Here is a 131360-nt window from a genome sequence, read left to right as displayed (position 1 = left end):
CAGTCGCTTGTTTCTGGTTCTGGCTTCAGGGTCCAAGTACCCCCCTTTGTGCTACGTTTTCCGGGTCGGTTCCCCGTGTCGGTACCGGCGGGCTACAACCCTGTCCCAGTCCACCTCAGTTCTGTCGAGCCATCTTCCCGTCTCCTGCTGACGGAGACAACTGTCTGCCTCCTAGCCAGTGGCACCAGGGCTCCTACCCTGGTACCGTTCAACTTGAACTTTCCTGCTGGAGTTACACTTAGCTCCAGCCCACACTCCTCTCCACCTTGAACTCCAAACACTTTCTGTTTGCTTTCCCGCCCCGGGCTGTCTGGACCCCTGGGTCGATGTGTCCCAAGCGCCTGGTCACGCCCACTGGTGTGTCTATCTTTCCCTAAGGGAGGGTGACTAGGGTTTCTAGGATGGCTGAATGTTTCCTAGTGACGGAAGGTGTTATGTGGGGGCTTATTTGTGACTACCTGGTTTTGCCAGGGCATCACACCAGCGTATTCTCCCCCGAGAAAGGGCGCAAAGCTGAAGCCCCGCCCCCTGGGAACGAGGCCGGAAGGAAACAACACCCTGAGGCCGAAAACGAAACTAACCTGCTGCACGAGGGAGTGCTCGCAAAAGACCAAGGGGGAGAAGCGGGAAGATGTCCACGCCTAATCCAGATGGTGGAGCAGTGCCGGCCACTGGAGCGGCGGCGCCGCGAACGAGGCAGTTGGTGAGGAAGCTGCGGCTCCCGGTCCGGTCGCAGGAGCAGTGGACCCTTGGACTCCGGTAGTGACTCCCCGTGTAGCAGCTGGCGGTGACCTGCCTGCCACAGGAAGGATGTCGGCTTCGGCAGTTCGCCCGGCCGCAACAGGGATGGCACCCAGCCCAGAAGATCTCTTAGCCACCAGCTCAGAATCTGAGGAGACGGATGAGAGTAGTCCCGGTGTCGACGCCTCAGTAGCTGCATATATCCCGCGATGTGTTGGGAATGGATACTGGATAGCTTTATCGACTCGTACATACCATGCGTTGGAGGTGTACGAGGCAGAAGCGGAGTCCACCTTCGAGGATGTGGCCCCGTCTGCCGTTGGAGGTGTGATAGTGCCAATCTGTCGGCACTGCGAGCTGCCTGGGCACTTTGCTAGTGCATGCCCCGGGAATGCGCGGCCTTGAAGGGGCCAGAAGCCGCCACAAGTATTAAGTTTAAAGTTACAAGTTGCTGTTAAAATACCTGCTACCCCTGTTGAATGTCCTCATGTTCCCCGGAGGAGGCCATCTGCACAGGAGATGGGGGGTGGCAGAGCAGTTGAGAAGCTAAGTGATGCAGCGCTCCGTTCTTGTTGAACGTCTTCACCCCTGCAAGTTACAAGTGAAGAGGCTATCTGGCGTCGGAGCCCCAAATGGAGGATGGAGCCCTGTCCGGAGGAGCAGTTGTACCCGCACCGTTGGCAGCTGAAGACGGAGTCTTTTGGACAGTGCCGCCCGTGAGCGAAGGTGGCATTGGGGACTCGTGCTGTCCGGTGGTGGTCTGGGGCAAAGCTGCAGGAGAAAGCTTTTCCGGCAGCGGTATTTAAAGGTTCTACAATAGTACCTGACCAACCTTCTCACCCTGCTGCAGTCTCTGGAGAGGCTGATTGGAGGAGGGGACTGTGGTAGAGTCGGCCGAGGCCCAGTCACCACCAAAACCGGTGACTACCCTCCGGGTCAGGGGTCCCCTGGACGTGAGGCCCTTGAAAAAGACTGCTGGGTTAGGAACTTTTTACCCGGCCCGCAAGGGCAACACCTGGACCTGTCCTGGACTTGGGCAAGGGGTGCACACCATTGTTTAGCGGTGGCACCAGGGGGCAGGTTGTTTTGGGTGGAGGTGAGGTGAGAAGGACCCGGTCCGTCCCATCCCAGTTTTAAATGTGCAACGTTTAAGAAAGGTGCCTCCTATAAGGGAAGAAAAACAAATGTACCACTGTTATTATACTTGTAAGATGTTTTCTTTTTTCTATTTCAGTTCCTGTTAAATGTTGGTGGTCGGACAGCCCACGGACGGTCTGTATTAAACCAAGGGGGAATGTGACGCCCTGGCAAAACCAGGTAGTCACACATAGGCCCCCGCATAACACCTTCCCTCACCTAGGTCACATACAGCCAACCTGAAACCCTAGTCACCCCCCTCAGGGCAAGCCAGGCAAACCAGTGGGCGGGACCAGGTGGTTAGGAAACGCCCACCTAGGGGTTTAGACAGCCCGGGGCGGGAAAAGCAAGCAGATTAAGTTTGAGTTCAAGCTGAGAGGAGTGGAGGCTGGAGCTAGGTGTAGCTCCAGCGGAGGAGTAGTTCAAGTTGAACGGTGCCAGGGTCGGAGCCCTGGTACCTTGGCTAGGTGGCAGACGGTGGTCTCCGTCGGCAGGAGACGGGAAGACGGCTCGGCAGATCTGAGGTGGACGAGCCCGCCGGTACCGACACCGGAGACCCGACGGGAAACCGTGTACAGAGGGGGTACTCGGACCCTGAAGCCAGGACCGGAACCAACGGCCTAGCTAATCAACCGATTGAGGGCAGGATTATAGGTCCTGTCCCAACCAAAGTCCCAAAAGCAGACAACCACCCACAGAGAGGGATAGGGCAACTGCCAGAGCCCATAGATCCCACGGGTCAGCGTCAGCGGGCACGGCTCCTCAGGCACACAGAAATCCGGGAGCGGACTCCCGTGTTCCAGATTGTGAAGTCCAGACACACAACCACAACTAGTGCAGAGGAAGAGACGGTGACCACCAGCACGGGTGGGGGACCAGACTACAACCGGCCGTGGCAGCCGGCCACCAGCACCTTGGTTTACCAAAAGACTTGTGTGATTCATTTACTTGTGAGTAACCAAACATCCCCTGGTACGTCCGGGTGCGCAAGCCCCTGCCATCGCCATACCCTGCACAGAGACACTGGGCCCCAGGGCAACCATCCCTACCCACAAAGGGGTTAACATCCGGCTGCCACTACATCTCCCCCGGGAGTCCCACAACAGCAGCGGTGGTGTCCCACTTCACCACACACCGTGGGTGGCATCACAAATCGAATACGGTCAAGGCCATACAAATACGTCCTCCTTTTCATTCGGCGTGTCCGCGTGACCCCCTGGTCCGGAGGATCCCTCGAGTCACACAGCAGGTCCGGATCCGAGCAACACCGGCTGCTGGCACGGGGGCGGCACACATAGATATCACTTTGGGGTTGGCTCAGCATCTACATTCATCCAGGAGAACATTTGTGATGACAGATACTGATGTATGACAAGAGCAGAGGTGTAGATTGGGGATCATCATAAGGCTGTGGGTTGGGGGGAAACATTTGAGTGGGCCGATAACCAGGTAGTCATGTTTACAACTATGGTGGCAGCCCCCTAACCGTGGGTATAAGGGAACCTCACTGTTACTAAAAATAAATCTCTATACAAAGACCAACACCGATATTACCGCCATACGGTGACCATATAGTGGTAGATATCAGTCCTGCAGCACATACAAGAGATCATTGTGTAGTAACAGATGGTGACTTACAGATGACATTCTTTCCGATGGAGTCGTTCACTTTTCACGTCTTCTTTTCCGTCTTGCCCAGACCGCCATGATACCTTCTCCAGCCACAACTCATCTGTAGAGATTACAACACAGACATATCTGACGTCTCACGTTTCCAGCCCCGTCCCCATCTCTTCCTGACCTGCACAAGCTCCTCATCCTGCTGTCACCCCAATGCTGAGCCGCTGCCAAGAGTGTATACATTGAGAAAGCAAAGCTTAGTCACCATAAGAGCAAAAATTATATACAGCAGAGGGAAGCTATAGCTTATTCCTGACTGTGACGAATGCCACAGGAAAAAGGTCCAAGTGCAAAGCCTGAGTGTGAATGAATTTTTCACATCAAAGACATGTCTGTGTTGGAGGAACTATGACTGTGTAACTAATAGAGTAGGCTGCAAGAATGTTCAAGTTGCCTGACAAGAGTTACTGGAGGATATGGCTGTCTGCTGACCTGCACTGTGAAGGACACTGTGTCTGTATAAAGGAAGTGCGGCTGAGATATTTGCTAGCGGTCTGTTGTAGGAACAAGCAAAGTGTTGGATGTGCTGTGTACAAACTATCTACCTCTGTTCAAGCCTGTTTCCTCCTATATAGACTTTGTAACTATCAAGCTTATTGCTTTCCAGTGACTAAAACCCAGTTGAACTGTTGCTGGTATTAGTCTATAGTACATTGGTCTGTCAGATAAGACCTTGTGTATCTATTATTATACTTATCGAGTCTCCCGTGCAGCTCTAACGCTACTTCTGGGGCCACTCATTAACCTCATACATATGCACTGCTTCCCCCGCTCACCGGCAGTCCCGGCGTCTCTGATTGGTTGCAGTCAGATGCGCCCCACACCCTCTGTGACAGCGTGTCTGACTCCTTTCAATCAGAAGACAGAATTGAATTTTTCTTTGCAATTGAACTTGTATATTTATTAATAAGGTGACTGAGGAGACATGGGACGTTTCGGCCCTATGAGGCCTTTTTCACGCCAAGTCACTCCACAGAAAAAAAATTTTCAGAGGAGTATTTTCAAGAAGAGAAAAGAAGTTGAAGAAGAAGTCCACCACTAAGGTTTTTTTGTCCACCACTAAGGTTTTTTTGTATACTGAATCACTGGAGGTGGGTTCTGGTTAGTATTTTTCACGCGTTTTTCTTTTATATAGCCATGTCCTTTGGTATGGGGATAAAGGCCCTTAGTGGGAGATTCTCTGTATTTAGTTATACCTGAAAATTGCTTCAGATTGTGAAAACCATAGGTGAGAAATGCTATGTTGTAATTAAGGATACCTTCATCTGTATAATAGTGGTTAAGGGTGCATTTGCATTGGTGGAGTGGAATCTTCTGAACGCCGCCTTCCCAGGATGTGGCTGTGTGTCGTGTGGCTATATAAAAGAAAAACTTGTGAAAAATACTAACCAGAACCCACCTCCAGTGATTCAGTATACAAAAAAACCTTATTGGTGGACAAAAAACCTTATTGGTGGACTTCTTCTTCAACTTCTTTTCTCTTCTTGAAAATACTCCTCTGAAAAAAATTCGTCTGTGGAGTGACTTGGCGTGAAAAAGGCCTCATAGGGCCGAAACATTCCATGTCTTCCCAGTCACCTTATTAATAAATATTCAAGTTCAATTGCAAAGAAAAATTCAATTCTGTCTTTTTTTTAAAAAAAAAAAAATCACATTTTTTTTTTCTATACTGAGAGTGCAGTGTTTATAGTTCAGATATACAGTTTGGACCTCGGTTCCCTCACTAGCACCTCTAAAATCCCCTTGGCTGAGTGCACATCATTAACTTCTCCTTTCAATCAGAGACGCTGTCTGTTTGTCTAATTGCTGTAAAAATAAATAAATGCATTTAAAAATGGTGTAGGGTCCCCCCATATTAGGATATCCAGCACAGATGAAGCATACAGCTACAGGCTACAGCCCCCAGCCATGTGCTAATCTTGGCTTTGTAAAATAAGAGGGACTGCATGTGACTTTTTTTTTTAGAAATTATTTAAATAAATAATTTAAAAACAATGGCGTGCGTTTCCGCAATTTTGATACCCAGCTACGATAAAACCGACAGCTGATGGCTGGTATTCTCAGGTTTGTGAGACCCATGCTTATTGGGCCCCCAGCCTAAAAATAACAGCCTGCAGCCGCCCAGAAGCAATCAGGGTAATAAGGGGTTAATAACAGCTCACAGGCAGAGACTGAGCTGCAGTGATGAGCGGTTACATTACTCAGGTTATTTGTGGTCACAGCTGAAGGCTTACACGGTTCCCCACTGGTGACCGCGGGTAACCTGACCTCAGGTGACCTCACTGAATTGAGTGACCTCACCTGAAGTAAAGTCACTAAGCTCACAGACCTGCATCTCCTGATAGAAAACCTATTTTTTTTTGCCAAGAGATGCCGATTTGGTGCTGAAATTTCTACACCATATTCCTGCACCCAATCTACACCTCCTGGCAAACCCCCCCCAAAAAAACGCATTAAAACACCATGCGGTTTTGATGTGATAGCGATGCAATTGTTTATTTCTTTGCCAGGAGGTATATATTAGGTGCAGGAATATGATGTAAAGTTTTTAGCACCAAATCTGCATCTATTGGCCAAAATGCACAAAAACGGTTTGGACACTGTTTAGGTTTTTTGCAAATTTGGTGCTGAAATCTGGTACAGACATTTCAGCAACAAAATTGCACCTCATGGCAGAAAACCACACTCAAACAGCATCAAAAAGATATTTTTTTTATTAGTAATATTCTGGGTACTAATAGGACTTTGTGATCACTTTGATCACCCTAATTTTGGATAAACAAAAGCAGAAATTCCATTATTATTATTATTATTATTATTATTATTATTATTATATGACATTCAGTATGCAGATAAAATTAAGGAATAATTTATAGTTTGGGTAATTAAGAATCTAGTGATACTAGTTATGTGTATTTTTTATTATTATATAATAAAGAAGGACTTTTTTTTATTTCTTTTTAACTTTTCTAATTCCAACTGGTGACTTGAATGATCACTTGTGTAACAAGTCTATCATTGCCTATATGTGCTAGTCAAATTATCCTAGCTCATCATATTAAAGGGAATCTGTCAGAAAGTTTTTGCCATGTAATCTGAGGACAGCATGCTGTAGAGCAGTGTTTCTCAACTCCAGTCCTCAAGACCCACCCACAAACATGTTTTCAGGTTTTCTTCCATCAGGTTTTCAGAATTTCCTTAATGCTACACAGGTGATGGAATTATTCCCTGTCTAATATTGAGGAAAACCTGAAAACATGATCTGGACTGGAGGACTGGAGTTGAGAAACACTGCTGTAGAGGTTTAATTAACAAACATCAACTATGCCTCTCTTATCAGGCTGTGTGCTTTTGTTTTCTTAAACTAAATGCTTTATTACCTGGTGATTATCAATGCTGGGACTACAGTGTCATGTGCACAGCAGTCTGGCATGCCCCTTCCTCTGATTGACACCTCACTGTCAATGTACAATCTCTATGGAGAGCACAACTCTCAGCTCTGCTAAATGGCCAAATCTAAAAATCCTGATTGTGTCAGAACAGCTGCAGCCAGTAATCTAAGTGATACATGGTTGGATTCAGGATCTCTTTGCCTACATCATGCTGTTCTCAGATAAGGATGCAAAAACCTGCTGACAGATTCCCTTTAATGACCAATCATCAGAATAGGTGACTAATGTTATATTGGTGGGGGGCCGACACCTAACGCCCCTAATGATCAGCTGTTTTCAGCTCCAGAGATGTCCAGATGTAAACGATGACTGGAGCTGAAACAGCACAGCTCTTTTCACTACAGTTCATTAATAATATAAACCTGGGCAACCCCTTTAATTATTGACATTATTGGGTAACCTCTGATAATTCTAAAAAAGAATCTCAGATGGATTTTGATGAAAAAACAGTGGACATTTCCTATAAACCAGGGAGGTGGGATTGTCTGACCGATGAATGAAACATGCCATTAAAGTCCTAATGAGAAGGAGAAAGGGAAAATTTGTGATGCAACAAAGAGCTACAGTCTTAGGCTTCCATTCACAAAGGAAGATGATGATATGTGTCTTCACAGAGAGGATCTCTGTCTCCAGATCCTACAGAGGTAATTACAGGCTCTTCTGTCAGCGCTCCTCCGGAGGACAAGCACAAAGCTCCATGCTCCAGAGCAAAAATGGAAGAAAAAATGTAGCCACTTGAGACCGGTGAAGGGACTTTTGGCATAGAAAAAATACATATTATGTATAAAATTACTTATTTCAGACTTGTTATCTTATTTAGTACTTTTAGCACTTGCTTTTTTAAAATTTTTAAGTACCGTATTTTTTGGATTAGACGCACTTTTCCTCCGAAAAATTGCATCTTATCATCAGGGATGCATCTTGTAAGCCGAATATTGCTTCCCGGGGGGTGGTGGAGAGGGGTTACAGGAGGCAAGGGCAATAGTGCGGGCGGTGGGCTGTGCGCTATGCTGCAAGCTAGTGTTTGCTGCAAGCGGTGAGACAGGGACATCCAGAAACTGTCAGCAACGCGGGCTTTAAATAATGGCACTCGGAGTTGGTGCGTGAGCAGTTTGAGCTATTGGCTCAAGATCTCATCTGCGCACAAAAATGGCACCAAGAGGTGGAATATGCGCAGATGAGATCTCAGTCCATCATTGAGCCGATAGTTCAATCTGTGCATGCGCCAACTCCGGGAGCCATTTCTTGAAGCCCGCACCATCAACAGTTTTTGGATGTTCCTGCCTCACAGTGCCCGCAGCAAGCATCAGGACACCTGCTACACTGCCCTACTCTACCACCGCCCCTGCCTCCTGTGACCCTGCTCCATCACCACTGCGTCCCCACTAAGACACCATTGGATTATAAGACGGATGCCATATTTATTTTTTTTACCTTTTTTCTTTCTAAATTTGGGGTGCGTCTTATACAACAACAAAAATATGTTATATGTCTTATTAATACCATACCTGATAACAGGCTCAGACTAGAATAATACATCAGTGATAATAAGTTATAAAGCGACAAAGTAGAATATCCTCAGAGGACATAGAGTCTACTGGAGTAAGATGCGTCAGATTTTTCCTTGCACCACAAAGTCAAACCTATATCAGCTCTGCCCCTTCCCATGACGCCATCCTCCCTTTTTGGAATTGTAGCAATATTGGTTTAAAAGTGTGAACCAAAAGTTGTTTTTGTAGGATTCTACGTAGTCCTCACAGATTAGTACCGAGCAGGGTCATGCTAGGTACAGGGAAGTGCCAAGCAAACGACTAAAGGGAAGGGAAACCCAGTGTCTAGGGAAGGGGGAGATGGTGACCCCTGACCAAACCTACCACTGGTCCCTGGGTTCCCTCACCTCCCAGATCGGTTCCGCACCTATGTGATGCCCTGGACTAGCCAGGTAGGCCCTTACACAAACACCTTCCCCTAAAAAGGCACCAGCAGCCAACCTTAAAACCCTTAGTCACCCCTCTCTTCTGACGTCCACACCCGGGGGGCGGGACCAGGCGGTTGGCCACACCCACCTAGGAGTTCGGATGGCCTGAGGCAGGAAAAACAGGCAGATTAGTGACAGTGTGGCGCCCCTGACCTGGTCTGGCACCACTGAGTACTGCACCCGTGCTGGGGGCAGCACAATACAGGTAAACCATAAGGCTGACCGAGGTGTGACTACACAGGCGCATAGTAATCAGGTCTCACACATCTACCTTTGATAGGGACCCCTGGGGAATCCCGGAGGGGGCGTAGCCTCCATGTCCACTCAAGGGGTGTGGTAGAGAGCCTGGTTGCTAGGTGGCGTAGGCAGGCACAGTGAGGAGGGAGTAGTGAGCCAGTCTGAAGTGCAGCTCAGGGAGAGGAGACGTGTGGAGCAGACCCTGGAAAGTGAGACAACACTGACAGCGTCCACGCAGTGACTACCAACGGGGGAGACCGGTCACCTGGTAGTGCTACCCGAAAACCACCCAAGGCTAGAGAGAGCAAAGGGGTGGCTGAGTAAGGTGACTGCCAGGGAGGTACCAGGCCCGTACGAGTGCAGGTTCTCAGAGTAGGGGACCATTCAGTTGTCCTGCTCAACCTGCAGGTGGGAGTACTTCACGCCCTCACCACCACATACAGAGTCCGGAGCCACGTAGCGAAGAGAGGGCCCGTAGTTCACAGGAGGCAAGCAGCCGGAGTGACCTGGTCCAGGCTACAAGCAAACAGGCCAAAAGAAAGGGAGAGAGGCATCAGCAACTTTCCTGGGCAACCCCAGCAGGGCTTCAAGTAGGGGTCACCCCAAAACACACAGGGCTAGGAAGGCGAGTTGGTAGTCACCCTCATCAGCCAGCCGGAAGGATACCTGGTTCCAGCCTGGTTAATCCCAGCTACGCCCGGGTTACTCACCCTGCCATCTACTGTGAGTAAAAACCCTGAAAGACTGTCTGGACTGTGCCTGAGTTATTCTGTGACTTGTGGTTCCACACACTTATACAGGGTCCTGGGGCTTGCCTCACTCTCAGGAGGCCACTACAACTGACTGCACCCACCATCAGCCCCAGGCACCCCTTAATCTGCAGTGGCGGTCACCCTGACCGCAATACCGAGAGTGGCGTCACGAAAATCCTAAAAGAAGGTTCCCTACCTGTGACCAGACTGTCCCTTCACGTGGAGTCTCTGAAGGTAATGCACCGACACAACACCTGTGGGGCTTCACAACAGCAGAGGAGAGTGGTAGCAAAGAGGAGACGACTGTCAGGGATCTGCGTCAGAGCCCGGATACCCTGTGGCCAGGAGGCAGACGGTGGTGGCCGCCTCCAGGAGCTGGGATTACAGCCGGTGGAACCGTAAGGGACCGGGACCGGGTAGTGGCCCGCCGGTACCGAACCGGGGAACCGATTGGAAACCGGAGCACCAGGAGGGGTACTCAGACCTAGTACGAGGCCCAGAAACCACTGGACTGAGTTGAATTCACTAATTGAGGTCTGTACTTTAGGTCCTTTCCCACCCAAGACCCAACTGAAGACAACAGCCCAACCATAGGGATAGAAAGCCACCACCCAGGCATCGAGATCCCACGGGCCAGCGTCTGCAGGCAAAAGGGGCTCTACCGACACACACAAAGGTGGGGAGCGGACTACCGTTGCTCAGGCATAGGAGTCATAATTTCTACCAAAAGTGAGGTGCAGGAGAAAGGCGGAAACCACCAACCTGAAAAAATGGAAAAGCGCAGCCGGCTGCGGGCACCGTCCACCATCTTGTTTGGTTTACCAGAGACTCCAGCAGGTCTGTAATAGTGAGTACAGCAGTGCCCCCGGGCCGTGCACCGCACTGACACACCAGCATGCATCCCCCCGCCTCAGCACCCTCGGGCCCCCCGGGACCATCATCCCCCCTACCCATAGAGGGGTCAACACCAAGCTGTGCAACACCTTCCCCGGGAGCCTAGTCAACAGCAGCGGTGGTGTCCATCCATTCACCACAACCCGTGGGTGGCGTCACGAACTTAACCCCCCAAAAACAACCGCGGCCTCGGCCGTGGGCCTCCCCACTGAACACCACCCCTCACATAGCGCCAGCATCCCTTCAGAGCGACGTGGCCCCCCTGGGTCCGGGAGGAGCTTGAGCCACCCACCGATGAGCCCATATCCGAGCGGCTCGGCAGCCGGCCGAGCCCCGGGGCGGTACAGATGCCTGACCCTAAAGTAGACCCAAGGTAGGGAGCAGATGAGATGAGCACTACTCAACCCCACTAAGCACTAAAGAAGACACAGGGATAACAAACAGGGGAAAGTGACAAATAACTTATTTCCAGATGACTCAAGGAAAGGAACTGCACAACCACAAACATTCTCCAAACCGACTGCTTGCACTGAAGCCATGTTAAAGGTATAAGAGCTATCACCTGCACCGAGTAATAGGAAAGTGCAGGTATATAAAGACACCAAGGGAAGTGCTGATGAAATGCAGATGAAATGCTGAGGAACTCTGCAGGGTCCTAAAGGGAAAGGGATGAAAACCAAGCAGAAACAATAGAAAGTCAGCGAGCATATTACGCAGCTAAACTGTGACCTTTTATAGCCAGACACCACAGGACTGTCTGTTACCCGTGACATGCGGTTTGTTGCCACAGTGCTACTTTTTACTTCTTTAGCAGTGGTGCAATTTAGGCTCTTTTCACCTTTGCATTTAGCATATTCTTCTTGTCAAAAAGTCAGACACCATGAAGAAACCCAGAATTGTATGCATTGTATATCAATGAGATTCATCAGGCACAGCTGCTGCCAGTGTGACGCCCTGGACTATTCAGGTCGTCACAGGGTTCTGCAAAAATGCCCTCCCCGTGCAGGGCTCAAACCTCTATCGTTCTGGGAACCTAACCTGCAGTACTGCCTCCACCAGCATTCACAAATCCTAGATACACTTTGCACCACACCTGTCAGGCACACCAGTGGGCTGCTAAGCAGGAATAGGGCCGCCCACCCAGGGGTCAGAAAGGGAGGTGGGAGGTGTTAAAGGAGTCGAGTAGGAACCCTCGAGCTGTGAAGAGCTCTGAGGAAGCTGGGAGTTGTAGCTCCCAGGGGAGAAGCAGACTAGGTTGCAGACTGTGGTCTGAGCCTAAAGGAGTCGGACCCCTGGTCGCAGAGGATTAAGGCTAGGTGATTGAAACCAAGGAAGACGGTCAGCAGCCTGGTCCTATCACCGGTTTGGGACTGAAGACACGTCGGGGTACACGGACCCTATGTCGGGGAGAAGCTTCAGGCAACCTGGCAATTAACCTGCGGAGGACAGGGCCTTTATGGACTGTTCCCACCAAGCTCAGAGATCGGGGGCACTAGCGCACCGAGGGGGATAGGGCTTTCCTAGCAAGCGGCCCACTGAAATCCCAGGCGTGAGCCCTGAGAGCAGGCTCCTTCACTTAGCCAAAGTGGGGAGCGGGACCCAGAAAGCTCCAAGCTACCGGGCCACAACGGACAATCTAAATTGTGTGCCAGGAGGCAGGTTACAGACCACCGGCAGTGCTGCAGGGTACGGGACCCGGACGAGCTCACCTCAGGAGACAGCGATGTTCAGAGACTTGGTTTACCCTGTTGTCAGTGTCTGCTTCATTGCTGAGTGAGTACCCGACTGACCCCTGCACTGCACCCCCGCATCACCATCCAGAGTACTCGGGCCTACCCCTTCCCATGGAGGGTAACGTCATCTTGCTGCCCCACTCCATCACCCTGAGTACTCCCAACGGCAGCGGCTGTACTCCCAATTACCGTACACCACGGGTGGCGTCACGAGCTATATCTGTCCCCTGTAAATAGTTCCTCTTTTTCATTTGAGTGTGACCCCTAGCCCCTGGTTCCGGAGACCCTTGAGGCACGAGCAATCACCACCCCCGGATCCGAGCAGTTCGATCCGCTGCAGGGGCGGCACATCAGCATATAACCAGTGGCGTAATTTGAAGCTCATGGGCCCCAATGCAAAAGCTCCAATGAGGTCCCCCAAATTATTACACGACTTTAACAGCATAGGCCAAAAGGACATTTTGGGACCCTTAGGGGTACTTTTCACGCTGCGATATCGGTAGCCGATTGTAGCGATGCTGAGCGTGATAGTCCCCGCCCCCGTTGTACGTGCGATATCTTGTAATAGCTGCCATAGCGAACATTATCATTACGGCAGCTTCATACGCACTTACCTGCCCTGCAATGACGCTCTGGCCGGCGACCCGCCTCCTTCCTAAGGAGCGGGTCGTGCAGCGTTACAGTGACGTCACACGGCAGGCGGCCAATAGAAGTGGAGGGGCGGAGATGAGCGGGACGTAAACATCCCGCCCACCTCCTTCCTTCCTCATTGCCGGTGGAGGCAGGTAAGGAGATGTTCCTCGCTCCTGCGGCTTCATACACAGCGATGCGTGCTGCCGCAGGAACGAGGAACAACATCGTACCTGTTGCTGAAGCGAAATTATGGAAATGACTGACACTACACAGATCACCGATTTTCAACACTTTTGCGATCGTTTATCGGTGCTTCTAGGCTTTACACGTTGCGACGTCGTTACCGGCGCCGGATGTGCGTCACTTTCAATTTGACCCCGACGATATCGCAGTAGCGATGTCGCAACGTGCAAGGTACCCCTTAGACTCTAGGGCCCAAGTGCAACTGTAACCCCTGCATCTATTGTAGTTACGCCCCGGTATATAACCAATCCGGCACACCATAATGGCTTCTATGCGCAATACAAGATTTAACTGTAGCCTAAAAAAAGCCAGGACAAAGATGGTTTTGCACCTATAATGTAGATCCAGGCATGGGCTAGCGCTCATGTGTTGGCTGCACCTGAATATATGCCATAGTATTGTCACCCAGATAGTCGTACTTACAGATTCATTTAATAAAATTGTATAGTACTGCAAGTCACAAAGTGGTCTCTGAAAAGTGGAGAATCCCATTTAGCGCGGACTATGGACACGGAACACATTGTTGTATCCCTACAACATATTACATGATGAAATAGACAGGTTCCTCATGATCTTACTCTACAAAGACTCTACAAGGGACGTAGATGAGTTCACAACTGGCCCACAAGGCTTCTGTTACACATTTAAGAAGATTTTTCAAAACTAGAACAAGTGTAGTCACCTAGAAAAGAACTAGTAATCAAATCACAACCATCTGTTATGGTCGCCGAGGAGCAGCGAGCATTTGGGGGTGGACCTCTGGTCCGTACACCAGACTCCCTTGGAGGAGCTAACCTTGAGCTAACCCCTATACAGGGATAGTCAGGCGCAGCCCCAGAGAACCTAAAAACGCATGACAGCCAGGACCAGGGGTATTGACTGTTACTGACAGAAATCTCAGACATGGGAAGAGGATGTGGTCTCCTGAATGTGGCAGGACAAGAATGGTGGCTTCAGACATAGCATCACGGAGGTGGTCACTCTGATAAGCCAACACGGGAGTGGTGACTCAGACATGGCAGCACGGAAGAGGTGGTAGCAGCAGGCTCTATGAAGAGACACAGGTTAGCGGTACAGGTAACTGGAACAAGGACATGTGACGCAAAAACTAGACACAGTAACGGGTTTGGGACCTGAGAACTAGCAGTGCACTATGGATAGGCAACGTTGTTCAGGCAGTTCCTCTAAGGGGGAAGTGCCTTAAGTACCTTCAGGGTGATTGCTGACCTCAACAGTCACTTCCGGGAAATAGGATGCTAGTCCTTTAAGAAAGGGAGTGTGGCCATGCACACCCTTCGGGCACTCCCAGGAGGCCTGCATGTGGCCTGGAAGCAGGAGGAAGTTGCTGCAGACCCCGGTCAGGGATGGGGACCATGAGCCCTTGGAGCAGGTGAGGGGAATGGCGCCTATGTCGAGGCATGAGGCATGAGAGCGGTAGCGTGCGGGTGCGCCGCACCAGGGCCAGGTGCTACACCATCACTTTTCAAATGCCATAATGGTTTCCAATCAAGATCCGTAGAGATTCCTGGACAAAGCAATAAATGGCGGACTACAAACTTTCATTGGAAATGAGATGAAGGGGCGTTAGTGCAGATAAACAAAACTATACTCAAAAGATAAAAAAGATTCAGCTACAATATTAGTAACACAATTGTATTAATGGGCGTTCAAAAACTGCAAATATTGAAGTATCATATAACAGTGGCCAAATGTAGAGTCAAAAATGGAGAGTAAAGAGCTGAAAGCAAAATCTGTACAGTGTGCTATCTAATATATAAAGCTGAATGTGTGTGTGTATATATGTGTGTATGTGTGTGTGTGTGTGTGTGTGTGTCCGGGATTGGCATCTGCACCGTCGCAGCTACAGCCACGAAATTTTGCACACTCACACTTCTGGACCCCGAGAGCGTCATAGCCTCATAGGCTATATTTTGAGGGGAAATTTTAACCCCACTCTTTACAGTTATTCACCAAAAAACCTGCCAACATTAAAGCGAATGGAGCTGGGAGCCACAGTGCAGCCAGAACTTCAGAAGAATGCGCAGCCACGCCCTTATATGGAATGTTGGCGTGTCACAATGCAGCCAGGGAAAGAGACAGACACAGATAGGGAAAGAGGCAGACACAGACAGGGTAAGAGACAGACACAAAGAGACAGACTGACAGGGAAAGAGACAGACAGGAAAAGAGAGGGAAAGAGAGAGACAGGTTAAGAGACAGACGCAGACAGGTAAAAAGACAGACACAGACAAAGAGACAGACAGACACAGGGAAACAGACAGACAGGGAAAGAGAGGGAAAGAGACAGACAGAGAAAGAGAGGGAAAGAGACAGACAGGGAAAGAGACAGACAGAGAAAGAGAGGGAAAGAGACAGAGAAAGTGACAGAGATAGATAGACAGACAAGGAAAGAGATAGACAGACAGACAGGGAAAGAGATTGAGACAGACGGAGAAAGAGACAGAGACAGACAGGGAAAGAGACAGACAGACAAAGAGATAGAGAGACAGGAAAAGAGACAGACAAACAAAGATAGAGAGAGAGACAGAGAGATATATACAGAGAGGGAGACAGACAGAGAAACAGAGAGACAGTTACTATCCCGGGCGTTAATATATTCTATTTATACATTCTATCCTGGGAATGTTAATACATTCTATTTTGTTAACAGCAATTATTAACCCGGGCGAAGCTGGATAGTACAGCTAGTTATAAAAAAATGTAATGGGGCAGGCACTTATCTTTTGCTATCATTAATATTAAAGAAAATCTGTCACCAGGCTTTTGCTACTCGACCTGACAGCAGCATGTTGTAGGGGCAGAGACCCTGATTCCAGTGATGTATTACTTACTGGGCTGCACTTTAGATAAAATCACTGTTTTATCTCCTACAGAGCTACCTGTTCTCCAAATACTGAGCTCTGTATAACCCCGCCCCCAGTATTAATTGGCTGCTTTCTGTGTACACTGCCAATCAATAGTGGGGGCGTGGTTGGACTACCTGGTAGCACGTTTACCAGTCTTTTAGTGATAATCTCCTGCTGATAAAATTGTGATTTTATCAAAACTACAGCAAGCAGTCCAGTAAGTGATTCATCACTGAAATCAGAGTCTCTGTCTCCAGTGTCTCATTACATACTTTTCTACTTAAATTTTCAAATTATATAAAAAATATTGAACTCCACTGTTGAATTTCCAGTGTTTTGAGCGTCCACCTCTTTTTTTTCTGAGCTCGTGTTTGTCGCGTCACATTAATCACTTTTTTCTGCGTGACGTAAGACATTAGCAGCATTATCGGCGGCTGCATTTTCCATGGGTAAGGGCTTTATGCTTCAATGTTCTCTGAGGCAAAAGAAAGTACTTTCACTTCACTATTTAAACAAAGGCGCCTGTAATTGCAGATCCGTCTGTTCCAAGTCTACTCCTGACATCCAAGTCATTCTTGTCCCGCACCCGGCCAGAAAGCACCTGAGCCCATAAAGACAAATCCTACAGGAACTATACAGCCGTCCTCTGCATGACCCAAGGGCAAGAACGCAGCAAAACATGTTGGCCCTTATCTATTCTTTATTTAATTTCCCCAAATTTTGAAGCCGGAAACAAATTTTAACGCCATTATGAAAGGATTGGAGAAAGATTACCTGGTCAGTGACAAAGCCACCAAGATGTACTCACTAACCAACGACAGGTAACACGGCGTCACCTACACGGACAGAAATGTGTGCAGGAAATATTCATCTGTGTGCACTGAAGCGTTCTACAAAGTGTGCAAATATTCAGGCTTTATATTTTTACATTCCTAGATTTATAAAATGTTTCCAATCGTTAAATATGGCGATTGTTATAGTTTACATTTGTTAGATAGTTTTGTAAATATATGTCTATGTATCTCATATCTATTATCTATCTATCTATCTATCTATCTATCCCTCTATCTATCTATCTATCTATCTATCTATCTATCTATCTATCATCTATCTATCCCTCTATTATCTATCTATCTATCCATCCATCCATCTATCTATCTATCTATCTATCTATCCCTCTATCTATCCCTCTATCTATCTATCTATCTATCTATCTATCATCTATCTATCCCTCTATTATCTATCTATCTATCTATCTATCTATCTATCTATCATCTATCTATCCCTCTATTATCTATCTATCTATCTATCATCTATCTATCCCTCTATTATCTATCTATCTATCTATCTATCTATCTATCTATCTATCTATCTATCATCTATCTATCCCTCTATTATCTATCTATCTATCTAATTATCTATCTATCCATCTATTATCTATCTATCTATCTATCCATCCATCTATCTATCTATCTATCTATCCATCTATTATCTATCTATCTATTTATCTATCTATCCATCTAATATCTATCGTATCGTATCTATCTGTCTATCCATCCATCTATCTATCTATCTATCTATCTATTATCTATCTATCCATCTATTATCTATCTATCCATCTAATTATCTATCTATCCATCTATTATCTATCTATCTATCTATCTATCCATCTAATATCTATCGTATCGTATCTATCTATCCCTCTATTACTTATCTTTCTATCTACCTACCTACCTATCTATCTATGTATGTATGCATCTATCTATCTATCTATCTATTATCTATCTATCCATCCCTCTATCTATCTATCTATCTATCTATCCCTCTATCCCTCTATCTATCTATCTATCTATCTATCGATCTCATGTTTATCTATCTTTCTATTATTAGATATATAGACAGATGGTTATGAGATAGAGATAGAAAAATATAAGTCGCACTTTTTCTGGAAAGTTAGGTGCAAAGACCCCAAGGTTATCTCCAACACTTCTTGTATACCAGTCTGATAAATGGGGACTGCAAAATGGCAGCATGATAGATGAATGGATGGATATATAGATAGAGAGATAGATAGATGGACAGACGGACGGACGGATGAACAGATAGATGGAAGGATAGATGGATAGATACATAGATAGATAGATAGATGAACGGATAGATACATGGATGGATAGACATATGGCTGGATGGATAGATAGATGGATAGATGGATGGATTCATGGATAGATAGATAGATTGATGGACAGATGGATGCAGGATAGATGGATGGATGCATGGATGGATGGATGGATGGATGGATAGATAGATGAATGGATAGATGGACGAATAGATGGATGGATAGATAGATGGAAAGATGGATGGATAGAGGGATAGATAGATGGATAGATGGATGGATGGATAGATAAATGAATAGATGAATGGATAGATGGATGAATAGATGGATGGATGGATGAATGTATGCAGGATAGATGGATGCATGGATGGATAGATTTATGTATAGATAGATAGATGGATGAACAGATAGATGGATGGATGCATATATAGATGGATGGATGCATGTATAGATGGATGGATGCATGGATAGATAGATAGGTGGACAGATAGATGGATAGATGGATGAATGGATGGATATAGATGGATGGATAAATCGGTGGATAAATAGATAGATAGATAGATAGATACATGGATGGATAGATAGATAGATACAAATATAGAAAGGTCTTTATTATTGCTATTTTCTTGAGATTTCTTAGGATTTGTGGCATCAAACTGGAAATTATAACAGCCTATTAGTAGTTTGTTCTAGTTTGGCATGGTTCTGGCGCCATTTTTATATTTCCTTACAGTATGGCTTTAAAGGTCCTTTGATTTAGAGCTCAAATTTTGGTAAGTATACAGTCAGTAAAATAATATGTGCACGTCAGTCTTAGCTGCTTCTTTCCCTATTACCTTCTCAGTGTTATTCTAGGTGTCTGGTGTTTAACTAGAAAATGTGCAGGAGAACAACAAAAAGTGCCAGAAACTCCTAATGTAATCATATACTCTTTGTATTGATGGTGATGTTAAAAATCAAATTTTTGCTCAAGTTTACCCGTAGGAAGTATTTATCGTGTTTTAATTTCAAAAGTGCATTAATATCCAAATTTTCTAGATGAGTCTCTCCTAGGTCCAAGTGCCCCAAAGTTTACGGAGAGTTGATATAGGTACAGTTTGGTTTTTTTCCTTTGGGCACATCGTAAGCGACCAATTCTCAACAGATGGAGAGTCGTTGCCTAAAAATCTCTGAGTGAGGCTCATTAGTGCAATGAGTTAATATAGTACTGTGGTCAAGGGTGTAATAAGTAATTTGGGGGGTCATAGAAAAATATAGAAAGGGGTCACCCTCCATGAGAGACAATTGATCTCTTCTTTGTCCTTTGCTCTTTGATTGATTGACCTACATTTATGTTCTCTCTCACCTTCTATCATCCACAGCAGCCACGTTGGTGGGTATGTCTATAGCTGGAAGGTAGACCAACTGATATTATGTGTACCAAATTTGTGGATAATCTGGAAAGCTATGCTTTTTCTTTTGCTGTCTGTAGTGTCTAGTAGATATACTGGAACTGAATTTTTTCCCTCAAATTATTACTGGGCAGCCAATCATGTGAGTAAGGGAGAAAAAGAGAAGACTTTCTATTTTCTACTCTCTACACATGGAAATGTTTCCGCATACACTCACCATGTCAGCTACTCCATCAATGATATGATGTAGCTGACATCTGTTTTGCTGCATTTGAGTTACAAATACACTTTTTTTCTTCATTTTTAATGCACTAGAAAGCAGCAGTAAGGCAGCACAATATTTTTTACAGATAAAAGCATCTGAAATCAGTGTCAGTCAGAGACAGTATGCTTGCTTGTTGTTATGATCGCTGAGAGGCGGTGGGCGGCCACTGGGCCGTACACATGACTCCCCGAGAAGGAGCTAACCAGTAGCAAACCCCTATACAGGGGCTGTCTGGCACAGCAACCGGGGGCCTAAATGTACGACTGCCAGGAACCAGTGGAGGCCGGCTCCTATGGACGGGGAGAGTCTCTTAATGTCCGATGCTGGTGTGCTTGGATCTGGCAGCATGATGATGGTAACTCGGACTTGGCAGCACAGAGGTAATGGCTCGGACATGGCAGCACGGAGGTGGTGGCTAAGATGTGGCGGCACGGAGGTAGTGGCTCTAGCGTGGCGGCATGGAGGTAGTGGCAGCATGGATGTGGTGGTAGACAGCAGGCTCTAGGACGAGACAGAAGTTAGACAAACGATACTGGATCTAGGACTTAATAGCAGGACTAGACACACTAATGTACAGGGACCTGAGAACTATCAACGCACTAATAGACAACATTGCTCAGAGGTCTCCTGTAAGGGGAGGTAGTCTTAAATACCTTTAGGATAACAGGTGACCTAGGAATAGCTTCCAGGTAATGGAATGCCTGGCCCTTTAAGAAAGGGGCGTGACTGCGCACCCTACGAGCTCTCACAGCAAAACAGCATGCAGCCTGGAACCAGGAGGAGGGCCCGGCAGATCCTGGGACAGGAGAGGAGTGAGAGAGAAGGCGCCTCTTCCAGAGCCTGGAAGCGGGGACGCATGGGGATACCACACTGGGCTGGGACCGGGCGCTACACTTGCCTCAAGTGACTATACTGAGTTTTTGTACAGTCATATCTGTAAACTGGGTAATAATTACTTTTTAATAGTACAGAAGAAAAGTTCGTAAAATCTATACATTTAACTATAAATGTCTACTTCACCACAAACAACATTTTTTTTTTGCACGTATGTGTTACTCATCAAATTCTACATCTGCACACAAGATTCCCATTCAATGCCCTGTTGCAGATGATGGCTTTTTGGATATATATCCTATTTTGACATTTTTGGAAGGTAGTTGAATTTATTGCAAAAAATATTATTTTTTATTATTTTTTTAAAAAGGGGGTCATTTAACAGTGCATGTCTGTTTTTGCACACCTGCTTTACTAGTCCAATCTGACAACCATATACAACTCCTATACTGCAGCTTGTGTGCCGCCCCCGTGTCAACAGCCAGCGCTGCTCGGATCCGAGCCCTCTGGGGTGGTGGCTCGAGGGTCTCTGGACCCGGGGGTCTCGCGGACACGCCGAATAAAAAGGGGACATAGATGTACGGGCTAGGCCATATTAAGTTCGTGACGCCACCCACGGTGTGTGGTGAAGTGGGACACCACTGCTGCGGTTGTGGGGCACCAGGGGGAGATGTTACGGCAGCTAGCTGTTAACCCCTCCGTGGGTAGGGATGGTTGCCTGGGGCCCAGTGACTCTGTGCAGGGTATAGTGACAGCAAAGAGATATTAGAGTACTCACAGTCAATAAACCACACGAGTCTTTTAACCAAGGTGCTGGTGGCCGGCCACCGCGGCCGGTTGCATTCAGATCCCCCACCCGGCTGGTGTTCTCTGTCCTGTTCCTCTGCACTGTCTTTTGTGTAGATGGACTGCCTAGTGTAAAACTCAGGAGTCCACTCCCAGTTGGATGTGGCCTAAGGAGCCGTGCCCGCAGACGCCGGCCCGTGGGATCTATGGGCCCTGGTGGTGGCCTCCTATCCCTATCGGTGGGCTGTTGTCTTCTATGAGGGACTTTGGGTGGGACAGGACCTATAATCCTGGCCTCAATCGGTGAATTAAATAGTCTGCTGGTTTCCGGTCCTGGCTTCAGGGTCCGATTACCCCCTTTTGTGCTCCAGTTTCCGGATCGGTTCCCCGTGTCGGTACCGGCGGGCGAGAACTCTGTCCCGGTCCACCTCGGCTCTGTCGAGCCGTCTTCCCGTCTCCTGCTGACGGAGACCACCGTCTGCCTCCCAGCCAAGGCTCCTACCCTGGCACCGTTCAACTTGAACCTCCTCTGCTGGAGCTACACCTAGCTCCAGTCCACACTCCTCTCAACTTGAACTCCAAAGCTAATCTAACTTGTTTTCCCGCCATGGGCTGTCTAGATCCCTGGGTGGGCGTGTCCAACCACCTAGTCCCACCCACTGGTGTGTCTTTCTTTCCCTAAGGGGGGGTGACTAGGGTTTTAGGTTGGCTGTGTGTTTCCTAAGTGGGGATAGTTTTCTGCAGGGGCCTATTTGTGACTACCTGGTTTTGCCAGGGCGTCACACCTGCACATTTTGTTTTCTGTGCATGTACCTAGCTTCTTATCTAAAATTTCTCGCTACATCCTTTTTGGCAACGTTTGAATATTTGGGATTGAACAAGGTGTATGGGGAAAGAAAAAATGGTATTGTAAAAGAAAAGAAAACCAATACTGTGGCTAGGAATATGGAAGTCGCTAGCAGCAGAAACACCAGCTCCACTGTCATTGGCCGTCCTGGTATTAATACTACCAAATACAGGCCACATTTAGTGTCCTTTGCCTCCTGCAAGCATATTAGTAAAGAATAAGCAGACGGTGCAATGGCATAAATAACAAATCACTAATTTCAGTCACAGTAGGAGGATGTTACCTCTAACAGCGACACTGTCAGTTTAAGTTGTCTGCACACAATGGTCCGGCTGAGCACAAATAACTAGGAGGGATAATATTTGGACAATTTATTTTTATTTTAAGACACAAGAAAAGTCTGTCAGTGCATTGTGTTATTGAATGAACTGTTGGTTACTACCAGATTACCATCAGTTTATATGTTAAGGTCACTTTGACATGAGAAAACCTGTGGCTGCATTAAAGACATTAAAGAGATTAAAAGGGTTTGAATCTTGTCTTAGAAGATCTCAGACTCTGATATATTTCTTTCCAGGGCTATTGCATAATTATTTAAAAAAAAAAGAACTCGCCATACAATCATTTCTACATTTAAGAATTACAATTCCCCACGTCTCACTGATATGTTGTAATGCTATGTCTAAAATATAGGAATTTTGGAGCCTTAACTCCTTCACCCTCTGCTGAATTTCCATATTTTTTTTTGCTCCCCTTCTTCGGAGAGCCGTAACTTTTTCATTTTTCTATCAATCTTGCCACATGAGGGCTTGTTTTTTGACGAGTTGTACAGTCATGGCCAAAAGTTCTGAGAATGCTACAAATATTAATTTTTACAAAGTCTACTGCTTAAGTTTTTCTAATGGCAATTTGCATATACTCCAGAATGTCATAAAGAGTGATCAGCTTAACAGCAATTACTTGCAAAGTCAATATTGGCTAAGAAAATGAACTTTAACCCCCAAAACACATTTCAACATCATTGCATTCCTGCCTTAAAAGGAGCAGCTAACATTGTTTTAGTGATTGTTCCATTAACACAGGTGTGGGTGTTGATGAGGACAGGGCTGGCGATCAATCAGTCATCATTAAGTAAGAATGACACCACTGGACACTTTAAAAGGAGGCTGGTGCTTGGTATCATTGTTTCTCTTCAGTTAACCATGGTTATCGCTAAAGAAACATGTGCAGCCATCATTGCTCTGCACAAAAATAGCCTAACAGGGAAGAGTATCGCAGCTACAAAGATTGCACCTCAGTCAACAATCTATCGCATCATCAAGAACTTCAAGGAGAGAGCTTCCATTGTTGCCAAAAAGGCTCCAGGGCGCCCAAGAAGGACCAGCAAACGCCAGGACCGTATCTTAAAACTGTTTCAGCTGCGGGATCGGACTACCAGCAGTGCCGAGCTAGCTCAGCAATTGCAGCAGGCTGGTGTGAGTACTTCTGCACGCACTGTGAGGCGGAGACTCTTTGAGCAAGGCCTGGTTTCAAGGAGGGCAGCAAAGTAGCCACTTCTCTCCAGAAAAAACATCAGGGACCGACTGATATTCTGCAAAAGGTACAGGGAGTGGACTCCTGAGGACTGGGGTAAAGTCATTTTCTCAGATGAATCCCCTTTTCGATTGTTTGGGACATCTGGAAAACAACTTATTAGGAGAAGAAGAGGTGAGCGCTACCACCAGTCTTGTCTCATGCCAACTGTTAAGCATCCTAAAACGATTCATGTGTGGGGTTGCATCTCAGCCAAGGGAATCGGCTCACTCACAGTCTTGCCTAAAAACACAGCCATGAATAAAGAATGGTACCAGAATGTCCTCCAAGAGCAACTTCTCCCAACTGTCCAAGCTCAGTTTGGCGCCCAACAATGCCTTTTCCAGCATGATGGAGCACCTTGCCATAAAGCAAAGATGATCACTAAATGGCTCATGGAACAAAACATAGAGATTTTGGGTCCATGGCCTGGAAACTCCCCAGATCTTAATCCCATTGAGAACTTGTGGGCAATCATCAAGAGACGGGTGAACAAGCAAAAAACAACAAATTATGGCAAAATGCAAGCATTGCTTATGCAAGAATGGACAGCTATCAGTCAGGATTTGGTCCAGAAGTTGATTGAGAGCATGCCAGGGAGAATTGCAGAGGTCCTGAAGAAGAAGGGTCAACACTGCAAATATTGACTTGCTGCATTAACTCATTCTGTCAATATAACCTTTTGGTACTCATAATATGATTGCAATTATATTTCTGTATGTGATGTAAACATCAGACAAACACAAATAAAAACCAGAGGGCAACAGATCATGTGAAAATATAATTTTGGTGTCTTTCTCAAAACTTTTGGCCATGACTGTACTTTTAAATGAAACCATACGTTTTACCATATAGTGTACTGGAAAATGGCAAAAAAAAATGCAAGTGCGGAAAAAAATTGCAAACAAAAAAGTGCGATTGCATGATTGTTTCTGAGGTACCTTATTCACCTTGTTCACTATATGGTAAAATGATGTGTCGGTGTGATGTCTCAGGTCGGTACAAGTTCATAGACACCAAACATGTATAGGTTTTCTTTTATCTAAGGGGTTAAAAAAATTCTGACGTTTGTCCAAAAAAATGGCGCACTTTTTGTTGCATTTTCTGCAACCCATATCATTCTCATTTTTCGGGATATGGGGCTCAGTGATGACTCATTTTTTGCATCTTGAGCTGATGTTTTTAATAGTATTTTTGAACAGATGCTATGTTTTGATTGCCTGTTATTGCATTTTGCACAAAATTTGCGACGACCAATTGGAATATTTTTTTCCACTATGCCGTTTACAGATCAGATTAATTGATTTTATATTTTGATAGATCGCGCATTTCTGAATGCGATACCAAACATGTGTATATTTTTTATTTTTTAACCCATTAATTTTCAATGGGGCAAATTGGGGGTGGGGTGATTTGAACTTTTGGGTTTTTTTTATTTTTTTTTAAATTTATGAAACTTTATTTTATTTTATTTTATTTTACTAGTCCCCCTAGGGGGACTATAATGTTCAGCAGGCTGATCGCTGATTTATTTCTCCTGATCAGAGCAGCATCACCCTGATCAGCATAAATGCTGCTCTTACTTTACAGCCGCTGCTCTGCCAGCTGTAACAGGAACTACATCATGATAGCGACAGGAGTCATCACATGACTTCCGATAGCGGAGGGAAAGGTGTGTTCCCCATTGTGTCGCTTTAAATCGCGGTGTCACATTTTGACAGCGCGATTTAAGGGGTTAACAGGCACGGGTGGATTGCAGATCCACCTGCGCCTGCGAGGCACACATGTCTGCTGTTCAAATCAACTGACATGTGAGGGGATCACCACCGGTCGTGAAGGGGTTAATCCTGCTTGGATACTTCCTTATGGAACCCCAACTAGGGCTCATTTTTTGGAGTAGGGCTCATACTTTAAATATACTCAAAACAAACCGAAAAATCATACTAGGGCTTATTTTCGGGGGAACAGAGTTTGGATAAAGCTCACCGAATTCCGAGTACTATTCCAGTATTTGTCACAGCAAGAACAATGCACACATTAGGTTCGTTATTCATGACAAATACCGAAATAGTACTTTGGGGTTCATTACAAGTAATCCAAACATGAATAGTTACTAGTCGCCCATCACTATTGAAATCTGAAGGGGTTTGTATCATATCCCTCAAGTATCCCTCTTTTGGAGGAACAGTTCCTACTATTGACCCAAGTCCTTTCTATCCCTTTTGTATCCCCTAATTTTTTTTAATAGATTTTCATGAATAAATTTACTGTATCGCTCCAGAAACTGTTTGGGTCCTATATGTATAATAAATCCCAGACTATTTATCATGTCATGACTTGACACTTTAGAATCTTTGAATGTTTTATGTTCAGGTCATGTTTGTATTAATATGTAAATTAAAAACTGCACATATGCATTAAAATTGGGATATTTCACACAGTAAACCATATGTTTCTCTCTTTTGTCATCCAAAGTTTGGAACTGTGCCGTCCCTGTAGCATATCGAAGCGCTCGGATCCCGGGGTCATGATTACTCGTGGCTCGAGGGTCTCCAGACCCGGGGGCTAGGGGCCACATTCCAAATGAAGAAGGGTGGTATTTGCAGGGGATTTGATATCGTTCGTGATGCCACCCGTGGTGTACGGTAATTGGGGAATACCGCCGCTGCCGTTGAGGGTACCCGGGGTGATGTAGTGGGGCAGCAAGATGACGTTACCCTCCACAGGTAGGGGTAGGCCCCAGGACGCTGGATGGTGATGCGGGCACATAGTGCAGGGGTCAGTCAGGTACTCACTTAGCAATGAAGTAGACGCTGACAACAGGGTAAGCCAAGTCTCCTGCTGCCGTTGCCTCTCGAGGGGAGCTCGTCCGGGTTCCGTCCCCTGCAGCACTGTTGTGACGCCCTGGGCAAGCCAGGGGTCACAGGTCACAACATCACATGCACCCCACATTCCCGGCAGGTACATCTAGGCTAACCTAAAATCCTTGTTGCCTTCCTCCAGGGGCTGATGTCCACACCAGGGGGTGGGCCAGGCGGTTGGCTCCGCCCACCGAGGAGTTCACAGCCCTGGAGGCGGGAAGAACCAGGCAGATGAGTTTAGTAGGAGGAAGTAGAAGGAAGTGGTAGAGGAGCTTGTAAGAGGAGTTAAAGTGGAAAACTAAGTGACAGTTAAGCAAGCCTGAAGTTGGTGTGTGCCCCGGACTGAGACAGCAAGGTCAGCAGACGGCGGTGATAGTCTGCAGGGGGACTGCTTGGAGGTTGCTGGAAGGACCGTGGACAGGTGGTGACCCGGCGGTACCAGAGCAGTATACGAAGAACAGTCAGCACCAGAGCAGGGGCGTTTCGGATCCCAGCAAGGCTAGGAGTCGCCATAATTTGCCAAATCCGTCAGTGAAGGGGACCTCTGTCTCCTAACAACCAAGTCCCGATTGAAGGCAACAGCCTGACCGTGAAGGGGAGACACCGCCACCGCCAGGGCACCAGTTTCCCAGGGCCAGCGCCTGCGGGCAAAGTAGGGCTCCTTCGGCCCAGATTGAAGCCGAGGAGTGGGTAACCGGTGGGGACCCATCGCTACCAAGAGACTTTACATAGGTGCAGGGAAGAGACCGTCACCGCTAACTGCAGGGAACATCAGCACCGTAACCGTCCGAGGGACCCGTCCAACCAGCCGTTTGTTTACCGAGAACTGTGTCGTGTTTACTGGCTGAGTGAGTACCTCCGTGCCGTTCGGCACAGCGCTGCCCCTGCGCCCCTGCACCCCCACAGGCCCCATACCCGCCTGTCCACCATACCAACCCCATCACTGGGCCCCGGGAGCACCAAGACCCCTACCCACGGAGGGGCAAATCAACAACTGGCTGCTCCGTACCATCACTCCCGGGCTCCCCAAACAGAGCAGCGGTGGTGTCCACTCAATCACCACAGCCGTGGGTGGCGTCACGGACAATAAACTATCCCAAAACCCAATCCCCTTTCACTCACGGGCGAGGAGCGCCGCTCGAGTCCCCGGGATCCGACCCATCGCTCGAGCCACCGAGCAGCAGCAGGCCGCAGCAGCCGCGGCAGCCGGACCCGAGCAGAGGGAGAGCGCGGCGTCCCCTCCTCCGCCCGCGACACTGTCGGTGGTCTGTAACCTGCCTCCTGGCACCAATTTAGATTGTCCATAGTGGCCCAGTAGCTTGGAGCTATACGGGCCCCACTCCCCACTGTGGTAAGTGAAGGAGCCTGCTCTCAGGGCTCACGCTTGGGATTTTAATGGGCTGCTTGCCAGGAAAGCCCTATCCCCCTCGTTACGCTAGTGCCCCGATTTTGCAGCTGGTGGGAACAGTCCATAAAGGCCCTGTCCTCCGCAGGTTAATTTACGGGTCGCCTGAAGCTTCTCTCCGACCTAGGGTCCGTGTACCCCGACGTGCCTTTAGTCCCGGACCGGTGATAGGACCAGGATGATGACCGTCCTCCTCGATGGGTTCTGTCGCGGGCGGGGAGGAGGGTGTCAGCACTGCGCTCACCCCTCTGCTCGGGTCCGGCTGCTGCTGCTCAGTGGTGGCTCGAGCTGTGGGCCGGATCCCGGGGGTTCTCGAGCGGCGCTCCTCGCCCGTGAGTGAAAGGGGATTTGGGTGTTTGGGATATTGTCCATGACGCCACCCACGGTTGTGGTGATTTCACCACTGCTGCTTTGTATGGGGATCCCGGGAGTAATGATGTATAGCATCGAGTTGTTGTGTTGCCCCTCCGTGGGTAGGGGTTGGTGATCCCGGAGCCCGGTGATGGGATTAGATGCAGGGCCTGGTGGGAGCGGGGACGCGGGGGCAGCGCTGTGCCTTGCGGCACTGTGGTACTCACTCAGCCTGAGACGTCGACACAGTTTTACGGTAAACCACACGACTGGAAAGACGGTTCCCACGGACGGCTGCACTTGCGGTCCCCAGTAGGTAACAGTGATGTCCCTTTGTCCTGCACCTAATGTTCGTGTGTTGGTAGCGATGGGTCCCCACCGGTAACCCGCTCCCCGGCTTCAAGCTGGACCGGAGGAGCTGTACTCTTTGCCCGCAGGCGCTGGCCCTTAGAAACTGGTGCCCTGGCGGTGGCGGTGTCTCTACTGTAATGGTTGAGCTGTTGCCTTCAATCGGGACTTGGTTGTTGGGGGATCTACGTCCCCTTCACTGACGGATTCGGCAAAGGGGACGTAGACTGCTTTAGACTGCTTCTATTGGCCGCCTGCCGTGTGACGTCGCTATGACGCTGCACGACCCGCCCCTTAATAAGGAGGCGGGTCGCCGGCCAGAGCAACGTCGCAGGGCAGGTGAGTGCATGTGAAGCTGGCGTAGCGATAATGTTCGCTACGCCAGCTATCACCATGATGTCGCAGCTGCGACGGGGGTGGGGACTATCGCGCTCGGCATCGCAAGTATCGGCTTGCGATGTCATAGTGTGCAAAGTGCCCCTTATAGTGAAGATTTGCTTTTCTCCACACATTCCCAGCCAAACCACAGTTTTTACAGCATCATCTAATAATAATGTTACGGATACGTGGTAATAATAATAATACAAATATCATTGCAGCAAAGTAAAAACTAACAAGCTATAGAAATTGACCTGGAAAAGGAGCTTGAAGACATTAATTCCAGCCAGTAAATAAGGAAAAGGTCATAGTAATATTGGAATAATAAACAAAATGCAGCTTAAATGCTGAAAGTGTCTCGGCTGCTTATTACAATGTGACCTAAGCCAGGCACAAGACAGAGAGCACATTTATATTGTATGTATTTGTGGATGCTCCAGGCAAGAAAACAAAAACAGAAGACTTTATGAGAGCTCTAAACAATGGCCCCTAATAATACTGCTCTGTAGCATGAGCTGTCTCTTTTTATCCTATACGAACAGAACTATAAAAAGTTACTGTGAGAAGACTTTGGGCAAGTGTTAAATGGGTGGTCTGAAATGTCACTAAATTTCATTCTAAATCCCTATCTATTTAGTGCTGTAATCTAAGTTGTTTTTTAATATACTTGTATTAAAAAATTACAATTACCATCCCCTAACTACACTATCCCACAGCTATTAATTTTTTTTACTCCTCTTTCCTGTGTGATGACGCTTAGTTTGAGAATCCCAATGCATGGTGGAAAACTCAAACAAAGCATCATTAGAGCAGGGGGCAGAGGCTGCGATCACTGTCACATCCCCTCCCTGCTTATTTTAGGGGCTATCCTCATCCTGCTGTGTCCCGCCCTGGGAGATCTACACACAAAGAGCGTCTGCTCTTTTGTCTCAGATCCGTGGTAATCAGCTGGCAACAGAGCGGTATCAATACCCAGCATACCAGTGACATCCCTAGCGAGGGTGGCATTTGCCTCCTGCACGCCAGGTATTTTGACAATGCTGATTATTACTGATCTAAGTGGATGCTATCACTGTGCAGATTTCACAGGCACAACTCACAGGGAGGGACACAGCAAGGACGAACACAGCCCCTGAAACAAACATCGCTGAGGACGCTTCTGTGGCGCCCATGACCTGGTCAGGCACCACTGAGTACTGCACCCATGCTGGGGCAGTACTTCCATGTAATCCTGAAGGCTGGAATAGGGTGTGTACGCACAGACACATAGCAACCATGTCTCCCACACTTTGAGAGGGGACCTTTGGGCAGACCCAAGAGGGGGCTGGCCTCCATATCTCATCTAAGGGTGCAGTGGAGGAGCTGGAAGCTAGGGTTGCAGTGGCAGTCAGGAAAGAGGAGGAGCAAGCCAGTCTGAGAGAGTGGAGCAGTAGTTGCTGAAAGAAGCAGTAGTGCAGACATGCTAGTCAGACCCTGCACGTGAAGTAGCTGTTGGCGCGGGAGATCGGTCACTGGCAAGCCAGTCAGAAAGACACTGAAGGAGTCAGCTGGTCAAGTGCGGGGACTCCTGGTGACTAGGCACGCACGGGGAACAGGTCCCTAGAGCGGACATCCATTTAGTGGTCTGCTAAATCCTGCAGGTGCAGGGACTAGAGGTTCCTTACCAACCAAAACAGAGTCCGAGCATCAGCAGCAACGAGGGGGCCCATAAGAGGGATCGAGCCTGGAGCCATCTCACTTGGTCCATGCTGCCGGCAAACGGGCCAGAAAGGGAAGAAAAGGCAGTAGCGACTTCCCTGGATGAATCCCATGATACTTCAAGTTGGGGGTTGTCCGAAACAAGATTTGCTAGGAAGGCGAGTTAACAGTTACCCTTAGGCGGGCTTTGCACGTTGCGACATCGCAAGCCGATGACGCGATGTCACACGCGATAGTCCCCGCCCCTGACGCAGGTACGATATCTTGTGATAGCTGGCGTAGTGATAATTATCGCTACGCCAGCTTCACATGCACTCACCTGCCCTGCGACCGTCGCTCTGGCTGGCAACCCGCCTCCTTCCTAAGGGGGTGGGTCGTGCGGCGTCACAGCGACGTCACACGGCAGGCGGTGAATGGCGGCGGAGGGGCGGAGATGAGCAGGATGTAAACATCCCGCCCACCTCCTTCCTTCCGCATAGCCGCTGGCGGCAGGTAAGGAGATGTTCCTCACTCCTGCGGCTTCATACACAGCGATGTGTGTGGCCGCAGGAACGAGGAACTACATCGTACCTGTCGCGGCACCGGCATTATGGAAATGTCGGAGCCTGCACCAATGATACGATAACGACGCTTTTGCGCTCGTTCATCGTATCATCTAGGATTTACACACTACGACATCGCAAGTGACGCCGGATGTGCGTCACTTTCGATTTGACCCCACCGACATCGCACCTGCGATGTCGTAGTGTGCAAAGCCGTCCTTAGACCGGCCTAAAGGATACCTGGTTTCTCCTGGTTTAATCACAGCATCACCCGGGTACCTCACTAACCATCTGAACGTGAGTAAAGATCCATTGCAAGACATTTTGGACTGAGACTGAGTTATTCTGGGACCTGTGGTACTACACACCCGAGCCCCTGGGGCCAGCCTCGCTCACGGGAGGCCACACCATTCGACTGCAGACTCCATCAGCCCCAGACGCTCGTTAAACCTGCAGTGGCGGTCACCCATAACACTGACTGGAAACCGTGAGTGGCATCACGACTCCCATGTAAATAAACCTGACATACCTGTGGGCAGATATCCCCAAAGTGAAGACCCTGTGGCCTCCCTGAAGGTGGAGTGGTGTCCCTGGGGCGACTGCTGCGGCTGTGGGCTTCACACTTCCCTTTATTAAAGGGCAAGGGCTGGGACTGCAACCTTTGTGTCCTGATGACGCTTCGTTTGAGTATCCCAGCATGCAACGGAATTCTCAAACTAAGCGTCATCACACAGGAAATTAGAAAAAAGTAGAATAGCATTTAGTGTAGTGAGGGAATGGTAGAATTTTTTTATTACAAGTACATTAGAAAATAGTTTATATTATGGCACTAAATATTAAGGGACTTAGAATGAAATTTAGTATGACTTCAGACCACCCCATTAATTTAGTAAAACCCAGTCTAATATTGCTGGCTCCATTTTAATCTTTGCAAGTCCTTTTGTTTTTCTATGGAGTTTACTTTATCCTATTGCACCATCTACTTCTACAATTAGATAATACCATGGGTCACCATTGATTTTGCACACGATCTTCCTTCAAACATATTCAACAACATTGGTTATCCATATAGCTAAATTTTACCCATAATCTGATGACAAATTATATATTACAATAGTTATAGAATAACTCTGGCACTCGGGGGATGCACTGTGCGTTCCAAAATGATTTTATTATTCCATGACTCAGAAGAAAATGAACATCCAACGTTTCGGCACTTTGTGCCTTTCTCAAATGTAAGTCTAAACATAGAAAATAGACAAAAAAAAAGTCAATCAATCCATGAATATGTCAGAATCACATTGAAGTACATAGACTCATAAGAAATCATTATGTATGTAGTCACTTTATACAGACAAAATATTTTTTAATCAAATAGCTAAAAGTGGAAATATTGAAATAAGCAAAAAAACAAGGAAATAAACACACAACCGCATTATAGCTATGGGGCTGAGTCAAGGGATGTGAGCACAGAATTCAGGAAATTGATGAATCGGGGTGCTGTGAGCATGCCCGTTCCTTTTTTGGCTGCTATACAGCTATATTTGGTTAGCGTTTCTGTGCCTTTCTGTGTGTAGCACAATGTGCGCATGTGCAACACATTCGGTAATTTTCGTGCTCATTCGACTGTGACTGTGACAATACCACATCATGTTTTGGGGGAGTTTTTCTGCCAGAAGATGCAGCTTTGATTGTGTCTATGAAGGAAGGTGCAGATGCTGAGCAGTGAGGGCTCCACACTTTTTCGCCAAAGAGAACCGATGCTTGTAGACCGCTTTGGGCAGGGTGTGCGACACTTACCGTTGTCTTCAGGGTAGCGGCCATCACCACGCAGCCGGTTGCCATCTAAAAAGAGCCACTCCTTGGCTAGGTCCTTCCCGGAGGGATATCTGGCTAGTTTCTGTGTTGAGACTCCTAACAGAGGCTCCACGGACTTTTTTGATTTGCATATTTTCCAGGGGGCAATGCACCTAGGATTTCACTGTATTGAGAGCCCTCGCTGGCTGCCGTGTTGTGAATACGTTTTCCAGTTTAGAGCTCCCTCTTGTGGTCAGTGCTGGCAGTGCAGTTGATGTGTGGAATGGAAGCGACACACCTGCAGAGGACTGGCAATCAGGGTCAGATTGGGCTATTTAACTTAGTAGCTTTCTCTTGTTATTTGCCGGTGGTCAATTTCTCCTGTGTGTTAAGGACATTCTGCTACCAGCTCTGCTCACTTCCAGAACTTCCCTCAGATAAGTGTTCTTGTACCTCTGCTGTTTGTTTACCACATTTTGCTGTTCTTCTGCTTTGATACTATGCATGATTCCTAATTTGTCTGTGTGGAGTTCGTGGTGGAATGGGATCATTCCCTGCTGGGAGTGTCTGTATACTTGTCTCCATGATTCTGCAAGATTTGTGTTTTGTCATGCCTGGTGTTATTCAGTCCCTCATCTGTATTAGTGTTTTTGGATCCCAGTAACATCTGAGTGCTGGTACAGTGGGGGAGAGGTTTAGTAACCTCTAGATTTTTCCATATCAGTAGTGCTGGTATTTATTAGGGTTTTTATGGCTGCAGACAGTTGCTCTTTCCTATCCTTTTTTATAAAGATAGTTTGAGCCTCAACTTTGCTGAAATCTGTCCTTTCTGGCTTTGTATTGTGTTTTTCTATATCCCCGTAGCCTTTACATGTGGGGGGCTATCTATCTATCTTTGGGGACTACGATGAGGCAGACTAGCTTTCTTATATTTTTATCTGTGAGATTATTTAGTTTTCCGGCTTTGTCGAGGTGTCCAGGTCATCGTAGGTATGCCCCACGGCTACTGTTAGTTGTGTGTCAGGATTAGGTCTGCAGTCCGTTAAGTTTCCAGCCACTCTGTTACCTTTTTGAGAATCAGCATTATTTGATCCTCCCCGGTCCCTGAATCATAACACAGCCGGCAGTGTTTTCTCTGGCTGGTCTCCCCGAGATCAGTGATTGTTTTGTCTTGTTGGTCTACTAGGCATTGCTCCCACCTGGCCAGAATCCTACTCCACACTGATGAGGGGCAATACCCCGAAACAGCTGTCTGTGGATGGCTACCTAGCCTTGGTATTCCCCTTGTCATATCTTTAAACTTGTCAAAGAGTTGGATATTGACTAAAAGGGCCACTTAATATGGTGGTTATGGTGGTCTCCTAAAAAGAGCCACTCCTTGGCTAGGTCCTTCATGGAAGGATATCTGGCTAGTTTCTGTGTCGAGACTCCTAACAGAGGCTCCACGGACTTTTTGATTTGCATATTTCCCAGGGGGCAATGCACCTAGGATTTCACTGTGTTGAGCGCCCTCGGTGGCTGCCGGCAGTGTTCTCTCTGGCTGGTCTCCCCGAGATCAGTGATTGTTTTGTATTATTACTGTACATTTGGTATCATGTAAAAACAGTAGGAGTGGGGGTAAGCTGACCACCTCCTACATCTCTTCAAGGCTGTCATGAGTGTGTCCCACCCGGGGGAGATCTCGGGCAAGTCTGTTATCAGAAGGGCACAGCACCTCGCTACTGGCAGATCCACTGCTGTTATTTGATTAACATCTTCTTGCTAGTGGTGCTATAAGGGTTAAGAACCCTTTCCTACCTGGCTGCTGGTTGTAGTTTTCAATCTCAGGTGCAGCTGTTTGAGATCACTTCGATTCACTATTTAAGATCATGTGCATGATCAACTGATGCCTGTGATAGAAATTGAATGCTCATTTCCATGTGGTTAACTTTGGAAAGAGCCTGCTCTGGAAGAAGTTTATTGTGTTGTGTGCAGCGGTGGTGTCAGTTGCACTGAAATTGCCTGGAGTGTTTTCCCTTTTCATGTGTATTTCCCCTGTCTGTCTTCCTACCCTTGAGTTTCTGTATTGTAGTGGTGAGATTAGCAATCTTTCTGGCCTGCTAACTAGCCAGAGTGAGTGTAGGATAAGCAAGGGCTTAGGAATATGGTCGACGACGGGTTGACAAAACCCATATAGTGACGTCAGGAAGTGCAGGGTACAGCCACACATGAGTGCAGGTGGTGACCCGGCTCCCCTTTCCCTAGTGCCAGGGACCTCCATTGTATTGTGATCCCTGTGTACCCTGTTGTAAATGTCATCCGAGTGGGTGCTGGTGTGGAGCTCCCTCTGGTGGCCAGGAAAGGTAATGAAGCTGAGTCTGAATCTGTGAGTCAAGCAGGTGTTGGTATTAATTGGGAATCCAGGAAGTCCTATTGCTGACCAGCCTGGTGTATATAGGAGAGCAGTTTCTGCTAGCTGCTGCCGGTGATAAATGTTCCTTCTGCCTCTGAAGATGGCTTGGAGTTTGTCCTTCAGTTCCCTCCATTTATCCTGCGCCAGAATTCTCTCCAGATAAGTCTGCTGGTTTTCTTTGGCATATTGCTGGTTTTGCACCTACAGGTTTTTGTTTCCTTTTTGTTCCGTGTTTGTTTTCTTGTATGTGAGGATCTGGCTCTCTGCTATTTTTGAGAGGGCAGTTCCTTCAGCAAGAAAGAGAGTTTCTCCCCGCTCTGATTTTGATTATTTGCACTTTTGGATATTATTTGTTCTGTGATTTTGTTCCTTCCCATTATATCTGCAGTTCTGTTTAAAGTGTCTGGCACAAGAGTACCTGATATAGTGGGGGAAAGACCGTGTGGTCTTAGATCTTTTTTTTCTATCAGGAGTTTGGTATTTTTGCAGGGTATTTTGCTTGCCCCAATCAGTTATCTTTCCTGTCCTGTTGTATCTAGTAAGTCGGGCCTCACCTTTGCTAATCTATATTTTCTGTCTGTGTATTGTGTTTTCTTACATCACTATTGTTACATGTTGGGGGCTTGATATTCCTTTGGGGACTGCTCCGAGGCAAGTTAGGATTCCTCATTTCTATCTTTGAGGTGTAGCAAGTTTCTCCGGCAGTGACAAAGGGTCTAGGTGTGTTAGGAACATCCCACTGCTACTTCTAGTGTTGTCCGATAGATAGGGGATTGAGGTCAGCTTAGTTTCCAACTACTCTTGTGGTTTTTGGTCTTTCCTGATTAATGAGATTTTTTGTGATCGTCCACGGTTACCAGGTCATAACAGTACCCTGTGTGTAGTTACATCTACTGGGGGTTTGTGGGTATTTTGCTAAACGCTGTTAATCATGTGTGTGTCAGGTAGCCATGGGTGTGTCATAGGTGACAGACAGTCATGTGGTTTCTGGCAATAGAAGATCACATCGTTTGACTGCACAAAATGCTCCCTTACTTTCTACTGTTCCTGCAGTTAGAATTAATTGTATTAGGTAGCTTTCCTGCTGGGTTTGCATCTCTTCCCCTTTGCTGATTATCAGTATTCTCTATGTTTAAATTTTCCCTTCTTCCCTGGACTTGTGCTGGTGATAATTTTTAGTTCACTCAAGCTCTGGTTGCAAGCAGGTGGCTTGTACTCATCTGTGGTGTTGTTGCTGTTACTTTGCTGAACTTCTACCTGAGTCATCTGTCGATAAGTAGTTTATGTATTTCCCCCTATGTGTCCTCCTTCTTGTCTGCTTTAGTATTTAGTGGGGCTGACAAAGAGCTCATCCCACCCATTCCCTATTTAGGGTCCAGCACTAGGGATACCTAGGGTCAGGTGTCCAGCTTGGCGCATAGGTGTGGAATCTATCTATGGTGGTGAGGGACCCCAGGGACCAGCGGTAGGCTTGGTCAGGGGTCACCATTTCCCCCTGCCCTAGACGTAGGGTTTCCCTTCCCTTTCGCCATTCGCTTGGTACTTCCCCGTACCTAGCGTGACACGTATTAAGAAATGAATCAGCACACAATTGTTTTATATAGAAAATGTTTTTCACACTTGGACATTAATTTATGACTTGGCTAGGTTGCCGGTCTTTCTGTATGTTTCGGCATAATCACGTTACATCGTGTTATCACAGTGATTTTTCATTCTTAATTGACGGAAAACAGTTTTGGACCTTCACATTTTCATAAACATAATCCTACGCATCCTTCTTTTTTACATATTTCTTAATGAGAGACTCTGCATCTCAGAGAAGAAGTCGCAGAATGTTAATTATCTAAGCCGACTGCCTGGTTATTGTTTCCTGATCGTGATTTATACTGCCTATTGTAAATCCCAACCTTTTCCTTAGAAAGCTGCCCGGGTATTGCCGTATCAAAGAAGAGCAATTCTTTTGCTTTCAATGCCTTTTGTCAAATGAATATTCTTAATTCTATCTGTAAAGAGCTATTGAGGGTTATTAAGAGGGTCAGGAGATCGGCCTTTCAGATCAGACACGATGTGCAGGGGAAAAAAAATCCTTAGTTATATGACACAGATTGCTTATCAGTCTAACTTATAATTAATTGTGAATAAAGGACAAAGAAAATCGTCCTCTAGTACAATAGGGGACAAAAATCAATCCATAAGTTATTATAGCAATCATACAATATTTATATCATTTCCGTCTTCTATTATTTATTTTTCAATAGCATTCTAGCAAAACAGTGGCTACAAAATCCAAAATAATATTTAAAGTGGGTGGTCCAGTTTGGGGTATTTGAGTTATTAATTACCACCATTAATTAGCTGGATTGGAAAGTAGTTCCAAACAAGATTTACATGTTAATGACAATGAGTTCAATGGCCAATTATCACACAGTGACTACCGGGGTCTTGTCAGGTATAAGGGAACTAACAGAAATTATCTATATATATAATTGCCTTATTCTGTCTGTCTGTCTTGCTCCAAAATTGTGTCCTTATGGTGACAAACAGTGGATTGGCCGCTGGGCTCGCCATGGCCCCGCCCCCCCCCGCACGGATTGGCCGCTCGCCTCGCCTCGGCTCCTCCCCCCCGCACAGATTGGCCGCTCGCCTCGCCTCCGCCCCCCCACATGGATTGGCCATGTCCTTACGGTGACAAACAGCGGATTGGCTCCTGGGTTCGCCATGGCCCCGCCCCCCCCGTACGGTTTGGCCGCTCGGCCGCACGGATTGGCCGCTCGTCTCGGCTCCTCCCCCCGCACGGATTGGCCGCTCGCCTCGGCTCCGCCCCCCCCCCCCCCGCACGTATTGGCCGCTCGCCCAGGCTCCGCCCCCCCACGGAATGGCATCAAGGTCCTGCAGCGGCGGAACACACACACACGCACACACTTAACAACAGACACACACACACATCAGATCACACTCACTCTCACACACACCTCCCACACACATCAGATCGCATCAAGGTCCTGCAGCGGCGGAACACACACACATGCACACACATAACAACAGACACACACACACATCAGATCACATTCACTCTCACACACACCTCACACACACATCAGATCGCATCCACATACTCACAACATCCCGTGATATCGCTTGCTTCTCGGCGGCGATACTGTGCAGTGACCTTCCAGGACCTGCCGGAGGATCACATGGCCGGAAGCATGTGGTATCTCCGGATGTTGTGATTGTTTGAGCGCGTATGTGCGATATCGTCCGTGTGTGTGCGTGTATGAGATCGGATGTGTGTGAGTGTGTTCTGATGTGTGAGTGTGTGTGTGTGCGTGTATGCGATCGGATCTGTGAGTGTCGGCAGAGGAGCACGGCGTGCAGCACAGCTGCTGGGACCACCCACCGGTGGGCACAGGGAGAAGTGGGGTGTGTGTGTGAGTGTATGCGATCAGATGTGTGCATGTATACTGTCTGATGTGTGACTGTGGAGCACGATGGGGGGTGCACAGAATGGGGGATGGAGCACGATGGGGAGTGCGCAGCATGGGGGATGGAGCATGATGGGGAGTGCGCAGTATGGGGGATGGAGCACGATGGGGGGTGCGCAGCATGGGGATGGAGCACGATGGGGAGTATGCAGCATGGGGGATGGAGCACGATGGGTGGTGCGCAGCATGGGGGATGGAGCACGATGGGGAGTGCGCAGCATGGGGGATGGAGCACGTTTGGGAGTGCACAGCATGGGGGATAGAGCACGATGGGGAGTGCGCAGAATGGGGGATGGAGCACATTTGGGAGTGCGCAGCATGGGGGATGGAGCACGATCGGGAATGCGCAGCATGGGGGATGGAGCACGATGGGGAGTGCACAGCATGGGGGATGGAGCACAATGGGAAGTGCGCAGCATGGGGGATGGAGCACGATGGGGGGTGCGCAGCATGGGGGATGGAGCACGATGGGGGGTGCGCAGCATGGGGGATGGAGCACGTTTGGGAGTGCGCAGCATGGGGGATAGAGCACGATGGGGAGTGCGCAGCATGGGGGATGGAGCACGATGGGGAGTGCGCAGCATGGGGGATGGAGCACGATGGGGAGTGCGCAGCATGGGGGATGGAGCACGATGGGGAGTGCGCAGCATGGGGGATGGAGCACGATGGGGAGTGCGCAGCATGGGGGATGGAGCACGATGGGGAGTGCGCAGCATGGGGGATGGAGCACGATGGGCGGTGCGCAGCATGGGGGATGGAGCACGATGGGGGGTGCGCAGCATGGGGGATGGAGCACGATGGGGAGTGCACAGCATGGGGGATGGAGCACGATGGGGAGTGCGCAGCATGGGGGATGGAGCACGATGGGGAGTGCGCAGCATGGGGGATGGAGCACGATAGGGAGTGCGCAGCATGGGGGATGGAGCACGATGGGGAGTGCGCAGCATGGGGGATGGAGCACGATGGGGAGTGCGCAGCATGGGGGATGGAGCACGATGCGCAGTGCGCAGGCACGATGGGGGGTGCGCAGCATGGGGGATGGAGCACGATGGGGGGTGCGCAGCATGGGGGATGGAGCACGATGGGGAGTGCGCAGCATGGGGGATGGAGCACGATGGGGGGTGCGCAGCATGGGGGATGGAGCACGATGGGGGGTGCACACCTCCCTCCAAAACACACACACACCGCCACACACGCACTGCACAACACACCACACACACACTGGGAACCACAAACACCGCCCTACACAGACACCCACACACACAGACAACGCCGCACACACACAACACCCAACACACAAACACCGCGGCACACACAAATATACGCACATACCGCACAACACACACACTGCACAAAACATACCTCCCCCCAAAACACACACACACACACCCCACACCCACACAAACCGCGCAACACATACACACAACGCTACAGACACACAGCGCTCCACAAACAACGCAACACACGCAACACACAAACACCGCTCTCACCCCCCGCCACACCCAGACAACACCCAGAACATGTACAGCGCCCTACACAAACACTTGGTAACTACACACAACAACATCTATCTATATATATATATATATATATATATATATATATATATATATATATAACAAAAATCATACATTAACTACACAATACGTAAATTCTAGAATACCCGATGCGTAGAATCGGGCCACCTTTTAGTCTATATATATAATTGCCTTATTCTGTGTCTGTCTGTCTGTCTTGCTCCAAAATTATGTCGTTACAGTCACAACCGTCGCATTGGATGCTGAGCTCAACCAGGCTCCGCCCCCCGCATGGATTGGCCGCTTCGTTCGGCCAGGCTCCGCCCCCCGCACGGATTGGACGCTCGCCCCGGCCCCCTGCACGCATTGGCCGCTCGGCCAGGCCACGCCCCCCTCACGCATTGGACGCTCGCCATGTCCCCGCCCCCCGCACGCATTCCCCGAACCCACAAGGAGCCCCGACTCCCAGGTGACTGCTGCACCCCCGGAAGCCCACACCAGCAAGACAAAGTGGAGAAAAGTGTGAAACCACTAGCTTACCCCGGCTCCCAGCACATGTGTGCTGGAGCCGGCGTAGGCTGGTAACCATGGTACACATCGGGTAACTATAGAAACCGCTTTCCTTAGTTACCCGATGTGTAACATGGTTACTAGCTTACCCCAGCTCTCGGCACACATCAGCACTGTCGCTTTGAATAGTTACTTACCTTTTCTCCACTTTGTCAGATCCGGCGCACTCCCGTGCACTGTGTACACTACAGTGGCCGCGCGACAAGCTCCGATCACATGTTGTCATGTGACCGGAGCATGTGACCAGGAAGTTGCGGCGCAGCCACTGTACTGTACACAGTGTAAGGCTGCTTTCAGACATCCATGTTTAATCAGGTACCAGTCACACGCATGGTTATGGTCATACGTGTGACATCCGTGTTTGCATGCGTGTGACAGGTACTGGAGAAAACACGGGTCTGTGAAATAAATTTTTTATTCATATTTACCTGCTTTCTCTGGCTCTGCTGCCTCCCGCTCCTGACCGCCTATCAACATACACACACACACACACACACACATACACTGAGCACACACACATTGAGCACAAACACACACATACACTGAGCACACACACACTGAGCATACACACACACACACACACACACACTGAGCACACACACATAGGAGACACACATGGATACATCGAGCGCATACACACATAGCGCACATGCATGTATACACACACACACACACACACTGAGCACATATGCACACATAGCAGACACACATGGATACACCGCGCGCACACACACATAGCACACATGCATGTACACACACACTGAGCACAGACACACTGAGCGCACACACACACACTGACTCCAGCCATAGCTTAGACTCCGAAGCTTCTCATGAAAAAGGATAAAGTGGCGAGTCCCATAATTAAAATCTTCATCTTTATTCTGCAAATTTTTAAAACATCATGATGGGCCTCGTACTAGGTCTGAGTACCCCTCCTGGTGCTCCGGTTTCTAATCGGTTCCCCGGTTCGGTACCGGCGGGCCACCGCCCGTCCCCAGTCTCTACGGTTCCACCGGCTGTAATCCCAGCTCCTGCAGGCAGCCACCACCGTCTGCCACTTTGCCAGAGGTGACTGGGCTCCAACCCAGACACCTGGTGTAGTCTTTGGCAGGCCTGAGCACAGGTCTGCCCTTGAACTTGACTTCACTTCCTTCCACTGTCAAAGCTCAACTCTTACTCACTACTAACTGTTTTTCCCGCCTCCGGACCTGTGAACTCCTCGGTGGGCGGAGCCTACCACCTGGGTCCGCACCCCTGGTGTGAACATCAAACCTGGAGTGTGGTGACAAAGGTTTTGAAGTTTGGCTCCTGTCACCTTACTAAGGGGGAGGGGTGTGTGTGTGCACGGGACTACCTGGGACGACCTGACTAGTCCAGGCCGTCACAATTACACCAATTGGCCACAAAGTAGTAGTAACCTGATTCTTGCCAGACCCTAGGAAAGAACTAATTGGTCAGGGCAATTTTACTTATAGCTCCATCTTTTCCTATGACTTTGGGTAGGGCCAAAGTACTCAGCTGCCCTTAGGATTCAGTTGGGTGTGCCCATATGGGATATTTATGTCATATGAATACGGAGCCCAATAGAGAATCTGATATCCTCAGTTGGGACCCTTATCTATCTCAAAAACAGGGCACCAATGTGCAATGTCAGGAGGAGTCGTGAGGTGGCCTTGCATATGAAAAAAATTCAGAAGTTTGTCCAAAAAAAGAATTGCGCTTTTGTTGCCACTTTCCAAAACCCGTAGCCTTCTCATTTTTGGGGGATTTGAGGCTCAGTGATGGATTATTTTTTTCTTCTTGAGCTGATGTTTTTAACTATACCATTCTTAGGTAGGTGTGATTTATTGCATTTTAATGCATTGCTGCAGAGACCAAAAAAATGTAATTTTGGTGTTTTGATTTTTTTCTCTCTACGCCTTTTACCGATCAGAATAATTGATTTTATATTTTCAAAGATTGTGCGTTTCTGAAGTCGGTGATACCAAATATGTGTATTTTTTGTTGTTTTTTTTTTCCTCAATGGGGCAAAAGGGGGTGATTTGAACTTTTAAGAGTTTTCTTCATATGTTTATAAACTTTTTTTTTAATATATATATATATATATATATATATATATATATATATATATACATATATATATATATATATATATATATATATATATATTTTTTTTTTTTTTTTTTGATTGATTGCACTAGTCCCCTTAGGGGACGTGAAGCCTGCATTATCCGATTACTTCTGCTGTTCAGATGCTTCAGCATCTCTCTGAACAGCAGTAATGCTGATCTCTTAAAGTCTTAAAGCATCAGGGGTTCAACCCCAAGAGATGGCTTCACATTTAAGGTCCCGTCACACACAGAGATAAATCTTTGGCAGATCTGTGGTTGCAGTGAAATCATGGACATATTGTTCCATTTGTACACAGCCACAAACCTAGCACCGATTGTCCACAATTTCACTGCAGCCACAGATCTGCCACAGATCTGCCACAGATCTGCCACAGATCTGCCACAGATCTGCCACAGATCTGCCACAGATCTGCCACAGATCTGCCACAGATCTGCCACAGATCTGCCACAGATTTATCTCTGTGTGACAGGGCCTATACTCTTCCTATGACACTTAGAAAGAACCTATCACCTCCAGAAATGCTGTTCACCTGCAGAGATTGTAGTAATAGTCAGGTAAAGAGTGCTTAAATCATGTCTGTCTGGCTTCCTGGAGCAGTGGCTACATGGAGAAAATGAAGCTATATTTTCCTTGCAGCCGCTCACTTCATTGGGGCAGCACAGGCTGTGATTGTGACGCCCTGGACTAGCCAGGTAGTCACAGGTAGGCCCTTGCATAACACCCGTCCCCCTAAAAAGGTAACAGCAGCCAACCACATTAAAACCTAGTCACCTCCCTCAGAGCTTAATGGTCACACCAGGGGGAGGAGCCATGTGGTTGGCCACACCCACCGAGGAGTCCAGAGGGCCTGAGGCAGGAGAAACAGAAGTCAGTTCAAGTTCACAGTCAGTCAAATCAGTTGGTAGAGGAGGAGTGTGCAGCAGGCCTGTGGTGACAGGTCTGCAGCGGAAACTGACAGGTGCCAGGGTCGTAGCCCTGGTACCTTGGCTAGGAGGAAGGCGGTGGCCTGGCCTGCAGGAGCCGGGAAGACGGCCAGGTGGAACCGTAAGGGACCGGGACAGGGTAGTGGCTCGCCGGTACCGAGAAGGGGAACCGACTGGAAACCGGAGCACAAGGGGGGGTACTCAGACCCAGAACGAGGCCCAGAAGCCGTTGGATCACGTCAAATTCACTGATTGAGGTCTGGACCTTAGGTCCTTTCCCATCCCAAGACCCAAAAGAAGGCAACAGTCCACCGAGGGGGATAGAAAGCCACCGCACAGGCAGAGAGATCCCATGGGCCAGCGCCTGCGGGCAAACAGACTCCACCGGCACAAACACAGCCAGGGAGCGGACTCCCGCTGCTAAGGCACAGGCAGTCTATACAAACATAACAAGGTGCAGGAAAAAGGTCAGGACCACCAACCCGGGTGGGGGACAAGACGCAGCCGGCTGCGGGCACCGACCACCATCAACTTAGTTCATCAGAGACTTGAGTGTGTCAGTAATCGTGAGTACAACAGTTCCATCCGGCCGCACACAGCCCTGCACCGCCCGACCGTCACTCTCCCAAGCGGGCCCCGGGGCCACCATCCCTGCCCACAGAGGGGTTAACATCTTGCTGCACTACCATCTCCCCCGGGTGCCCCCGTAACTGCAGCGGTGGTGTCTACACCTTCACCACGTCCCGTGGGTGGCGTCACGAACTGAAACGCGGCTCCGGCCGTACACCTACCTAACCACCCCCATCGAGATCGCCAGCAACCCCTTGCAGAGCGACGTGACCCCCAGGTCCGGAGGCGATCGAGCCACCCACCAAACGAGCCCGGACCCGAGCGGCTCGGCTGCGGCCGAGCGTGAGGCGGTACATCATCACTCCCCGACACTTTGCTTGACAGCCTGCTCTGTAATGTTTTTGTCCTTTCACTGTCCCAATGACTTGGCGCATGCAGCTACAGGGAGGATATACTGTAAATCCATTAGCGCTTCCAGTAAGCCGGCTACATAGGATTAAAACACTATTTTCCTACAAATTAACCCAATATCTGCAGGAAAATAGTATTTTTGGTAGTGAAAAATATCCATATAATTACATATGTATTATATTTTGTTTTATCATATTACATAGTTGCCAATATGAACTTCTCGTTTCTCCAGCACATTCCCATCTTTTCTCAAAATACACAAACTCAGCCAACCTATTGGTATCACTAATTCTGTGGCTTAAGATGTAATTCCCTTAAAGTGTCCCTGCAGTAATGGTGCACCCTCTAGTAATAATCATATCATAATGTCCTGGCCAGAGACCTCCATCAGTAATATTGCCATCCCAGATACCTCCATCCAAAATAATGCCATCCCAGAGTCCTCATCCGTAATAATGCCGTCCCAGAGACCTCCATCCGTAATAATGCCATCCCAGAGTCCTCCATCAGTAATAATACCATCCCAGAGTCCTCTGTACCGCCCCACGGGGCAGGTGGTTAACCGACTCGTTGCCAGGCCATTGCGGGTCGGGTCAGGTGATGTCACGGGTGGCCTTGCCCAGTTCCGTTGCCCCGAGGCGTACAGTAAATGGTGGGGAAGGTGGGGTGTTTGGGAAAGTTTGTCATGACGCCACCTGTGGTATGCGGCCAGCGATTAGCCGCCGCTACAGAATTCCTCACGGGGGCAGGTGTTATGGCAGCCGGGATGGTGTCGCTCCCCACAAGCGGAGCAGGCCCTGAGTGGATGATGAGGGCAGGAGTCCAAGGGAGAGCCGATGCGTGGGTCGATGGCACCGGCAAAGACAGGAACGACACAGGGGGCTGCGGTTCAAAGTTCTCTTTACTAACGTTGGTAAGATGCCACGGAGGTACCGCTCTCTGCTGCGATGGGCCTCAGCCAGTCCCGGGTAAATCAGAGGCAATCACAGGTGTCTGTGGACTGTGAGACCTCCCTTCCTTGCGCTTGATTGTGGTTCCTCGCCGTGGGGCCTGGCTGCAATCCCGACCCCGGTTCAATGTGTCACTGTGCTCTGGGAAAATGGGTAGTGAGCGATGGGACTTGGAATCTTCATCCTCTGCAGATTCTGGCAGACAACATAGAGTATAATCTGCCCTAGGGCTTCTGCAACCTGTCAGCGCTGGCACTGTGGGAACGGTTAGGCTTGACCTCCAGCTACCATGTTCTCCTTTGTTTCATCATCTCCACCGCTTACCTCTCGCCCTCTTCCAGTCTGCCCGGTCATAGGTATAGAAGCTCTCAAACACTCTCTATAGCAGTCGTGGTACTACAAGTCCCATGATGTTCTGGCACTTTCTCCTTTCCCGAGATAGCTCTGAAGCACACATCCCGGGCGGTCCCCCTGAGGGGAGCTGGAAAGCACACCCCCCAGGCCCCTGTTGTTCCTTCTCTGTCCCAGACTGATCTGAGTAGAAACTGTTTGTGTTTCCTCACTTCCTCTGGCAGCCCCCACCTTTAGGATGACTAATTGGTGGTTGCCTCAGCAACCGGGAATTCCCCAGCTGGCTGGCTTCCTGTGTAAATGAGTATTTATGCAAGTCATGAGCTCAGGATGTGTGTAAGCCCTGAACACCAGTGGTTAACTTCTTCATCACCCTAGATAAAGCATTGCATCTTAAGTCAGATACAATAGCCTGTGGCGACTAAGCCTCAGGGGCAACAAACCTCCATCAGTAATAATGCTGTACCAGAGACCTTCATTAGTAATAATACCATCCCAGAGTCCTCCATCAGTATTAATGCCATCCCAGATACCTCCTTTAGCAATAATGCTGTCCCAGAGACCTCCTTCAGTAATGATGTCGTCCCACAGATCTCCATCAGTAATAATGCTGTCCCAGAGACCTCTATCAGTAATAATACTGTCCCAGAGACCTCCATCTGTAATAATGCCATCCCAGAGTCCTTTATCAATAATAATGCCATCGTGGGCTGGGTTGCAGCATGGCGTGAAAAGCTGTTCCTGTCCCCTACAGCTACAGAAGAGAAATTAAACTTACCAAAGTGCCCCAGGGTCCCACCTTCCCAGTAGCTGGCAGAACATGGGATGACTGCACAGAGGAACTTGGGATGCGCCAACCAACAAGCACCATGTCCTGCGACCAGGGGACACAGACTCTGGGCCTGAGCTACAGCTTGCCAGGGTGCATGTGTGACGCCCTGGGCAAGCCAGGGGTCACAGGTCACAACACCACCACACCCCACACTCCAGGTAGGCACATCACAGCTAAACTACAAATCCTTGTTGCCTTCCTCCAGAGGCTGATGATCCACACCAGGGGGTGGGCCAGGCGGTTGGCTCCGCCCACCGAGGAGGTCACAGTTCTGGAGGCGGGAGAAACCAGGCAGATTAGCTCAGGGGGAGCTGGAGTGAGGAGCTAAGTGAAGGAGTAAACAAGTAGTGAAAGTAGAAAAGTGGTAAAGGAGGAAAGCAAGTGAGGTGACAAGAAGGAAGGAAAGCCTGAAGGGTCCAGCTTTGTGTAGGGCCAGATCAGCAAGGTCAGCGACGGCGGTGACTGTCTGGAGGGGGACCGTTTGGAAGTTCCTGGAAGGACCCCGTTGGCTGTGTGCCCGGTGGTCTGGAGCAGTGTTCCGAAGGACAGTCAGCACCAGGGCAGGGGCCTCTCGGACCCCGGCAAGGCTAGGAGTCGCCAAATTTGCCAAATCCGTCAGTGAAGGGGACGTAGATCCCCCAGCAACCAAGTCCCGATTGAAGGCAACAGCCCAACCTGAAGCAGAGAGACGCCGCCACCGCCAAGGCACCAGTTTCTCAGGGCCAGCGCCTGCGGGCAAAGTGTAGAGCTCCTCCGGCCCAGATTGTAGTCGGGGAGCGGGTAACTGGAGGGAATCCACCGCTACCACAAGTCAACCATAGGTGCAAGGAAGAGGGACATCACCGTCACCTACTGGGAGTGCAGGTGCAGCCGTCTGTGGGACCGTCCTACCAGCCGTTTGGTTTACCGTACAAACTGTGTCCACGTCTCAGGCTGAGTGAGTACCACAGTGCCGCAAGGCACAGCGCTGTCCCCGCGTCCCTGCGCCCACCAAGCCCTGCACCTCCCAAGCCATCACCGGGCCCCGGGATCACCAACCCCTACCCACGGAGGGGCAACACAACACCTGGCTGCTCCCCATCACCATCCCCGGGATCCCCGCATTAAGCAGCGGTGGTGCTACACATCACCACAACAGTGGGTGGCGTCACGGACAATATCCCAACATCCCAAACCCCCCTTTCACTCACGGGCGAGGAGTGCCGCTCGAGAAAAACCCCCGGGATCCGGCCTACGGCTCGAGCTACCACTGAGCAGCCGGACCCGAGCAGAAGGGGTGAGCGCGGTGTGCTGACACCCTCCTCCCTGCCCGCGACAGCTGCACAGACCAAAAAAATGTAATTTTGGTGTTTTGATTTTTTTCTCTCTACGCCTTTTACCGATCAGAATAATTGATTTTATATTTTCAAAGATTGTGCGTTTCTGAAGTCGGTGATACCAAATATGTGTATTTTTTGTTGTTTTTTTTTTCCTCAATGGGGCAAAAGGGGGTGATTTGAACTTTTAAGAGTTTTCTTCATATGTTTCTAAACTTTTTTTTAATATATATATATATATATATATATATATATATATATATATATATATTTTTTTTTTTTTTTTGATTGATTGCACTAGTCCCCTTAGGGGACGTGAAGCCTGCATTATCCGATTACTTCTGCTGTTCAGATGCTTCAGCATCTCTCTGAACAGCAGTAATGCTGATCTCTTAAAGTCTTAAAGCATCAGGGGTTCAACCCCAAGAGATGGCTTCACATTTAAGGTCCCGTCACACACAGAGATAAATCTTTGGTAGATCTGTGGTTGCAGTGAAATCATGGACATATTGTTCCATTTGTACACAGCCACAAACCTAACACCGATTGTCCACAATTTCACTGCAGCCACAGATCTGCCACAGATCTGCCACAGATCTGCCACAAATCTGCCACAGATCTGCCACAGATCTGCCACAGATCTGCCACAGAGCTGCCACAGATTTATCTCTGTGTGACAGGGCCTATACTCTTCCTATGACACTTAGAAATAACCTATCACCTCCAGAAATGCTGTTCACCCGCAGATATTGTAGTAATAGTCAGGTAAAGAGTGCTTAAATCATGTCTGTCTGGCTTCCTGGAGCAGTGGCTACATGGAGAAAATGAAGCTATATTTTCCTTGCAGCCGCTCACTTCATTGGGGCAGCACAGGCTGTGATTGTGACGCCCTGGACTAGCCAGGTAGTCACAGGTAGGCCCTTGCATAACACCCGTCCCCCTAAAAAGGTAACAGCAGCCAACCACATTAAAACCTAGTCACCTCCCTCAGAGCTTAATGGTCACACCAGGGGGAGGAGCCATGTGGTTGGCCACACCCACCGAGGAGTTCAGAGGGCCTGAGGCAGGAGAAACAGAAGTCAGTTCAAGTTCACAGTCAGTCAAATCAGTTGGTAGAGGAGGAGTGTGCAGCAGGCCTGTGGTGACAGGTCTGCAGCGGAAACTGACAGGTGCCAGGGTCGTAGCCCTTGTACCTTGGCTAGGAGGAAGGCGGTGGCCTGGCCTGCAGGAGCCGGGAAGACGGCCAGGTGGAACCGTAAGGGACCGGGACAGGGTAGTGGCCCGCCGGTACCGAGAAGGGGAACCGACTGGAAACCGGAGCACAAGGGGGGTACTCAGACCCAGAACGAGGCCCAGAAGCCGTTGGATCACGTCAAATTCACTGATTGAGGTCTGGACCTTAGGTCCTTTCCCATCCCAAGACCCAAAAGAAGGCAACAGTCCACCGAGGGGGATAGAAAGCCACCGCACAGGCAGAGAGATCCCATGGGCCAGCGCCTGCGGGCAAACGGACTCCACCGACACAAACACAGCCAGGGAGCGGACTCCCGCTGCTAAGGCACAGGCAGTCTATACAAACATAACAAGGTGCAGGAAAAAGGTCAGGACCACCAACCCGGGTGGGGGACAAGACGCAGCCGGCTGCGGGCACCGACCACCATCAACTTAGTTCATCAGAGACTTGAGTGTGTCAGTAATCGTGAGTACAACAGTTCCATCCGGCCGCACACAGCTCTGCACCGCCCGACCGTCACTCTCCCAAGCGGGCCCCGGGGCCACCATCCCTGCCCACGGAGGGGTTAACATCTTGCTGCACTACCATCTCCCCCGGGTGCCCCCGTAACTGCAGCGGTGGTGTCTACACCTTCACCACGTCCCGTGGGTGGCGTCACGAACTGAAACGCGGCTCCGGCCGTACACCTACCTAACCACCCCCATCGAGATCGCCAGCAACCCCTTGCAGAGCGACGTGACCCCCAGGTCTGGAGGCGATCGAGCCACCCACCAAACGAGCCCGGACCCGAGCGGCTCGGCTGTGGCCGAGCGTGAGGCGGTACATCATCACTCCCCGACACTTTGCTTGACAGCCTGCTCTGTAATGTTTTTGTCCTTTCACTGTCCCAATGACTTGGCGCATGCAGCTACAGGGAGGATATACTGTAAATCCATTAGCGCTTCCAGTAAGCCGGCTACATAGGATTAAAACACTATTTTCCTACAAATTAACCCAATATCTGCAGGAAAATAGTATTTTTGGTAGTGAAAAATATCCATATAATTACATATGTATTATATTTTGTTTTATCATATTACATAGTTGCCAATATGAACTTCTCGTTTCTCCAGCACATTCCCATCTTTTCTCAAAATACACAAACTCAGCCAACCTATTGGTATCACTAATTCTGTGGCTTAAGATGTAATTCCCTTAAAGTGTCCCTGCAGTAATGGTGCACCCTCTAGTAATAATCATATCCTAATGTCCTGGCCAGAGACCTCCATCAGTAATAATGCCATCCCAGAGTCCTCTGTACCGCCCCACGGGGCAGGTGGTTAACCGACTCGTTGCCAGGCCGTTGCGGGTCGGGTCAGGTGATGTCACGGGTGGCCTTGCCCAGTTCCGTTGCCCCGAGGCGTACAGTAAATGGTGGGGAAGGTGGGGTGTTTGGGAAAGTTTGTCATGACGCCACCTGTGGTATGCGGCCAGCGATTAGCCGCCGCTACAGAATTCCTCACCGGGGCAGGTGTTATGGCAGCCGGGATGGTGTCGCTCCCCACAAGCAGAGCAGGCCCTGAGTGGATGATGAGGGCAGGAGTCCAAGGGAGAGCCGATGCGTGGGTCGATGGCACCGGCAAAGACAGGAACGACACAGGGGGCTGCGGCTCAAAGTTCTCTTTACTAACGTTGGTAAGATGCCACGGAGGTACCGCTCTCTGCTGCGATGGGCCTCAGCCAGTCCCGGGTAAATCAGAGGCAATCACAGGTGTCTGTGGACTGTGAGACCTCCCTTCCTTGCGCTTGATTGTGGTTCCTCGCCGTGGGGCCTGGCTGCAATCCCGACCCCGGTTCAATGTGTCACTGTGCTCTGGGAAAATGGGTAGTGAGCGATGGGACTTGGAATCTTCATCCTCTGCAGATTCTGGCAGACAACATAGAGTATAATCTGCCCTAGGGCTTCTGCAACCTGTCAGCGCTGGCACTGTGGGAACGGTTAGGCTTGACCTCCAGCTACCATGTTCTCCTTTGTTTCATCATCTCCATCGCTTACCTCTCGCCCTCTTCCAGTCTGCCCGGTCATAGGTATAGAAGCTCTCAAACACTCTCTATAGCAGTCGTGGTACTACAAGTCCCATGATGTTCTGGCACTTTCTCCTTTCCCGAGATAGCTCTGAAGCACACATCCCGGGCGGTCCCCCTGAGGGGAGCTGGAAAGCACACCCCCCAGGCCCCTGTTGTTCCTTCTCTGTCCCAGACTGATCTGAGTAGAAACTGTTTGTGTTTCCTCACTTCCTCTGGCAGCCCCCACCTTTAGGATGACTAATTGGTGGTTGCCTCAGCAACCGGGAATTCCCCAGCTGGCTGGCTTCCTGTGTAAATGAGTATTTATGCAAGTCATGAGCTCAGGATGTGTGTAAGCCCTGAACACCAGTGGTTAACTTCTTCATCACCCTAGATAAAGCATTGCATCTTAAGTCAGATACAATAGCCTGTGGCGACTAAGCCTCAGGGGCAACAAACCTCCATCAGTAATAATGCTGTACCAGAGACCTTCATTAGTAATAATACCATCCCAGAGTCCTCTATCAGTATTAATGCCATCCCAGATACCTCCTTTAGCAATAATGCTGTCCCAGAGACCTCCTTCAGTAATGATGTCGTCCCACAGATCTCCATCAGTAATAATGCTGTCCCAGAGACCTCTATCAGTAATAATACTGTCCCAGAGACCTCCATCTGTAATAATGCCATCCCAGAGTCCTTTATCAATAATAATGCCATCGTGGGCTGGGTTGCAGCATGGCGTGAAAAGCTGTTCCTGTCCCCTACAGCTACAGAAGAGAAATTAAACTTACCAAAGTGCCCCAGGGTCCCACCTTCCCAGTAGCTGGCAGAACATGGGATGACTGCACAGAGGAACTTGGGATGCGCCAACCAACAAGCACCATGTCCTGCGACCAGGGGACACAGACTCTGGGCCTGAGCTACAGCTTGCCAGGGTGCATGTGTGACGCCCTGGGCAAGCCAGGGGTCACAGGTCACAACACCACCACACCCCACACTCCAGGTAGGCACATCACAGCTAAACTACAAATCCTTGTTGCCTTCCTCCAGAGGCTGATGATCCACACCAGGGGGTGGGCCAGGCGGTTGGCTCCGCCCACCGAGGAGGTCACAGTTCTGGAGGCGGGAGAAACCAGGCAGATTAGCTCAGGGGGAGCTGGAGTGAGGAGCTAAGTGAAGGAGTAAACAAGTAGTGAAAGTAGAAAAGTGGTAAAGGAGGAAAGCAAGTGAGGTGACAAGAAGGAAGGAAAGCCTGAAGGGTCCAGCTTTGTGTAGGGCCAGATCAGCAAGGTCAGCGACGGCGGTGACTGTCTGGAGGGGGACCGTTTGGAAGTTCCTGGAAGGACCCCGTTGGCTGTGTGCCCGGTGGTCTGGAGCAGTGTTCCGAAGGACAGTCAGCACCAGGGCAGGGGCCTCTCGGACCCCGGCAAGGCTAGGAGTCGCCAAATTTGCCAAATCCGTCAGTGAAGGGGACGTAGATCCCCCAGCAACCAAGTCCCGATTGAAGGCAACAGCCCAACCTGAAGCAGAGAGACGCCGCCACCGCCAAGGCACCAGTTTCTCAGGGCCAGCGCCTGCGGGCAAAGTGTAGAGCTCCTCCGGCCCAGATTGTAGTCGGGGAGCGGGTAACCGGAGGGAATCCACCGCTACCACAAGTCAACCATAGGTGCAAGGAAGAGGGACATCACCGTCACCTACCGGGAGTGCAGGTGCAGCCGTCTGTGGGACCGTCCTACCAGCCGTTTGGTTTACCGTACAAACTGTGTCCGTGTCTCAGGCTGAGTGAGTACCACAGTGCCGCAAGGCACAGCGCTGCCCCCGCGTCCCTGCGCCCACCAGGCCCCGCACCTCACAAACCATCACCGGGCCCCGGGATCACCAACCCCTGCCCACGGAGGGGCAACACAACACCTGGCTGCTCCGCATCACCGTCCCCGGGATCCCCGCATTGAGCAGCGGTGGTGAAATCACCACAACCGTGGGTGGCGTCACGAACTATAACAATCCCCGCACCCAACAGACCCCTTTCACTCACGGGCGAGGAGTGCCGCTCGAGAAACCCCCGGGATCCGGCCTACGGCTCGAGCCACCACTGAGCAGCGGCCGCCGGACCCGAGCAGAAGGGGGCGAGCGTAGTGAGCTGACACCCTCCTCCCCGCCCGCGACAACTTGGCGTCACGAACAGGATCTTACCGCTCTGCCGTTCGGTAGAGGTGCGCCTTGTTACCGCCGGAGGTATCCGGCAGAAAAATTTCAGAAGCCGCCATCTTTGGCGCGAAAAGTTCCCGCTCGAGCGTCTTCTCGAGCAGTAGAGGCGCGAAGGCCAAGACCCCGCCCCGAGAGAGGAGGGGCCGGAAAGAGCTAAGGGGGACGCGATGGCGGCTGGCGGCATGTAGTCGCAGCTATAAAAGCAGGGACGCCAGGACCCTGCAAGCATACCGTTCCTGGAAGGAAAAGAGAAAGTCACCATGTGGATGCCGTCCCGAAACACCGTGGCCCCCGCGCCGGGAGCTGACACCCTCCTCCCCGCCCGCGACACATGGACTGCACTGAGTTGGGAAGCCGCAAGCCTGGAGACAGGCAGTGAGAATGTCTAACAGCAATTAGAGCAATCTAAATAGTTGATCTAATTAATGCTGCACAATTATTTTTTTTTTTCTCTTCTTCCATAAAGTGATGTGTTGTGTTGAAATGGACATCTGGGTCACTGGACTAGGTGAGGCCAGGACTACCTTGAAAACATTTGCACCTGTTGTGCACCCTACCAGAATTAATGCAACTGTGATGCCCTGGCCTATCAGGTTGTCACAGGGTGTTGCACAATTTTCCTTTCCGTGCAGCATCCTTCTCTCACCCTTAGTTCCAGGTGCCACTCAGTCATGTGCTAAGACCAGCATGCAAATCCCACACACACACACCAGGGGGCAGGTCCAGTGAGGAAAGGGCCGCCCACCGAAGGGTTAAGCAGACTGGGTGGGAGGTGGCTAGTTAGTCGTCGGCTGGGGAGCAAAGAGAGCAGAGGGCTCTCAAGTACCGTGTTTCCACGAAAGTAGGACCCCCCCGAAAGTAAGGCAGGGTGGGGGTTTCGGGGGGGTCCGCCAATGTAGGGCACCCCCCGATTGTAAGGCAGGGTAGCGGGGGGGGGCGGGGAATGTAAGGCCGCCTATGGGTGGTGGTCGCGGCGTAATGTAAGGCCGCATATGGGTGGGGGTCCCTGGGGAAAGTACAGGAACTTACCGCTGCCGCTGTTCCCTCGCTCCATCCAGGCCTTCTCCAGTCTCGTGCCACCCGTGGTCCGCCTCCGGTGAATGGCCCCCGCAAGGCTCCCTGCTGGCCATCAGCTCGAGCTGTGATTGGCCAGTCAGCCGGCTCGCAGCTGATTGGCCCTCAGCTCGAGCTGCGATTGGCCAGTCAGCCGGCTCGCAGCTGATTGGCCCTCAGCTCGAGCTGCGATTGGCCAGTCAGCCGGCTCGCAGCTGATTGGCCCTCAGCTCGAGCTGCGATTGGCCAGTCAGCCAGCTCGCAGCTGATTGGCCGAAATCAGCCGCGACGTCACCGCCTGCAGGCTCGCTCCGATTTCGGTAAGTTCCGAAACTGTGTGTGTGTGTGTGTGTGTGTGTGTGTACGGTATGTGTATGGGTGCCGTATGGGGCTGTATGTGTCAGTGTGTGTGTGTGTGTGTACGGTACCGGTACGATATGTGTGTGGGTGCCGTGTGGGGCTGTACCGGTACCGTATGTGTCAGTGTGTGTGGTGGCAGAGTGGGGGGCAGAACCACTGTATGGGGAGGCTGCAGGGGGGAGGATGGGGTGGATGCCTGATCTCAAACAATGGGGAGGCTGCAGGGGGGAGGAAGGGGTGGATGCCGGATCTCAAACAATGGGGAGGCTGCAGGGGGGAGGAAGGGGTGGATGCCGGATCTCAAACAATGGGGAGGCTGCAGGGGGGAGGAAGGGGTGGATGCCGGATCTCAAACAATGGGGAGGCTGCAGGGGGGAGGATTGTCATTTTTTTTCCAATGTAAGGCCTCCCCCGAAAGTAAGGCAGGGTGGGACTTTTGGGGGTAAAATTAATGTAAGACAGGGCCTTACTTTCGGGGAAACACGGTAGCTCTTAGGGGAAGAGCAGGCTGGGGAGTTGGAGCTCCCAGACAGCATGAGAGCAGCCTCAGAGAGTGAGGGGCTGTGGAAGTGGAGGCTCCCGGAGGGTCAGACTAGACCAAAGCACACTAGTAACATCACTGGGAACGGTCACCTGGACGTGCTCCGCCTCAGCGGCAGCGGTACTGAAGGACGTTTGGTTGAATCACTGCCTGTGTGTTCATTGACCTTACACATCAGCACAGCCTCATCCAGCACCACAACAACCACTGTGAGTTTCTCTGCTCCCTGTCTCCCAGGCCTACAGCCCATGGCTCCCCCTTTCCATCACCGGGCCCCAGGGCACGAAACCCCCTACCCATGGAGGGATTAAACATCCTGCTGCTTCAACATTGTCATTGGGCTCCCCAACAGCAGCGGTGGTCTCTCACATTACCACGCACCGTGGGTGGCGTCACAAACTTTCTAAGCTTCCTGTACATATCCCCCTTTATTGAGTGGCTGCACGACCCCCGGGTTTGGAGACCCCTCGAGACACCGCGGATCCGGATCTGAGTAGCCCGGCTGCTGGCACGGGGGCGGCACACCTCGATTTCTGGCGTTATGAACAGGATGCGAGCAGGACCCACTTACCTGGGTGACAAGCACCTTGTAAAGTGAAATCCGCAGGTCCAATTCCTTTTTCCTGCGACGTCCACCATTTTTCCGCTGTTTTTCGCGCCAAAACGCCATCTTCCTTGGAAAGCACACGAAGCCGAATCCCCGCCCTTCGTCCTCCGCCTGAAACAGGAACCGGAAGTTCCCAGAGGGCCACAGCGCGCAAATGAGTGCTGGGAGAAACTCGAGGTGGCGTGCCTAAATGTAGCGAAAGCGGAAGAGAAGCAGGGACGCCAGGACTCTGCCATAACGTTCCTGGACGTTGCAGAGGCAAGATGGTGGAGCGGAGCTGGTCACCGGAACGTGCTGTTCCCGGGACCGCGACTTGGATCGAAGAGGAGACTGAGCAGCTGTGCAGGAGAATGCGGACGCAGTTCCTGTTCATACTGAACCACTGGAGGGAAGAGATGAGGAGCCTGGCGATGGCGGTGCGAGCCTGTGAGATTGAAATCCCATGTGAAGAGAGGGTAAGCGGTTACCCAGTTCCTGTTGATTACCCTAATCCGGCCATGGTGGCTAAGGTATCCGGTCCGCCCCCACTTGCGGCAACCACTCAACCGTCACCTACCCCGTCCTCGGCGGACGCCGAGCTGCCATTACCCACCCCGGCAGCGGAACCTGCAGTATTCTCATATGAAGCTCCAGCAGCAGCCCCGATGTCTACCCTCATCCCAGTCATGTCAGTGGTCCCCCGGGCCCTGGCCAGACCAGACCCGGCCGCATCCCTGGGCCCGTCGTCAGAGGCGGAGCACCCGGGCCCTGCAACCCCGGCTGTGGAGCAGTCGGTACATCTACCTGCAAGTTCATAAAAAGTTTAAAAGTTTTATATGGACTGTCACCGTTGTTGAACCTTGCCGTGTTCCTTGGAGAAGACCATCTGGACCCCCAGGTGGGGGGTGACAGGAAGTTCTCCTATAATTAGACTGCGCTCGCCTTGTTGAACCTTTTTCCACCTGTTGTTACAGAAAAAGACTGCCAGGCCCTTGGATGGTGCTGTGCTGGTAGTCAGCACAAGGAGGCCCCGGTGGGGGTCGGCGCAAGGGGCAACGGCTACCAGGTTGCTCAGGACTGTTACCAGAGTCTGTTACAACACCCGGGATCTTAACCTGGTCACGGGACCCACCATAGGTATGCAGAGGGTCAGGTTGTTTGGGTGGCGGGTTAACGGGATCCAGGACATTGGGAGTGTGGACTCTGAGTATTGTTGCAGTGTTGGGAAGTGTGCCTCCCCTGTGAGGGATGGAAACTGTTTGTACCATGTTACCCTTTTTTTCTCCTTACAGGAGCAGTTTTAAATAAACTCTGATGTGTCCTGTAGCTCGGGGATGAGCTATGTGTAACCAAGGGGGAATGTGACGCCCTGGCCTATCAGGTCATCACAGGGTGTTGCACAATTTTCCTTTCCGTGCAGCATCCTTCTCTCTCCCTTGGTTCCAGGTGCCACTCAGTGATGTGCTAAGACCAGCATGCAAATCCCACACACACACACCAGGGGGCAGGTCCAGTGAGGAAAGGGCCACCCACCGAAGGGTTAAGCAGACTGGGTGGGAGGTGGCTGGTTAGTCGTCGGCTGGGGAGCAAAGAGAGCAGAGGGCTCTCAAGTAGCTCTTAGGGGAAGAGCAGGCTGGGGAGTTGGAGCTCCCAGACAGCGTGAGAGCAGCCTCAGAGAGTGAGGGGCTGTGGAAGTGGAAGCTCCCGGAGGGTCAGACTAGACCAAAGCACACTAGTAACATCACTGGGAACGGTCACCTGGACGTGCTCCCCCTCAGCGGCAGCGGTACTGAAGGACGTTTGGTTGAATCACTGCCTGTGTGTTCATTGACCTCACACATCAGCACAGCCTCATCCAGCACCACGACAACCACTGTGTGTTTCTCTGCTCCCTGTTTCCCAGGCCTACAGCCCACGGCTCCCCCTTCGCATCACCGGGCCCCGGGATACCAAACCCTCTACCCACGGAGGGGTTAAACATCCTGCTGCTTCAACATAGTCACCGGGCTCCCCAACAGCAGCGGTGGTCTCTCACATTACCACGCACCGTGGGTGGAGTCATGAACTTACACATTACCTGTACATACCTATCCCCTCTCTTTTGAATTTGAGTGTCCGTGCGAACCCTCGGGTCCGGAGACCCCTTGAGCCATCGTGGCTCCGGATCCGAGCGGCTCGGCCGCTGGCACGGGGTCGGTACAATAGCCTGACTCTCTTACATTAGTGTCCTGATGCAGGCAATGCAAAGATATCACCGTATCATGCCACCTGCACTGACTTTCTCTTGAGTGCCAGCAGAAGAAGATTTTTTTTTTTTTGCAGACTTAGCGGCATTATTACTGATGGAGGACTCTGGGACAACATTAAGGGGTACTTTGCACGTTGCGACATCGCTACTGCGATCTCGTCGGGGTCAAATCGAAAGTGACGCACATCCGGCGCCGGTAACGATGTTGCAACGTGTAAAGCCTAGAAGCACCGATAAATGATCGCAAAAGCGTCGAAAATCGGTGATCTGTGTAGTGTCGGTCATTTCCATAATTTTGCTGCAGCGACAGGTATGATGTTGTTCCTCGTTCCTGTGGCAGCACACATTGCTGAACATCTCCCTACCTGCGTCCCGCCTGCAATGAGGAAGGAAAGAGGTGGGCGGGATGTTTACGTCCCGCTCATCTCCGCCCCTCAACTTCTATTGGCCGCCTGCCATGTGACGTTGCTGTGACGCCGCACGATCCGCCCCTTTTAGGAAGGAGGCGGGTCGCCGGCCAGAGCGACGTCGCAGGGCAGGTAAGTGCGTGTGAAGCTGCCGTAGCGATAATGTTCGCTACGGCAGCTATCACAAGATATCGCATCTGCGACGGGGGTAGGGACTATCGCGCTCAGCATCGCTACAATCGGCTAGTGATGTCGCAGCGTGCAAAGTATCCCTTACACTGATGGAGGTCTCTAGGCTGGCATTATTACTGATGGAGGACTCTGGGCCAACATTATTACTGATGGAGGTCTCTGGGCCAGCATTATTACTGATGGAGGACTCTGGGGAAGCATTATTACTAATGGAGGTCTCTGGGACAGTATTACTACTGATGGAGGACTCTGGGACGGCATTATCACTGATGGAGGTTATACGCCCCCCAGGGCCGTCCGAGGGGACACCCGGAACCTAGCCTCGGTTCTCGTCTTGGGGATATCACGGCAACATGGCCCGACTCTGTGATCCTGGCGGTGTAGTTTAAATGAGTGACGATATATTTACAGGAGATAATGCTTCGTGATGCCACCTGTGGTATTCGGCCAAATATGGCCGATGCTGCCTGGACGGGACCACTGGGGCAGATGGTGATGCAGCTGAGATGGTACAGCTCTTCACAGGTGGAGCTGGGACCCCACGGAGGGGGTTTGTGCCCCAGGGCCCGGTGATGGGAAGGGGGAGCCGTGGGCTGTAGGCCTGGGAGACAGGGAGCAAAGAAACTCACAGTGGTTGTCGTGGTGCTGGATGAGGCTGTGCTGATGTGTGAGGTCAATGAACACACAGGCAGAGATTCAACCAAATGTCCTTCAGTACCGCTGCCGCTGAGGGGGAGCACGTCCAGGTGACCGTTCCCAGTGATGTTACTAGTGTGCTTTGGTCTAGTCTGGTGTTGGTGTTCGGGGTGCTGTTGGGTAGAGGAAAAGGGGCTTTTCAGCGTACTCACTCAGTCCATGAATAACAACTCCGACAGCTTGTAAATCAGAATTTTGAGCACCGATACAGCATGGAGGGAGCACGTGTGGATGTGTGCCCTTGGTGTTGCTGTTAGCCTGTGGCCTTTTCCGTGGCACCTTCTCACTAGTTGGACCCTCAAGCTTGAAACTTTTCGGGTCCCGCTCACCCGTATGGCTAACGGAGTGAGCTTGCTTTCAGGATTTACAAGTAGGATTTCTTTGGACTGTAATTTGGGAAAGTCCTATCCCATCGGTGCGCTAGTACCCCGATTTTAAAGCGGGTTGGGGATGAATCTTGAAGTCTTCACTCCCGTCGGGTAAATTACCGAGACGCGTGAAGCTACCTCCTGGCCTAGGGTCCATGGACCCCGTCGTGCCCTGGCCCCTTGCCCGGTGATGGCTCAAGGCCGCCGGCTGCCCTTCTTGGCAGTCCGTGCCCCTTGACGCGATCCCCTGCAACCAGGGTTCCAGCTCCTACCAGGCCCAGACCATCGTCTGCCACCTAGTAAACTCCAGAGAGTCACCTTCCACCTCCTACTCCTTTCACTCCTGTTTCACTTCTCTGTCACTTTCTCACTTTTCCCTACCAACACCCATGTGGGCGGCCCTATTCCCTTCAGGCCCCCCAATGGTGTGTATGGTGGGTTCGGTGCAAAGTGTTCCTAGGATTTTAACTGGCTAAGCTGTTAGCAACACCAAATGACCAGGATCCGTAACCAAGGAGGAGTGGATACTGTGCAGAAGGGCAGATTGCACAATACCCTGTGATGACCTGATAGGCCAAGGCGTCACATTCCCCCTTGGTTAAACGTAGCTCGTCCCCGAGCTACAGGACACCAGAGGTTTATTATTTTTTAACGGCAAAAGAGAAATATAAAAGGTTAACACACTTTTATTAACGGGTTCCAGCCCTCACAGGGGAGGCACTTCACTTAAACGTTACTAAAATTATTAAGAGTTCGTCGCCCAACGGTGGGACGCTGCCGGTTTCTATGGTAACTGAGGCTCAACCTACTCCGTTGCAGCCCCTTCCTGCGACAGTCCAGTCCCAACATCCCAGATCCCAATAACCCGCCACCCAAACAACCTGACCCTCTGGAAAACTATCCACGGGTCCATGACCAGGTTAAGGTCCCGGGTGTTGTCTTTTAGACGATTCTGGTTGGCACAGGAGGTGCAACTATTATACAAAACACAAGTTTGTGTTGGTCACGCCAGTCCTGTGATTGTGGTCCATATTTACTTATGTATAGAAACTTAAATGAAGTCCATGTACCGGTTGTACACTTTTCAACCATTTGCTTGCAAATCTGGTAACTTTCACTCTTTTCATTAAAACTGGTTGATTAGGCACTTATTTACTAACATTTTCGATATGGAATATAACAAACTCTGAAAAATAACAAAGGAAAGCACCGATACCTAACAATTCTATGGCATCGCAACTACTGGTACTGTAACATTTTTCTAGTAATAGACTGTCGGGTCCCACAGCCATGCTTCCTTGCGACTACATGCTACCGACGCCGACACATACCCTTCTTCAAACATCACATGCTTAGTTACTTCCAGGGAATACCAGCTCAGCTTCCCGCAATGTCGGATATAGGTAACTGTGGCGCCCTGGACAAGCTAGGTCGTCACAGGTACTGCAACAACACACCCCACACCGCGAGATAGGCACATCAGTTAGACACAAATCCTTGTTGCCTCCCTCCAGGGGCTGATGTCCACACCAGGTGGGGTGGAGCCAGGCGGTTGGCCCCACCCACTGAGGAGTTCACAGTCCTGGAGGCGGGAAAGGAAGTCAGTAAAGTGAGGGAAGGGAAAGAGTGAGGAGTAAAGTGGTAGTAGAGGAGCAGACTGACCGTGTCCGGGTACGTGGCCCAGGCACCAAGAGCGAGGTTGTCAGACGGTGGTGGCCGTCTGCAGGAGAGGCAGATCAACACGGAACCGTAGGACCGGGGACGTGTGGTGGCCCGCCGGTACCGAACTGGGGAGCAAAGTGAAGCCAGCACAAACCGGCAGGGCCTGCGGACCCCGACTAGGCTTGGAGTCGCCGTTAAACAGGTCAAATCCGTTAGTGACCGGAACCCCAGGGGTTTCCAAACAGCCAAGACCCGATTGAAGGCAACCGACCAAACAGCACAAGGGAAATACAGCTACCGCCACAGCTAGAGTTCCCAGGGCCAGAGCCTGCGGGCAAAAGGGCTCCTCCAGCGCACATACACGCTGGGGAGCGGGTTACCGGTGGGAAGCCATCGGGACCGAAGATACACAACAGGTGCAGGGAAAGGCAGCCACCACCAACCGTCCGGGAGGAACCACAGCAGCCGGCTGCGGGACCCGTCCATCCAGCCGTTTGTTTTACCAGAGACTTGCATCCATTTGTGGCTGAATGAGTACTACCGTGCCGTCCGGCACACCGCGCTGCGCAGTCCAAGCGCCCCCGCCCCTCTGCACCTTGCCAACCCTGCTTCCCCGTCACCTCACCGGGCCCCAGGGACCACCAACCCCCAAACCACGGAGGGGAAAACAACATCCCAGCTGCTCCCTGCCATCGCTCCCGGGATCCCCGTCAACAGCAGCGGTGGTGTCCAACCTCACCACAACCCGTGGGTGGCGTCACGGACCAAATCCCCAAACCAAATCACCCCTTTCACTCACGGGCGAGGAGCGCCGCTCGAGTCCCCGGATCCGGCCCACCGCTCGAGCCACCGAGCAGCCGCAGCAGCACCGGACCCAAGCGCCAGCGAGAGCGCAGCAGCGACGGCTCCCTCCCCGCCCGCGACATAACCATCTCTTCCGGCTGAAGTTTACGCTCCGGGTGGCCCAAGGAAGGTGCTGCGCCTCATCTCGCACACCCCCGCTGTGAGGCCTGCTTAGCAGATCCACCCCCATCGTTGCTCGGGGTCAAACCACTCCACAAGGCCACGGCACCGTGGCCCTTTAACTCGAGAAGCAGCTCTCCTTATCTGTTCCTTCTCTGCCCGATCACGTGCGGCAAGCTCCCGTCGTCGCTAGTCTCGGGTTGCAATCTCCGTCTGCAGTTGGTACTATTGTCGTTCCCAGTAGGGGGCATCAGCGTCCGGCCTCAGCTCCCTATCTGGCTCTGGCTTTACTTGGACTCTGGCGGCCCCAACAGCCGTAGGGATGCCGCGCGGTTGCGGAACAGGTGAACATCTTGGTTCCGCTCCCGCAGATGCAAACTGATGAACCGACTGCTCTGCAGCCGGGGTTGCAGGGTCCAGGTGCTCTGCCTCTGAGGACGGGACCGGTGATGCAGCCGGGTCTGGTCTGGCTGGTGTCTGGGTGACTGCTGCTGTGACTGGAATGAGGGTTGTGATCTGGATCTCTGCAGCTGGAGCTTCTTGTAGATGCACTGAAGGTTCCGCTGCCGGAGTTAGTGTGGGCAGCTCGGCGTCCGCCGAGGACAGGGTAGTTGATGGTGGAGCGCTCACTGCGAGCGGGGACAGTCCGGATCCCTCAGCTGCTGTGGCCGGATTTGGGCAATCAATAGGGACTGGGTAACCACTTACCCTCTCTTCACGAAGGATTTCAATCTCACGGGCTCGCACCGCCACCGCCAGGCTCCTCATCTCTTCTCTCCAGTGATTCAGAATGAACAGGAACTGCGTCCGCATTCTACTGCACAGCTGCTCTGTTTCCTCCTCTATCCATGTCGCGGTCCCAGGGACAGCACGTTCTGGGGACCAGTCTCGCTCAGCCATCTTGCCACTGCGTCTTCCAGGAACGTTGTTGCCGAGTCCTGGCATCCCTACTCCACTTCCGCTAGTAACACATTTTGGCCCGCCCCCTCGGTCTTTTCGCAGCACTCTCTCGCTGACCGTGGCCCTCTGGGAACTTCCGGTTCTGGCCTCACAAGGAAGACGAAGGGCGGGGCTTAGGCTTCACATGCTTTCTCGATGAAGACAGCATTTTGGCGCGAAAAGATAGCGGACAATGACGGAATTGGCGGGAAAAGGACTTTGGACCTGCAGTCTTCGGCTTTCAAGACGCACGTCACCTTCCACCTCCTACTTCTTTCACTCTGTTTCACTTCTCTGTCACTTTCTCACTTTTCCCTACCAACCCCCATGTGGGCGGCCCTATTCCCTTCAGTTCCCCCAATGGTGTGTCTGGTGGGTTTGGTGCAAAGTGTCCCTAATATTTTGACTGGCTAAGCTGTTAGCAATACCAAAGGACCAGGATCCGTAACCAAGGAGGAGTGGATACTGTGCAGAAGGGCAGGTTGCACAATACCCTGTGACGACCTGATAGGCCAGGGCATCACACTATAGCCACCCTTGCGTAAGTGGTCAGCACACCATGGTTTAGTTTGTAACATAATATATTGTAATTTGTGTAGTTGCCACAAGGTGGCAGTGTGACTTAGGGATAGCAGTCCTGGCACCTGGGTGGGTAGTGTAGGGGTTAAAGGAAAAGTAGGATAGAGGCCCTATAAAAGGGACAGTTAAAAAGAGGAGGGCTAGGAGTGTCCCCGGGAGTAGACAAGGAAAGGAGGAAGCCCAAACCTCCGTTTTGCCCAGATTATTGAATTAAGTTGACTGACCTAAGGGAAGTCATCCCTGCGTTTGTGGACCTACAGGAATTTGCATGTGTGTGAACCTGTAGTAATGGCCCCCAGAAGCAGGGTGTAATGCGGACGGCAGGCAAGGCGTCCATTTTCTGGATACGTGTTTTCTATGACGGTGGAGCTCCAGGTCAGTGACCCCCATGTCAGATAAGGGAAGTACCCCAGAACTGGTGGACTCGGTCACACAGGACCATGTTAGCCGGGAGAATGAGGGGCCTGGTGGTGGCATCAGGAGCCCAGGTGCCGGGAAAACGGTCGGCTGCCAAATTAATGAGACAGTGGAGTATGGAGGGAACCCTAATGGGGTCTGGAGTGGTGCCCGGACAGTAAAGAAAATAGACGCTGTAGGTGCTGTACTGACAAGAAGAAAAATGGAGAAGTTAACTGTATTAAATGTTGAACAGACCAAAAGTAAAGTGCGGAAGATGGCTGCTGTACGTGTTATTGAGAAAAGATGTAAAGTTTCGTCATTTGAAAAACCTACTACTGTGTGCAGTTTATTGAATCAGTGTGAGAATAGACTGCATGGAAGACGTCCTTTTAGTAATGTGGCGTCCGGGAGGAGGGGGATTACCCCGCTGCTTCTACGTGGCCTGGTAACCCCTGAATGCAGTGTTTCCACCACCGAGAGGCCCAGGGCACCTGTTACATCTTGGTGTAGTCAGTAGGATGGACTTCCGTGCCACAGAGTAGGCCCCAGGGCGAAAGTAAGGAAGAAAAGGAAAAGAGCCTTTGGTGATGTGCGGCTGAAAGAAACTAAGATGGCGGAGGTCGCATTTGAGGAGCGACGAGCACAGCATGGGCGGAGCTAGAGCGCGAAGGCGCAAAAGTGTGGTCCGCCCCCAGCATCCCTGGTGTCTCCAGGTGTAACATTTGATTTTTTTCTTCATTCATTGGAAATTCTAAAATTGTTTTGCTATGGTTATAAAGCAAAATTTAAAGTTCTGCACCTAAGACATAGGCCCCATCAAGATTCATCGTCTGCCGTGCACAACGGTATTGATAAGAGGCCATACTAGAGTAGGATGCACCTGAGTTATAGAGAGGCTCATACCTCTTAATGAATTGGAAATGTCTGAACTGTGACGTGGGCCTCCGAGCACATTGACACAAATTTTACTCCAGTCCTAGACCGGAATTAAGAGTTGTGGTGTAAGGAGTGCCACAGCTTGACATGAATTAGATGAGCTTTTCAGGTCTGGGAAAAACTGACATGAAAAGGTTTTTGTGCAAACTCGAGTTAAAAAAAAAAGTTTTAAAAAATATAAATAAATATAAATAAAAACTAGCAATTTGAATTACACTCTTTTTCCAATTCAAAAACAAGAAAAGTAAGTGTATTCGGTATCGCTGTGTCTGTACAGGTCCATAATAACAAAATATAAAATTATTTAACCCATAAGTTCGATGCTATTGTAGGGTGAGGTTGGCAGTTAGTATTGGCCATGTGTTCAGGGGTAACCGGACCGCCGCACAGCTGACCGTTAACCCCATGCCTGCCGGGCCTCACCCCACTTACAGGGAATCTTCTGTGCCATTCATTCTTTGTTTCACTCACATGCTGAGACAGGAACCGGCACACTAGGGAAACGTTTTCTATCAACACAGCTTTACTTCTCAGTTCCAACATAACTTCAACATTCATTTGATTCACAGTAGTCTGCATGTCATTTTCCACATACGCTTTCAGGGCACCGGTGATGGTCCCACGGGGGTTCATCCTGTACTTCATATACTTCAGAAAATGGTACAATTTGGCAGCCGGCAGCTTCCCTGGCACCCAGGCCCAGGTACCCTTGGGCACTCCTAGGCACATCATCCCCCTGGTGGACATCACTCCCGCAGAGACCAATTCATATAAGCTCCATGCCACCCACAGAGGTTAGCATGCTGCTTGAAAGGAGCTTACACTCCTCAGACTATTCTTCAGGCCAGGACCAGACCTACCCTTCTCCGGAGGGTGCAACTGACCTTCGGTCGCCAGGGGGGTTCTTTGGGTATTTGCTTCAGGGGAACGGTCGCCTTCCCGACCGGCTGAACTATTCCTTACTTCTTGGGATGCAGTTAATTCAATCCTCGGTTTGCAGGATCCTGCATGTCCGCGGTCCAGGACTGGCCCTTAGGGTCCATGTCACGGGCGGAGGAGGGGACGCTGCGCTCACCCACTGCTCGGGTCCGGCCGCTGCTGCTGCTGCTCGGTGGCTCGAGCGGTGGGCCGGATCCTGGGGACTCGAGCGGCGCTCCTCGCCCGTGAGTGAAAGGGGGTGGTTTGGTTTAGGGATATTGTCCGTGACGCCACCCACGGTTGTGGTGAGGTTGTGGCACCACCGCTGCTCTGGACGGGGATCCCGGGAGCGGTGACAGGGAGCAGCTTGGATGTTGTTTCTCCCCTCCGTGGGTAGGGGGGCTGGTTGTCCCGGGGCCCGGTGAGGGAGGGACGGCAGGCGGGTTACGGGGCCTGGTAAGGTGCAGGGATGCGGGGGCAGCACGGTGCCGCACGGCACGGTGGTACTCACTCAGCCAATGACAAATGTAAAGTCTCCGGTAAAACAAACGGCTGGATGGACGGGTCCCACAGACGGCTGCGGTAGCTCTCCCGGTAGGTTGGTGGTGACTGCCTTTCCCTGCACCTGTGTTGTGTTCACGGTTCCAATGGCTTCCCACCGGTAACCCGCTCCCCAGCTTGGATGGATGCTGAGGGAGCCCCTTTTGCCCGCAGGCTCTGGCCCTGGGAACTGTAGCCTTGGCAGTGACTGTATTTCCCTTCACGGTTTGAGCTGTTGCCTTCAATCGGGTCTTGACTGCTGGGAAACCCCGGAGGTTCCCTTCGTTAACGGATTTGACCGGTTTTACGGCGACTCCTAGCCTGGTCGGGGTCCGTAAGCCCTGCCGAATGGTGCTGGCTTCTCTTTGCTCCCCGATCTGGTACCGTCGGGCCACCGCCCGTCCCCGGTCCTTACGGTTCACTCCAATCAGCCTCTCCTGCAGACGGTCACCACCGTCTGCCAACCTTGCTGTATGTGCCCGGGCCACGCACCCGGACACGGTCAGTCTCCTCTACTACCACTTCACTTTCCAAAACTGATCTGACTTCTCTTCCTTTTTCTCGCCTCCAGGACTGTGAACTCCTCGGTGAGCGGGACCAACCGCCTGGCCCACCCCCTGGTGTGGACATCAGCCCCTGGAGGGAGGCAACAAGGATTTGTGTTTGACCTAGATGTGCCTAGCCGGGGTGTGGGGTGTGTTGTTGCAGTACCTGTGACGTCCTGGCTTGTCCAGGGCGCCACATTCCCCCTTAGTAAAATGCAGACCGTCCGCGGGCTGCCCGTCCATCACCGGTTTTATTTTTGGTTAACTGTAGAAAAGGGGTAAAACCTATAAAAACAGTAAAAACAAGCATTTTGTATAAAACTTCCCTTAACGGGAGGTACAGTACTTAAACGTTGCAAACGGTAACGGCTTCCGCTCTTCTCCCACCCAAACAACCTGGCCCTGATGCTGCCCCTAAGAAGTGGGCAGCACCCCTTGCCCCAGGCCATCACCAGGCTGCCCGAGCGGGTACGGTCTCTATCAGGGGACCTGCGTCCATAAGGACCCCTGAACCCCCGGAGGATTGCCACCGGTTTCGGTAGTGGCGGGCCTGGGCCATCCCTTATCTCCAGGCCCATCCTCCCAAATCAGCCTTTCCGGAGGCGGTAACGGTTTCACGCCAACAATTATTTACATCCCACTATTTTGTGGTTGCCCTGCAAGTTCTCGGGCTTGTCCGTAAGAAGTCCCTTACGCAACGGTTGCAGGAAGTCCCTACGGGGACTGGTTGCCGGCAACGGCCGGTTTAATCAAAGTGCTAATCAGGTTACATCTTCTGTTGATTACTTATCATTCACAACTTTTAAACTGGTGGTCCCAACGGGGACAACTTGCTGACAACGGTGGACCGCTGACTCACTCCAAATCCACGGTGTCGGCCGGGGGAGGGGGCCGGGCTGGTGCTCGGGCCTCTTGACCGCCCCTCAGCTTCAAGTCCAGAGCAAACCAACCCCTCTCCCCGTAATGCCGAGTGTACTGGACCAAGTCCCCCGGCATAAGGTTGCGGCCCGGGTGGTCCTCCGGTAGGTGGGCATTGACGTCCCGTCGGGCCACAAAGATTTCGGCCTCCAGGCCCGGCTCATATATAAACCCGTACCCCCGACGGACGTCAAACCTCCTCACTTGTCCTTCATAGAGCGGGCCCCGTACACGGAAGGTGGCTTGGCGGAGGCTTTCTTTCTCCTTAATCATGCGGGCTACCAGCTCCGCCTTCCTCCTTTCCCTCTCCGCGATCTCCTGGCCCAGCGGGGTCTGCTCCCTGTCCCAGTAAGGACTACTGCGGGCCCCAGCGCACGGGTCGGGCCCCGCGAGACCTCCTTCACGCTGCCCAGTACTGGCATTCTGGGGGGAAGGTCCCGCAGTGTCATGGCCTGGTGTGCTGCCTTACAGCGGCAACCCGGCGCGGCCTCAGCCGAGGCGTGGGGGATGGGCACAGGGACAGTCTCCCGCTTAACCTCCTGCACGGAGCAGCCTGTCGGAACCGGTTCGGGCTTAGGCACGATCACTACAGGTGCCTCCAGTATCTCTCCGCTGACGGCCTCGGATTTCGGCATCTTCCAAGGGAGCGGCTCCGGGCGGTCACGGGCCCCAGCTGCAGGTCGGTCAGGCGGGGTACCGCTACCGGTTGTGGTTGTAGCGGGCCTAGTGACGGGGCAGCAGCAGCCAACACGGGTAGCGGGGGAGGTAGCAGGGCGAGCGGGTGTAGACTGGGCCCCTCGGCCGCGATGACCGACCCGCTAGGGGTACAGGGGCGTGGGTCACTTACCCTCTCTTCCAAGACTCCCTCCACCTCGCGTCTCCGTATGGCCGCCACCACCTCCGCCATGTCGACCTCCCACTCCTCCAAGAGAAGTTGCACTCTGATCTGCAGCCGTTGTTGTAGCTGAGCGGTCCGGACCTCCACCCACGCCGCGGTTCCAGGCGCGGGGGCTACGGTGCTGCGGGACGGTTGGTACATCGCTGCGGCGGCCTCTTCCAGGAACAAAAAGATGGCCGCAGGGTCCTGGCGTCCCTGCTTTTATAGCCGCGGGCTACATGCGGCCAGACGCCATCCGTCCCCCTTAGTCTTTTTCCGGCTCCTCCTCTACAGGGGCGGGGTTTCGGTTTTCGCGCCTCCACTACTCGGGAAGATGCTCGAGCGGGGACTTTTCGCGCCCAAAAATGGCGGATTCTCAATTTTTTTCGGCTGGACGCCTCTGGCGGTCACAAGGCGCACCTCTACTAGATGGCAGAGCAGTAAGATCCTGTTCGTGACGCCAAGTTGTCGCGGGCGGAGGGGGGGACGCTGCGCTCACCCACTGCTCGGGTCCAGCCGCTGCTGCTGCTGCTCGGTGGCTCGAGCGGTGGGCCGGATCCCGGGGACTCGAGCGGCGCTCCTCGCCTGTGAGTGAAAGGGGGTGGTTTGGTTTAGGGATATTGTCCGTGACGCCACCCACGGTTGTGGTGAGGTTGTGGCACCACCGCTGCTCTGGACGGGGATCCCGGGAGCGCTGACAGGGAGCAGCTTGGATGTTGTTTCTCCCCTCCGTGGGTAGGGGGGTTGGTTGTCCCGGGGCCCGGTAAGGGAGGGACGGCAGGCGGGTTACGGGGCCTGGTAAGGTGCAGGGTCGCGGGGGCAGCGCGGTGCCGCACGGCACGGTGGTACTCACTCAGCCAATCACGAATGCAAAGTCTCCGGTAAAACAAACGGCTGGATGGATGGGTCCCACAGACGGCTGCGGTAGCTCTCCCGGTAGGTTGGTGGTGACTGCCTTTCCCTGCACCTGTGTTGTGTTCACGGTTCCAATGGCTTCCCACCGGTAACCCGCTCCCCAGCTTAGATGGATGCTGAGGGAGCCACTTTTGCCCGCAGGCTCTGGCCCTGGGAACTGTAGCCTTGGCGATGACTGTATTTCCCTTCACGGTTTGAGCTGTTGCCTTCAATCGGGTCTTGACTGCTGGGAAACCCCGGAGGTTCCCTTCGCTAACGGATTTGACCGGTTTTACGGCGACTCCTAGCCTGGTCGGGGTCCGTAAGCCCTGCCGAATGGTGCTGGCTTCTCTTTGCTCCCCGATCAGCCTCTCCTGCAGACGGTCACCACCGTCTGCCAACCTTGCTGTATGTGCCCGGGCCACGCACCCGGACATGGTCAATCTCCTCTACTACCACTTCACTCTCCAAAACTGATCTGACTTCTCTTCCTTTTTCCCGCCTCCAGGACTGTGAACTCCTCGGTGAGCGGGACCAACCGCCTGGCCCACCCCCTGGTGTGGACATCAGCCCCTGGAGGGAGGCAACAAGGATTTGTGTTTGACCTAGATGTGCCTAGCCGGGGTGTGGGGTGTGTTGTTGCAGTACCTGTGACGTCCTGGCTTGTCCAGGGCGCCACATCCACAAATTCAATTACTAGATTGGGGCTCTTTCACAATCTCTCCACCCGGGGACACTCCTGTCCCTTCTTCCCTGTCTCCCCTTTTTGTTCCCAGTGCTCCACCCCACTAACCCCTTCCTGCCTACCAGCAGCGGGGAAGTGGCCGAGCACACTGTGGCCATCTTGTGGCTGTTTACCAAAATGCACACATTATGTTGATACACCAACCACACTATACAACTAGTCTGCAGGTCTGGGGTGGGCTGCACCCTGCACCCCCCTACAGTCCTCCCTCCTTTGAGCTTGGCCTCCCGGACAAGCATACTCCAGACCTGCAAGACACCAAAAACAAATGACACAAGCCACACAATATCTATATGCACATCTGTGACGCCCTGGACCAGCCAGGTAGTCACAGATAGGGCCCCGCACAACACCAGTCCCCTAACAAGGTGTCAACAGCCAAACACTTTAAACCCTAGTCACCTCCCTCAGTGCTGGATGGACACACCAGGGGGCGGAGCCAGGCGGTTGGACACGCCGACCGAGGAGTTCAGAGAGCCTGAGGCAGGAAAAAGAAAACAGTTTAGTCTGAGATCAGTTTGAAAGTGCAGTGGAGGAGGACAGGCCTGTGTGACAGGCTTGTAACTGTAATGCTGCCACCAGGGGGAGCCAGAGCTCTGTAGCATAATACACTACACAGAGCAATGAGAACCAGGAAGTGAATTCACAGCGTTCTCATGCATTACCTTAAAGCACAGCTGAGAATCAGAGCTGCAGAGCATGCAAGGAATAGTCAGACAGAATGGGTCAAACACCGTATGGGCAGAAGCAGGACCGGAGGAACGAGCAAAAGCGGAGTCAAAGTCAGACCAAGGTCAGTACCGGAGGAAGCAACCGAGTGGCGAAATAGGAGAGGGGACAAAGGACAGGAGGGACGACCAGGGGATGGAACACAGACAAGGGCACGGGGGCACAGGAACAGACAGATCAGGATATCACTCACAGGACCAGCAATCACAGGCAAAGCAGTGCTAAGCTTATAGCCGGCACTGGTTCACTGGAAATGCCAGCTTTTAAGGCATCCAAGGTCTGGAAGTGAGGCTCGAGAGAAGGCTCCTCCCCCTAGCCATGTGGACAGGGAGGCGAACCATGACAGTAACAGACTGACAGGTGCCAGGGTTGGAGCCCGGGCACCTTTGGCTAGGAGGCATATGGAGGCCTCTGCCTGCAGGAGCTGGGAAGACACTCAGTGGAACCATGGTGGACCGGGACAGGGTAGTGGCCTGCCGGTACCGACCCTGGGAACCGACTGGAAACTGGAGCACAAGTGGGGGTACTCAGACCCTGAAGCTAGGTCCAGAGGCTACTGGAGGCTAGCTAATTATCTGATTGTGGCCAGGACTATAGGTCCTTTCCCACCCAAAGTCCCGACTGAAGACAACAGCCCAACGAGGGGGATAGAAAGCCACTGCCACAGCAGAGAGATCCCACGGGCCAGCGTCTGCGGGCAAAGGGCTCCTCCGACATACACAAGCCGGGGAGCGGACTCCTGTATTGCAAGTTCAGGTAGTCCAACATCACACAAAACAGGTGCAGGAGAAAGGCAGAGACCACTAACCGGGTGGGGGACCAGACTGCGGCCGGCTGCCGGCACCGACCGCCATCACCTTGGTTTACCAGAGACTCGTATGTGGTTAATAATCGTGAGTACAACAGTCCCCCCGGCCGCGCACCTCCCTGCATCGCCCAGCTCTCCCCAACAGGTCCCGGGGCCACCATCCCTACCCACGGAGGGGTTAACACCTTGCTGCGCAACATCTCCCCCGGGTGTCCCGCAACTGCAGCGGTGGTGTCCATCTTCACCATATCCCGTGGGTGGCGTCACAAACTTAAACACGGCTCCGGCTGTACACCTACGTCCCCTAAAACACCAGCCCCCTTTCAGATCGGAGTGACCACAGGGCCCGCCGTGTCTGGAGATGCTCGAGCCACCCACCAGCGAGCCCGGATCCGAGCGACTCAGCTGCAGGCAAGCGTGGGGCGGTACACATCAAATTCTCAAAGTCTCCCTTTTCTTGTTCTTCAAAAAAAAAAGCAAAAAAAGACCTGCAATAAAACACATATTAAACATTTTCAATCTTCACCTTTGCATAAAAGTGTTCATTTAAAAGTCCAGCTGCTACCATGGCCCGAGGGCCTATCTGGCAGCACATCTGGCCTGCAGCCCTGTAACCCAGGAGTTCATTTACCTGAGCATGAAAAACAAACACATGTAAACATTCACAGGAGACTCAGGTACATTGAGTCCACTTCTCCGAGGCACAATTCTTGAAAAAAAAATAAATACATGAAGAGGGGGAGGGGTCGCAACAAAGAAAAATCAACCGCAACCCAAGTGGGGTAATGTCTCTTCTGAAAAGGACCACAGTCCATGGTACAGGGCCCGACTAGCCCTTCTGTCTTCCAGTTCTCCCTCCTTTTCTGATAGCAGTCCCCACATTAGCCCAGGATTGCCTGGCGAGCACAGCCACAATTCCATGGGCGCCGGATATAGAAACACAGTCCACAGATGGCAACAAGCCAGTCCCAATAATCCAGCAGGGGGAAGTGTGTCGCCCCCGCATCAGCAGCCGGGCTGCTCGGATCCGGGGTGGCTCGAGAGGGCTCCGGACCCGGGGGCTCGTGCGGCTCGGTGGAACCGAGGTGGACCGGGCCAGGGTTGTAACCCGCCGGTACCGACACGGGGAACCGACCCGGAAACTGTAGCACAAAGGGGGATACTCAGACCCTGAAGCCAGGAACTAGAAACAACTGGAACTGGTTAATTAACCGTTTGAGGCCAGAACTAGAGGTCCTGTCCCACCCAAAGTCCCTCATAGAAGACAATAGCCCACCGATTAGGTATAAGAGATCATCGCCAGGGCCCATAGATCCCATGGGCCAGCGTCTGCGGGCACGGCTCCTTAGGCCACATCCAGCCAGGAGCGGACTCCTGAATTTTATACTGGGAAAGTCCACCTTACACAACGGTGCAGAAAAAGGATAGAAACCACCAGCCGGGTGGGGGATCCCGAACGCAACCGGCCGCGGCACCGGCCACCACCACCTTGGTTTACCAGAGACTTGTGTGTTTTACTAACAGTGAGTACACCAGCACCCCCAGCAGTCGTCATCTCCCCTGCACCAGAGTCACGGGGTCCCGGGGCCACCATCCCTGCCCACGGAGGGGTTAACAACTTGCTGCACAACATCTCCCCCGGGTGTCCCGTAACAGCAGCGGTGGTGTCCCAGCTCACCACACACCATGGGTGGTGTCACGAACCTATTACGGCCTAGCCCGTACATCTACGTCCCCCATTTTATTCGGCGTGTCCGCGAGATCCCCGGGTCCGGAAACCCTCGAGCCACCACCCCTAAAGGTCCGGATCCGAGTAGCGTCGGCTGCTGGCACGGGGGCGGCACATGTACAGGGGATAGTGTGGAAAGTTCGTGACGCCACCCATGGTGTGTGGTAAGATGGAGAACCACCGCTGCGATTGAGAGTACCCGGTGGCGATGGCGAGGGCAGCTAGGTGTTTAACCTCTCCACGGGTAGGGGGAATGCCCCGGGACTCGGTGATGTTGATTGGGGTGTGCTGTTGGGACGATAGGGGTCACTTGTGTACCACTTGTGTTCCTGCCCCTGGATACTCAAGACACCTAGGTAGGCGCTCCCAATCCCCCTGGTCCTGCCCACTGGTGTGTCCTTCCTACCCTGAGGGGGGTGGCTAGGATTTTGTGGCTGATGGTACCTTGTGTGGGATGGTGTTATGTAGGGTGTAATGCACTTCTGTGACCACCTGGCGGTGCCAGGGCATCACACTGACACCGACAACCGTAGTAAACCAAAGTTCTGGACACCGCTGCCACTGAGGGGGAGCACGCCTGGGTCCCGTTTCTTTTGGTGTTGCCTGTTGGCCTTTGACCTTTCTTCGTGGCACCTTGTCTTCTAGTTGGCCCCTTTAGTCTGAAACTAATTGGGCCCCGCTCCCAAGTGTGGCTAACTGAGGGAGCTTGCTCTCAGGGTTCACGCTTGGGATTTTCTGGACCGTGCAGTGGAAAGTCCTATCCCCCTCGTTGCGCTAGTACCCCGATTTTGGACCGGGTGGAGAACGGATCTTGAAGGCTCCATCCTCATCGGGTAAATTGTCAGAATGCCTGAAGCTACTCCCTGACCTAGGGTCCACATACCCCGTCTTGCCCTGGCACCTGCCCGGTGATGGCACAAGGCCACCGGCTGTCCTCCTCGACAGTCCGTGCCCCTTGTCACGATCCCCTGCGACCGGGGTCCAGCTCTTACCAGACCCAGACCAAAGTCTGCCACCTAGTAGTTCCTAGGAGCCCAGCTCCTGACCTCCTCTCACTTCCACCTCCAACACTACATTCTCCCTTTCTCTGACTCTCACTGACTGACTCCTGACACTCCTGACCTCCCCTTAACCAACCCCCTAAGTGAGCGACCCTATTCCTCTCAGGCCGTCCACTGTCTGGTGGGTGTGGTGCAGAGTGTTCCTAGGATTTTCATTAGCTTGTTTTTGGCAACACCAAAGGTTAGGGACCCGTAACCAAGGAGGAGGTGGATATTGCACAGAAGGGCAGATTGCACAATACCCTGTGACGACCTGATAGGCCAGGGCGTCACAGAAGCGCAACGTGCACATAAAACTTGGAAGTGGGGGAGAACTTTAACTGTGGCCGCTTCTGCCCCACTTAACAACTTCGGCCACCTGATGGGCCCAACACAAAAACGAAGGCCACTGGCACACCCTCAGGGACGTGGAACAGTCCCCTTATTTTTTTATTTCAACAAAACACAAATCAGGGTGCTTTTCCTTACGAAATGACTCACGGTGGCCGGCTTCAGGGGTTGGCCCCCTAAGCTCCACGCAAGTTGACCACAGATGTTGAGTGGTCCCTCTGCTCCACTCTCACTGACGGGGGTGGTGAAGGAGATATTTGGCCGGCGCCAACTCCACTGGCCGCTCTTGCAGCCCCACTGTCTCGGATCGGGACGGTCGGGGGTCTCCTTGGGGCACCAATCGACCGACAGTACAGGCCAGGTCCCTCTCTAAGGCCACTTTGTCCTCCGAGCGGGTCTGCACTACAGCCACAGCAAACTGGCCCCGGGAGCCATCTTCCATCTTCGGGGGACTTCTGGGTGCTCTGCCGAAACCCTAAAGATGACTTGGCAATCAGCTGATCAACTTCAGATTCGGCTTCTAGAATTGGGGCAGTTTTGGTTCGAGTAACCAAGCTTTGGTTAAGAAAGATGGGTGACAATTAAAGACCCTCCTTTTAGGATGTCATATGTTATCATTGTGAGATATCTCCTTAAGTCATGTTGTAGCTGATTACCAAAAATCAATCCAAATTTGTGTTAAGGTCTTTCTCTGGATATCCCAGAACCAGGATTAGAATCTGTGTGACGTGCACACAGGGTCTGGGGGGTTTACTCGGCGCCGGCCCGGTGTAAGGGGGGTTGGGATGTTACAGTGGCCAGGCCCGGTTCCATGACCCCAGCGGTGTCATAAAGATGGAGGGGTTATTTACAGGGGAGGATAGAGTTCGTGATGCCACCTGTGGTTTGCGGCTAGTATAGGAGCCGCCGCTGCAGGAGGTGTGGTCTGCAGCAGATGGTAGCGCTTCTCGGTTGGTGTAGCTCTCCACAGGCAGAGCTCAGGTCCTATGGAGGTTGGGAGTAGTAGTCTCCTGCTGCCGTTCAGCTAAGGCGAGGGTAGGGCGTGGGAAGAATTGGACGACACAGGGGTTGCAGTCAAAGTTCTTTACTCACTGAAGTATCACCGCTTCTGGAGTTCCAGGTCCCGCTGTCATGGGCTCCAACTGATCCCGGATAGTTTGGAGGTCAGAGCCGGTGTTTATCTCTGTGAGTCCTTCCTCTTTGCACTGTGATATGTTGGTCCCCATGGCCTTAAGCTACGCCGGCACCCTCTGCCTTGTAATGGCTCCGGTCCTGTCCCGTATGGCAAGCAGTGCGAGTCCTTTACTGATGCCTCTCTTTTATCACGGCTCCAGGCTCTAGTATGCTGCTGTGCCAAAAAAATTATCAGCAAAATATAGTGGGGGTAAGAAAAGACCACCACTACAATACCTCTAGAAGTATAATAGAATATCAGCAAAAAACAATAGAGGGAATTAATACATAACTTTTAATAGGTTATTATTATTAAAAAGTTGCCCAGTGATGCAACTATAAAAAGTTATTGTGTAAACAAACAAAAACCCAATTCATGTCCGCAAGGACCAATTAGATGAGGAACAAAAACTGGAGCTAGCACACCGGATAGGGGTGGTTACTGTCATTAATCTATGAGTATAATTCGGACAGTCTCCAAAAGTTCTATATTGAATCGGTATCCGAAGTTTACAGATACTACTAATCAATTAATATGATCTGATTGCTGGACCAAAAATGGTATATCTATTGATAAACTAAGTCAAAAAGTGTTCCAGTGGGAACCAAAAGAACTCTCCTAACCCTGTGATAAAGCATAAGGTACACCATTAGTATCACCAATGGCTACCTATCATGATTATATAGTAATGCTTTATAATATTACAAATCTTATATAAAACAGACAAGAGTAATCATAGATACTATTAAGGAGAGTTAAAGATTATCACTAAAAAATAACCCAGGTCACAGTGGTGTACTGCGGGTTGATATTAGTGAATGATGTCAGAGTGGCAACACTAACATTCTTGATGCCCATTGGTTATGCATACAGATCAGAGATAGAGTCAATGTGCAACTACACAATTGATAATTTGAAAAAAAGGGTTGGTCTCACCCATTTATGGATCCAGGTCAGTTGTTGGAGGGGGTCAGTATTCTGGTAAAGTCGGATGGCTGTCCACAACCGGGCATGAGCTCTTTCCCAGGGTGGACTAGCTATATCCTCAAAACCCCATAGACTCCAACCCTTACAAGGGCAGTACCAAGGGCTAGTAATGTATCCAAGTAGGACCCATTCAGTGCTAGTCTAATTCTGGGACCAGAATTAGACTAGCACTGAATAAGTCCTACTTGGATACATTACTAGCCCTTGGCCTGTAGCAATCATCTCCCCTGATGAATCGTAGCAGAGGAAACGCGTCGGGAGGCTGCTGAAGTTATAATAGTGCCAGTTTAAATAGGGTCAGCTTGGTACTGCACTTGTAAGGGTTGGAGTCTATGGGGTTTTGAGGACATAGCTTGTCCACCCAGGGAAAGAGCTCATGCCCGGTTGTGGACAGCCATACGACTTTACCAGAATACTGACCCCCTCCAACAACTGACCCGGATCCATAAATGGGCGAAACCAACCCTTTTTTTCAAATTATCAATTGTGTAGTTGCACATTGACTCTATCTCTGATCTGTATGCATAACCAATGGGCAAATGGGCATCAAGAATGTTAGTGTTGCCACTCTGACATCATTCACTAATATCAACCCGCAGTACACCACTGTGACCTGGGTTATTTTTTAGTGATAATGTTTAACTCTCCTTAATAGTATCTATGATTACTCTTGTCTGTTTTATATAAGGAAATAACGATTTGTAATATTATAAAGCATTACTATATAATCATGATAGGTAGCCATTGGTGATACTAATGGTGTACCTTATGCTTTATCACAGGGTTAGGAGAGTTCTTTTGGTTCCCACTGGAACACTTTTTTACTTAGTTTATCAATAGATATACCATTTTTGGTCCAGCAAGCAGATCATATTAATTGATTACTAGTATCTGTAAACTTCGGATACCGGTTCAATATAGAACTTTTGGAGACTGTCCGAATTATACTCATACATTAATGACAGTAACCACCCCTATCCGGTGTGCTAGCTCCAGTTTTGGTTCCTCATCTAATTGGTCCTTGCGGACAAGAATTGGGTTTTAATAATAATAATAATAATAATAATCTTTATTTCTATAGCGCCAACATATTCCGTAGCGCTTTTTGTTTGTTTACACAATAAGTTTTTATAGTTGCATCACTGGGCAACTTTTTAATAATAATAATATTAATAATAACCTATTAAAAGTTATGTATTAATTCCCTCTATTGTTTTTTGCTGATATTCTATGCTGCTGTGCCCCGGGCACTTTGTGTGGGCTAGAAGACTTGAAATCTTCTGCCCGGCGGTCTTTGCTGGTGGGACGTGCAGTACCCTCCCAGCCTAGGGTTCCGCACCATGTTCTCTGCGCTCGGTCCCAAGGGAGCTATGGCGCAGCTCTTTCCTCAGCGACCGTCTTCTCCTCACTTGTTCCCTGTCGCTGTGCGTGTGTCTGTCGCCTACTCCACTGTTGTTATGCTCCTCCCCCCGGGTTACTGTACTGGTGGGCAGGAGGTCCCATATCTCATGATGGCCACCCCCTTAGCAACTTACCCTAACCCAGTACCGGTGGGAGGGCAACTGAACTGTGTGTTGTGTGGATTGTGGTGGTTACTGGCAATAACCTCCTCCGTACCCGGGATGAATACTGCACCTCAGCCGAGGTGCAGTACCCTGTGGCGACTGAAGCCTCAGGGGTGCCACATGTGCACATGAGACTAAAAAACATAATGAACATAATGCACAGTAATGTGAAAATGACTTGCTGTGCATATGTTTTTTGTTTTTTTTGTCACTTCTTTGTACATGTTCAGGCTTCGAAAGCTGTGACCATTCTCCATGTGGCTTTCGATATTATATATATTAAAGATATTGAAAGCTGCTGCAAAAACAAAGACATCAAAAAAGACTCTTTAGTGTGCACACACTAAATCCTCCAAAGCGAGAAATCCTTTACTAGTTGCTTGGACTGTTGTGCCGGGACTAAATTTCTTACAAACCGTTATTCAATAAAAAAAAAAATGAATAAAATAAATAGCAACTTTGGAGCTGCCAGGTATATGTAAGCAGCTACTAAAAAGCTGACGCCATCCCTAACCCTAATGCTCTGCACATTATCACATAAACAGATGTGACCTTCTCAGAGCACCAATCCTTTAAGTACCCCTTAGTTCCTGCCGTCTTTTACAGTTAATGATTTTCTTTCTTCCAGTGGGGAACAATCAAACTGTAATAAAGAGAAACATCAAGATGAAGAGTCCATTACCCCGTACCACTGCCACAACAATAACACTAAGGCGTACGATGCCAGACAGAAAGAGCACAACATGGCCAGAAAGAAGCTCTACATTGCCGCAGCCATTAGCTTGGCATTCATCGTGGCAGAGATTGCAGGTAACTTTAATAAATTCATAGATTTTGAGAAGTTTGATCTTTTTACCTGTTTTTGCATTGCATGTATTTTTTATTTTAAATATTGCCAATGTATTGTTTTCATATCGCAAATTTTATACAAAAACTAAATTAGAAATGTTCAAGTTTTCACATACACAACTGCAACTGCAGCAATCTGTCATTGGGTATGTATAGATGGAACAGGTGCCCTTATGTTGGTCCTCAGATTCGAGACCCTGCACTGTACCCTCTCTCGGAGGTAGGCTTGATGGTAGCCAAGTCCGAGCCCCCACCATGACCCTAATTCCTGTCTGAGCTCTGATCTTACTCCCCCACCCTGGGAGGGGTAACAAAACCCCAGAGAAAAAACATGGACAAAGGAGAATGAAACCTCATACACACCGCACTCTAACACAAAGGAGAGACAATATGTGTACAGGGGAAAAAAGAAACAGGTAAGGAATAAACACACAACTGGGGAACGTTCACACCATGCAGAACAGCAACTGTAGATCACGACGAATGGAATAACATCTGGGATCGCTGGAGCTAAGCAGAAGCTATCTTCGGCAATCTGCTACTATACTCCCCAGCCTGAAATAGGAAGAAACCAACTGTGGATGGTTATCCGGCTCTCAGAAGAGTTGCACACTGCTCCAAAAAAGGATTAGTTCCTGTATGGCTGGGAGAAGAGAAACAACTCAGCCGATGCCCAACAAAGCTGAGCACTTAAGAGAAACCAGGTTGCCTGTCAGACTCTGCCACGTGAACAGAGTCAGACACCATAGAAGTAATCCGCATGTGCGGACCCGGACAGCGCATGACACAATCACAATGTCACTGATTCATCTTTCTTCACAATAACCTTTCCACATGCTGATTAGATGCTTCAATACAAAAAGGTAGGTTTTATTGCTGCTAATGTACAAGTGCATTTCCAGAAACTTAGACTTTAAAAGAGCCGCAGTGGCAAGTGTGAAAATTGTAAGATTCTTTTTTTAAGATTGTTCTGTGGGGAGAAAACATTGCCCCAATTTTATTTTATTTTTTAAAATACATTTAGCACAAAAATCTGAGTTAAACAGGTATTTTTTGTTTTTAAGATAAACTCCTTTTAAGAATAACTTTGATGCAACCAGATAAGAAAAGTTTCCCTCCATAACCATTTATTCCTCCCTTTTCTTGATAACCCTTATGTACTGCCCCGCGCTCGGCTGTAGCCGAGCCGCTCAGATCCGGGCTCGTGTGTCGGTTGCTCGAGCGCCTTCGGACCAGGGGTCACGTAGCTCTTGTAAAGGGGCTGGCGTGTCGAGTGGGGGGTGTTTGGATTTAGGTTGAAAGTTCGTGACGCCACCCACGGGTTGTGGTGAATGTGGCACCACCGCTGCCGGTTATCGGGCACCCCGGGGGGAGATGCTGGGGGGCAGCTTGAGATGTTAACCCTTTCGTGGGCAGGGGATGGTGGCCCCAGGACCCGGTTTGTGTGGTGCAGTGTCGGTGCGAGGCCCACGGGCCCAGCAGTACTCACTCGCATTAACACACAGGAGTCTCTGGTAAACCAAACGGTGGATAGTCGGTGACTGCAGCCGGTCGCTTCAGTCCCCAAAAGGTTGGTGGTGTCAGTCTTCTCCTGCACCTTTTTGCACGTTTGGACAGCTGCGCTTCAGCAACGGGAGTCCCGCTCCCCGGCGTGTGCGTTGGGAGAGCCCTTTGCCCGCAGGCGCTGGCCCGGTGGATCTTTGGCCCTTGGCGGTGGCCGTTATCCGGAATTGGTGGGCTGTTGCCTTCTTTCGGGACTTTGGGTGGGAAACGACCTAAAGTCCAGACCTCAATCAGTTAACGGGGTCCGGTAGATTCGGGACTGCGTTTCAGGGTCTGAGTACCCCCAACTTGTGCTCCGGTTTACAGCTGGTTCCCCGGTTCGGTACCGGCGGGTCACTACCCCGCCCCGGCTACCTACCGTTCCACCAGGACTGTCTTCCCGGATCCTGCAGACGGCCATCACCATCTGCCTCCTGGTCACAGTGCCCGGGCTCCTACCCAGGGCACAGACAGATTCTCACTCCACTCAACTCCGCTCCCTAAAAGATCTCTCCTCAGACTAATCTGAACTTGAACTTCCTGCATCTGGGCATGTGAACTCCTGGGGGGCGTGCGACCGCCAGGCTCCGCCCCCATGGTGTGGACATCAAACCCAGAGGGAGGTAACCAGGGTTTTAAATGGGTGGCTGCTTATTTGGGGAACGGGTGTAGTGCATGGGGCTATCTGTGACTACCTGGCTAGTCCAGGGCATCACACTTAGGCGGGCTTTGCACACCACGACATCGCAGGTGGGGTCAAATTGAAAATGACGTACTTCTGGCATCGCATGCGACATCGTAGTGTGTAAAGGTTCGATGATACGATTAACGAGCGCAAAAGCGTCGTAATCGTATCATCGGTGCAGCGTCGGCATAAACCATAATTACGCTGACGCGACGGTCCGATGTTGTTCCTCGCTCCTGCGGTAGCACACATCGCTGTGTGTGAAGTCACAGGAGCGAGGAACATCTCCTACCGGCGTCACCGCGGCTTCCGAAGGATATGCGGAATGAAGGAGGTGGGCGGGATGTTTACATCCCGCTCATCTCCGCTCCTCCGCTCCTATTGGCCGCCTGCCGTGTGACGTCGCAGTGACGCCGCACGACCCGCCCCCTTAATAAGGAGGCGGGTCGCCGGCCAGAGTGACGGTCGCAGGACAGGTGAGTCCATGTGAAGCTGCCGTAGCGATAATGTTCGCTACGGCAGCTATCACAAGGATATCGCAGCTGCGACGGGGGCGGGGACTATCGCGTTCGGCATCGCAGCATCAGCTTGCGATGTCGCAGTGTGCAAAGCCCGCCTTAGACCAGGGCTTCTCAAACTTTCTCCACTGTGGCCTCACCTAACAGGCCAGTGATCTCTGCTCCACACCACACGGGCCAGGAAAGGACTGGGCAACATCATCTGTTGTGGAATTCCATATCAAAATTAACTTTAAGTTTGATGTTTCATTTGTCTCCTAAGATCAGTACAATGTTAAATAAATAGAAGAATAAGTAGAAAATAAGTAAGTGAATTACCGTATGTTGCTAAAAAAAAAATAATTACTGCATCCAGAGAAAGAAATGTGTAGCTTACAGTCATATTTTTGGAAACTGGCACCCAAGCTGAGCCTCACCAACAAGTGGGCACCCTCTAGTTTTAGTAGGGGAAATAGAAAAAAATGAACACATGAATGCAGGATCCGACTACACAAAGGGTCAGTTTGTAGTCTGTCACCGTAGAGACACATAGGTCTGCATGGGAGCTGTAAACGCAACACTAGGATATTTTAATTTAAAGGGAACTACTCATGTAAAAAAATGCTATTAATCTGCAGATATGGGGTTAATCTGCTAGTATATAGTGATCTGAAGCTCCCGGCGCCTGAAATTAGAGCCCGGTTACTGGGAGGAAATTACCTTTATTACTCCCAGCAGCCTCGGGCTTTCAGTCACAGGGGTGGCACTGGCACGCTGAATAAGGTTAATTTCTTCCTGGCAGCGGAGCTCTCAGCACCGGCACCTAGTAGCATCAGAACGCTATGAACTTACAGATTAACCCCATATATGCAGGTTAAGTGTTTTTTTAAAATGACAGGTTCCCTTTAAACCCTTCATGACGTAGAACATACCGGTATGCCCTAAATCATATTGGGGTAATCATCGTAGGCTGCTGTGGTGAGCCGGTGGTGATCCCTGCACATGTCTGTATTTGAATAGCAGATGTGCGGCTAACAGGCATGGGTTGATCCATGATCCACCCGCACCTGTTAACCCCTTATATCGCGCTGTCAAAATGTAACAGATTTAAATGGCCGCGGTTGGGAATGCACCTTTCTCTGCTACCATTGGAGGCCCCGTGATGTGATCACGTGGAGCCAATGGTTGCCATGGTAGCAACAGGTCATGTGATGACTCCTGTCACTATCATGACTCACTTCCTCTTACAGCCGGCAGAGCAGCAGCTGAAACAGGAGAGGAGCATTTCTGCTAATCAGAGCTGTGCAGAAATGAACAAGCGATCAGACTGCTGATCCTTATAGTCCCCTAGGGAGACTAGAAAAATTAAAATAAAAAGTAAAAAAAGTTTTAAAAAATTAATAAAAAGTAAAAATCCTAAAAGTTCAAATCACCCCCCATTCGCCCCATTGAAAATTAAACAATAAAAAAATTAAAAATATACACATTTGGATTCATCATGTTCAGAAATGCCTGATCTATAAGAATATACAATCAATTAATCTGATCATAAACAGCATAGCGTGAAAAAAATCCAAACACCAAAATTACATTTTTTGGTAGTCGCAAATTTTGCGCAAAATGCAATAACTCTCCGCAAAAATGGTACCATTAAAAATGCCAGCTCAAGACGCAAAAAATAAGTTGTCACTGAGCCCCATATCCAAAAAATTAGAATGCTAAGGGTCGCGGAAATGACGCAAAAAGTGTGCCACTTTTTTTGGACAAATTTCTGATTTTTTTTTCACCGCTTAGATAAAAGTAAACCTGTACATGCTTGGAATCTACAAACACGTACCGGCCTGAGGCATCATAACGATCATTTTTACCATATACTGAACACGGTGAATTAAATATCTCAAAACAATTATGCAATCACACTTTTTTCAATTTTTCGGCACTTGAAATTTTTTTGCCGTTTTTCAGTACACTATACAGTAAAACTCATGGTTTTATTTAAAAGCACAACTCGTCCTGTAGAAAAGAAGCCCTCATATGGCAAGATTGATGGAAAAATAAAAAAAGTTACGGCTCTCGGAAGAAGGGGAGCAAAAAACAAAAATGGAAAATCGCCCGATCATGAAGTGGTTAAAGTTGCTTTATATTTTTTTTTTATGCATCAGAACAGTAAAAAAATATTTCTAAAGGTTCCATATTCTTTATCTTGCCTACAATTGCATAGTGATAAACTCTAAATAAATGATTTTTTTTTAGGAAAATTACCACTTGATGTGTATGGTGCAGTCTTGGACACATGCATCAGTCTCCAGAAGCAGCAGTGATGGCTGGCTGTTACAGCAACAGGCTGTATGGACAATATAATTACCTGTAAACTTATTGTGATCTAAAACCGGATCCAATCTAATTGCAAAATAATTCAAGTTAGAGGGCAAATATAAAATTATGATGGTCAAAATGGTAAAATTACCCTGAAATGTTTTAGGGGTAAATAAGTAACATTTTTGTATTGTGGGCATTAAATGAATTAATATTTTTACGCTTTAGGAGACTTGAAGATACTATATCAAATACAAAATTATCACAATGGGCATTATGGGGCCAAACAGGACTATGCATTCTGAGCATACATGTGAGAAGCTGGCCTCAAACTGAAGACTATTGGACCAATGGAGCACTATTGGGTTTTATTAGATATTTTTTTGCTTGTTAGTTTAAGGAGCACAGAAGGCCAGGCACGAGATTGGTAATTGGGGAAAAGAAATCATTCCATTACTCTAGATAGTGTCTCAGGGGCCTCAATTAAGCTATTGTTCTTCCAAATACTAAAGGTTGTGAATGGGGATTGTAGACACAGTTGCGTCATCACCACAGGGGGTCTCACATGCAGTTCCAGGTGTGAGGCTCAGCCTCAGGAAAATACCTCCACCAATGCACAATTAGCTTTGGGAGAGGAGGGGGTTTCCCAGAGGGCGGCATGGGGTACTTAAGACCATGATGAGGGGATGAGGATTGTTGCTGACTGGGAGGACAATGGCTTAATTGAGGCCCCTGTGACACTAAGGAGAGTAATGGAATGTTTTACTCTAACTACCAATGTCATGCCTGGCTTTCTGTGCACCTTAAACTGACAAGCAAGAAAATATCTAATAAAACACAACAGAGCTCTGTTTTGGAGAAAGTCTGAAACCCTTAGAGTTTTGGACTGTGCTCTACATCCATTGGTCCAATAGTCTTTAGTTCGTAGCTAGCTCCTCACAATATACATTAAGGTTCAGTGTAATAACTTTGTTCAAATGAGATGTGACTAAGGTCATTAGCCAATGACTGTCACACTCCAGGAGCCTGGTCCTCACACACTTGGCCTCACCTTTTTCTTGCCTAAAGGTGCTGTTTGTCTTCTTCTGTTCCAGGTGGTTACATCGCTGGAAGCCTGGCTGTTGTGGCTGATGCTGCTCACCTTTTCGTGGATCTTTCTAGTTTCCTAATTAGTCTCTGTTCCCTGTGGTTGTCATCAAAGCCAGCAACAAAAACACTTACCTATGGCTGGTACAGAGCAGGTATTACATTTATCCAAGCAAACAAAGCCAGAAGTCTCCATATTGCTAACCTGTAGGTGACCTGTGCAAGTCGATGTATCTATAGTAATGTTAGAAAAATCCCAACTGGGAGGCAGCCTGCTGGATCAGAAACCTTCCCCAAATGTTCAATGTGCAATGTTAAATGGAGTTTTCTAAAATGGAGATATTCATGGACTATCCTTAAAGAGGTCAGCCACTACTGCAACTTATCACCTAACCACAGGGGTCCTACCTCTGGGACCACCACTGGTCAAGAGAACATGGGTCTATTCATTCTGTTTGAATTTATCATTGGTTGTGTGACGAACTGGCCTATCAGGTCATCACAGGGTATTGTGCAATCTGCCCTTCTGTGCAATATCCACCTCCTCCTTGGTTACGGGTCCCTCACTATGGTGTTGCCAAAACCAGCTAATCAAAATCCTAGGAACACTCTGCACCACACCCACCAAACACACCAGTGGACGGCCTGAGTGGAATAGGGTCGCCCACTTGGAGGGTTGGTTAAGGGGAGGTCAGGAGTGTCAGGTGTAGGCCAGTGTAATGTTGGAAGTGAAGGAGAGAGGAGGTCAGGAGCTGGGCTCCTTGAAGGTACTAGGTCTGGGCCTGGTAGGAGCTGGACCCCCGGTTGCAGGCGATTGTGACAAGGGGCACGGCATTGTCACAGAGGACAGCCAGCGGTCTTGTACCATCAACGGGCTTGGACCAGGGCACGACAGGGTACATGGGCCCTAGGTCATGGAGTAGCTCCAGGCAACCTGACAATTTCCCCGACGAGAACGAAGCCTTCAAGATCCGCTCTACACCCGCTCCAAAATCGGGGTACTAGCGCAACGAGGGGGATAGGACTTTCCACACATACGGTCCAGAAAATTCCAAGCGTCAACCCTGAGAGCAAGCTCTCTCAGTTAGCCACACTGGGGAGCGGGACCCGACTAGTTTCAAGCTATAGGGGCCAACTAAGAAGAGAACAAGGTGCCAAGGGAAAGGTCACAGATCAACAGGCAACACCAGCAGAAACGGGACCCAAACGTGCTCCCTCCCAGTGGCAGCAGTGTCCAGAACTTTGGTTTACTAAGTTGTCGGTGTCAGCGTTATTGGACTGAGTGAGTACGCAAGTGACCCTTACCTTCCCAACGGCACACCCCAGTCACCATCACCGAGTCCCGGGGCACTCCCCCTACCCGTGGAGGGGTTAAACACCTGGCTGCCTACTCCATTGCCACCGTGTACTCCCCAGCTCAAGCGGTGGTACTCCACCTTACCACACACCACGGGTGGCGTCACAAACTGTAAATACACCATACACCTGGGAGGGTTACTCGGCAAACTCGCTGGTTTGGAATGTCACAGCGGCCTGGCCCGGTTCCATGACCCCATCGGTGTCAATGAAAAGGGGAGATGGGGATGATGAGAGTAGTTATTCATGACGCTACCTGTGGTGTGCGGCCAGGTATTAGCTGCCACTGCGGGAGGTCTTCTCCGTGGCAGATGATAACGCAGCTCAGATGGCATAGCTTTCCACAGGCAGAGCTCAGGCCCCGGTGAGAATGTAGGGAGTAGTAGTCCACTCTAATGAAGGAGCACGGGGCGCGGGAAGGATTAGATGACACAGCAGTTCTTAACTCACTGAGATGTCACCGCCTTTGAACTGCCGGACTCCGCTGTCATGGGCTCCAGCCGATCCCGGATAGTTCGGAGGTCAGAACTGGTGTTTCTTTCAGTGAGTCCTTCCTCCCTGCGCCATGTTGTGTGAGTTCCTGTGGTTTGAAGCTACGCTGGGATCCTAGTCCTTGGGGTTGTTCAGTTCCCCATCCTGTATAGCAGGCAGCTCGAGTCCATAGATGGAGCCGCCCTATGGTCACGACTTCCGGGTCTATATGCTGCTTTGCCCCGGGTTCTGTGTGTGGGCCAGAAGACTTGAAATCCTCTGCCCAGTGGATTCTGCTGGCAGGCCTTGCAGTACCCACCAGCCTAGGGCTCCGCACCCTGAGATGGACGCCGGCCTTCAGGGAGCTATCAGCTCTCCCCTCAGTGACCGTGTCCTCCTGCGTCTCACTTGTTTCCTGTCCTGGACTAGACTGCTTGTAAGTGTGTGTATGTCGCCTTGCTACCCGGTGTCTAGCTCCTCCCCCCGAGTTCCTGAACTAGTGAGCAAAGGGTCCACTACATTAGTGATGGCCACCCTCCAATGTCTCTACCCTAGCCCAGTCCAAGTGAGAGGGCATCTAATTGGGTGTTTTGGTGGATTGTGGTGGTTTTACCAGCGATGACTTCCTCTGTATTCGAGATGAATACTGCACCCCTGGTGAGGTGCAGTACCCTATGGCGACTGAAGCCTCAGGGGCGCCACACATGTGCAACTGCTGCTAAATTGAAATGGAAGACCCCCTGAGGACCAGTGTGTAGATGTGGATAGGCAATAAGTTGAAGTCATTGGATATCCCCTTTAAGGTAAGCCAATAATGTATGATTAGTGGGGTCCAACTCCTGGCATCCCTGCCAGTCCGGTAAAAGGAGCTGACTGGTACTTACTTTGTTAACCAAGGTACAGTGCCACACACAGTCCTAACCGTTGTGTCTTCTAAATAATGAAGGAGAATCGGCCCTTCAGTCATCTAATCAGCTTTACCCTACAAGTCTTAAAGAGTGCTAATACCAGTGTATGTGCAGTGGGAAACACACGTTTCTATCAGGGGTCCTTTAAGCTAATTTTGGAGAAGCCAACCTGCTTAGCTTTAGGGCAGTATATGAAAAATGTATTTCCAACTGCACAATTTTAATGAATATAATATGTATTAGAAAATGGATCGATTTTCCTACACAACATTTTAATTTTATATCTTTTTTTTAGAAATAGTTGGTGCCTTGCTATCCATGGTCACAATATGGGTGGTGACAGGAGTGCTGGTGTATCTGGCTTGTGAGAGAATCCTTATCCCCGATTACACCATTGATGGCGCAGTTATGCTCATGACATCCGCCTGCGCATTAGGTGCCAATATAGTGTAAGTCTGTCTTTCGTTCATTTTTATTCCTTCCTTATTTCTCTTTCTTTCTTTTTTTCTTGTCCTTATTTTTTTCATTTTTTCTTTCATTACTATTTTTTGCTTTTTCTGTTTGTTTTTCCTTTTTCTCTTTTGTTTTCCTTCTTTCTTGCTTTCCTTTTTTTTACTTTTTTCTTTCACTCTAACTTCTAAACAATATGTACAGTTTTACACTGAAGATTGAAATCCTCTTCAGAGTTATGTATACAAACACTGGTCAAAACAGGTCAAAACTAGTGATGGGCGAGCCCGAACTGTAAAGATCAGGGATCGTACCGATCACATAGTGATCGTGTACACAATCTCGATCATGAGCTTTCCTGGGAAGCTCGTGTTATTTATTAAATCCAATTCGGCTCCAATGGCTGTAAAAAAAAGCACATTATTAAAAAACATTATGATCATATACTTACAGGTCTTGCAACGCGTCCTGCAGACTCTGTTTCCCAGCTGCTTCTGCTTCCGCATCCGATCATTGCTATGACCCCTGGTAACCACCACTGCCTAAAGGACCTTAAATGACATCATAGCCATGTGACCAGTATGGTGTGAATGTTGTACAGATATTGGCTTACATACTGGTCACATGTCTATGATGTCATCAAAGGTCCTGTTAACTGAACTTTGATTGTCACTGTGTGATTGATGCATTTCACCACCAGTCAGGTAAAGCCAGGCAGCTGTGGGCTGGGATTCTCTGCAGCCCGCAGCTGCCCCTGGAAATGGCGCATTGTTTCTTAGCGCCATTTACTGATGGCAGTGGCGCACTGGGTAATAAAGAGGTTAATACCAGCTTTGTATTCTTAGATGGTACTAAGTGCGAAATTTAATTCTGTCACACCAAATTAGACATGGCCACCATGAATTTCTAGTAAACAGTAAAAAAAAGCCCAACACAGAAAAAAAAACATTTTTTATTAGAAATAAAACAAAAAAAAACATTTAAAGGCTCCATCTTTATTATCAACAAAAAATCCTTAGTCCGACATAATCCACAGGGACAGCAATGTCAACTCTGCTTCATCACTCTGTACAGACACAGTTTATACCAAGTGAGAAGCAGAGAGAGCCATGTCAGCTCTGCTACATCGCTCTGTACAGAGCAAGAAGCAGGCTGACAGTGAGGGGATGATTGCACTTGCATCGCCCCGCAAAGCCTGAAACTCTCCATACAGGAACACCTCAGCTGCATGGAAATGCATGCAGCTGAGCCGCTCCTGTCGGCAGATTGTGCGCCGTGATGCGATACAACACTCGCACAGTGACAATCAAAGTTCAGTTAACAGGACCTTTGATGACGTCATAGTCATGGGAAAAGTCTATAACCAACGAGGTAATACAACATTCACACCTGACTGGTCACATGGTCATAACGTCATGAAAGGTCCTTTAGTCAGTGCTGGTTACCAGGAGGGCACAGTAATGAGTGGACTCGAAAGCAGAAGAGGTCGGGAGACAGAGTCTGCAGGACACGTCGCGGGACCTGTAAGTACTGTAAGTATAATGACAATGTTTATTATTAACTATATTCTTTATTTTACAGCCCCCCCCACCACATCCCATTGCATTATCTCGATCCTGATCTTTACAAAACGATCCCAATCCCGACCATCGGGTGATCGCCCATCACTAGAGTTAAGGCCAAAGAGCTCAAATTTTTGTCCCTTCCGACCACAGCTCCTTCTCCCAATCACTCTTAGAATTATCCAGGTGTTCATTGGCAAACTTCAAGCGGAGCTGCACATGGGCCTTCTTGAGCAATGGGACTTTGCGGGAATTGCAGGATTTTAAGCCATTACAGCGTAATGTGTGTCGCCCAGGGAAGGGGGTACTCGGTCCTGGGCGGTTGCAAATTGAAGTGTCACTGGTGGCCGTTGTTCAGTCCCGTGCCCTGGGGCTTCTTGTAAAAGGAGGAATTATTTAGAGTAGGGGTGAAAGTTAGTGTACGTGATTCCACTTGCAGTGATGCGGCAAAAGGGAATGGATGCCGCCACTGCTGTTTGTGAGGGGCTGGGGTTCGTGAAATCGGCAGCTAGTATGTTAACCCCTCCGCAGGTAGGGAGAACCCCAGTGTCCCTTTTGGTGCTGGATGAGGTTGAATCACGCTGGAAGAAGGGAACGACACAGTACTTGTAAACCAATTCTTCTCTACTCACTAATGCAGCCAGGGGACTACTGGTTCCGGTCCCCTCTTTCTCAATGCTGGTTCAGTATCCAGGGTTCTCTCTCACTTCGTGGCACCATGGTTAAAGATTGGGACTCCCATGGCCTGGAGCATCTGAGAGTCCCTCAACTGACCTTGGCAGTTTTTGGTCCGACCGGCGACAGCGTGAACCCTGTCGGAATGCGTGGAGCTACTTTCCCTGGCTCAGTGGTGCTGCTCATACCTCGAGGTTTTGTGGATGAGTCAGATCCTTGAAGGTTTCCTACTATGCAGGTTTTTAGCAGGTTGCTTGGAGCTGTTACCTACTCTAGGGCCCTGTGCCCCGTCTGTGCCTCCCTCTCTGAGCCCCAGATCACTGGGTACCCGACCCAGCTAGAGGCACACCTGACCCTTACATTTCCTGGGTCTGTCTACACTGTCTGAGCCCTTGCGTACCTCTGTGTCTTGTACGTCAGATACTGATCATTTCCTCCCACTGGACATGGCCGGGATCGCCCTGCCCTTCCCGGAGCCATCCTTTAAGTCCCCCTCCCGGGGCAACCTACCCAATGGAACATAGGAAAACTGGGATTTAAAGGTGTTGGTGTTAACAGCATTGGCACTCAGGGGACCCAGGGGGTAGGCACTGCATCCTAGAAAGGGGTGCAGCTCCTTGTAGTGCCCTAATGCCTTCAGGGGTGCTACAAATGTGTTACCAATGGTTTTCTTGGTGACAGTGGTCACAGCTGCCTTGAGATCATTAACAAGTTCCCACCGTGTAGTTTTAGGCAGATATCTCACCTTCGTCATGATCCTGGATACCCCACATGGTGAGATTTGCATTCGATGACGATTGACACTCATTTTTTATTTCTTCCATTTTCTTACTATTGCACCAATAGTTGTCTCCTTGTCACCCAGCATCTTACTTATGGTTTTGTAGCCCATTCCAGCCTTGTGCAGGTCTATGAACTTGTCCCTGACATCATTAGAAAGCTCTTTGGTCTTGCCCATGTTGTAGAGGTTAGAGTCTGACTGATTAATTGAGTCTGTGGACAGGAGTCTTTTATAGAGGTGACAATGTAAGACAGCTGTCTGTAATGCAGGTAACGAGATGATTAGGAGCGTCCAAGTGTCTGTAGGAGCCAGAACTCTTAATGGTTGGTAGGGGATCAAATATTTATATCTCGCTGCAAAATGCAAATAAATGTATATAATTGATACAATGTGATTTTCTGGATATTATTTTCACTGTTAAAATTTACCTACCCTTAAAATTATAGACTGTTCATGTCTTTGTCAGTGGGCAAACTTACAATGCAAAGTAGTCAATATACAGCTTGTATAACAGTGTAAATTGTGCCAAATTAGCTATTCTCCCTCTCTGATGTCATGTCACAGGTGTTAATGGGGAGAAGGTGTGTTACATTTGGTGTTACCTCTCTCACGCTCTCTCATACTGATCACTGGAAGCTCTACATGGCTTCTAATGGCAAAGAATTCTCTGAGGAGCTGAGAAAAAAGAATTGTTGCTCTACAGAAAGATGGCCGAGGCTATAAGAAGATTACCACCACCCTGAACCTGAGCTACAGCACGGTGGCCAAGACCATCCAGCGGTTTAACAAGACAGGTTCACATCAGAACAGGCCTCGCCATGGTCGACCAAAGAAGTTGAGTGCACGTGCTCAATGTCATATCCAGAGGTCTTTTCAAAATAGACATTTGAGTGTTGCCACCATTGCTGCAGAGGTTACAGGGGTGGGGGGATCGTCTGTCAGTCTTCAGACCATATACTGCATCACATTGGTCTGCACGGATGTCATCCCAGAAGAAAGCCTCTTCTAAAGATAATGCACACGAAAGCCCACAAACAGTTAGTTGAAGACAAGCAGAATAAGGAGATTGATTACTGGAACAGTCCTGTGGTCTGATGAGATGAAGATAAACTTATTTGGTTCAGACGGTGTCAAATGTGTATGGCGGCAAACAGCTGAGGGATTACAAAGACAAGTATGTCCTGCCTACAGTCAGGCATAGTGGTGGGAGTGTCATGGTTTTGGGCTGCATGAGTGCTGCTGGCTGTGGGGAGCTACAGTTCAATGAGGGAACCATGAATGTCGACATGTGCTGTGACACACTGAAGCAGAGCATGATCCCTTCCTTTCATATTCCAACATGATAATGACCCCAAAAAACATCTCCAATATGACAACTGCTTTTCTATAGACTGCCAAGTGTCTCCAGACCTAGACCCTATGGAGTTTTTGTGGGACCTCCTCAAATGGAAGGTGGATGAACGCAAGGTCTCTAACATCCACCAGTTTCGTGATGTTGTCATGGAGGATGGAAAAGGATCCAGCAGCGCCTGTGAAGATCTAGTAACCTCCATGCACAAGAGACTTAATGCAGTGCTGAAAATAATGATGGCCACACAAAGTATTGACATTTTGGGCACAATTTGGCCATTTCCACTTAGGGGTGTATTCACTTTTAGATTAGACATAAATGGCTGTTTGTTGAGTTATTTAGAGGGAACCAAATTTGCACTGTTATACAAGCTGCACACTGACACTGTACATTGTATCACAGGGTCAGATCCTCAGTGTTGTCCCATGAAAAGATCTAATAAAATGTTAACAAAAATGAAGGGGTTTCTCACTTTTGTGAAATACTGTGTATATACACTGGGTGCACAATTGTTTTGTTTTTCAACAACAAGCAGTGTAAACGTGAATGCTTATTGGAAGATATAGTGAAGAAAAAATCCGGCACTCAACAAAGAATATCCAAAATATTGTAAAAAAAAAATAATTTTTCAATCAGGACGTTTCGGTCCTTCCTTGGACCTTTATCAAGCTCACACTAAAAAGATACATAAGAAAAATACAAAATGAATATTCTCTCAAAAGGTACATGAATATTAAAGCAAAAATAATACATATTACTTGTGGAAATATACATAGAAAAGATTTATCTATATAACAGGAAATGGATAGAATTGGAACATGGCCATGTCCCCAGTGGCTGCAAACTCCCATAATGGAATTTAAGATAAAAAATAACAAAGAACAAATATATACTTTCAGGATATGGATCTACTCAAGGAAGGGGCCACCTGTAGAAGATGCAGATTAGATTATGTATAATGATGAGGTTGTGGCCTTAAGATATAACGTCCTTTATCAGGGTGCCCAGAATTATTACGAGCTTGTTCCCTCAGGCAAAATGCCCCAAAAAGAGTTTTAATTGACTCTGAAAGTCATAAATTGTTCTAAAGGCTACTTTACACACTGCGATATCGGTCCCGATATCGCTAGTGTGGGTACCCGCCCCCATCTGTTGCGCGACACGGGCAAATCGCTGCCCGTGTCGCACAACAGCCGTCACACATACATACCTGTCCGGCGACGTCGCTGTGACGGGCGAACCGCCTCCTTTCTAAGGGGGCGGTCCGTGCGGCGTCACAGCGACGTCACTGAACCGCCGCCCAATAGCAGCGGATGGGCGGAGCTGAGCGGGACGTAACATCCTGCCCACCTCCTTCCTTCCTCATAGCGGCCGGGAGGCAGGTAAGGGGAGCTTCCTCGTTCCTGCGGCGTCACACGCAGCGATGTGTGCTGCCGCAGGAACGAGGAACAACCTCGTTACTGCTGCAGTAACGAGATTTGAGAATGGACCCCCGTGTCGCCGATTAGCGATTTTGCACGTTTTTGCAACGATGCAAAATCGCTTATCGGTGTCACACGCAACGGCATCGCTAATGCGGCCGCATGTGCGTCACGAATTCCGTGACCCCAACGACTCCGCATTAGCGATGTCGCAGCGTGTAAAGCCCGCTTTAGTCTTAGGCCCCTTTCACATGTCAGAGATTCTGGTACGTTTGTGCTTTTTTTTATACGTACCAGAATCACTGACATACGCAGACCCATTATAGTCAATGGATCTGCTCACACATCAGTGATTTTTCACTGAACGTGTCTCCGTGCAGCGTACACCCGTGGCCGTGATTCTGCACGGAGACAAGTCAGTTTTTTTCTGGCATCACTGATGACCCACGGACCACGCTATGGTGTGATCCGTGTGTAATCAGTGAAACACGTACCAGAAAATCACGGACATATTAAATATTAAATATTTTCAACTTACCTTGCCTGCGATTCGCTGTGCAGCCTCTGCTCTCGGCAGCTCCTGTCTGGCTCATGAATATTCATGAGGGGCAGGAAAACCTGACCAGGAAGTAGCTGCTGAGAGCGGTGTACGGACGCTGGAGAGCTGGAGACTTCAGCACCATGGACAGCAGGAACGAAGGCAGGTGAGTAATGTCCATATGCAATCACAGATCACGGATCACGGATTGCACATGGACAACCCACGTATGCCGTGAATCACGGAACACGGAGGGACATGTGCGTGTTTTACACGTCAGTGAAGAACGTCTGTGTTTTTCACTGACGTGTGAAACGAGCCTCACAGAGGGATACAGCACTACTGAAATGGCTAAAACATTGGGGTGAACACAGAATTATCAAAAGTTTATTGCAAATAGTCATTAGAGTAACAAAAAATTACACAATAAAAAGATAGATATAGAAAAAAACAAAAAAACGCTCACCACTGCAGAGACAAGTCTGAATAGATCCTCCTGTTAATATCCAATGGTCCGGCACGGATTACGGCAGCAAGCCGAGAGGATAATGGAACAAAGCAATGGGAAAGATCCAGCTGGACTCCAAAAGGATAAATAAAATTTCTTCTTTATTTATTTCAACTTGATTAAAAAAATATCCATTTTGCAAGTAAAGACACCGGCTTGTGCACATTGATGAATGTCAGATGTATACGACAACGCGTTTCGGTGAGACGCCTTCCTCAGGTCATAGTCCAGAACTTCAATCTCCCTTGAGGACCCAAAAGTTCAAGTTGTTCAGTGCTCAGAGACACGATCGAGGTAAGGAGAATGAGCCTGACCACCGCTGAGCAAGACAAGTAGTGGAAACGTCAAGACTGGGCCATGAAATATCCAAAGATGAATTTTTCAAAGGTTTTATGGACTGGTGAGATAAAAGTGACTCTTGACGGACCAGATGGCTGAGCTGGATGAATCATAAAGGGAACACTACTCCACTTCCACTCAGACGCCAGCAAGGTGGAGTTGGGTCCTGCTATGGACTGAGATTATTAAACATGAGCAAGTTGGACCTTTTTGGGTTGAAGATTGACTCAAAATCCACTCCCAAACGTACTGCTAGTGGTTAGAAGACACTTTAGAGAGTGGTCCCTCCGATTTCTGGTGTCAGGAGATCACAGCACAGGGCTTCATACACATTTGCTCAGGATAATACTGTTGGCTGTGCAGATTCTCCTTTATCCAGCGCTGCTAGGGTTAAGTAGATCCTCTAGCTCCTGAAACTGAATGAACGGTTTGGGCAGCGGTTTTCTATTGCTAATTAGTTCTGCTAAAAAGTCTTCCCTTCTACCCTCCTAGTCCAGGTAACTGCTGGTGATCGTTTCTGCTTTACTTGCCTCTAGAGGAATTAGTGAGCTGAGGAGCAGGAAGCCATTCTGAGAACATTTGCTGTGTGAAAGCTGTGTTGTTTTTCCCATCCTTAGTCCTTTTGGTTTTTCTCTCTGATCCGTTCCTCATTATTACCTCTTGTGGTTTGGAGGGCTTTGTATGATTGCTGTCTATTTTACACCTGTATGTCTTATCCTCTCTGTGTCTTTAACCTAGAGCAAGACTAGCGTCTCCGCTACCCTATGCACTATACAGGGCTGAGTCCAGGGAAAGACAAGGATAGGCAACTGGGTGAAAGAACCTGTATACTGACGTTAGAGAGTGCAGAGATCAGTCCCAGGTGAGTTTAGGAGGCGACACTGCTCCCCTTTCAGAAGCACCAGAGCCCACCATTGTAACATGTACCCTGTGTGTGTTGTGGCGCTCCCAGGGGTTTCCGTGTACCTGGCAGAACCCCAGTAGCCATTGTGTGACACCAGTAAAGGCCTTAATTAACAATGTCCTGGCCCCTTCCTCACTGGACCTAAACCCTATTGAGAACTTGTGTGCTCTTCTTAAACAGGATAATTAAGGTGAAGGAAAGCAGTGTCCTCTCTGATCAGTGTCTGGGGCTGCGGTTGGTGCTGCCCAAAAAGTTGATTATCAACAGTTTAAGACACTGAAAGACTCCATGGATGGAAGGCTAAGATATTTTGGGGGGAAAATGTCTGAAATGTTATTTTGTACATTTTGAGCTGTTTGTTTTTTTATTCTCACTGTAACAGATGAAAATAAACAATTGAGATGGAAAAATTAAGTTTTTCTTTTAGTTGCATAATTCTGCTTACTAATTGTAGTTGGTCAATAATAAAATGAATCATCAAAAATACAAAAATTGACTAATAATTGTGCATTTATCCTACATCAGGATAAAGACGGATTGGGCATGTTGGATTTCAACATGCCCAATCCTCTGAGATAAAAATCAGCATTGAAAAAGATGGTCACCTGACTGAGCTGAACATTTATATTTATGGGGAAGTAAAAGTATGTGAAAATTAAGAAAATAAACATATTTGGAAACAAATGTCCGATCTACAAAAAAATGTAGAACTATTCCTATAAAGAAAATAAAAGAAAATGCCAGAGTTGCTATCATTTATCACCGTACATCCTGGACACAATGCAATAAAAGTGATCAAAACATCATACGTATCCCAAAATGGCACCAAAAAATAACAGCTCATCAAACCAATAAAAAGCCCTCATACAGGTGTAGCGCCCCTGAACCACTCAGGGCACTACTAGGTACTGCATCCTCACCAGAATGCAGGGCCTACTGCCAGGGACCTGGAACACCAGTGCCAGTGACATCTGCACACACACCAAAATCCCAGTTTCCACTCCACACCAGGGGTAATTGGCTAGTCAGACACAAAAGGGATGGCCACCTAGAGGGCGGAGCCAGTCCAGGGGATTAGACAGCCTGGTGGGAGGGGTCTGAGAGCAGTCTAGAGTAGAGAGTCAAGGAGTAGAGACATGCCCAGAGCTGGGTCGTGTAACGGTGACCCGGGGGCACAGGAGAGTGGTCGCCAGGGTAGGTACACCCGAGTACCTCTGGGACCAGAGCACCGACGGGGCACAGGGCCCTAGGTCAGGTGTCAGCTTCACGTGGCCTGGCAAATACCTGCACAGTGAGAGGACCTTCACAGACCTCACTGACCCACAGATCCGGGGGCATCAGCAGTAACGGGAGGATCAGGGTTTGGGACCACGGACCTGCCCTATAGGGTCCACACAGCCGTATAGACGAGGAGATTGTCAAAAGGACAGTAAGGCCCCAAATCAGCTCCAAGCTACGGGGACCCAACCACACTGAGGGTGCCGGGGACAGAGCAACCGAGTCATCAAACCGGCACTGGAACTACAGGGATCTGAACCGACCGTCCAAGGGCCCAATTGCGAGTAAAGACTGTTAAATTACAATCCACGGTGTGGCCTCCCTTCTGCGGCGAAAGTCTACACCATACATCTCCCTGGGCTCAGCCCTACCTGCGGAGGGCCTACCACCACAGCTGCCATTCCCAAGTTATACCCTGCCAGGGACAGAGTACCCCATAGCCCAGGGCGACACACAGGTACATTGACGGTTCTCACTGTCCTCACTGGTATCAATGAGAACTAGAAACCGTTCTACAAAAAAATATGCTCTGATATGGCAATCTGAAAGGATAACAAAAAATTGTGTTTTTTGGAAAAAGGGAAGAAAAAACCCCCCTCAGAATAGCACAAAAATAAAAGGGGTTAAAAAATAAATGTTGAAATACTTTTTTTGTTTTAAACTTTCCAACTTTCTACAAAGTTTTCTTTCCTCCGTACAATCCTAAGCTGATGCCAATGGTTGTGCTTTTGCTCATGACGGATTCTTGTTTTTCCGCCTTGACAGCTTGGCTTTGGTCCTGCATAATACAGGACATGGTCACAGTCACTCCGGAGGTCAGCACCAACATATGGCACCTGATTACAAGCCTCAGACTAATGCCAGCATCCGCGCCGCCTTCATCCATGTCATTGGAGACCTGTTTCAGAGCATCAGTGTGCTCATTAGCGCCCTCATCATATACTTCAAGGTCAGTTCATAATACAGAAGATCATCCGTAACCGAAATTTTTCAACATATTGTGCATTATCTATATACTGATACAGAGAAAAGGGGTCATCCATGTGGAGACATATATTAAGGCTGGAGTCATACGAGCGTATAAAAGTATCGACCCCATTCTCTTCCAAAAAAATGGTGCAATTTTCTTACTTGTCACCTGTCTGTATACAATCTGGGTTTTTTTACTCAGCAGCTAATAATCTTTTACAGGACCATTTCCACTTTTCCATTTTACAGAATTGTAATGTATCCATAAATATCGGATTCTATACAATGGTCGAATTGGCATCCGATTTTTTTGGGCGACAACGACCCAAACCCTTTGTATTCTGCAATTGTGCCTGATTCTTCCCTTTTTTTCTTTTTTTTGCCCTGTAGATGATTATGAGTATTGTCAATCTTTCCTGCTGTGGATTAGTCTTAACATTAATATACAAAGAGACCTAAAGCACATTTTCGTTAAAGTATAGGGCCAACCAAACTATAGCATAGAGGTGTTGAACCCATGACCTACTCTAATAGTATTGCAAACAAGAAAGGACAATGGAGTTTTATAGGTGAAAAAATTAAAATACAATTTAATTATAAAAACACTTAAAATTTACATGAGTATATGCTAGTTTACATGACGTGACATAATTGTAAATACAGAGATGAATACACAATGATTATCAAAAAGAAGTGCAGTAGGTGGGCATAAATAGTGACTGGAAATACACCGTCTCCTGGCGCAACCCCAATAACACAATCCCCAAACCTAAAGGCACAATGGCATTAACACACTGGAGGAGAACAGGAAGCAGCAGGATTATTACCTAAGGTGCCAGTACACATAGCGTGCCGATGAAAGGAGAGCTCCTTGTGGAGGACCCGACGTACGTTTCGCAAAGAATTATGGTAGCTTTATCTTAGGTTTGGGGATTGTGTTATTCGGGTTGCGCCAGGAGACTGTGTATTTCCAGTCACTATTTATGCCCACCCACCGTGCTTCTTTTTGCTAATCATTGTGTAGTCATCGCTGTATTTACAATTATGTTGTGTCATGTAAACTAGCATATTCTCATGTAAATTTTAAGTGTGTTTATAATAAAATTGTATTTTAATTTTTTCACCTATAAAACTCCATTGTCCTTTCTTGTTTAGAGTCTTAACATTGCCTGTGACATGCATGCGGCTGCACAAAGTGCAATTTGAAAACATGAAAAGATGGTACCAGTGTCAGTGTTTTAGATGATTTTAGTGATTTTTTTTTTTATGCCATGGAAGAAATAGAAGAACAGCATGATAATATTGGCTAAGTTACAGTATATCACAAAAGTGAGTACACGCCTCACGGTTTTTGTAAATATTTTATTATATCTTTTCATACAACACTGAAGAACTGACACTTTAATACAATGTAAAATAGTCAGTGCACAACTTGTATAACAATGTAAATTTGGAACCCTCTAAATAACTCAACACACAGTCATTAATATTTAAACCGCTGGCAACAAAAGTGAGTACACCCCTAAGTGAAAATGGGCTAATTATTTTCAAGCACTGCCTTTACTCTCTTGCGCATTGAGGTCACTAGAGCTTCACAGGAGCCGTTGGATCCTCTTCTATTCTACCTGACAAAATCACGGAGCTGCTGGATGTTAGAGACCTTACACTCCTCTACCTTCCATTTGAGGAGGCCCCACAGATTCTCAATAGGGTTTAGATCTGGAGACATGTTTGGCCAGTCCAGCACCTACTCTCAGTTTCTGTAGCAAGGCCAGTGGTCATCTTGTAGCTGTGTTTGGGGGTCGCTATCATGTTGGAATACTGCTCTGCGGTCCATTTTCTGAAGGGAGGAGATCATGCCCTGCTTCAGTAAGTTACAGAACATGTTGGAATTCATGGTTTCCTCAATGAACTGTAGCTCTCCACAACTGGCTGCACACATACAGCCCCAAACCATTTCACTCCTACCACTATGCCTGACTGTAGGCAGGACACACTTCTCTTTGTATTCCTCACTTGGTTGTACTCCTCACAGGCTTGATACCAGCTGAACAAAGTAAGTTTATTTTGGCCTCATCAGACCACAGGGCACGGTTCCAGTAATCCAATTTCTTGTACATCATCTTTACATGAGGCTTTCATCTGGGACAGCAGCCATGCAGACCAATGCGATGCAGTGTGAGGCGTATGGTCTGAGCACTGCCAGGCTGACACCCACCTCTCTAACCTGCAGCACTCATCTGGATATGATACTGATCACGTGCATTTAACTTCTTTGGTCGACCATGGTAAGGCCTGTTCTGAGTAGATCCTGTCTTGTTATACTGCTGTATGGTCTTGGCCACCGTGGTACAGCTCAGTATCAGGGTGCTGGCAATCTTCTTATAGCCTCGGCCATCTTTACGTAGAGCAACAATTCTTTTCTTCAGATCCTCACAGAATTCTTTGCCATGAGGAGCCATGTTGAACCTTCAGTGACCAGTATGAGAATGTGTGAGAGATAACACCAAATGTAACCTGCACCTCATTCACACCTGAGATCTTGTAACCCTAATGAGTCACATGACACCGGGGAGGGAAAATAGCTAATTGGGCACAATTTGGCCATTTTCACTTAGGGATGTACTCACTTTTGTTGCCAGCGGTTTAAACATTAATGGCTGTGTGTTGTTATCTAGAGGGCACAAAATGTACCCTGTTATACAAGCTACACACTGACACTTCAGTGTTGTCCCATGGAAAATATTTACAAAATTGTGAGGGGTGTACTCACTTTTGTGATATATTGTACAAGGTGTTAGAAATATAATTATAAGTCTAAAAATTAAGAACGTTGAAGATAATAATAATAATAATAATGATGATAATATTGGCTTATTGATGATATCTTTTTTATTTAGCCACAGTACAAGATAGCTGACCCAATTTGCACATTTATATTCTCCATATTTGTTCTGGCCACTACCGTTACCGTTTTACGTGATGTTTTGATTGTGTTGATGGAAGGTAAGTGCTATTATTATTACATCTCCGACATATTGGGATAGGATTTTGGAGATGGGAATACCGCGTTAAGAAATAATATCTTGTGCAAAAGTTTTAAGGTGTGGAAAAAATGGTCCAAAGTAAGAATGGGTTAAAAAAAAAAATAGAAGTGTTAGGCCCTGTGCACACGGTGCAGTTTTTGATGTGCTTTTTCGGTGCAGTTTATCGTGCAATTTGTTACCCAAATCTGCATGTCCATCCTTATCCTTATAGCAAAGTCTATGAGAAATCAGAAGTGCTGTGCGCACGTGGCTTCTTTTCCCTTTGCAGATTTGGTGCAGAAAAAAGAAGCAGCAGGTCAATTGTTGGTCTGTTTTTTCCTGCTTTTTTAGATCTTCCAACCATTGAATTAAATAAAAAAGCACCAAAAAGACGTAAAAAATGAATGCGTTTTTTTGGCGCATTTTTGGTGCGTTTTCGGCCACAAGGTGCAGTTTGCCGGTTCAGAAAACTTTTGCAGTGTATGCACACACTGAGTTTTTTGTTGCAGATTTGGTGCAGTTTGTGGCCCAGATCTGCATGTCTAACCTTATGCCATCAAAGTCAATGAAAATTCTGAAATGCTGTCCACACGCTGATTCTTTGTTCCTTGCAGTTTTGGGTGCAGAAAAAAGAAGCAGCGTGTCAATTGTTGGTGCGTTCTTTTAGCCCTTCCAGACATTAATTAAAAAAATAAATAAATAAATGGCAAAAAAAGCAGGAAAAAAACGCACCAAAAATGGTGGACTGGAGTTGAGCATCACTGGTCTAGATGAACCAAAAATAGACATCTCCTTTATTTGTAAGACCATATACTTAGGCGGGCTTTACACGCTGCGACATCGCTAGCATCGGCTAGCTATGTCGTGTGCGATAGCACCCACCCCCGTTGGTGGCACGATATGTGGTGATTGCTGCCGTAGCGAACATTATCGCTACAGCAGCGTCACATGCACATACCTGTGCAGCGACGTCACTGTGACCGGTGAACCGCCTCCTTTCTAAGGGGGAGGCACGTTCAGTGTCACAGCGACGTCACAGCAGCGTCACTGAACCGCCGCCCAATAGAAAAGGAGGGGAGGAGATGAGCGGCCGGAACATCCCGCCCACCTCCCTCCTTCCTCATTGCCGGTGGACGCAGGTAAGGAGATGTTTGTCGCTCCTGCGGTGTCACACAACATCATTACTGCAGCAGCAACGATATTTGGGAAGGGACCCCCATGTCACCGATGAGCGATTTTGAACGTTTTTGCGACGATTCAAAATCGCTCAAAGGTGTCACACGCAACGACATCGCTAAAGCGGCCGGATGTGCGTCACCAATTCCGTGACCCCAACGAGATCGCTGTAGCAATATCGTAGCGTGTAATGCCACCCTTAGCTAAGAATATGGGTCCATACTTCCATAGCTTAGTAGACTATGTCGCGGCCATGGGTCCCTCGGATAGATAAAGCCCTGTCCTAGTGGTGATGAGAACTTTGCCCTGCTCCAAAGAACTGCATTTTTAGCAAACAAGAAGATGGCAAATTGTTCCAAGGGTCATAACGAGGAAAAAAGGCAGAAGTAACCAAACCTAACAATATATTAGGGTTCCAGTCTGATTTTTGTTATAGGGTCCTATTTGTAAACTCATGATGTTTATCAAATTGAAGAGTAATGTCACACTAGGTACAAGGAAGTACCAAGCACACGGCGAAAGGGAATGGGACCCCTGTGTCTAGGTAAAGGGAAGATGTTGACCACTGACCAAACCTACTACTGGTCCCTGGGGTCGCTGACCACCCTATAGATAGGTTCCACACCTTTGCGCCGAGACGGACACCTGACCCTAGGTATCGCTAATGCTGGGCCTTAAATAGAGAATGGATGGCATGATATCTTCGTCAACCCCACTAAACATGGGGAAATGCATGAATGACTTATCATTAGACGACTCAGGTAATAACTCAGCAAAGTTTCAGCAACAATACCAGAGAGGAGTAGAAGCCACCTGCTTGCAACCTCGGCTTGAAGAAACTGAAAAATATCACTAGCACCAGTCCAAGAAAGGAAGGAATATTTAAATACCAAGGGAATACTAAGAATCAACAGCTGGGAGAAATGTGAGCTCCTACTTGGTCCAAAAGGGGGAGAGATGAATTCAGCAGGAAAGCTACCTATACCAATGAATACTGGCAGCGGGAACAATGGAAAGTCAGGGAGCATTTTGCACAGCCAAATGCTGTGACCTTCTCTAGCCAGAAACCACATGACTGTCTGTCACCCATGACACACCTGTGACAGGTATTCACATTTCATAGAATAATATATCACTAGAGTATAGCAGTACATTATGATTTTTGGGGGTCCAACCTCTAGGACCCCACAAATACAAAAAACAAAGAGGTTATGACACTTTTGTTCAGTTGAGTCCTCTTCTAAGTCTTCCTTACACCGAAGCGCCTGTAGCCCTAAAAAATGTAACAGGAACTATGGAGGGTCTATTTACTTGAATGCCGCATAAAAAAAGCACAGTGGGATGGCAAAAAAGCACAGTGGGATGGCAAAAAAGCACAGTGGGATGGCCAAAAAGCACAGTGGGATGGCCAAAAAGCACAGTGGGATGGCCAAAAAGCACAGTGGGATGGCAAAAAAGCACAGTGAGATGGCAAAAAAGCACAGCGGGATGGCCAAAAAGCACAATGGGGTGGCAAAAAAGCACAGTGGGATGGCAAAAAAGCACAGTGGGATGGCCAAAAAGCACAATGGGATGACCAAAAAGCACAGCGGGATGGCAAAAAAAGCACAGCGGGATGGCCAAAAAGCAAAGTGGGGTGGCAAAAAAAAGCACAGTGGGATGGCAAAAAAAAGCACAACGGGATATGCCAAAAAGCACATCGGAATAGCCAAAAAGCACAACAGGATGACCAAAAAGCACAACGGGATGACCAAAAAGCACAGCGGGATGGCCAAAAAGCACAGTGGGGTGACAAAAAAGCACTAAGGGATGGCCAAAAAGCCCAGTGGGGTGGCAAAAAAGCTCATCGGAATAGCCAAAAAGCACAACGGGATAACCAAAAAGCACAGAGGGGTGGCAAAAAAGCACAGCGGGATGGCCAAAAAGCACAGCAGGATGGCAAAAAAAGCACAGCGTGATGGCAAAAAAAGCACAGCAGGATGGCAAAAAAGCACATCGGGATGGCAAAAAAGCACAGCAGGATGGCAAAAAAAGCACAGTGGGATGGCAAAAAAGCACAGTGGGCTGGCAAAAAAGTACTAAGGGACGGCCAAAAAGCACAGCGGGATGGCAAAAAAATCACAGCGGGGTGGCAAAAAAAGCACAGCGGGATGGCAGAAAAAGCACAACGGGATGGCCAAAAAGCATAGTGGGATGGCAAAAAAGCACAGCGGGATGGCAAAAAAGTACAGTGGGATGGCAAAAAAAAGCACAACGGGATATGCCAAAAAGCACATCGGAATAGCCAAAAAGCACAACGGGATGACCAAAAAGCACAGCGGGATGGCAAAAAAAGCACAGCGGGATGGCCAAAAAGCACAGTGGGGTGACAAAAAAGCACTAAGGGATGGCCAAAAAGCCCAGTGGGGTGGCAAAAAAGCTCATCGGAATAGCCAAAAAGCACAACGGGATGGCAAAAAAGCACAGTGGGATGGCAAAAAAGCACAGCGGGATGGCCAAAAAGCACAGTGGGATGGCAAAAAAGCACAGCGGGATGGCCAAAAAGCACAGCGGGATGGCCAAAACGCACAGCAGGATGGCCAAAAAGCACAGCAGGATGGCAAAAAAAGCACAGTGGGATGGCAAAAAAAGCACAGTGGGATGGCAAAAAAGCACAGTGGGGTGGCAAAAAAGTACTAAGGGATGGCCAAAAAGCACAGCGGGATGGCAAAAAAATCACAGCGGGATGGCAAAAAAAGCACAGCGGGATGGCAGAAAAAGCACAACGGGATGGCCAAAAAGCATAGTGGGATGGCAAAAAAGCACAGCGGGATGGCAAAAAAGCACAGTGGGATGGCAAAAAAAAGCACAACGGGATATGCCAAAAAGCACATCGGAATAGCCAAAAAGCACAACGGGATGACCAAAAAGCACAGCGGGATGGCAAAAAAAACACAGCGGGATGGCCAAAAAGCACAGTGGGGTGACAAAAAAGCACTAAGGGATGGCCAAAAAGCCCAGTGGGGTGGCAAAAAAGCTCATCGGAATAGCCAAAAAGCACAACGGGATGGCAAAAAAGGACAGTGGGATGGCAAAAAAGCACAGCGGGATGGCCAAAAAGCACAGTGGGATGGCAAAAAAGCACAGCGGGATGGCCAAAAAGCACAGCGGGATGGCCAAAAAGCACAGCAGGATGGCCAAAAAGCACAGCAGGATGGCAAAAAAAGCACAGTGGGATGGCAAAAAAGCACAGTGGGGTGGCAAAAAAGTACTAAGGGATGGCCAAAAAGCACAGCGGGATGGCAAAAAAATCACAGCGGGATGGCAAAAAAAGCACAGCGGGATGGCAAAAAAAGCACAGCGGGATGGCAGAAAAAGCACAACGGGATGGCCAAAAAGCACAGCGGGATGGCCAAAAAGCATAGTGGGATGGCAAAAAAGCACAGCGGGATGGCCAAAAAGCACAGTGGGATGGCCAAAAAGCACAGTGGGATGGCAAAAAAGCCTAGCGGGATGGCCAAAAAGCACAGTGGGATGGCAAAAAAGCACAGCGGGATGGCCAAAAAGCACAGTGGGATGGCAAAAAAGCACAGCGGGATGGCCAAAAAGTACAACGGGATGGCAAAAAAGCACAGTGGGATGGCAAAAAAGCACAGCGGGATGGCCAAAAAGCCCAGCGGGATGGCAAAAAAGCACAGTGGGATGGCAAAAAAGCACAGTAGGATGGCAAAAAAGCACAGTGGGATGGCAAAAAAGCACAACGGGATGGCAAGATGTCACTGGGTAGGGAAAAACAGTGTAGGGGTCTCAGCACTACAAGGGCACTATGGACCCTTCATAGTCAGAATATTTGGGTCCTAGAGGTTTGACCCTCATCGATCATAAAATATACTGCACATTTCTAAGATGAGAGTGTTCTTTGCACCTGTACATATTGGAAATAACATAAAGCGCAGACCAGGTGAATTTACCATCTGATCCGATGTTCCGCATGGTGTTCGCTCTTGCCTTGTAGCGGCCATTAAGGCTCCTGACCCATCCATTAGACGCCTTATTACCACTGAGTATCTTACAGGACCTCATTTTGCCCCACAGGAGTCCCCCGAGGGATTAATTACAGCGCTGTAAAGCAGAGTATTCTTGCAGTCAATGGAGTTAAATCGGTACACAGCCTACATCTCTTGGCTTTAACAACGAACCAAGTCATCCTCTCAGTTCATGTTGCCACAGGTCAGTAAATGTATGTGCGCCTTGAACAAAAGTTCAATTGTTGGCCAATAAAGCCATTTTTTTGTGCTTTTATAGCAATGCGTTACCTGTCATTCATCCCACCAGCAGCTTTCATCACAATGTGCTTTACTGCTGAGACGACGGCTCGGCTATGAGATTTTTCTATCAGCAAATACAATGGCTGAGCTTCTGAGTGACCCGCGTGCCACCGCAAAATATCTGTAGCTGGCGAGCCATCAGTCATGTAGACGGTATATATGACGCTTTATGGAGTCTGAAAAGGCAACTTCTATAACAACGTCCCATAATACAATGGGAAAGTAAACTTTATTGCACTGTTCAAAGCGTTAAGTGCGATGATCATCAGATACTTATATAAAGGGGTCAACTGGAGCCTGGATTCTCAAACTTTGTCCTCTCAATTCTCACCAGACTGAACATGGTGATGAGTAGATCTCAGCATCTTTGGTGTCGTCCCATGCCGAAATTAAATATATCCCTCGATTTTTTTCTACTTTTTTTCTCCTGAGCTAACAGTAATTAATAACTAATAATAATTAATTAAATAACATTAATTCTTAAGGATGTAGCCAGTTATTGTTTTGTTTTTGGCTATTTCAATTTTTATTCTTCTCTTCTAATTTATACAGTCATATAAGGGCTTATTTTGCAGAAAAAAAACACAATTACAACATTGTTTTTTTGGGACCATCATTTTTCTGGTCAGTAGATTTACAGTGATACTCTTCGGATTTCAATCATACAGGCGCGACCGGGCAGCTTTAGTACATAGTGAGCGTCATGTGTGTCACGACGGCTCAACAGTTTACCAATGCAGAGCCGGAGCGCGGTTAAGCCTGCTTTACACGGTAAAATTACGCATACGATATCTTATGCGATCGTACCCGCCCCCATCATATATGCGGCACGTTCAATTTGTTGACCGTGTTGCACAAACGATTATTTTCCATCATACGTATGTACCGCCCTTTGTCGGTGGCACGAGCGCCTCCGGACCGGGGGCCATGTCACTCTTGTTAAAGGGGAATTAGGCGGTGGGAGGATGGTGGTCAGGTAACGGGTCGTGACGCCACCCACGGGTTGTGGTGACAGGAGAAACACCACCGCTGCGGCTGAAGTGATGGCGGGCTTGTCCAGGATCGGTGTTGCGTCCGCAGCCGAGATGTTAGCCCCTCCGTAGGTAGGGGCAGTGTGTCCCGGGGCCCAGTTGGGGGACTGTAAGGGTGTTAGTGGTTGTTGTAGTCGGGGTGCAGGGCGCCGTGCCGCGGTGTAGTGTGTCGTGCTCGGATGGCACTGGTGTACTCACGATTAATGCACACGGAGTCACTGGTAAACCAAAGTTCGGTAGTAGTCGGTCCCCGCGACCGGCTGCTATTGTCCCCTGTGGGGTTGATGGTGACCCTTTTCCCATGCACCTCTGAATGTTTGCGTTTCGGCCCCCCTGCCTAAGCAGTGGTAGCCCGCTCCCCGGCGTTGAGCTGCTGGAGGAGCCCTTGGTTGCCCGCAGGCGCTGGTCCGTCGGGCGCTCACCCAGACTCGGTGGGCTTTTGCCTTCTTTCGGGACTTTGGTTGTGGATGAACCCCTGAGGTCCGGCCAGCAATCAGTCAATTTGCCTATACTCAGTGGCTTCTAAGCTAGGACGGGGTCTGAGTACCCTTCTTCTGTTTGGTGCTCCGGTACACATTTAGCTCCCCGGTTCGGGACCAGCGGGCTCCAACCCAAGCCCGGTCCATACGGTTCCACTGGTTGCTGCACCGGTACTCCTGCAGACGGCCACCACCGCCTGCCTGCCTGACGCTTTCCAAGGGGCCCAGGCTCCTACCCGGGTCCCTGACAGTCTCTCTCCACTTTCACCTCCTGTCACTGTCAACTCTCAACTTTTTGTGTTTGAACTTCCTGCCCCAGGACAGTAGTCTCCTCGGTGGGCGTGTCTTTCCGCCTGACTCCGCCCACCTGGTGTGCTCTACTTGCCCTGGGGGAGGCATAAGATCTCCCTATCGGGTGACATGTATGTGACCTCACTGGGGATAGGGGTGTGTGTGTATGTGGCTGGTGTTATTACCTGTGACCCCTGGGGTCCAGGGCGTCACACGTACTTACCCTTCCATACAACCTCGATGTGGGCGGCGAACATCCACTTCCTGGAGTTGGAGGGACATTCGACGTCACAGCGACTTCACGCGGCAGCCAGCCAATAGAAGCGGAGGGGCGGAGATGAGCGGGACGTAAACATCCCGCCCACCTTCTTCCTTCCGCATTGCCAGAGGGAGCCGCGGAACGAAGGTAAGATCTGTTCATCGTTCCCGGGGTGTCACACACTGCGATGTGTGCTACCTCGGGAACATTGAACAACCCGACGTACAATGTTTAGGTTTTGAATGACGTGCATGCGATGAACGGTTTTTCATTCAATCGCAATTGCACGTAGGTTTTACACGCTACAATATTACTTACGATGCCAGATGTGCGTCACTTACGACGTGACCCCGCCAACACATCGTAAGATGTATTGTAGTGTGTAAAGCCCGCTTTACAGCTGCCACTTACTATGTAATGAGCACAGACTGAAGCCACGCCTCTATTACTGAAAACCAGAGGCTGCAGGGAAGAATAAAGTTAATTTCCTCCCAGCAGCCAGACTTTTACTGCAGCAGCCGCATGGCATGAGAATGCTTTTAACCTGCAGATTAATCCCATATCTGCAGGTTAATAGCCTTTGTGGACATGGCAAGTCCCCTTTAATTACTTTAGTGACTTAATAAAGTTCTGAACTTTCCTCCCCCCAAAAAATGTGGTCTATCCCTATTTTCCAAGAGACATAACTTTTATTGTTCTGTTTATGTTGTTGTTTAGGGCAAGAAGATAGTGCCAGCTCAAAAGCTGGCAACAAAGGAATGGAGGCCTCCCATATGATGAAAGGTTGAAAAAGTTAGATTTGTTTCACTTAGAAAAAAGACGTCTCAGAGGAGATCTCATTTATATGTATAAATACATGTATGGTCAATATAAAGGACTGGCACATGACTTATTCCTTCCAAAGACAATACTAAGGACCAGGGGGCACTCACTGCGAGTGGAAGAAAAGCGATTCCGGCAGCTAAATAGGAAAGGGTTCTTTACAGTTAGAGCAGTCAGACTGTGGAATGCCGACCACAAGAGGTAGTAATGGCAGATACTATAACAGCTTATATATCAGGGCTGGATGATTTCCTCAGTACACAACATTGTTGGTTATAAATGATTTAATGACAAAAAATGTATAATTGATGGAGGAAGGTTGAACTGGATAGACCTAGGTCTTTTTTCAATCTTTGTAACTATGTAGCTATGTGCTTGTGCCATAGTTTCTGATTATACCATTTTGGGGCACATATAGTGTTTTAGATTACAATTTTGGGGAGAGATTTGCAAATCTAAAAAACTACAATTTGGGCATTTTGCCATTTCTTCTTTATGCTCTATATCTAATGGTGAAATCATTTTGTGTTGTATTCAGATTTTTATGGATGCAGCAATACTGAATAATACATTTTTATTTGAATATTTTTCACTTTATTTTTTAGTCTCTTTGGGGAACTTGAATAAGCGGTTGTTTGCTCTTTTGTACTATTTACCGCAATACTTTCAATATTTCCATATATAGTGAAAATCATAGTATCCTATGAATCCTAATCCTGGGACTGAAGTTCACAGGAGTACCTAGCATGTGGTGAACAGGACCTGCAGCAGATCCCATCGAGCAACCAATCAACACCTAGGATCATGTTATGGGTGGTCCGATGGGTGTTCGAGCACATGGCACACAAAGATTTCATCCAAATGCCGCCGACAGAAACTCACAGCAGCACTTAAACAGCAGTGATTGGAGCTAGCTCTGATCACTGCTGTTGGAAGCAGGTACTGGCTGTATAACACAGCTGGCACTTGCTCTATGTGGTGTAGAGTCTGCTCCTGAGCATGGTCCTTATATCTGTACCTGTTTCTGACATAATCAGATACATTATAGTGGGAAGGGATTAAAATTAGCACACATGAGCTAATTAGATTACTAATCCAGATATGAGGTGTTGGCAGGGAATGGCATTTACAGTTTATGTCACTTCTATAAAAAGTGAGATGATCCACATGGCACTTTTGGGGTGGTGCTCAAGTAGGGTCCAAAACCGTTGTTGCCACATAGACAGCGGTGGACACCGTGTCATACCTGACTGCGCCAGTTGCTATACCTTCTGACTACCCCCTGTACGTACACTGATGAAGATCTTTGACCGAAACGTCTGTGCTTATGCTGGTCCTACAAGTTCCTCTCAATAAAAGACCATTATTTACATATATCTTGAGTGCCAAGTTTCTCCATCTATGTCTGTAAAAAGTGGCAACAACTAGGAAACAGTTTAGGAAGCAGTGATCTAGACCCATTAGACATAGACTATGCTTTTTCTTCATGGCATACTTTCAAAATGTGAGCCATAATGCTATTGTCACACTGTGCAAAGGGCTGGTTAGACGTAGTACAACATATTCCCCACTAGGTGGCAGCAGAGTAGTGAAGGAGAGTCAAAGTAACACTGTAACAAAAAGGAGGCTGAAGTACAGCAGAGTAACTTCAGCAGGCAGTTCACAGACGAACCACTTGGGGGCAGTAGAGTAGTCAAGCAGTCAGGGTCTAGCCAGGAAAGTCAAGTCACTGCAAAGGGAGAATCAAAATCAGGTCAGAGAACAGAACCAAAGTCAGATGCCGGGAGATCAGGTATGCAGAGGGAAAAACAAAGGACACAGGGAACAGAAGACAAGACTGGAGGGTGAGTAGACACAAACACAGGAAGCAGGATGAATTAGGATGGGTAAACAACTGACAGAAGCAGGAAGTCAGGGACTAGGACAGACAGACAAACAGGAGAGGGTACAGGTCAGGGCACAGTAACAAGGAGTCAGATCAGACAGGAAATCTTACCAGAACCAGTCACAGGCTGCAGAGCAAAACTATAACCAGTACAGGAATGTGTAGTGCCCCATGGGGCAGGTGTTTTTAGCCTACTCGTAGCTGGGCCGGGGGTGCAGATACTCTGCTTCGTCACGGGATGGCTTGTCCCGGTTTCGTTGCCCCGAGGCATACAGGAAGGGAAAGATGGCAGTGGATGGGAGGCATGAATGGAGGATGAGGGTGGTAGTAGAAGGTGGTGGACGGGGGTGACGGTTAGGAAAGTCTATTAGGATGATCGTGATGCCACTTGTGGTACGCGGCCAGGGAGGGGCCTCTGTAGGGTCTCTCGCGCCGGGGCGGATGTTGGGGTGCAGCCGAGATGGTGTTGCTCCCCACAGGTGGAGCGGGGTTACCCCAGGGGGGATCCTATGTGCTAATTGCTGCAGACTCATGGGATGGGTTCGGTGACTGTTCTAGACGTTCCCCGCGACCCTTGCAGAGTTGGTAGACAACGTGAAGTATGCCTGCCTTAGGATTCTGTATCCCGACAGCGCCAGTCCTGTGGAAGCAGCTGCCCTGCTTCTCCCCAGCGACTGAGTTGGACGCCTTGGCCCACAGAGCCGCTTGTAGCACGTCCGCTCTGCTCTGTGTCTGAAGCTGTTCTCTCCGTGGTAGTTGTGTTGTGTGTTCCCAGCTGTTGCCCCCAGCCTCTGTCACCGGCTGGTTCACTGCTCTTACCAGGTCAACCTGTTCTTCCCACTGTGTCCTCCTGACTCCACCTCTTGGTTGCTTCTCCCTGACCCCGAGTCCCCAGTCCAGTGGCTCTAGGGAGCCCCTGGTGCGGTGGCGTCCTGTAAACCCACCTTTGTAGTGACCCCCTACTATGATCCCACCCTGGCCCGGTCCCCATTGGGGAGGGCAATCCAGTGTTTCTGTATGTTTGTGTGAGTGGACACCGGTACCGACTTTCCCAGAACCCGGTATAAGTACTACACCCTAATGGGGGTGCAGTACCCTGTGGTGCCTGAAGCCTCAGGGGAGTCACAAATGTAGGTGCAGCGACCAGATATAGTGTCTCCTCAAACCAGAACGAGGCTGATGGGAGTTAACCCCTGATATGACCAGGCCGGGTCTGTGAAACTCTGAAGCTTGGAATACCGGACCTGGATCATGACAGCTATGTTGGTTCTGATCTATTGTAGTGTTTCATTTTGTTTTCTTTTCTCTGTATGGGGTTTACCGTATAGGTTCATTACTTTTGTATTTTGATGGACCACACTTTTGTACATATGTTGATTTTTTTTCTTTTAATTGCTATATTTTTAATGGGAACATGCAGATTTTTTCAAACATTATTTTTTTTTGTTACGGAACTTGAACCTACAATCTTTTGATCACCTGTACTATATACTGCGATACTGCATATTAGTATTGAAGTATATAGTCTAAATGGCAGTTTCATGTGAAGCCCAGCCTGTGGCTCACCTTCACTGGAGGGCCTTCAGCAAATAACCCATAAGTACCCCACGATCACATTGTTGGAGTGCTGATGGGGGACAGTACGGGTGCGCACTGGTGATCACTCTAATTATTGCCAGTGCTAGAGAATGACAGTATCTAAATAGTTAAGCAGCAATGATCTGAGCTAGCTCCGATTGCTGCCAGTACTGACGGCCAGAAACTTGTAGAGCAGACTCAGCTTTTGCGCCCTCACATACTTGTGGATACTAGTGAGAACGTGTAGGGTCATGCATTTGCACTAAGAGGTTAAACCCTATTTCTAACACATTTCATTAATCTTTGACTATTTATCATTTTTTTTCAGATGTCTCTGAAGATTCTAAGAGAATTTTAAAGGATGTTACCAGGAACATATTTGAGAACTTCCCCTTCCATTCAGTCACTATTCAAGTTGAACCAATCGAAGAACAGAATCCGGAGTGTATGTTCTGCTATGAGCCGGGAGAATGAGCCATGACTTCTGTAGACTCAACAACTAAGACCACAATCGAAGATCAGTACTATATTTTACTAAAAATATACAAGAAATGGAAGTTAACTACTGTCCACATTGCAAACAATTGTTTCCTTCTACCAGGCACCAAGGAAAGATGGACAGACATACTGGAATGCGCCAGTAACTATTCAGTCTTTCAGTTACTGGCTACTACTATACTGAAAAAGGATTTAGCAGACTGCTAAAATGTTTGTAGTTTTATGTATACGTCAGGAAACACATGATCATGCCTAATCTCAGATGATTAACTATGATGTACTATTTCCAGGTTTTTTTTATGTGGCATTAGGTTCAGATGATCCATCAACCCATGATTGGAGATGATCCAATAAATAACCCATGACTGAAAATGATCCAATAAACAACCCATGACTGGAGAAGATCCATTACAAATAGCCAATAACTGGAAATGATCCCTAAAATAATCCATAACTGGAGACGATCCAATACATAACCTATGGCTGGAGAGAATCCAATTAGTAACCCATGACTGGAAAAGATCCAATAAATAACCCATAACTGGAGATGATCCAATAAATAACTCAAGGCTGAAAACAATCCAATAAATAACCCATAAGTGGAAAAGATCGATTACAAATAGCCAATAACTGGAAATGATCCATAAAATAACCTATGAATAGAGACAGTCCAATCAATAACCCATAACTGGAGAAGATCCAATAAACAACCTATGAAAGTAGACAGTCCAATCAATAACCCATGACTGGAGAAGATCCAATAAACAACCCATGACTGGAGACAGTCCAATCAGTAACCCATAGCTGGAGAGAAGATACAATAAATAGCCCATGAATTGAGACGTCCCAATAAATAACCCATGACTGGCGACTATACAATAAATAACCTAGAACTGGAAAGATCCAATACATAACCCATGGCTGGAGACAATCTAATACATAACTCATGACTGGAGAAGGTTCAATAAATTACCTATGACTGGAGAAGATCTAATAAATAACCCATGATTGGAAAAGATCCATTACAAATAGCCAATAACTGGAGATCCATGAAATAACCCATAATTGGCGATGAGTCATTTTAAATAATCAATGACTGGATTGTATAGACTTAAAAGAAGTAAATCTACTAGTATAGGGGCCATTCTGAAGAAGATGCTTTGCTTTGGCAGGTGGGATCACAATATTTTATAAAAATATTTGTCAAGAACCTTATGTTTATATGCATTCCAAATAATATAGTACGAAATGTGGAGATGGCATATATCTGGAGATGATCCATGAAATAACTCATAACTTGAGATGATCCATCACAAATAATCAATGACTATAGATGATCTATTACAAATGATCTAAGACTAGAGAAGATCCATTAAATACTCCACAACTGGAGATGATCCATTACAAATAATCAGTGGCTTGAGGTTATCATCTACAAATAATCAAAGACTGGAGATTTATCCAGAACAAATAATCAAATATTGGAGATGATCCACTACAAATACCTCACGACTGGAGATAGTCCATGAAATAACCCACCAATGGGGATGATCCATTACATATAATTACTAAGAGGAGAGGATACATCGCAAATGATTCATAACAGAAATTGATCCATCCAAAAAATTCATGATGGGAGATGGTCCTTAACAAAGAACCCTCACGTGAAAATGATCCATCAACTAAAGAATGACTGCAAATCTGATTGGAAGAATACGTTAATGGATCCAGTGGGTTCATGAAAAAAATCATCTGTTTCCTTTTCAAAAGCATTAGACTATTAAAAATAGCATTGTACTTCCCGGGGTGTGACTGTCTCTATCTTTAGTTAAAAGAAAAAAAACATTTTGGTACCGTGATAGCCAGTTGAAAAAAGATTGATTGCGCTCAGTGAGAGAAACAAAATTATAATTTCGTAGTTGTGATACCTTTTAATGGCTAACTAAAATAAAATAAAATGATGTTACAAAGCAAGCTTTCAAGACTTCTCAGGTCTCTTCATCGGGCATGGTATGACAAATATCTGAAGAAACACAAATATATACACAAACAGAGCAGAGGGATGGCATAATAACACAGAACCATCGAAGGGTCGGGGAATACAAATTCATTACAATGTTTAACTCTGTCCACACAGGACTCGATCTGTCAGGAAGATTTATGACACACTACAAAATCTTAGGAGTCTGTTCCAGAGACTCACCAGACCTCTGATGCTACATGGATATTGGGACACTAAAACTTTCCCACCACTAATCAAAGCTAATTAAGGATTCACTCTCTAAGCTCAGTGTTTATTTAAATGTCCTTTTAGTATGTCATTACTCTGCTCTGTTTGTTTATATATTTGTGTTTCTTCAGATGTTTTGTCATACCATGCCTTATGAAGACACCTGAGAAGTCTCGAAAGCTTGCTTTGTAACATAATTTTATTTTATTTTAGTTAGCTATTAAAAGATATCACAACTACAAAATTGTAATTTTGTTTCTCTCACTGAGAGCAATCAATCTTGTCTCTATCTTTATCATGCACATATCCCATCTGTTAATTAGATAAAGCAGAATAAAGCAGGTGTCCTTTCATCCAAAGTTCTATCACAGTTCTGATGTGCAGAGCATCTTGTGTTGTTATTTTCTGCCCTGCTCTCCTGCAGAGCCAGTACTTGCTGGTCCATTATGCAGAGCTTTTTGCAGATTTGGGTGCTCTGCTGTTTCTCTTTAACACCTATGGATGGGTTGCCTCTCAGCTCTGGGTTCTATGCTGGTCCTGGGAGGTGCCTACGCAGGTGCTCCTCATTCCTGGTGATTGCTCTGCTTCATTATGGAGCATGCTTGCCCTCTTTACAGTAGTGCTCTCGGCTCCAGTAGTGTTTAGTGATCTGATCTTGGGTCTTGATTCTGGACTATTCTTGACTCTTTACTGCATGTCTCCCTGTTTTTGTGATTATTTCCTGGCTTCTGACCTTGGACCTCCTCCTGACCATGTCCCCGCCTGCTCCCTGTATTCTGTACATACTCTTCTGGAATCCTGACCCTCTGCTTGTATCTTGACCTCGTCTCTGTCTGCTCTTGTCTCTAACTACTTCTCCATTCACTGTTGTGAATGTTAGTTATGTTTTGGCTGCTGGGAGGCTCCCTCTGGTGGCCAGGAATAGTTTGGACAGAGACCAGGTGTGTTGTGCAATGGGCGTTTTCTTTGCTAACTCTCTGCTTATTTAAATCCTGGTCTGATAGCAGGCTATGCCGGATGTCAGTTGTTCTTTGTATCACCAGCCTGCTTCATTCTGCTCCACACCACATCTACCCCAGATAAGTGCTTGCTCTTTATTTTTTGTTTGGTTCTTTTGCTCTTATCTGGGTTTGTCTTTTGCTGTGGTTGTTTTCAGTTTATTTGCATGCAGGGATTTTCCCCCTCAGTGGTTTGTTGGGGAACTCCCTGCAGGTCTGTGTGGAATATAGCTCCTTTGAGTCCATGTGTTTGTGGCTTGTTGAATTTGTTATGATTCTTGTTTTCTGTTCATTGGTATGACAAGGGCACCTGGTATAGGACGGAGTTCAGATCGTGCGATCTGAGGGCCTTTTTGTACTATCAGGAAGTTGGTATTTTGCAGGGTTTTTCTCTGGCCACCATCAGTCCCTTTCCTGTCCTTTCCTATTTTAGTCAGCGGGGGCCTCACCTTTTGCTAATCCTGTCATCTATCTGTGTATTGTGTTTTTCCTATATCACCGCAGTCTTTGAATGTGGGGGGCTTGCTATTCTTTATCTATATTCTGAGACAGAGAGTTATTCATCTTTCCTTCCTTTAGGATAGTTAGTTCTCCGGCTGGGTTCGCGGTGCACAGGATGTTAGTTCACCCCTCGGCTACTTCTAGTTGTGATGGTTAGTAAGGGGATGGCGGCCAGATTAGTTGCCAATGCTCTTGTCACCTTTTACCAATGATTTGTGGTGATCTTCCATGGTTCCGGATCATGACAGTGGCCGGATGTACATCAAGACAAACCCAGATAAGAGCAAAAGAACCAAACAAAAAATAAAGAGCAAGCACTTATTTGGGGTAGATGTGGTGTGGAGCAGAATGAAGCAGGCTGGTGATACAAAGAACAACTGACATCCGGCATAGCCTGCTATCAGACCAGGATTTAAATAAGCAGAGAGTTAGCAAAGGAAACGCCCATTGCACAACACACCTGGTCTCTGTCCAAACCATTCCTGGCCACAAGAGGGAGCCTCCCAGCAGCCAAAACATAACTAACATTCACAACAATTCACATTCACACAAGTAGTGTCTAGCGATGATAAAGCCTGACAGCTGGGGGCTGGTATTCTCAGACTGGAGAGGCCCATGGTTATTAGGCCCCCACAGCCTAAAAAAAGCAACCTATATAAAGTACGAGGCCATGTCCCGCGCCCCACCAGCCCTTTAGCACTGACAGTGCCTGAAGGAGGTCGGGGAGTGCAGTCCACATCCCCTTGCCGGCACTGTCACTGTTAAAGTGCAGCACATCTATTCTTGAACCAGGAGGCTCAGGATGAGCAGATCTCTGCGCCCACTCACAGAGGAGAGCTGCATGTCTCATGAACCAGGAGACTCAGGATGAACAGATCTCTGCACCCGTGATATTTCCTCCTGTCCACTATAATAATGAAAGGAGGGTTTCACTGCCCCTTGCATGAATCAGAAGGCTCAGGATGAGCAGAGGAGGAAACATCATGGGCGCAGAGATCTGCTCATCCCCTCACATCTAGGGGTCTGATCCCCAGATCCCCACTTCTATTATAAACAACTCCATGTCCACATAGACTTAGAAAAAGAAAGTTTATGCTAAACCGGGCTCCATTTTAAACATGCCCCCCATCATGTGACAAATTACGCCATACCTGAAAGGAGCCCATACATTCTAGCATCTACCTTTATTTTTAGTGCACGATCTAGACTCACGCAAGTGAATGTGTGACCTGGAAGCAGCTTGCTGTCATGACACGGGGCTTACCGAGCACATTCCTATTCCCCCATCCCTTCCACTAACATTTTTAATCGCCAGATTCTGGTCCCCATAGACTTATATTGGCACCAGATTCCAGACTGGAACCGGATTTTTTTAAAAATGTAGCAGGGACCCGCTGGTCCCCGTTATCTGCGAGTAGTCCGCTCATCTCTGTAAGTGATGCATTGTGTCATTAGAATCAGGATCTCTGTCCCTACATCATCACATTACATAGGAAAAACCTGCTGACAGATTCCCTTTAAATGAGCAAGACTGTTGAAAGTGAAGAATAAAAAAAAATATTATTTTCTGTATTATTAATGTTATATATAACCCAAAGTTAAAGTGACAAAGGCGACATCTGTTATACCATTATAAATAACTCTGAAAGGACAAGGCAAGAAAAGATTGAGTGTTGCTGGGTGTAAAAAAAACATAATTAAGTCATTAATTCAAGTGCAAAGCTTCACAAATTGCCCACAAAGTATTCTGTTTAGCCAGCAGGAAAGCATTTAGGATTAGCAATTTAGCCTGCTTGCATCAGTTGCTCGGGTCCATGTGCTCATAGTCCATAGATGCTTAAGCCACGTGGGTCATTCGGATACAAGTATACAAGCAGAAATGCTTAATCAGCTGTATATAATGATCTACATACAGAACGCAGCTATTAATATTCACATGACACACAGACTACGTGTATCACCCGATACTTACCATCTTCTTCACGACTGGAGGTATCAGATAAGTGCTACAGTGAAATAAAAGTCAGCAGATTTAACAACAATTACACAGGTATGCAAAATTTGGGTTTAAAAAAATTATTTCAACTCCAATGACTGACTCTGAAATCTTCAATGTGGCCAAAAATGAAAATAATATTATATATAAAAGTTAATTGAACATTCATTTGGTAACTTGATTGGAAACTAGCTGTATTACCCGGCGCTGCCCAGGATAGTAAAACTATTCATAACAATAACAAAATAAAATGCGTTAACAAAAAATTATTTTGTACATAAAAGTCACAAAATAAACAGGCGTCACCATCAAAATCATATTAACTCGCACATAAGCTGTCCTATACTAACTATGTCCTTCGTTGCCTATAGAAACCAATCAGAGCTCCATGACTTCTTACAAAATAGAAGCAGAGCTGTGATTGGTTGCTATATATAACAGCCAATATATTACTTCAAATAAAGTTTCTGGGTGTCTCTCATTCTGTGTGTCTGTCTCTGTGTGTGTTTCTTTGTGTGTATGTGTCTCTTTCTGTGTGTGTCTTTCTTTGTGTGTCTTTCTGTGTATCTGTTTTTGTGTATATGTCTTTTTGTGTGTGTGTGTTTCTTTCTGTGTGTATGTGTCTCTCTGTGTGTGTCTTTCTGTGTGTCGGTTTTGTGTATGTGTTTCTTTCTGTCTGTGTGTATTTTTCTTTGTGTCTCTTTCTATGTGTGTGTGTCTGTTTCTATTTGTGTGTGTATCTCTTTCTGTGCGTGTCTTTCTGTGTGTCTGTTTTTGTGTATGTGTCTCTGTGTGTGTGTGTGTGTGTGTGTGTGTGTGTGTGTGTGTGTTTCTTTCTGTGTGAACAGTCAGGGCCAGAAATATTTGGACAGTGACACAAGTTTTGTTATTTTAGCTGTTTACAAAAACATGTTCAGAAATACAATTATATATATAATATGGGCTGAAAGTGCACACTCCCAGCTGCAATATGAGAGTTTTCACATCCAAATCGGAGAAAGGGTTTAGGAATCATAGCTCTGTAATGCATAGCCTCCTCTTTTTCAAGGGACCAAAAGTAATTGGACAAGGGACTCTAAGGGCTGCAATTAACTCTGAAGGCGTCTCCCTCGTTAACCTGTAATCAATGAAGTAGTTAAAAGGTCTGAGGTTGATTACAGGTGTGTGGTTTTGCATTTGGAAGCTGTTGCTGTGACCAGACAACATGCGGTCTAAGGAACTCTCAATTGAGGTGAAGCAGAACATCCTGAGGCTGAAAAAAAATAAAAAATCCATCAGAGAGATAGCAGACATACTTGGAGTAGCAAAATCAACAGTCGGGTACATTCTGAGAAAAAAGGAATTGACTGGGGAGCTTGGGAACTCAAAAAGGCCTGCGCGTCCACGGATGACAACAGTGGTGGATGATCGCCGCATACTTTCTTTGGTGAAGAAGAACCTGTTCACAACATCAACTGAAGTCCAGAACACTCTCAGTGAAGTAGGTGTATCTGTCTCTAAGTCAACAGTAAAGAGAAGACTCCATGAAAGTAAATACAAAGGGTTCACATCTAGATGCAAACCATTCATCAATTCCAAAAATAGACAGGCCAGAGTTACATTTGCTGAAAAACACCTCATGAAGCCAGCTCAGTTCTGGAAAAGTATTCTATGGACAGATGAGACAAAGATCAACCTGTACCAGAATGATGGGAAGAAAAAAGTTTGGAGAAGAAAGGGAACGGCACATGATCCAAGGCACACCACATCCTCTGTAAAACATGGTGGAGACAACATGATGGCATGGGCATGCATGGCTTTCAATGGCACTGGGTCACTTGTGTTTATTGATGACATAACAGCAGACAAGAGTAGCCGGATGAATTCTGAAGTGTACCGGGATATGCTTTCAGCCCAGATTCAGCCAAATGCCGCAAAGTTGATCGGACGGCGCTTCATAGTACAGATGGACAATGACCCCAAGCATACAGCCAAAGCTACCCAGGAGTTCATGAGTGCAAAAAAGTGGAACATTCTGCAATGGCCAAGTCAATCACCAGATCTTAACCCAATTGAGCATGCATTTCACTTGCTCAAATCCAGACTTAAGACGGAAAGACCCACAAACAAGCAAGACCTGAAGGCTGCGGCTGTAAAGGCCTGGCAAAGCATTAAGAAGGAGGAAACCCAGCGTTTGGTGATGTCCATGGGTTCCAGACTTAAGGCAGTGATTGCCTCCAAAGGATTCGCAACAAAATATTGAAAATAAAAATATTTTGTTTGGGTTTGGTTTATTTGTCCAATTACTTTTGACCTCCTAAAATGTGGAGTGTTTGTAAAGAAATGTGTACAATTCCTACAATTTCTATCAGATATTTTTGTTCAAACCTTCAAATTAAACGTTACAATCTGCACTTGAATTCTGTTGTAGAGGTTTCATTTCAAATCCAATGTGGTGGCATGCAGAGCCCAACTCGCGAAAATTGTGTCACTGTCCAAATATTTCTGGACCTAACTGTATGTGTCTATCTGTGTCTCTTTCTGTGTGTGTCTATCTGTGTGTCTGTTTTTGTGTTTCTGTCTGTGTGTATTTTTCTGTGCATGTCTCTTTCTATGTGTGTGTCTGTGTTTCTTTCTGTGTGTATCTTTTTCTGTGTATGTGTCTCTTTATGTGTTTGTCTTTTTCTGTATGTGTGTGTCTGTGTGTCTCTTTCTGTGTGTGTGTGTGTGTCTCTGTGTGTGTGTGTCTCTGTGTGTGTGCCTCTTTCTGTGTGTATGGGTCTCTGTGTGCCTCTTTCTCTGTCCTTTAAAGCAGTCCGTTAGCGAATATACATACATACATAAATACATAAATACATAGACACACACACACTCAGCTTTATATATTAGATTAATTCTTGGCCTTTTTCTTTTCTCTTGATACTTTTCCTGTTATAGAAGGCTGCGGATCTTCTCTGTGAAGCTTCCAGCAGTCGTCCTCCATCATCTTCACGTCCCATCTACGTTGTTATCGTTGTTCCAGTTCCTTGATATCCCGATTAAATCTTTCTCCTTTCTCTTTGCTAACAGCACCAAGGTTTTCAGGAAAGTAGTAGGAAAGTAGTTTTCCGTAGATTTTTCACAATCTGCTACATCAGTCAAAGCTTAATGTGGAGTGGTGGCAGGAGAACTTTAGTAGGATCAACTACATTTTTCACAAATATGTTCAGTGGAACCTTGGTTAACGAGAACAATCCGTTCTGGGACTGTGCTTGTAAACCAAGTTACTCGTTAGGCAAAGCAAGATTTCCCATAGGAAATCATTGCAATGCAGACGATTCGTTCCACAACGTGTTAAATGTCCCATCCTGGTCCCCTATTCTGTCATTCCATACATGCACAAACACGCACAAACACACAAGCATGCACGCACACGCACATATTATGCTCACCTTACCTTCCGTTCCATCGCCGGTCTCCTGGGACTTGCTGTTCTCTGGTACGGGGCCGGGCTGTGTATCGCTTTACCATAACGAAGAAGGAGGAACTTCCTGGTCAGAGCGTTGACGTCAAAGGCAGTGCCGCTTGCCTCTGATTGGCCAGCGCGCTGCCTTTCAGTAGCGGTGACAGGAAGTTCCTGCCTCGTTGCTATGGATGCCAATGCACAGCCTGGAGTGGAGCGGCGATCTACAGGACCCAGGAGGCCGGCGATGAAACGAAAAGGTACACATATTATGTTATATTATATGCTCACCTTACCTTCCGTTCCATCGCGGGCCTCCTGGGTCTTGTAGTTCGCCGCGAGGACGTTGCGATGTACCCGGGAACTACAAGAACCATGAGACCGGCGGTGGAACGGAAGGTAAGGTTAGCATAATACTGTATGTGCGTGCATGTGTGTTTGTGTGTGTTTGTGCGTACATGTGTGTGTTTGTGTGGACTGCAAGTGCGGGTCAGAGCGTGGTGGATGTACGGAACCGGAAGTGTGTGCAGTGAGGATTTCGCTCGTACAGCAAAGCTTTCTCGTAAAGCGGGTTACAAATTTACAGAAAGCTTTGCTTGTTAAGCGAAATTCTCGTTAAAGGGGTTATCCAGCTTAATTTGCTTTTTTTTATTATTTCCCTATTGGGCTACATTGGGGCAGGTAAGTAGATAGAGACCACTTACCTGCCCTGCTGTCAGCCCCTCTCCCCCGGCTCAGAGCGGTCATGTGACCGCTCCTGCCGCGATTTTGCTGCTTCCGGTCATTTCATGTCTACATGGGCAGGGCCATGTTGACATGCAAATGTGGAAACAGCATGTCATCTCCCTGCTGGGCTGTACAGTGCGATGAGCCCCGCCCCCCTTCCCTGCGCCCTCCCATACATTCCCCCGCACCTCCCCCTGCACTGCTGTGGGGGCCCGTGACCTGGCGGCGGGGCCTGGCGGAAGCTGCCATGGTGTCAGCTCCAGCACCGGCCCCCCTGCTCAGGATCACACATTCAAATATACCGGCATCACAGATCACCGATGCCGGTACATTTGAAAGTGCTGATGAGAAGCAGCGCAGCGCTGCTTCTCATCTTGCATGCTGTCTGAGCTCTCTTCAGCACAGCGGTGAAGTCACCACTGTGCTGATATGTCTAGAGCACAGACAGCGCGCGAACGTGCAGGAGCGGCGGGGACCGATGACGGGTGAGAATGTACTCCCTATGGGGTGGTGTGTGTGTGTGTGTGTGTGTGTGTGTGTCTGTGTGTGTGTGTGTGTGTGTGTGTGTATGCGGTGCACAGCCCAATGTGTGTGTATGTATGTTTGTGTATGCGGTGCACAGCCCGATGTGTGTGTATGCGGTGCAGAGCCTGATGTGATGTGGGGTGCAGAGCCCGATGTGGTGTGGGGTGCAGAGCCCGATGTGGGGCTGTTATTTGCAATGCTTTAGTGTAGTGCGCTGCCCTGTAGTGCCTTGCCCTGTAGTGCCCTGCCCTGTAGTGCCCTGCCGTGCAGTGTGCTGCCCTGTAGTGCACTGCCCTGTAGTGCGCTGCCCTGTAGTGTCCTGTATTGTCCTGCCCTGTAGTGTCCTGTAGTGATCTGCCATGTAGTGTCCTGTAGTGATCTGCCATGTAGTGTCCTGTAGTGATCTGCCATGTAGTGTGCTGCCCTGTAGTGTCCTGTAATGTGCTGCCCTGTAGTGTCCTGTCCTGTAATGTGCTGCCCTGTAGTGCCCTGTACTGTGCTGCCCTGTAGTGCCCTGTAGTGTGCTGTCCTGTAGTGTCCTGCCCTGTAGTGTCCTGCCCTGTAGTGTCCTGTAGTGTCCTGCCCTGTAGTGTCCTGTCCTGTAGTGTCCTGTAATGTGCTGCCCTGTAGTGTCCTGCCCTGTAGTGTCCTGTAATGTGCTGCCCTGTAGTGTCCTGTCCTGTAGTGTCCTGTAATGTGCTGCCCTGTAGTGTCCTGACCTGTAGTGTCCTGTAATGTGCTGCCCTGTAGTGTCCTGTCCTGTAGTGTCCTGTAATGTGCTGCCCTGTAGTGATCTGTCCTGTAGTGTCCTGTAATATGCTGCCTTGTAGTGTCCTGTAATGTGCTGCCCTGTAGTGTCCTGTCCTGTAATGTGCTGCCCTGTAGTGTCCTGTCCTGTAGTGTCCTGTAATGTGCTGCCCTGCAGTGTCCTGCCCTGTAGTGTCCTGTAATGTGCTGCCCTGTAGTGTCCTGTCCTGTAGTGTCCTGTAATGTGCTGCCCTGTAGTGTCCTGTCCTGTAATGTGCTGCCCTGTAATGTGCTGCCCTGTAGTGTCCTGTAATGTGCTGCCCTGCAGTGTCCTGCCCTGTAGTGATCTGCCGTGTAGTGTCCTGCCATGTAGTGATGAGAGGTCAGTGCTGGGGCAGAATATACTGACAGGGAATGTGTGTGCAGGGGGCGGGCAGAGGGTGCGGCTGGACACTGGGGTGGGGCTGGACACTGAGGCCGGGCGGTGCCAGCTGTGACTGGGAGGTTTTGCACAGGAGGTGGTCATGTTTGCTGGAGCTGAATGTAAACAAGAAGCTGCACAGAATAAAGGTATAATTCAAGAGGAACAAAAGTTAGAAAACAAAAAATAACAATGTAGGGGTGATTAATATGACAATACAGCACAGATTAGCTTAAACTCAAACATTTTTGTTATGTCGGACAACCCCTTTAAGTGGGTTACTCGTTAAGCGAGGTACCACTGTACTTGAGTTCAGGTTGCAAAGATGTTCTTGTTGGCCAACTTTGTTGACTCTAGTGATGAGTCCTATCCCGATTGTTCCAGTGATACAAAAAGCATGGGTGCTTAATGTATCCTTGCTGCCCAGGGCGCGAAGAGAGAACTTTCAGATCACCACATATTGAACGTTGTTAATCCTCATAGTTTCCTGAGAATAAAGTCTAAATTCTCATAGATTTCCTTCAAGTACCCAGAATATGTGGCTCCCCTGAGGCTTCCGTCGCCACAGAGACATTGCACCCCAGCCAGAGGTGTGATGCCCCATCCTGGGTAAGGAAAGGAGTGAACGCCGGTCCACAGGCAAATCTGCACTACACCCATTGTTAGGTACACACAGGGACCAGGGACAGTGGCAGCAACCCTCCCATGCTGCATGCTGGGAGGGTTTGTAAGACCCATCCCTGCTCCCATAGGGTGGTAGCTTAGTAACTGGCTGGGTGGGAGGAGCCACCCGAGAGCAGAGTAGTAAGGAAGGTCAAGAGAGAGAGTTTCAGTTTACCTCAGGGAGGAGGGGAGTGAGGAAGTCTGCGGGAGGCAAAGAAGTGAGAAGTATGAGTCTGCAGAAAGACCTGAAAGAAGAAGTGCTCTAGTCAGTCAGGAGCAAGAGAAGAAAGTGACGCTTCCTGGTAAAGACCCTGGGACTCAGAGGGTCCAGGTGACACCAAGTAGAGAAAAGAAGGGATTCCAGGGCCACAGATATCTTTCAAGCTCGTGGCCTGTTCCACAGGAACATCTGTGGAGGGATCAAGCTGCACACAGGGGACGGTCCCTAGAAACTGGAGGAGGAAAAGTCATCTCCAAAAGTAAAAACCGAGGCCCAGGGAAAGCTGCAAGCTCCCCGGGCCACAGCCCACAGCAGAACCTCTAGAAAGGGGGTAAATTACCGACAGGCAAGCCCCTGGCCCGAAGGCTGTAGTGGAGGCCGAGCCAGGTTCAGCCAACAAGGGCAAGGCTTAAGGAGTCAGCTGAAGAAAGGAACACATAGAGGGGTGCACCGGCTTTCATTCCAGGATCTACCCAGGATCGGCGGAGGTCCCTGATAGGGGGTTCCAGCAGTCCAAAGGCACCAGTGTGCTGCAGCCCAGGAACTGTGAGTAAACATCTTGAAATTGCACCCCCTGGTGTTGTCTCCGTTATTTCGCCTGCACTATTCCATCACTGCATAGACTCTTATGAGCACCAACTGTTGCCCCGGGGGCACCGCTCCACCTGTGGGGAGTAGGACCATCCCAGCTGCCATTCCACCAGCCCCGGAGGACTCATACAGCAGCGGCAGCTTAATAGCCGCAAACCACAGGTGGCGTCACGAATACAAACTTTAATCACCCCCAAGTCACAAACCATATTAATTGACCCCACCAGGGTACGGAGTCGGGCCCAGCCACCACTGACGACCATCCGGACTAGTCCGGCCCAGCACCGGGTGTCCCATAGCCCTGGGGTGGGCGAGTCAAATACCCTACAGGCACTGAAGCATACTTGCGTCATGAGGGTATCACAATGGAGAGGGGTCCCTCCTATTTCTGGTGTCAGGAGATCACAGCACAGGGCTTCATACACACTAGCTCAGGATAATACCACTGGCTGTGCAGATTTTCCTTTAACCAGCGCTGCTAGGGGTAAGTAGATCCTTTGGTCTCCTTTAACTCTGAGAGTGAGCAATAGCCAGCTGTTCTTTATTGCTAATTCGCTCTGCTATAAAGGCTTCTCTCCTAGTCCAGGTAATTGCTGGTGATAGTTTCTGCTAAGCTTGCCTCTAAAGGGAACCTGTGAGCTGAGGACCAGGAAACCATTCTGAGAACATTTGCTGGGTGAAAGTTGTGTTGTTTTCCCTTCATTAGCCCTGTTTGGTTTCTTCACTTTGGTCCGTTTCCCATTATTACCTCTTGTTGTTGGTGTGTTTTGTATGATTGCTGTTTATTTTATCCCGTCTGTCTTATCCTCTCTGTGTCTTTATCCTAGCGCAGGACTAGCGTTTCCGCTGCCCTACGCACTACATAGGGATGAATCCAGGGATTGATAGGGATAGGCACATGATTGGCGATGAGGTGAAAGAACCCGTATACGGACATTAGGGAGTGCCTGGTTCAGCCTTAGGTGAGTTTAGGAGGTGACCCTGCTCCCCTTTTCCTAGCACAAGGGCCCACCATTGTAATGTGTACCCTGTGTGTTGCAGCCCTCGCCGGGGTTCCCGTGAGCCTGGCGGAACCCTGGTAGTCACTGCATGATAATTTGCTACCATCGTGCAGGAGCAGCTTTCAGACTTTTTTTTTAAGAATCAATAAAAAGCCTCCACTCGCTCACCTTGTTCAATTTCTCCATCAGCCCAAGAACATCATGCAAAGGCTAGGCAAAGGGATCAAAGTATGATGCAAGAAGAAGCCTATGGAATTAGTGTTTGTGAAAAAACGCTACGTGACGGAATTTTTTTTGATATTCTAAGTGAGTTACTTTTCAAACAATTTTACCCTTGCAGACCTGAGTTAATGCTTGCTCAATGCACAGCCTGTGGGCGCATAGATTAACGGGAGAAAAGCAGCCAAATAAACCTAACCCACACTCTAAGGTGAACACGTCATGTGGGAGAAATGTTCACATGACAATTTGTAATGGACTCTACACATCCAACATTCAAAGTCGGAATGTGATGTACCGCCGCGGTCCTCCTGGTGCAAACCAAACAAGCGTATATATGTCTATGTGCACATCCGTATTTGGTGTTCATGACACACCCACGGGATCGGAGGTTACCCGTCATCGGGCCGCAGATCATCTCCTGGGTCGCTGAGGTGACCTTGCCCAGTTCCGTGACCCCGTCCAATGTCAATAAAGCTTTTGGGATGGGGATGATGGCGGTAGTTGTTCGTGATGCCACCTGTGGTGTGCGGCCAATATGAGCTGCCACTGCAGGTGTTTTCTCCTCTGGGTCAGATGGTGAAGCAGCTCGGGTGTTTCAGACCTCCACAGGTAGAGCTAGGCCCCAGGGAGGATGGTGGTGGTAGTAGTCTATTGCAGAAGCGCAGGGCTGATAACGCAGGAAGAAAGGGAGTGACACAGAGATTGCAGGCAATGTTCTTTACTCACTGTAATGTCGTCACCCTTGGAGTGCCGGTCTCTACCGTGATGAGCTCCAGTCGATTCTAGATAGTTTGGAGGTCACCGCGGTGTGCTGATATGTGAGCTCTTCCTTCTTGCGCTGTGTGTGATGAATTCCTATGACTTGTAGAACTACAAGGACTCATGTCCTGGGTTTAGTTCCCGTCTCGTATAGTAGGCAGCACGAATCCGTGGTTTGGGCCGCCCTTAGGTCATGACTCTTGGCTCTATGAGCTGCTTTGCCCCGGGATCTGTGTGTGGGCCAGAAAACTTGAAATCCTCTGCCCGGCGGATTCTGGG

The 131360-nt window shown here is 48.8% G+C and overlaps 1 protein-coding gene across 1 annotated transcript; it reads left to right on the top strand.

Annotated features, from left to right (window-relative positions):
- Nucleotides 1–16999: 16999 nt before the first annotated feature.
- SLC30A8 (solute carrier family 30 member 8) lies at nucleotides 17000–117862 on the top strand. The gene is made up of 8 exons (XM_075316212.1): nucleotides 17000–17168; nucleotides 80851–81032; nucleotides 87206–87352; nucleotides 90228–90381; nucleotides 100505–100688; nucleotides 103609–103714; nucleotides 108985–109119; nucleotides 115891–117862. The coding sequence occupies exons 1-8, from the start codon at nucleotides 17098–17100 to the stop codon at nucleotides 116034–116036; spliced, it is 1125 nt and encodes a 374-aa protein (XP_075172327.1). The 5' UTR covers nucleotides 17000–17097; the 3' UTR covers nucleotides 116037–117862.
- The last annotated feature ends 13498 nt before the right edge of the window (nucleotides 117863–131360 follow it).

This window comes from Anomaloglossus baeobatrachus, chromosome 6, assembly GCF_048569485.1.
Source record: "Anomaloglossus baeobatrachus isolate aAnoBae1 chromosome 6, aAnoBae1.hap1, whole genome shotgun sequence".
Taxonomy (NCBI): domain Eukaryota; kingdom Metazoa; phylum Chordata; class Amphibia; order Anura; family Aromobatidae; genus Anomaloglossus; species Anomaloglossus baeobatrachus.
This window is presented reverse-complemented; position numbering and strand designations above follow the sequence as displayed.

Bases quoted from the DNA above. Each gene is read 5' to 3' on its own strand.
- SLC30A8 (XM_075316212.1), top strand. From the start codon at position 17,098: ATGAAAGGATTGGAGAAAGATTACCTGGTCAGTGACAAAGCCACCAAG. The intron at 87,353-90,227 runs GTATTACATTTA...TCTTTTTTTTAG, and splicing joins CTATGGCTGGTACAGAGCAG to AAATAGTTGGTGCCTTGCTA. The intron at 109,120-115,890 runs GTCAGTAAATGT...ATTTTTTTTCAG, and splicing joins CTCAGTTCATGTTGCCACAG to ATGTCTCTGAAGATTCTAAG.